The sequence below is a fragment of the Dreissena polymorpha genome, chromosome 14 (genome assembly GCF_020536995.1).
Source record: "Dreissena polymorpha isolate Duluth1 chromosome 14, UMN_Dpol_1.0, whole genome shotgun sequence".
Taxonomy (NCBI): Eukaryota; Metazoa; Mollusca; class Bivalvia; order Myida; family Dreissenidae; genus Dreissena; species Dreissena polymorpha.
The window spans coordinates 22957094-23101272 of record NC_068368.1 but is presented as its reverse complement, the minus strand read 5'-3'; the positions used below and the strand labels follow the sequence as shown (position 1 = coordinate 23101272).

The window sequence follows — 144179 nt, the reverse complement described above, 5'->3', positions numbered from 1 at the left end:
ATACTATCGCTGCTATTTACATAAAATAAGCAACGCTACTACTTATTTACACATGTAGAACTGTCTTCTTTGTAAAATTAAAAAGCAGGTTTTGGCTAAAATTCTTGTTAATTCTTCATTGATAAAAAGGGATTTCAGCTTATCGCTATTCGACATGTTCATAAAATTTGGAGTAGAAACAACAGTTTTTCCACAAGATTATATCTGATATCATTATACATGCTACATTCTAATGATACATGACATTCATTTTCAATTGTATTATCTCTACAAAATGGGCAGAAGCGTCTGTCAGCCGGCAGTCTTTCATACCTGCCTGTCTCGAATCGGAGCAACACCACATCTAAATTTACACAGGGCCGATCTATGACTCTTAGGGATTATATACTTGCAATATTTCTCAACATCAACAGTAGCTTCTAAGCTTATTTCCACCTCCACCTGATACACCATTACTAGAGTTAATTCTCTGTAGCCAATCTACTTTATATTTATTTAACATAAACTGTTCAATGTCCTTAACAAGAACACCTTTGGATATAGGTCTAGAAACATCATAATGATGTCTAAGATTGCAATGAGATAGATGCTTTCGCATAAAGAAAAAACAATTTTTACATCTTTCTGATTTGGTGCTAGCCCAGAGTGCTATGCACTTGTTTAATCTAGAGGAATTGGTAGTGGAAAGACGGGCCCAGTAATTTGCCACCACTTTCCATTGGCGGATAGGGACTGGAGTCCAACCCATTTCCCCAGAAACACCAAGATTTGGAGTGTATTTACCCACTCCTAGATAAAACCGCATCGCCCTGTTCTGGACAGCTGTTACACATGAACAGGATTTATGCCCCCATACAGCCGCCCCGTAAGCAATAACTGGCCAAACAACTGAGTCGTAAAGCTTCGTGTAGACATCGTATGGTACACCACCAATTGTTTTAACTTTGGCAATAAGTAAACCTAAAGCACTACTAGCACTCTGAGCTACCCTCTTAGCAGTAACATCAAGATCCAAAAACTCATTCAAAACTAAGCCCAGATATTTATACTGATTTACATATTCTATCACTTGGTCACCACATGTGAACACAACATTAGATCTCGGCATAGATTTTGTACGAAAGTGAACAATATTGCTTTTTCCTACATTAATATCCATGCTATTTCTAATACACCATTCATTTAATACATTTAATAGTGTTTGTAGGTTTGCTCATTATCAGCCAGAAGTACAATATCATCAGCATATAATAAAACACATACAATCTCATCATCAATTTTAACACCAATATCTTACGATTTCAAAAGCAATCCTAAATCATTTATAAATATATTAAACAGAATAGGGGACAAAAAACACCCCTGTCTTAAACCACATTTTACTTCAAACCAATCTGTTATATGCGAATTAACTCTAACACAGGAAGATACAGAATTATATATAGATTTGATTGCCTGTAGCATTTTTCCTGACACACCATTACTAAGTAATCTATTCCAAAGTTTTGTTCTATCTATTGAATCATACGCCTTTCTAAAGTCAATACAGGCAGTAAATGTTGCTAAGTTATGCTGTTTACGGGTTTCTATAATACTTGTTAGAGAAGATAAGTGATCGACAGTACTACGTTTTTTCCTGAAGCCATTCTGTTCATCTACTAAAATATTATTTCTTTCTATATAAGTGCATAACCTATCATCAAGAATCCTACAGTAGACCTTGTAGATTGCAGACGCAAGGGCAATTCCTCGATATGACACCGGGTCTCTAGGATCTAGCGTAGGAGACTAGGGGATAGGATTGATGATTTACTCCAAGCTGATGGTACAATTCCATTATCAAAACATAAATTGAACAACACATGTAAAAAATAAATGGATGTATCATTAAAAAGTACTTCAGAGGGTATCTTATCTACCCCATAAGCTTTCCCACGTTTAGCTTTCCATATTGCTTTCTTAACTTCTGCAATATTTATATTATTATTAAAAGGATTATTACTTCATTACCAAAATTAATATTATCGCTATCAACATCAGAGTGAGCTCAAATCATGTTTCCATTTATTCAACACATCTGAAATTTATGAAGAGACTGTTCCATTGTCCAAAACAACTTGCTCTGGGATCAGCTTTTTCTTGGAGTTATTTACACCAATTTTTCCGATAGACTTCCAAAAGTTATTTTGATCAATTTCACAGTCCTCCAACAATTTATTCTGTAAATTAAACCAATATGTACGCTTAGCTTTTTGTACCTCACGGTCAAAGTGCTTGCGTAACTTAACATAATCAGCTTTAAAAATATGTTTAAGACTACGAACAGTACAACTTAACCATTTCTTTTCAGCAGTACATAATTTAGACCACAGATCTGTACATGATACATGTGAAAATCTTAAATGTTAAATTACTCTTTGTCAATTACTCTCACCCCATGCGATTAACAAATAGAGCAGGTCCGGGAGTCAAGTATCTATGCTGGATAGTTTAAGCGTTTATTCTCAGTTTGTGATAGGAATTAACCGCTTTGATTTATGCTCGCAAAACAACTTTAAGAAATTCGAAAACAATAACGTGTTGATGTTTTGTGTTTCGAAAAGTAATAATAAACGGAAAATTTAAATAAAATGGTTTGCAAGCAAAATATACAACATAATTGTGTTAATGCGTAATACTGTATTATGCATTATAGATGTTTTACAGAATCAACGATACTTTGAAATGACTTGTTTATAATTGTAATCAACGTTGTCACAGTTGTTAAATCTATCTGTGTGTTAAATAATTAAAGCATGTTATATATTATTGTATATATTAAACACAACGTATATCCACAAAATGTTACAAAGCAAAGTTTCGTTAAGTTTTTTTTTCATAGCATTAATATTTTTCAACCAGATTAATTGTCCTGTGCGAATCAGACAGTCGTAACGAACAAGCCGTGCTCAGAATAATATTTAAGAATCAAACACTTTGTGAATATTTCGATACATTTAAAACTGTTGTCCCCTTGATAATATGCGGGGGCGCGGAAAAAGTAGGAATACAATATTCCGAAACGGACGACTAGCTTTAGCATCAACACATTTTAAATCGGTACTGTGATGCTGTTTAGCTGTCATTTTAGCTTGACTTTTATCTACGCGTTTGTTAAAAAACACTGGATCCTTGAATTAATACGTAATTATTTTGACTGTGTTAATTAAAGTGCATACTGATTAAATCAACTTTTTGCTGAACATGTATCAACATGTAATCATCAATAAAATTATTGATTGTTTTCAGAGTGTATTAATTAAGGAGAATGTCCAATTATATAGTTGTATTTACAATGTGTTGTTTACATGAAAGTTGACTCAAAATATATATTTTTCTGATCTTATAATTTAAGTTGTATAATAAAGATCGCCGTGGCGTAGTAGATATGGTGTCCGCCTAGCGATCGGGAGGTCATGGGTTCGATCCCCACTGTTGGAGTGTTCTCTAGGTCACAATATACCAAAAGATTTCCTTTACAAATTCAATGTAAAACCGATAACTTCAACGAAAAATAAAGTCAAACTTTTGCGCGTAGACACCCCCATACTCATACCTTTTCTTAAAGAGCATGCCAAGCCGAATGGATTTACACAATAAAAAAGATAGGTCATCCAGTATGTAAGAAAGAACTTGACGCGAATCAACGGTCACTGTTTTAAGGCCACCTTTTTACCGGCTGATCTCCAGTTGATGAGGGTTTCCCGCCATCTGTCAAAATCTCATGTAGTCTCCAACCTATAAGCAAAACACTGAATTTGTAGTATACAACAATGTTTTCCCTACCACATGCACACATAAATATTCAAAAATAAAGTCATGGCAACTGCCCATACAGAGAATTGTGTCTTCAAATAAATGACGTTCCATTCTTTAGAGGGTATAGCATTGAACACAAAAATGATTTAGTATAGTGTAACCTCTAGATTTCCCCATAGACACTAAGTACTGGTTTACGTCCCAGGAAACGGACTCGAGAGCGTTTCAAATAAGACTTAGGCTTTCGATGAAATCGAGCTAAAATAAATAGGTTTAAACTAAGTTGTATAATTTAGGTGTACCCTAATATATGGTACAGTAATGCGAAAACGTAGTTAAAATGTGAATACCGTTGACATTTGAAGCGGCAGTGTTTCGGAATGTGTCGTCTGTTGTCGCAGAATTATTATTCTTTATTGTTGTGGTTGTAAAATGTTCCGCTGCAGAACAAAACGTTATAGTGTATTTAATGTCGTGCTGTAAGATTTAGTAGAATACTTAGAAGTAAGCGTTATTTGGTGGTGCTTTTGAATAGTTGATAATACAAATCTCACTAGCATTATTTAAGGACTGCTTTTTCCGAAACAAAATAAGATGAAAATGTCCACAAAGATATACATAGTATAATCGAGTTAACCTATTTGTTTGGTGGTTTCGATAGTTCCATATGCACGACTCTCTCTCTCGTTTATCATAGTTGTGCCAGACACCTCTGTTATTATTTTTACCGTTGATGGTGATATGGTCGTGCCTTAAAAAGTTAGGAAGATGTTTTCATTATTAGATTTTAAATATGTACATTCAATATCTTTGAAGCAAATTTTTATATTAAAACTACATTTCGCAACAACAAATTAAGAAACAATAGTATCATGGAACGTTTTAATAGAAATGAATACATAAAAGGAAATGTAGTCCTTTTTGTATCACTTAACAGCTCGAAAGACGCACAATACATTTAAAACAATAAAATAATAATTGTTAAACCACGTAAAACGCATGATATGCAAGATCATCTCGTTAGCATTTAAAACGAAAGAAATCAAAGAACAACCACGTTTTTACTTTTTAATAATGTTGATTCAAACAAATCTTATTCTTATAGTTAATATTTTTGTAATTATTCGATAGCCCCAAACAGTTCAAACAACATATTTACCTCTAAAAGATGTATGTGCAAAGTCGCTATGAGAAAGAAATGTATTTCCGACTACAGAACATCTCCATTGGTCGCCTTTGTTTGTGACATTATAACCGGAAATGTTACACACGACACGACTGTTATTTAGACAAACATATTGCACATTTCCCGATGGCATTTCAGTTGTTACGTTACATTTTGCGTTGTTCTCTACATCAACTATTCGCTTCTCCCCTGAACTTTCTTTTCTTTCGAACCATGTAACATTTATCGCAGAAGTGTTGAAGCTACAGGATAGCTGTATACTTGATCCAGAGAGAACTTTTATGTCAATTGTCGGGGACCCTAAAATTGCATTTGTATAATTGCATCCAGAATGTTTTTCATAACATTCTGGTTTCCATAAAATACAAAATAAAGACCCATTTAGTTTATTTCTATTCCAATGGAACACAAAAAACAAGCAGAGATTTTGACATACAATGCGAAAGGTTTAGAGATCCAATTAGTTTCAAACATCAAAAACACCTAAAAACATTGAAATGTTGAATTCTAAGTTGGTATTACCTTCCTCTTTTATAAATAATTGATCTTACATATATCCGTAAAAAGCATAGATTAAACGCTGCAAAGAACTCAATAATTAATGCAAAAATATCGTTCCAATTTTAAGTGCAAATTCGTACTTGTGTACCTACGTATTGCATCCACGATTGCGACCGTTATTACCAACAAGAATAGCATGGTTTGCAGACCGTTGTCTTTGAACTAAGATAGTCAGGAAACAAAATCGTTCATCAATGGATATGGTTGCATAATGTGTACATTACTTTTGTGACAATTGGATGGAACATTATGTGAAGTAGTTTACAGAGAAAGAAAGTTCCAGTTGTTGATTTTATATTGTATTTACAGTTACAATAGTGTATAGGGCAACACGAACGAAAGTCTAGACTCGTGCTTTTTATGTTCCGTCCACAGATGATAAATTGATTATGGTTTAACACTCCCGTACCATAATATATATCTGAAAATTCATGTCCAACGTAAACTTATTGGTGTTGTTTTAACCAAATTTCTCAAAGAAAGTTCTGCGTTCAAAACCTTACCAATAGAAGACCTTTTGTGCGAATATTACTGAATTTTCCATTTTGGAACTGTAGACGCTCTAGCGCTCTGATGCTTTTCAGACTTCGACATCTTCTTTGGCGTAGTCTTAAAAGTGCAATTTCCAGATGCAATTGGTTAGTCATGTCCATGTTCATGCCCTGGAATACCAAGTTGGTGGCATATGTACACAATTTCGTGTGTTAATTATGGTCTGATATATTTTTTTCTTTAAAGATACATGTATGGTTAACGTTAATAATACATGCTATAGCAGTTTGTTATATATCCAAAATTAGAAATACGATACAACGTATTAATGTAGATAGCATAATGTAGTGAACGAATAAAGGATGTATCAGAAATTGTGTACCATGCCCAGTTTTATACATTATTGATAAGAAGACAAATGTATGTTAATTTTCCATTTTTATTACCATAACATTAATTATAGCGATACAATCCATATTGTAAGACAATATACCAATTTGCAGCAACACACGTATGTACGAACAATATCTTTAAGAAATAATATTTTTTCTATAATGGTTTGTTGTCGAATAACCAACGGTAAAGAGTATAGATGCGTAGGAATTAAATCACGAGTGCGAAGCACGAGTGATTTGATAACACGCATCTATACTCCTTACTGTTTGTTATTCGACAACAAACCATCATAGAATTTTTTTTTCGATTCTAACACGATTCTGATTGATTTGGTTCAAGCTTTTGGCCGTGAACTATATTTGTCAATACTCCGCCCTTCTTAGAACAAAGTTCCCTATTTAGTGACGTCATTGAATCGATACAAACATTTACGTCGTTTTCATTCACAAATATTTTGCAAATTACGTCACTTTCATTGAGAAAAAAATTGTTGAAACTAAATGACGTCACGTTTATTGATGCTACGGAAAAGCTGGCATGCTATAAATGTTTTCTGAATTACGTTTCCTAACAAATAACATTCTTTGTAGACGTGGTTATGCCACTTATCACCAAATATACAATTTGTTGTTTCAGTACATGTATGTACATGCTAAATGTATAACATTTCTTTCAGAGCGGGTTTTAGCACGTGCATTTTAATGAAATATTTTCTGTATTTATTCGGAACTATTTTCGAAACATCAAGCTCCGCCCATAACTATTGCAGAATAACCCATAGACGATTTTCTTCTTTGTTTATTTGAACTTTGGCAGGTGCCGTGTTAGAATATATATAATTTTACAACTATTTTCTGCCTTTACATTTTAGATGCAATCAAATTGAAATTATATAGTATGGATTTCTATTAAAAATGACGAACTGTTAAGGGGAGAATCGTTTATTTTACATCACGAATTGACACATTTTGAATAATTAATTGATGATCATAGGTCAACAAGCATTTTAATTCCAACGTTTTGTTTATCTAATGACAAAATTGATGTACAGATAGTTTGTCAATTTGTTTTTAATGATTCTCATTCTGTTCAAAACGGTATAATTTTACACACCTCATCCCGCAATTGTGTACCAGTTGTCTGACCCGTTAGCGTATGGAAAGGGAAGTAACCATATTCCGACTGCATCACGCAACCGTAATGTTAGCAGTATAGCAGCCAATTTAACGTCTTGTTAACAATTATATCAACTGCTGATTTTTTATAAAAAAACGCAACAAGAACCACAACAACACACTTGTTCATTAAACAACTTTTTATTAATGACGTCAATCTAAGTACAATGTATAAATATATAATATATGTAGTATTTTGTGTATTGTAAACCTATATCTAACCATAACACAATGTTAAACAAAATATTAAAAGCGTGACATCATGTTTGTATATGTAATTGATGCATTTAGACGATGTACTTTGAACAAGTCTCAATCAAGTTTCTTGTCTTGTCTTATCTTGTCTTGTTCGTAAAACACCTTTGCGATAGATTCTGCACCGTAGACAAGACGTTGGTTACAAGTTTTTATGAAAACACTTAAGCGCATTCAGTATGACCAGTAAATTCAATCACCAGACTTCATGATGGTAAGCTGTTAGTTTTCAGTTGAGACAATTATTTGCCGTATATACAAGTTCATAACAAACGTATTATAGTGTGCCATTTTCATAGTCACGAAGCCGAAACGCAATAGTTTAAAATATTTGTAAAGGCAATATTTGTGTGTAAATTAATAGCGAATTTCGAAAAATAAGTTACTGTTTGTTTAGTTTATCGCGTATTGACACAATATATACTACATTGTTATGCCACGTTTTGAAAATATCGTCGTTGAAGATGGTCCGTTATGTACAGAACAAAGCCGATACGCTACGAACAAAGTCGACATTTTCCTAGTCAATTTCATACGACTTCCTTAAAATGGTAAAAGCTTGCAAACACGTTTCGGGCTGTTACGTAATTTATTTTAAGGATAATGATTTTAAATTGTAAAATAAAAAAAGCAAACTCCTAAGGACAAAATGTCGCATACAAGAAAAATAAACTGTGATTACGGGATAAAGAAATGCTCCTTTCAAACACAGAGGGGTCACAATATATACATTTATTTATTCCAGTCTCATCCATATACACGATTTTATAAATACATGTATACGGCCATTCTATAAGAATCATAAGAGATTATAAAACATATTAAAACATAAAATATATTTAAACATATTAAAACACGTTATCATAGAAGTTGGAAGCAAAACTATGCTAAGAAACATAGCCAGTGTTCAGCGATCTAACAAACCATCTTAAAATATTTAGATATATTGTTTCGATGAAAAGTTAACAACCAATTTCTAGTATGGCTAAAAAACATAACATAGTAACACTAAAACAGTTTATTTAAACAATTATGTCAAATCAATTACCATACATTTAGAATTTGGAAATCAAACAGTGGCCATGTTTCCTAAACATCTAAAATTTATACATTTACAATAAAAATATTATCATTATTAAAATATCTACTCACTAAAATTTTTACTTTACAACATGTTATTTCTCAATTTTAATATATCACAGCAGGTTTTTGCGAGGACCCTTACAATGTCTGGGTGAGTAAACATGATTACAAATTTAGCATTATCACTCATATCTTGAAAACCAGAATCTAAAAACTGAGCTCTCTGGTAATTAACATTTCGTATTTGATTATATAGAGGAAATACAAGTAAAACATGCATTACCGTCTCTATGAAGTCCTTACATAAAGGACATGTTCTTTTAGACACTGGTAAATTAATGTAACGCCCTGTTTCAATTCTAAGCGGTGCTACACCATATCTAAATTTAGACAATGCAGACCTATGACAGTATGGCAATTGTAATTTACAGTAAAGTTCCGTATCATAACTTTTCTTAAATAATCTATATGTTCTTAGTTTATTACGGTGTGAGCCATTTACACCGGAGTCTCTATTCAAATCAGTTTGCTACTGAGCAAAATGAATTTATTAGTGCAGTACATACATCATTTAACATCTTATTTGTATCAAAAGGTAACATTAAATACATATTTAAATCCATAGAACACAGATTATCTTTCACAATGAAAGGCCAATTTTTACATCTAGTATAACCTTTTTCTACTGACCAGATAAATATTTTCTTATTTGTCCTACAATCATTATACAATAGGAATCTATGCCAATGGTTAAAAACAGACTTCCACTGATCTATAATAATTGGTTTCCAACCCATATCACCTTGCATCGCAACATTGGGTGTGTATTTACCAGTTCCAAGGTAGAACCTCATAGCTCTGTGGTGAATAGCACTTATACATGACAAGGTTCGAACACCCCACACGGACGAAGCATATGTGATTACTGGTACAACACAAGAATAGTATAGCTTTGTGTATACATCATAGGGTAGACCGCCAAATGATTTGTACTTAGCAATGAGTAGTCCTAATGAACGACAAGCACACTGAGCTACTATCTTAGCTGTAATATTATAATCTAGATGTTCGGTTAGGGCTAAACCGAGATACTTATATTTACTAGCATATTTAATTTTACAATCTCCACAATTAAAAACAAAGTTTGACCTTGGAAATAAATTTGGTATAAAGTGTACTACATTACTTTTATTAACATTAATGCCCATTTCATTTCTTACACACCATGTATTTAGCATTGTTAAGATATCTTGCAAATCGTTCTCATTCTTAGAAATCAATACAATGTCATCAGCGTATAATAATATGCAAATATTTTCATCGTCGATTTCAAATCCTTTATGCATATTTCTTAACATAATGGCAAGGATATTAATAAACAAATTAAAAAGTACCGTAGACAACGAACATCCTTGTCTTACACCAGTATTCACACTAAACCAATCAGTACACATACCATTTACTCGTACACAAGTTGATACATCTTTATAAAGGGACCTAACTGCAGAGAGCATCTTGGTTGACATGTCACATGCATCTAGTTTAGGCCAAAGAATTGGTCTATTCACAGAGTCGAACGCTTTTTGAAAATCGATAAAATGCACAAAATGTAGATTGTTTGTTCGTAAGACTCGATATATAGTCGACAGTACTACGCTTTTTACGAAAACCATTCTGCTCGTCTACAATTAGACCATTACTTTCAGTCAACTTTACAATACGTTCATTTAAAATACTGCTGTACATCTTGTGCATAGTGGGAGCAAGAGCTATCCCACGGTATGACACAGGGTCTTTGGGATCTTTTGAACCCGACTTAGGAATAGGATTTATAATACTCCTTCACCAAACATGCGGCACACAACCGGTTTGAAAACAAACATTAAAAATACTATGTAAAACTATTATAGAAACCTCATTTTTCAAAACTGCTGTGGGAATACAATCAATTCCAGTTGCCTTTCTTAATTTAGCCTTTTTTTTATAGCTTTAACAACTTCAAATATACTTATATCAGCATCTAAATCAACATTGTTAACAGAGTTGGTTCTCAAATTTGAATTATTAACATCATTTAAATCTGTGCAACTATTACTATTAAGTAGTGAACTGAAATCAGTTTTCCATTTATTCAATACAAGTTTAACAGCATTGGATAGACTACCATCCTCTGAAACTATCTGCATTGGGATACTTTTTTTACGATATGAATCAATACCTGTTTTACCAATAGTTTTCCAAAATTGATTATCATTTTTCTCTAAATCAGTTAAAATATCATTTTGCACTTTAAATACATGGGCTCTCTTGGAGCGTTTCACCAATTTATCAAGACATTTACGTAATACAGAGTATTCTTGTTTAAGAGTAATCTTAGTAGCTCTTTTATTCCATTTTAACCACGTTTGTTCAGAGGCACATATAATTTTCCGACTATCAGTTAATTCTTGGTTCCACCATGGTTTACCTCTTTTATTTAGTAACTGGACATCATCACTTGGGCAAATAGTTTTAAAACTCAACTTCTCATACATTTCAGATTTAACAATTTTACACCAACCACCATAAGCAATATCAAGATCAGACTGCAACCTTAGACCCAGCTCAAGGTAATTGATAACTGAATTAATTTGAGCATTGACGTCGTCGCTAGCTCGAAAGTTATCAGGAATGCTCTTTAAATTAAATTTATCAAAACCTGGAGCACAAACTTCGGGCTCACTTGAACTGGGAAAAGGCTGCAATCCGATTCTAATGTTTAAATTCCAATTTAACATAGAATGATCTGGCATATTTCTAGGTAAAACATTTCTTACATATATTTCATTTATAAGGTTTGACGTACGAATTACATTGAAGTCAGTAAAGTGATGCAAGTACTCATGGTTTACGAGACAATAGTCTACCACAGAACATCCTTTTACAGACACTGATGTAAAATCATTTACAGAGTAGTTTCGTCCATTCAAAATACACATAGTACAATCAATAAGGAGCTGTATTAAATGGTCTCCATATGAGTTTGTATTAAAATCAACAACATATCGAGGTTCAATATTAACCACACCAGCAATAAAATCACCAATATCGCAACATCGGCTTTTAAAATATCCGCATACGAATAATAAACCCCTATTTTGATACTTATAAATATTTTGTAACAATTCGTTATAAAAAGTGGTACGATCTGAATAACGAGAAGAGTTTTCAGGTGGAAGGTAACAGACGCATTTAAAAATGCACAAATTTTCCCTCTTGTGTTTAAATTCTAACCATAAAATACCACCCACAGAATTATTAACTATAGTTACATCAAATTCTAACAAAAGACTATTTTTAACCAAAAAACCTACACCGCAAGAGCCATGCTTGGCATTTCTATGAATATCTTTTCTATTTTGTTTAAAAAATGTATAACTATCAACCTAAATGCTTGCATTTTTTAGTAAATGTGTTTCAGCAATTCCAATTATATCGTTATCGAGAAAAGTAATACAATTTTGTCTAAGAACATGATTATCTGAAGTATTGCATGAACTCCACCTATGGACATTCCAGAATCCACACTTAACCTAAAAACGTTTACCGTTATGGTATCTGTCATTTCTGTGACTTCTTGATCACTCTGTATCTGTACTGTGCTGAAGAAGAATCTCGAGAGTCTCTATAATTACTGTTGTTATTTGAAAAAGAATCATGAAAGTCTCTTATGTAACTATGATGATCACTATCTGAAAAAGAAGATTGTCTGTCATTTGTATGATTTTGATAATATGCACCACGTGAATGATCATTGCGGGAGTAATCAGACGCTGAACTATGCCTGTCATCATTTCTGTAGGAACCACGGTATCACGGATTACCTGCTTTTGAAGATCTTTGGTTACTTTCAACTTCTCGGTCTCCATGAAGCGAGATGTTACAACCATTTTATCGTTACACATTTACTATAGTTTTCAAATTTCTGTTGATAGACCTCTCCTCGGTTGACTGATCTTTGTAAATGAACACTTTACCATATTTTTTGGCGTCTTTTAGTTTACGTTTAGCATTGAGGATTATCTTCTGTTCTTCTGCTGCTTGAAGAGTAGCGATGACTATTCCATCACCGCCATCACTAGAACTAAGAACGGGGATTGATTTGATTCCTAAGCCATCACTAATCAGAGAGTTTACTTTAGAATTAAGGTTTTCTCCATCATGGAAGGGTAAGCCCTTAATCACAAAGTTACAATCCCTTTTGTTGTTGTCACTAACTATAGAGTGTAAATGATTTTGTGTGGCATCATAAATTGAGTTCATTTTTTTTTTGCTTCTATTTCAGCGTTATCCTAGCGCAAATCACTCTTTAAGTCTTGTATTTTGTAATCACACTCTTTTCGGAGGTTTTTCATCTCGGTGTTCATACGTTTGTCAATGACACCAGCCATTTTATGTACTAATTTATTTTCTAGTGAATGTTCGAGTTGATCTATTCTACTGTAGATGTTGTCTGTTAGCGAATCAAGATTTCCAGATAAGCGTTGGACCATTCTCGTTTAATTTAAAATTTCATTTCTGAGCCCTGTGTCTCTGTTTTCAACATTCATAGTTGCACCAGTAATTACACTAGTATTTTCACCACCAGATTGTATGGTTACTGTTTCTACGTTTGGGGTTGAGTCTGTTTTAGCTGATGTGGATGAATGCTTCGTTACACCGATAGTTCTAGCTTTCTTTATAGCAGAATCTCATACCTCAATGTCACTGGTGGTTGGTTCAGATCTGTTTCTTTTTCTCCTGGGTGTACACACCTTACTTACAGCACCGGGTGTCATTATTGCAGCAACATATTCTGCAGAAGATGCAATGTCAAGACCTGGGAACACATTATCAGGGCAAACATTCAAAAGTTCTTCCTTATTCAAGCTGTTCTCTTTAATTTCAATATTGAACATACTTTTTACACTGTCAGCCATGATGAACTACAATAGATGTCTTCAAATTAAGAGAGAGCATGTAAACACTGTATGTCAATATCACAGATGTCTTATTTAGGTCTATTTTGAGTACAATCAGGCTGCAAAACACAGCAATTCAATATCAACTCAATGTCAAAATGTTCATCCGAAATCGAAACTGTCCGGATACTACTACACCTTAACACGGGGTCCTCGCCAAAACCCCCAATGTCTATCTCGTTACCCCAATCGTCCTCCTTCTGGTAGCATAGATGAAACGTAGCATAAATAAAGTGTTTGTACAATTTTTATACGGTTATTTTCTGTAATTTTACTCTTTTTTTATATTTTTTCTATTTTTTCAATATGGCTGCCAGCCAGTTAGGTTACACTCCAACAATATGGGGAAATAGATAAGCAATAACATAGCGTGAATGATCAATTATAGATATAAAAAAATATTTAATAATATATTGTTCAGCCATAAAACATGATATACAATATTAACAAAAACGAGATAATTTGTACAATTACAACTATTTTTGATCAGTATACTATTTTTGTTTTATATACTATTGGAAACAATATATTTACTTGTGTAAACATTTCATAAAACCTTCTAGTGTAGCATATTTTTATTTATTATAAATGTCATTTTAAGTACGCTGTGAATACAATGTATTTATTTATTTATTTATTAAAATAACATTAAGATTAAAACATAAAAATGCATGTTTTAACAGTTGCACTGTCAATGTAGTAATATAATTTTAAAAAGATGCACAGGCAAACGAAGACAAAGTACACAGTTAAGTTATTCTAAATGTGGTAACACAATGTATACACCTCTTAAACTTCATGCAATATTTCTGTACAAAAAAACTGTGCAAAAAAACTGTGCATATCATGGTACACATTTTCAATTTATGTCATGAAAGTTTCCAAACGTTACAAGCCGAAAACCTTTATTTCGATGTAATGTCCATACCATGTGTTTTCCTAAAGTGGTATATTGAAAATAGTTACCAATACGATATACGATAAATGTATACGCACATGATTGAAATGATCTATGTAACGTTTCTATTAAAAGATACATGATTAAACATTCGGATAATTACATTTATATCTTTGTATTTCTGTGTTTTAACGGCGTCCGCTTCTCGTTGAGAGCCGTCGATTGAGTTTCACAAAGCTCCTATAAATAAAATGTGTTAGATTCATTAATTGTACAACAATTCGAGTCTCAGTTAACCGTAGAGCAAACTTATATTTTTTTCTTATTAAAGGATTTAATAATGTAATATAAATATTTGAATACTGCTCGAAACGCGATCTCAAACGGGTTGAGGCAAAATAACGTCGAGCTGACGTCCAAATCATTATCGGATACGTTCGTGATCCTTACAACATCGCCTCACCAACCACAATAACCATTAGCTTGCTTCAATTACTCAGCGTGCGGGCATTGTGACGGAACAGTGCGTTATTCTTTGATGCGGGCATCCTATGTAAAATTTTCATTGCATGTACGCACGGTGCACTTACGAACATTGTACGCTTACACTGCGTTGTAGTAAATGCTCATTTGCGGAAATCGTCACGGCGGTAAAGGCCCGATCACACAGCGATTTACGGCTTAATCACGGCCATGAATCGTTTACAATTGATCTCCCGTGAAGCAGACGATGTTGTTCGCGTTGATGTCGAGTTTAAGACGAGCTAAAGTCGATGTTCAGACGTGGCATGACGAGGAGAAAATTCACTGAGGCCCAGTGGCGCCAGTTAGCTGATGATTGGTATCACAGATGGAATTCTTCGGATGTGATTGGGGCTATATATAGGAAGCATATTGCGTGTAAAGCTCCTGCCAACACTGGGTCCGACTACTTCTATAAAGACGTTTTAAGTGTTATCCTCCTAGCAGTCGTGTCTTCTGGCTACAAGTTCCAGTTGATAGACGTAAGCGGCAAGGGGTCCTCCTCTGATGCCTACATAAGTGAGTTTAAAGAGGGTCTGCAATACAATGACAACCCGGGCTTCCCAGAGCTGGATCCGCGCAAGTTGACACACAGGATGTACCCTACTTCCTAGTAGGTGACGATGCGTTCGGACTACGGACCTACATAATGAAGCTCTACGTTAACAGGACCATGACCAGGGAGCAAATCATATTTAACCTATAGACTGTCCCGGTCCAGACGGGTAGTTGAAAATTCGTTTGGGATCCTCGCCAGCAGATTTCAAGTTTGTCTTACTTCTACGATGCATTGAGCTGATACCGTCAGACTGCTGGTCAATGCGTGCGTACTCCTTCACAACCTGATGAGAACACGTTACCCGGGGATGCAGAACAGGCTGTTGGACTGGAAGCGTCCAGATGGAGCCCTGGTGTTTGGTGCTTGGCGAGAAGGCATGAACCTTATGGAAAAAATATCCTTGAAGCTTTTCAAAAACAGATGATTTGCATATTCCGTTTGAGTAGCGTTGGTTAAATCCGCTTTGCTGTCTTCTGCTTAAATTTAAAATGCTTTGGATGCACGATGCTCAACCGATTTCTACGCGTTATAATGAACATATTGCGTTTACCATGTGGTCCCAAAATTATGCGGTTGTGTCCGAGGCTAAACACTATTATCATGAATATAAACACGTGCGTCTTTAAGTGCTCAAGGGGACTAGAATGTTCTAAGTAATACACATTTTTTTTTGTTCAGACATTGACTACTTTATTTTTTCTGCAATAATACATAATCGCGAACAGTATAATATTTGTCTTTTGATAAATTTGTTACTTACCTGTTCCCTGGCTTTAAAGAGCCGTTTGGATTGTAGTGTCTGAAACACTGCAAAGTAAAGGATACTATTTTAATGTTGAGACTGTATAAATATCAAACAAAAAAAAATATGCAGATAAAACAAGTTTGATATACGAAGGCATTTTAACACTTATTTTCAAACAAAATAATATCTATATTCAAAACAAACTCCAACATACTAACCATGACTGCATGTCTGTGAGCAGCTTAGAGTCTAAGTTAATTTCGTCGGGACTTCTCTGTTATTGAAAATGTCAATTCTGTTTTAAAATATACTGACATATTAATCATGAATGATAACAACATAGACAACAATCAGCCTAATATGCTTATTATGTTTATATGGGAGTGAAAGGGTGTGAATCTCTTTACAACTGTATCATTAAGCGTTTCCGTCATTTTCAATTCATAAGCAAATTTATCGTATATTACCTGACAAAATCTAACTACATTTTGAGATCAATACAGACAAGTGTTGCATATTTGCTTCATATGCAGCCCTTGCACTTATCTGCTATTTGTGTGGTCCACTCGTTGGTCCATTATTTCAAATAGCTATTAATAGAATAACTACAAAAGCGTTGAACTTGGTCATCTTGTTCGAAGGAGATGCCGGTGTTTTACCATATATATATGTACCTTTGACTTGAGGTATCGCCCTAAAACAAAGAACATAATATTCAATGCCAATCCCTTAAGATTAGTATAAATATTGTGTAAAATGAAGAAAATACGAATACATTTATTGTATTGCATATAATGGTTTCCAGAATAAATAAATTTGAAACCATAACCTAAATTAGTTGACCTATTGATATACCTGGAATGATTTCCATTAAATCTATAAATTGAATCAAATAATCTGTATATGAACAATATATTCTCATATGCATGTAGTATTTATATATGCTATAATTATTGTGCTATTGCTTTATGTAACTTAAACTGTCTAGGTAAACATAAGCATATGCTAAAATTGAGTATTGTAAATACAGCTTCACTGCATACAAAAACGTGCTACAAAATTGAAGATCGACCTATTTTTGCATAAAACATTTTACCTTTCCGTATACACAATCCTCCCCATAATACCAGAAGTATTAAATGAAATATAAACAACAAGGATGCCAGTAGCAAAAATCCAACACGTAGAGAATCAAAAGATGACCTCACTGAAATTGAAAATTATGTCACGGTTAAACGCATGTTCAAACTTCAAGTGGTTCATTCCAAATTGATGGAGTTGAATTGATTTGATTGTTTTTCTATTGTAGTACGTTTTCTGTTCAATTTTACATAGCATAATACATAATTTCACTAGCATCCATATACTTATAAGCTATATTGAACTTATAATATCTAACAATATATACCTGAAAGATTAAAGGCATAGTTTAAGTGATGTTAATTATCTACCCATGTGGTATTCTAGTCTGTATATATGAACTTTAATTATGTCCAATATAAAATCGCACATCATAATAGTGTGTGTCGCAGCTGACGGAGCATTAAGATAAAACAATGAGCTAATTAAGTTGAGTATTAATACACCGCCAAGCATTGTATTTATTGTCTATCATCGATTATTTATTTATTTTTGTAAACATTTTTTTCAGGGGAAAGGGGTATGTTACACTTTTCTAATAGTGTAAACATGCAAACATGTCCAGCTGTTACTATTTTACTCAACATAATCATTAAATTTATATTGTATCATGAATAACAGACACTCAAACAACATAAATGATAATTTACAGGAAAATGTGTACTTAATTAAAATTATATAATAATTATTAAATTTAAATTGTTATAGTTTTATGTGAACTCAACATCTGATTAGACTTTATGTGTTTAATTTTAGCAGGGTAATGTTTGAACCCTAATTGTGATAAATCTCTTTTTGATGCTGGTTATAATTGATATTTTAATTTTTTACACTAGACTGAGAAGACAAATGTTACAGTTAATTAATTTGACTATATATTGTTTTACAATCGTGTTTGACTATGTATTCTACATTATCTAAAACCTACATACAAGCAAATCAGCGAGACACATCAAAATTAAACTTTATTGGTTTAATATGAAAGTAAATAAATTTAAAAAACAACTATGTTACACCTAACTTACGTGATTCTGTCTAAGAGGTGTTTATTTAAAGTTTAATAAAACTATTTATTTAATGAAAAAACATTATTTTGAACCTGAAAATAACATAATTCTGTACCAAGTGTTTCCTTTAATTGTACAAAAAAGCAATCAATGTCATGATTAATTTGGGCAATAATCCATTATGCCCTGTACATGATTAGAGTGTTGTGAGCTTATAAATAAGGATCATTACAGAAAGTGACACACCGACAATATAGACTGCCACTGTTGTTTGTTTGTTTGTGTTTTTGTGGTTGTTAAGTTTGTATGTATGCGTTGTTCTTTTGTGGGTGGGGGTCGAATAAAGAAGAATAAAACGAGGCCGTTAAAGGAATACAGGAAGCCTTCTTTAAATGCTCGACCCAATCTGTGATGATATCCCGATGTATCGGGGCGTGGCTGTGAACAGCATGGACACACTTTTACGACCCTTAACAGCTGATAATACATGCATTGATGCACAATACGAGAAAGCATCGCCTTTATGTTGACATAAAAAGGCAGAAAAAGTTATGAACTTATATAGCAATCGAATTCTCAGGCAAAACTATTCCTTAAACTATGCCTTTAACATATTATACTCGTGTGTTGGCGCTTCTGTAGCGATAAGCATTAAATATTGTTTATTTACATATTTAATTACTCTTTTCGATTTCATTGGCAGTATTCACAGTTGAGCTGCAATAACTTGATGCATCTTTGTCCGGGTTCGGCGTTTCCTCAGATGAATGTCCGGCCAGATGCATAATTACAGTGCTGGCACATTTTGTTGAATTGTATGTTTCGCAACATGTGTAAACTCCTTATGTTTTGTCGGTTCCGTTTAATATTCTCAAAAAAGCACTCGATTCTCTGTAAAAAACTGCATAGTATGTCCAAGAATCGATCACGTATTAAGAAATGTGATCGTTATGTCATTCGGAGACACACATTCAATTGTAGAAAACAGTTTAGGCTCTAACACGCTTAGTTCCATATCGCCCAGGATGAATCGCTGATCTGAAAAAAAACACACACTAAAATCTGTCAGAATAGTGACTACAGACAGACAGACAGACAGACAGACAGACAGACAGACAGACAGACAGACAGACAGACAGACAGACAGACAGACAGACAGACAGAACAGACAGACAGACAGACAGACAGACAGACAGACAGACAGACAGACAGACAGACAGACAGACAGACAGACAGACAGACAGACAGACAGACAGACAGACAGACAGACAGACAGACAGACAGACAGACAGACAGACAGACAGACAGACAGACAGACAGACAGACAGACAGACAGACAGACAGACAGACAGACAGACAGACAGACAGACAGACAGACAGACAGACAGACAGACAGACAGACAGACAGACAGACAGACAGACAGACAGACAGACAGACAGACAGACAGACAGACAGACAGACAGACAGACAGACAGACAGACAGACAGACAGACAGACAGACAGACAGACAGACAGACAGACAGACAGACAGACAGACAGACAGACAGACAGACAGACAGACAGACAGACAGACAGACAGACAGACAGACAGACAGACAGACTGACAGACAGACAGACAGACAGACAGACAGACAGACAGACAGACAGACAGGCAGGCAGGCAGGCTGGCAGGCTGGCAGGCTGACAAGCTGTCAGGCGGAATGACGGGACGGACGGAAGGTCAGAGAGACAGACAGACGTCCACGGTGCGGTATTACCCCTTGCACATCGCCACGAGGGATATGATAATGTAAAACAACACATTACAAAATATTATATTATAAACAATGCAAGACATAATTGACAAACCAAACATGAAACGAATAAACTTGTTAAGTTGTTCATTATATGTTTACAATTAATCTTGAGGTGTCTTCTTCATGAGAGAGACAACTATTAGATTTGTATATGTCGTCGTTGATTACATTAAGGCTACACATTTTATCATGTTGTCACGCAAACTACTGGCATAGTTTGATAATGCAAGTTAGCCCAAAGATACAGTCACTAATTCATATCCTATGCTTTTCATGACACAATCTCTCTTACTAAGACTTATGAACATTCATCTTCTTCTACCTACTACTCTGGCTATATTTGGTCTAGCTAGAGACGTACCAATTAAGAATAATATATATGTGTAAAATAGCAATGCAATTATTGATTCAAAGCTAAAGCAGGTATTCTGTTTATATTTTATAAAATATATTTCTGACTGAGACTATAATTGGTAAACAGTAAATAATCTGTAATCAAACTTTATTTATCATTGACGCAATGAAGCTCCTCTTTGTAGATGTTTAAGTTTGCGAAAGCTAAACCTTTAAACGTGAACCTAAAAATAATAATCGTGCGATCTTTTTCTCATATTTGAAAGACTATTTGATGCAATGTTCACCTTTATCGGTGGTGTTTTTTTGTATTTCTGAGACTAATTAATTAAAGTCGTAAAAGTGTACCCGGAGTATTGCATTTTATCATTTTATAAATGGTGAGTGGGTATTATCTAGCAGATATCACCTGTTATGATGTATACGTTACTTACTTTACTTTCGAAAAAAATGTAAAGGATGTTAGTTCATGTATGTTGCCATACCCCGAGTTATATGCATGCTACTACTGTGAAAACTCACCAGCGAAGTTCCAATAAAGCATCATACTTATTTAAAGTAAAACTTAATAGTAGTCATACAAATAGAAACATTAAAAAACTAAATAACCTGTCAATAATTAATTGCACCAATTACTTATAATTTATCTTTCGAACGCTCACCCAACAAACATACTATAAGTATGTGTGTGTGTGTGTGTGTGTGTGTGTGTGTGTGTGTGTGTGTGTGTGTGTGTATACGTCACTTATGTAAAGAATCGGACATTAGTAATGTGATGTACATGACTATCTTTGAAATGTATAAGACTGCCTACCAAAAATACTTTTCAATAACATGTAATCAACTAATTACTTGCAATTGTTATATTAGATGGTCAATATCCGGTTTCACGTCTACAATAGTGAGTTAAACATTCAATTCCATTTCATTACATAATTTAGCGGTAACGATGCAGAAGCTGAAACTCTATCTTCCAATTACAACAGTGAACAACACTGTTGTAATCCTATAAAGTCATATTTAAGTCTGTACATGAAATCTCATGACGCGCAAAACAATATCGCGCGTTTACTTAATTCATAGTACAAGAGATTGAGTGAAACAGCCAATTCGTAGATTTCAGTGTCAGTATCATTCAGTCATATCTCCGCAAATCGTGAACATTGTTTTTATATTTCCGATTTTAAAATTAAAATATGATCTTAAACTGAAAAAACCATCATCTATTACATAGCATAAACACTCATTTAAAAGAGTAAATTATTACCTTGCAAAAGAACAACCGCTAAACAGCACAGCCGGAACATGTTCTAAAATGCATAATAAAACTACATTTGGATGTAACATATATGGGATGTGTGTGTATTTCATAAGAAAAAAAACATAATCAATATTAAACCTATAAAATATATCATGTGTGATTTTATGTCCGTACATCATGCAGTGAATGACTATGTTACTATTGTATCAATTGTTTAGACATTTGCTTACTATTGAGTAGACCTTTGCTTAAACTAGGTGCACCCCTGGCGACCATCACTTTATTCATTGCAAAACAGCATATTTATGTATTTAAACGGCACTCGTGTAAATCAGTATAAATAAATTGAACGTTTTAAATGGGTTAATGTCTTAGAAAATCATTACGCATACACACTTGTCTAAAATCCTTTTGCTTGTGTTTTGTAATGTTTGAATAGTTCAAAATGATTTTGTATTTTTGAATGCAGAAGAAAACAGATAATATCTATCATTAATCATGTTTAGAACACTCTTCATTTGACCACCATCGACATTTATACAGTTTTGAGAGCATATTATAATTTATTCTTCTTGTTTACACATCTGCGTTTCTATTTGTTACTGTAACTTTGTACAATTTATTCTACGCCTATACCGTACGGGTAGTTAATGCCTCCTTTCCGCTCGGATCAAAACGGGACAAACGCATGACGATCTATTACTTTTGCATACGCTAGGGACAGTATCAGCCATTATATACGTTTAAAATCAACGGATTATTTATTGCAATGACGCTGGGATTTTTATTTGGTTCTCAAAAACTTCGCATCGATGCGAACATCGTATGGGTATAAAAGTCTTGTAACCATAAGCATTAACAGTAAAAAATAAAATTGTTTTATTCAGGATATAACCATTAACGATTTTGTCAGTGAGTGTGAAAACTTACAAATGTGCACTGCCTCAAGCGATATTGAACATATTTATGCTCTCACTTGACTGATAAAAATATTAAAGGGTATTATTCCGAAAGCAAACAAATATCATATTATTATATACGACATATTTCAATGGTTCGGTTTTGAATCTGTAAAATGGGTCAATGATGTTCAAACACACTTAAAATACCCCTTTATATTCTTAAAATATTATACAATATAAATTATTTCAATTCAATTGCAATCAGAAAGTGAAATGATGCAAGACAGATAAAATAAACAGTGTGTTTTATTAATTACACGAGTTAAAACACAACAAAATAAATGGGTAGTTGAACATTAGTGTGCCTAAGTGTATACTATGTAACATGCAATTAAACGACAGCAACCGCCAATATCATTCAGTTCATTTAGCATAGTGTTGAGAGTTTATATTCTTTCTGCTCAAAATATAATACTTTTGATATTTTGCTACTTGCATTAGTGACCAATTAAAGTATGACGATAAAATATAAAAATGTTCTCTAAACAAGAAGTGACAATGTTTACCAGGTCAGAAGTGTACTTATAGGCGCTATAATGACATAGCATCAAACTAAAACACCCGTTCTGACCATACTTGTCCCAAAACGTTGTGCCTCTCATGGCTGGTTAAAGAAATATATTAACTTCTGTAATAATGTTTTAATCTAAATATAACATACATAAGATAGTTGCGAACATCCTCTTAATTTTATAGATGTAAACAATAAATGCAGTCGGGGCTGTATGTTGTGGATATTCTTCGTTTCAACCAACAAACAAACGGTTATTCATTGAAAAATTACACTTGGATTTAAATTCCAACAAACTCGATTCCTAGCTTGTAACCTGGCTGAGTTGGGCATTCAACTGAATGACTTAGACATTACGCAATTGCGTTTTCTAAATGTCGATACCGAATAAAACAAAGACGGACATATCAAATTAAAATTTAGCATTCGTCAGTGTCGTTTTAAGATGACAATAATAATATGTGAATATTATAATAAAATAACGTCGAGTTATGTTAAAATCTTGTCATAAAACAAATACGCATGAGTTCAACCTTTCATGAAAATAATTTTCAAATAATTTAGCAGATATCAGGATTAACATTATAAAGCTCACACTATATTATTGTCTTATCTTAACCTTATCAAGTTTCTGCATCCTGGCACCAACCATGAAATTTTTCTATCATGCTAATAACTTGACCTAACTTTGTCATAGCTTTATATAAATGAGGGCTTTTTAACTAATTTGCGAAACTTAAAATCGAGTTGTTATTCAAAGTTAATGATATTGAAGGTAGGGGTATTTTACATGTTCGCTTCATTTGCTTCAACATATTATATGGCAACTTGAAGCATGCCATTGTGTCATACATTTATAAATCTCAAAGTGTTGTTCAGCATTAGCAAATTACCGAAACTTGGCGAGAAACCTCAGTGTTAACAATTGTTTAAACTAAATCTCAATCATCACTGTGTTATTGTGCTATTTAATCACAAAGCACGGCTCATTTCTTTAAAAAAAAAGATAAAAGTTGTTTTGAAAACGGCTAAATTTAAGACGAATGCATACCATGAGATAAGTACGTGTTGAATAAAACGGCGGTTATTTACTCTATTTTAAAATTTTCCAAGATTCGAATAGGTTGCTTTATTAAAAAAACAAAATTAATGTGTGCACTTACGTGTGGCAACTATATCCGTAGTTATATGAACACTAGTTTTACTCCAAATTAAAACGTAATCACAAATAGTGACAATAAGTTTGACACTTTTAAATCAAAACTTGCGTTATGACTGTACAGTTTATACATCCTCTTGAAACACGCGAGGTAATTCAATATACAAAAAAAACTGACATACAATTTACCATGAATGTAACTTACCTTTCAAGTCACTGATTCATAAAAGAATTCTAAAGGCTCAAATTACACAAAACATAAATTACAGTTCATACACCTTCAAGCGATGATCTGTTCTTAAATACGTATTTGCGTAATCGGAGTGATGAATCCATTCAAGTTTACACACCCAAAAAAGGTCATTGAAGGGTTAAACTTCACTACATTAACGATCTGCGTGCGTGCAGGTGTTAAACTTAGAACAAGCGTGGTGCTATCAAAACAAGAAACCCTTCAATAATAACGTTTTTATTGTACAACGTTTGACAACGCGTCAATCTTCAGCTATTTCGTCATCTTTACTTTTCAATTGTTACCTAACATCGACATGACTATTGCGTTTACACCTCCATTACAGTGGGTTCGGGTATCAAGCAAGTCATGCTATAACCTTTGCAGCAAGGTCTGCGCTCGACACTATATGATATATACATTTAACAATGTGCATTGAATATCACTTCTTGAAAATAACAACCATGCTGGGCAAAGTCAGGCTCTAAAAAAGGTAAGGGCTGTATTTGTATGTTTACCATTTAACCTGTATTGTGACCTGGTTCTTTCAAGTGGCTTTCTATTTCTACAGTCCTGTCACTTTATATTTGAAAAACAACATCTAAATTGCGTGGAATGCCATCGGACATGGCTTGCCATCTGGCAATCTATGCATGCTAAGCAAAGTGAAACTATGGACAATTCTTTAGTAGTTGATTTCCTTTCATGAACTTTAAATTCGAACTTTAGCTTGTGAAACCGTGTCCTGAAAGTCCAATTGAACTCACCATGATTTTCCCACAATCCAAGTTACAAAGTAATAGGGTTGGATTTTTCGTATTTTAAGTGTGCCCTTGACATTTGATCTACGGGTCGAGTATTTGCGGGCTGAATTGTTTCGTATCGATGATATGTACCATGCTAAGTTATATCAAACTGATGTTCTGAAATAAGGGCTTATGATACATGGTCATATGTGACCCTGAATTCGAATAGTAAAATTGACCATGGTCCTAGAGACAAGACTTTCGCACTCATGCTTATTACTTCAGCCATGTTTATTTTTGAACATCTAGCATTTATGACGAAAGTTGTGCTCCGAAGAAAATTGTTAATACACATGTTTTTTTCTTAGTGTGAATTTGACCTTTATTTTAGGAGCATGGATTTTGTGTGCACATATCTCGTGATTATAACGTGTGTAACGTTACTACGAATTCTCTTAATGCTTGACAAATTGTACTTGGTTAATTTTGTATATTTGACAGTAAGCATGGGGTTTCGTTCGTGTGCTCGTCAGTCTGTCTGTTTACCTGTAACCTCTGTCAGTTAACAAAAAGGAATACCTGGATGTATTAAATAAAGGTACTATTTCCTATATCACAATCGGAGCTCCGCTTTTAAAATAATAAATGTAACTTATAACACAAGCCAATCGATCGAACAATTGACTAACTAAGAAATCCGAATTTATATAATGTCTTGTCAGCTTTTATTACAGGTAATCCTCATTATTTAAGTGAAGCAGCATATTTTAATAGTACCGAGTATGCTAACACATTCTCATTTTATCTATAAAAAAATACATTTAAAAAACATACAATTTAATTATTTATTCAAAACGGTGAAAATCGAGAAATGTCTCGAGGGTAATGATTAAAACCGCAGAAGATTGGACCTAATCATCTTTTTTCAACGTCGATTAATTGTATTTGTATCTATTATAATAATAAATATACTTTACAGTAGTATATAGGGAGCGGTATTCTACTCTCACGAGCAGAGCAAACAAAAGGATGGATATAATCACTTATTATAAAGTCATCACTCACTTGATCTAGGTTACGCAGGTGAAGGCTGAATTGAAAAAAAATGCTAATAAAGCAAGTTATAAAGACCGTATAGTTTAAACCTATTTAGTTTAGCTCGATTGCATCGAAAGCCGTAGGCTTATATAAACGCTCTCGAGTCCGTTCCCTGGGACTATAACCAGTACTTGGTGCCTTTGAGGGAGATTAAAGGAACGCTCCCAGTGGGGTTCGAACCCATGACCTCCCGATCGCTAGGCGGACACCATATCCGCCACGGCGATCTTTGATAAGACCGTATAATGACGCTATTATCTATTGGCAGATTGGCGCATATTTTACTGCCACACAAAATATACATGATTGGAGTTTATGAGTTAAACCGGTCGCAAATTCACGGAAGAGGACCGTGCAGTCACAATATCTGGTTTACGATCAATTTTATCTAGCGATTTAAACCTTGATACAATAATAAAGGAATTCCGTCGATTATTTGCAAAGTTAGAAGAAATGTTGAGGATTCCGCGAATTTACCGTAACAGCGGAAGAGTATTGATATGTTTTAACATGTTCAGCGCGATTTTAAGTTAACAAATAACCAGTGGACTAGCGGTTGGAGTTTGGAAGGAGTTTCTTTAAACCATGCACAGTAAATTAATCAAGCGTTTTGTATACCATCAAACTACACCAGTTTTGAATTAGCGAACATAAAACATGTTTTAATAAAATTGTCCAAGATATTTACTTTACAGCCTCTACTTGTCTAAACTTCTCGCAGCGGTAACATCCGCCTCAAACTCTATTGAGTGATATCCCATGGAAGTATGAGGTAAGATAAATTAAGTAGAGTTTATGGTTAAAACTATTAATTGCTGGAAATGTATATGCGTTTCTCAAACTTTTTTAATACTGAGTTCCTTGTTGAAATGATAAAGTGATATATGTGATTTAAAAAGCCATCATTTATGTGCATATTTGTTAAGTTCATCCATTACTAGATTATAATATGTATGCAAAATCTGCTAACTATATTCAATTATTTTGTATTATCATTTTGTTTAACACTAGAAACGCTCCATATATAACCATATATAGACAATCGTTCACATGTGTTACGAATTTACCTACACGATAACCGACATAGACCTTGTTCGGAACTCAGATAATCACGAGTTAAATACGACTTTTAACTGTTATGTGCACTTGTCCAAATGTATTCGCATATTGAAAACATATTTTAAGTCGATTTAATATTAATATAAATTACCAAAAAAACAGTGTTTACGGTATGCCGAATACCAGCACTATTTAGTTCGATATTAATTTATCTTTCGTCGCTTTTAATACGATACTTATATATTCATTGTGAATAAAATAGTTATGCAGAAAATCACAAATGATTTATAGTTAAAATTGAACGCATTATGTGGCTGTTTGAAAGATTTTGAATGACGTGTGAATATTTTTATGAGCATGATTCGTTTGATCATGTGTTGGATCAAAAACAAGTTTACTTAATGACACACACATTGGCCGGCCTCGCTTCCCTTATGGGTGGCGATGTTAGTGAAAACAAAGAACAAAGTAGTTTTGCCTACCAATCGGACGTAAAAACAATAACAGACATATTTAATCATTAATTTTAATCGAGCTTTTACTTAGTAGTATTAAACGTAGTAGTATTAAACATCTGTATTATTGGTCACCATTTTTTTTATTTATATCTATTAAATTCCTGTTAAAGGCATGCTGTAAAAACAAAGTTCATGCTTTGTTTTTGAAATTAAAAACAAAGCTTGTTTAAGCGCAAAATTAATCGTGCTATTGTGTACATGTTTTAAAAATTATAGCAAAATAAACCATCTATTAATGCTCAATAAACCAAAATGTCAATCCGGTTGTGATAAAGAATTTAAAGAATTAATCCCTTTCTAATTGTTTCAAGGGCCTATATTACCAACATACATAAAGAAAATAGTAACGAGCCCAAAAGAAGAAAAACATATTTATAAAATATTAATCCAAAACAAGGACATTCCAGCTTGTCAAACAAAATGGAATTCTGATTTTTTTAATATTGACTGGAAAAACGTACATGAACTTGTGTTCAACCTAACTAAAGATACATATATAAGATGGTTCCAGTGCAGAATAGTCCACAGAATCTTAGGAACAAAATCTCTTATGTTAAAAATGAAAATTGTTGCCAATAATCTATGTACATTTTGTAATAATGAAGTAGAAAATATTATGCACTTGTTCTGGTACTGTCCATATTCCCAAGAAATTGTTAAATTTGTTGTTGAGACTATTCATAGAAGAAGACCAAGCATAACTATTCAGATTGCATGCCATGATCTAATACTTGGAATCACGACCCAAAAAATGAATGATTTAAACATTGTGTGTCTAGAAATTAAACGGTATATTTTTAATTGCCAGAAGAAAAAAAAGAATCCCTTCACCTTTTGGACTTGTAGATATTATAAAAAAAACAATTTTGAAATATATAAAACCACAATTAACATAGATGACGAACTACGAGACTGGTCCCTTATACAAATATCTGTAGACATCTCCCATAATGACATCATAAATCGCAACACGTAATATAGATAATATAGACAATGTTTAGCACCAATTCTGCATTATTAATGTTTTATTACACAACGCAATTCAGCACCTTATTAACCTTTCGTGTGTATATATTACAAATAAAAGATGGACATACTTATAGCGTAAGCTTTACAATATTATATGCATGTGCAAATTAGTTTTGTTGTTATAGTGTATATATATTACAGATGAAAGATATACATTCTTATAACTAAAACTTATAATATGCATGTGCAAAATAGGTTTATGTTGTTATAATTCTTGAACTATTAAACACTTTAAAGTGTATATGAATGAATGTTCATAACCTTATGAATGTTACACTCAAATACATGTACTTTAAATACTCACTAACTAACACGCATGCATGTATGTATGTTTATATGTTGCGGAATATCCTAGTTGATATACCCATCAAAACATGTCCTTAAATTATTATGTATATGATAAGCTTGTATGTATGTCTGTAGTATCTTACGGAAAAAGTACAATTATACACACGAAAAAAAAATTAAAAAAAAATAGTTTCACCTTTGTAAACAACTCGTTAACTAGTCCCATGAAAGCTCGCATCTATATGTCAATGATACTGTTGTGTATATGGTGTGTTTTACTACATTTGTCAACTAATATTTTTCATTTGTTGCGAATGTCACACCAGTATAGAGCATGAACAGTATTATGCTGTATTCTATATATCTACAGAACAAAAACGGTTTTAAAATGAATACATAACAATGAATCTTATTACGGTATATATGGTATATATCCATTTACCTGAAGTGTCAATTTGATCAAATCCTAGTGCAGAAATAAGAAGATGATAATACATTAATACACGATGTAAATTAAAACCTCTATCTCTTCGCCGGTTGGCTATGCATTTATGGCAAGTTAACATTTGATAAAACAGCACGTACTTGCCATATAATTTTAATCGACCAAATGTCGCCATAAGATAACAGAGTGTGTATTCGAGGCGATTTGTTACGGTCTTATCATGTTAAAGCTGCTCTTTTACGCGAAACATGACATGAATGTAACAGCGTATATGTAACGTTATATAATCACACACATCAAAATACTTAAATTAAGAATTCCATGAAATTCACAACATTATAAATCTATGACTAATTGGAGAATGTACAATTCATTGAAGACGGTCCTTCTAAAAAGGTTGGTTCAGGTAGTAAAGCACGACGAATAATTAAAAAAAAAGTATTAATTATTTTCGATGATTAATATATTATACTAAATTACTACACCACTACAGATTACATACGACTCAATACCAATACCTAAAGCGGCAAAATACAAACATTTACCCCTACGACATCGACACTGAAAACAGACAATTAGAGGCACGTTCCTTTCCGTCACACAGAAAGTGTCAGGAAGGTCCGGAACAAACCCGAACACCGCGACAAAGCTGTACCAAACCGAAGTCATTCACAAATCGCTATTTGGCTGCGAACTGTGGAACAGTATCTTAAATGCCAACATGCAACAACTTGAGGAAGCCCACCACTTCTAAAGTTTCTCCAAGGTTTCCCCCACCTAACACGCTCGAATTACATTCATAGAAACGCAAATCGACTTACAAAAATTAGCGTTCCTTGGCTCAGTATACCACGCCCCAACAGACGAACCGTGTCATAAACTTTTCATTTTAAGACTGTGTCAGTGTGATATGTGCGATAGCCGAAACATTGGCTTTATTCCCGATATTGTGAAAATTCTGCAGAAGTCTCACGTTGAAGACTATATAACGAGTTTTAAAACCACCAGTGTATTCTCGTCAATAGTCAAATGGAAATCTGTCTGTAAAAAGTCAGTGCATCATCACGAAACTAGGCGCTTGAATAACATAACGATTTCTCCTTGCATGTGAACAATCAAGTAAAACACAGACGATATTAAAAGAAAACATTAACATAAGTGCAGTGGGGTTGTGGGGTTTGTTAAAGTGATAAAACCAGTGAAGATTGATTCGAATCACCATCGAAACGTTACCATATGGTGCGGGTTATATATTATCGACAGAACATTCATCTATGAGATCAAAATATAAAAACACGATGAATGATAATTCGAACATAATAATTTAATGTTCGAGAAAGAATTTTATATGCATGCCGCTGCAATCACGGTTTCAGAGCTTCTTGATATAGTTCTGATTGTAAAATACAAAACGTGAGTAGGTTATTCTCGAGTGACAGTTTTTGACGCATATTATCTGATCCCACAGCTAATTGCGATTTGAATAAATTCAGCTTGAGTTTATGTGTTTTCTACATGCCATTCCTCTTGTATAGTTTGGTTTTGACACCATGTGAACATTCAGTATCCAATAGTTTAAACAAATTAAGTAAAAATCCTCCAAGTGTTCCGCAATGTTTTCTGATTAACCTGAACTTACTATTGTATTGGTTTCTTTGTTCACATATCAACTTAATAATGTACTACTGAAATGAACTCTAACCTTGCATTGTGTACATTTTAAACGACAGTCTGTGTCCGAAATAATTGTCTTAAAGAAACATTTTTTACGTTATATCAGGGATCGCAACGACCTTGTTTTAAACTAATGGTTTTTGATGAGAGCATTGCTGTTTTATTTTTACATTGCAGCTAATAGGTGCAACAACTTCATGGCACAAACACGGTATGTTGGCTTGGAAAGACTGCTAATGTTTGTACCATCACACAAGCTAAATGTTGGCACCACAACGCAATTGTGTGGTATCGCTAACAACTGTCTTCCTGAAGTTGTAATCAGCTCGCCGAAAACAATTTGGAAAAGGTCTTGCTTCCCAGAATTAGAAATCATGCCTGGTATCTATCTCCCTTTTCCTTGAATAAACTAATGCTGATAAATTAATATACATGTATGAAAAGTGCCGAAAATAAACTCAGGAAGTTCAAGTAAATAGCATAAACAAATCATAACACAGGCCGAATTAGCATAAGGATGGACATTTTTCAAGAAAAACTTTAAACGAAAAAAACACAATTAATGCAGTTGTCACAGGGTATAAATTCATATTTATCGTTAGTAAGTTATTCGTTATTCATGTCGAGTAGTTTTAGGTAGCTCTGATATAAAGTCTGTAGTCTTAGTTATTTTAAAGTTAACATATATTTGAATTTAACCTAATTTAGCACGTGCACGTAACAACCAATCATACACTTTCCCTCCTTTATTCAGTTGTTTGCTGAAGGTTGCTTCAGACAGCCATTCAATCTTTGATTGAAACATTATATTATTTGTGTAGGACATTTTATATTCCTGCAGGTAACTTATTTGAATCTTTTGTTTATTTTATCTGTCAATTGTTTGTATTGTTATTTAAGACATCTGACGGTTACGGTTGTGTTTATTAGTTATTTATTAAAATAACTTATTGCGAGTAATATTCACACCGCCATGCAACGCTAGTCATTATTAATGTGTATTTCATTTGAATGCATACATATATTATCTTGATTATATACCTAATTGCATGTATTAATTGTTTCTATTTCAGATACCTTTATCGATCTATTAAAACTTTAAACCTCGATTGATTCGATAGTTTGTCGTCGAACCCAAAGTACGCAAATTGCGCGTAGCTAGGCCGGCAACAATGGCGCCCAACGTTCTTCACTGATCGATCAAATAATATAATTTGGACAATCCGTGTGCACAATCCTTTTACGAGGATTTACACTTGACGGCCACATAAGACGTCGTTTAATACCCGGGTTAACGTTAAAGCATGCCAAGGGCCCTCTTCAAGACCGTTACGTCACATCATCAGGACCAAGGACCATTCGTCGCTGGAAGTGTATAAACTGTGTGTGACTTGGTGTATAAACACTGACAATAGTGATTATTTCTCATGACGCATGGCGGTGTGGTGAGCTGTACATTTTATTATTGATTAGTTAGTTTATTTATGTTGTGCCGGTGCCCGGTCTACAAAATGCGCACATACCTCGTGATTGGGAACCAGCGACAAATCGGTATAGTGCATGCTGGGCAGCACGAGTTTGTACGGTCTCTTATGCACGGGTGACTGATGCGAGTAGACGTATTTTCCCAAGCTGAGTATTGCTTGGAGTAATTGTGAGCCTGAGTGAGTAATTGTGAGCCTGAGTATAGGTTATATTGTATTATATTGTATTATATTGTATTATATTGTATTTTATGTGTGTTCAACACGTATTTACCTGGAAGGCCATTCCCAGAAGATATAAGTGAGTCTGTGACTGTGTATGTGAGTCTGTGAGTTGCCTGTGATTGTGTCAATGACACGCATTTCCCTGGAAGTGTATTCCCAGAAGTATATGTGTATGTAAGCCGGTGACTGTGTGTTTAAGTACGTATTTGCCTGGAGGTGTATTCCCAGACGTACATGTATAGTGCCATTTCGTGACGTGGACGAGCCGACGAGTTCCCTCGAAGACGACGAGGACGATTGGTGCCATCCTGACGAGGATTCCGGTCGATGCCAAAGTGAGTATCGTATTTAGTGTCTTTGCAAGTAATTACTGTTGTTGTTGTAAACGAACCCCAAAGAGCTAACCGGTAAAAACACTACAATGGCGCCCAACGTGGGGCTCAGTGAAAATTGTGTTTAACGGTTAGGCTAGTTGCAAAATCAATCGGCATCACATAATTTATTTTCAATCGACGGATCAAATTTAATTTGAAGTGTATAGAAACTGTTCGTTTCATAAAACGTGATTTCTGTTGTTAACTTGTTGAACTCAGTGTTCGTCTATTTTAAGAAGTGTGTAACAAACAGACGGCATCGTAGTTTTTTTCCATTGTTGGCATTCGCCGGCCATGTTATCAGTTGGTGAAATATTTCTTAAAAACCGTGATTGTCCAATGCTGTTTGTTACAGTTTAATTGCTTGTGTAATGGCCACGTGTTTTTTTTATTGGCAATTTTCCCGTGATTAGTTGGCGCGTATTCTGTGCGCAGCAGTTCATGAAAAACGTGTTTGGTTGACTGCTGTATATTGCAGTGTAAATTGCTGATATATCGGTAACTAAAGTCCGAGGAAATAGAAGTTTACACGCACGAGTTTTGTCCTTGGTAATTCTTTTTATAGCAGTGTTATTGCGAATGTAAACTGGGTCCCGGGAAATTGGTGCTTAACTACAAGTTAAAGCGGCGTGCTTTTTATTTGCAGTTTTTATTGATTATTTATAGAAAAAACAGCGATAGCGATTTTATTAATTGGTAATTATTGGGCAATTTAGTTTTAATTGTGTAGGCTAATTGCCATTTTTATTTAGGTATTAATTTTGATTAAGTTAATAGTAATTTAAATGAGTAGACTCCGCGAGGCCCAGAAAAAGGTAAAGACCGAGCTGGCCGCCCAGATATCCAACTTGGAGGTGGAGATTACGGCTTGCTGGGTGGAGCTCCAGGTTAGGTGGCTGGAAGAAGCCGTCAGTGCGCTGCCGACAGTGCAAGATGTCGTCCGTGACATTGGGGTGTGCATGGACGAGAGCACTGTAGGAGGCAACGATGAGACTGGCCGCGTCGGTGATGTAGTTCCGTTGGTGCTGCCGACAGTACAAAGAGTCGTCCGTGACATTGGGGTGTTCACCGACGATAGTACTCAAGGAGGCAACGATGAGACTGGGCGCGTCGGTGATGTAGTTCCGTTGGTGCTGCCGACAGTACAAAGAGTCGTCCGTGACAATGGGGTGTTCACCGACGATAGTACTCAAGGAGACAACGATGAGATTGGCTGCGTCGATGATGCGGTTCCGTTGGCGCTACCAACAGTTTGCGAAGTTGCCCGTCACATTGGGGTGTGTACCGACATAAGCACTGAAGGAGGCAACGGTGAGACTGTCGGCGTCGGCGGCAGAGAAGACAAGTTCACCGAAGGCGTCGATGACGCGGTTCCGTTGGCGCTTCCAACAGTTCGCGAAGTTGTCCGTCACATTGGTGTGTGTACCGACATAAGCACTGAAGGATACCATGGATATCCTGTGTGCGATGATGAATTTCGCGTGCAGCGCGTTGCGGTTCAGTCTGCGGAGGCGGCTAAAAACATGGCGACCGACAGGGCCGACCAGGTGGGGGCCAAAATAGCCCAATGAAAAGCTGCTGAAACTACTCCGGTCACCGGAAGGTCAGTCCCTGTCAGACGGGCGACAGAAGTTGCCGCGTGTGACCGCCGTGAGGGCGGCGCATACGGATGCCGAGTTACCCCAGATGACAGCTGGGAAGGTGGTGTTCGAAGACTTGTTAGGCGTGGTTCCAAAGGGTGGCGACCCTCTAATTCTCGCCGCTGGGAGCGGTCCCAGCGGTGGAAATTAGGCTGGCGACCACCAGAGCGTCTAACTTCCAAAATCTGTACCGCCTAAAATTGTAAATGGCGAGGTTAATTGTTAGTTAAACTAGGAAAACAATGCAAAATACAAAAGACCCCCAATTAAAAAAATTACAGTAAAGTTGCAGTGACATTCTATTCGCGGTGTTGATAATGTATTACGGTGTACGCGGAGTATAAAAGTAATAGTTCTCTTAAACATTTTGATTAATTTGATTAGATTGTCTCAGTTTAAGCCCAGTCTTTTATTGCAATATTGTTGGAACTATAAAATTGAAATTAATCTGAGCAGTGCTCTGCGAAATGGGAGTTTAATGCATAGGCATAAAGTGTCGTCCCAAATTATCTTGTGCCGTCCGCGCTTAACTTCCTGTACTTTTTGTATTACCGTGCTAAGAAGTGCTTTGCACAGGCACGGATGTGTTTGATTATTTCCCGTGAAGTCTGTTGTTTTTTCCTTATGGTCAGGTGTGACATTGTCGGACATTGTCGGACGACCGCTGTCACACCGCACCATCGGATGTGGTAACTACGCAGATGGTGAATAGGAACCCGGTTTTCCCTGCAATATCCCAGTCTTGGCACCTCCGTCACCCTTTTATCCTTCCATGTTAAGATTTGTGAGTCGATCTAATTTCAATCACTTCGTCATTGCTGTATCATGTCATTTATTTCCGTAATTTTCTATAAATTCTTTTCTACCAACCATATGCCGAGCAATGTCGTAGAATTTTGTCGCATGAGTTTGTTTTTTATAGGTGACAGTGCTTGACGACCACTGTCACACTCAATACTGTTGGCCGGAAGTGGTATTTCCCGGAGTTGTTCTTTTAAACAATATTTGCAGGTCTTTTTAAATTTTTGTGTGACCGTGCTTGACGGCAACTGTCTCAAGCGTCACTTTGATTTTTTGAATGGCCGGAGATGTTTCCCGGTGCATGTACACTTTTATTTTGTTTTTATTTTTGTAAAGTACATTATTTCTCAGTGTGATCACCACATTCTAATACATAAGTGAGTGTACTTGTTGGACGAAAGCCAACAAGAATGTTTTTTCTTGATTAAGCAATTGTCGGACGATAGCCGACAATAATGTTTTTTTTTTAATTAACTAATGTGATGGAAATTTTCTTATGCAAGAAACATATTGGTCACTTACCGCTAGAATGCAGCGGTCTGTATGTACCCTGCTAGGCGAATGCACTCCTGTGCCTGCGGGAGGGGGATCATGGTCCCATTTGAGTCTTTGTCTCTTCTGCCTTGGGTGCGACCGTACGGCGGCGGCCCAAGAGGAGAAAAGTGGGAGGAATGTAGTGGGTACAATAGTTTTATTTTAGTTGTCTTCTCCTCCATATAATGTCAATGATTATGTTGCAAAATGTACGTTCTCTATGTGAAATTAAAAGCAATTGTATGTATTATTTGGACAAAAATAAGATTATTTTTATTCTTATATTTTTAACCTTTTTGTCACTTAGATATTATTTTAACGCATTTGTGGTGCCTTAGAAGGTTACGTTTCTTGTGATTTTTATTTTAATATAACCAAGAGGATTTTTTTTGTATATTATGCAGTCACATGCAGAGGGCGTAGGCCTTCTCATTTGGGCTGCGAGGGGATGTATTTGTATGATATTTTATGATTTTATTTGATAAGTTATTTTATTTGTTAAAATTTGTGAAAATGGATTGTAAGGTGGGTGCTCCTGTCCATTCATTGTGTAGACAAGGGGGGACAGGAGTAGCCTGACCTTGTTTTTTTAGAATATTGGGTCAAAAAGCTTTGGTAAGGCACCTGGGTTGATTTTTGTATTGATACACTCGGGTTTGGGGGCGTGTTGGGGCACTTGAGTTGATGGTGTGCTATTTTTGTTGGTACGGGTCGGTTTGTTTAAATTATAAATATATACAGGATGACCTGTCGCTGGATATTAAACAATTGTTTTTGTGTAGTGTTTTAGTAATTATATTACAGGCCAATGGGTACTGACGTTTAATGGAGATGCATTCACTTTAGTTGTGGTCTATGGCAGGCGTTGCGCCAAAAGAGAGGTCGGACGAAAGCTATACCTGACTTAGGGGAGTTGGGTCAAGGTGCTTACGCAAGGGGCACTATTACTTCATCGGTAGCGCCGGTACGATTCCTTCGCTGTGTGGCGTCGTCCCAAAAGGACAAAAGTGGGAGGAGTGTTGTGCCGGTGCCCGGTCTACAAAATGCGCACATACCTCGTGATTGGGAACCAGCGACAAATCGGTATAGTGCATGCTGGGCAGCACTAGTTTGTACGGTCTCTTATGCACGGGTGACTGATGCGAGTAGACGTATTTTCCCAAGCTGAGTATTGCTTGGAGTAATTGTGAGCTTGAGTGAGTAATTGTGAGCCTGAGTATAGGTTATATTGTATTATATTGTATTTTATGTGTGTTCAACACGTATTTACCTGGAAGGCCATTCCCAGAAGATATAAGTGAGTCTGTGACTGTGTATGTGAGTCTGTGAGTTGCCTGTGATTGTGTCAATGACACGCATTTCCCTGGAAGTGTATTCCCAGAAGTATATGTGTATGTAAGCCGGTGACTGTGTGTTTAAGTACGTATTTGCCTGGAGGTGTATTCCCAGAAGTACATGTATAGTGCCATTTCGTGACGTGGACGAGCCGACGAGTTCCCTCGAAGACGACGAGGACGATTGGTGCCATCCTGACGAGGATTCCGGTCGATGCCAAAGTGAGTATCGTATTTAGTGTCTTTGCAAGTAATTACTGTTGTTGTTGTAAACGAACCCCACAGAGCTAACCGGTAAAAACACTACATTTATTTGATAATATTTGATATATACTATTGTTCACTTTATATCATTATTTTTTTAATTAATGTAAATGTAAATTTTTGTCCAACCTAGGTTAAAGATTTTTTTGTTTCAATGCACTAACCATAGGTTGTCCCGTTTAACATACGCCCCTGCATTTGTGTAAACTGTGTTTTCACTGTCACTAATCCGGTTTCAATAACAATGGAAGTACATTAAGTAGTACAATACAGACAGGTAGGCACGTAGATAGCTCAGGTGATAGTTTAAAGGTCATAATTTGGGATCAAGACAATCAATAAATTTGCTGCCCAATTATAAAAAAGTTTCAACCCATGTAAAATCAAAATTGTCCTTAGTTGTTTCAAGCTTACAAAAATTTGAAACAACGCTCACTCATAGTACTTTTATAAATAGGAAATCGTTAAAATCGAGTTATTTCTTACTGAAATTAGACTGATCATCTAATTTCATTGGGAAATACTGGTTTGCGTTTAAGCCTTGCAAGGTAAAATAATCGCGTCGATTTACCGCGTATTCGAGCGAAAAATAAATAAATCGATGTAGCAATTTAAAAGCGTGCACATTCGGTTTGTGGACAGTGCTTTTAAATAATCGATTTATTTGATAACGGGAAAAGAAGTCGCGCAATAATTGATTGCGTATATATTATATTCGTTTGGTAGGAAAAATAGTAATTGCGTTGCGGGTTACACTTGACACTACGTAAAAGTGACCAGTGTAATTTTCGGACCGGAAACAGGGTATGATTGTGTGATTGAATATGTATGGTTGTACGTGTTTGAGAGTGTAGTTGTAAATAGTTGTACGTGTGTGAGAGTGTATTTGTAAATATTTTAATCAAATTGTTTTGTTCAATTGTTTCATAAATACGCATCTATAGGTGTTATTATTATAATTAAATATGATTAATTCATCAATTAAATCATAATTTGTGAATTAATTTCACTGAATTTATTTTAATTGTTTGTAGACATTTATTTAGATTTTTGTTGAGTTTGATAAAACTTGAACATTTATTTTGACTTTAGTTTAATCTAATTTACAGTAATTGTTTATTAATTAAGTGATTATTAAATAGAGAGCTAATAAAGAGAAATAGATAGTTGAACATTTAATAATAATACCTATTTTTGGTATTTAATAATTGAATGAATGTGTACATTTTTTTGTTATTGTATTGTGTTATATGACATGTAAGGTTATACATAGGTGTTAAAATTGAATTAGATGTATTGGTCACTATTGAAGTTAGTGATTTAGTGTTGTATTACATGTATATTGTATTATTTTGAGTTGAACAGAAAGGCAGCTGTTATGAAATGTGAATTTGAAGGTTGATGAAATTGAAGTGTTTTACAAAGTGTTATTAAAGAAAAGTGCGTACGACTGAAGTGAAATAGTCACTGGGAGAATAGTTTTAATTGTGAATTGTTGCATTGAAAGTAATATTAACGACAAGTGAGTAATATTACTGATTGACATTATGAAATTGAATCTAGAGTGAGTGAAGTTGAACAAATACTAATTACATACTAGTTTGAATGAATTGTTTTGTGTTGTAAAGTGCAAAGAATATTGTGAAGAGAAGTGAATTAAAGAGAAGACTTTGATATCTGCATATGGTTCGGATCAATATCACAACTTAGTGCTTAGTGTGAAATTAGAGTGAGTGTGAATATAACTATTTGAAAATGGATTCTGATAGACAATTAAGGAGACAAAGAAGGGAGAAACATAAAGAACAACAAACATTAAAGGAACAAGAGTTGAAAAGTCAAAAGGACATTGACATGCTGAATAAAATAAAGGAACGAGACTCAAAGATTCGTGAAATTCAGCGACAAAGAGATGAATTGATAAAGATGAGAATAGAAAACAAAACAGCCCAACATGGCGATGTGAATGATGCAAATGATGTTAAGCATAAACAATTAAGAAGAGAAACTGTTGGAGAAAGATTACAGCACAGCTGTAAAGAATTGGAACATGAAAGGAGGACTGAACTTGACCATGATAATGATGTTGATGGTGCTGTTGGATTAACTGTTGGATTAAAGACTGATGATTACCATGGCAACGATTATGAAAGTGACATGGATTCAATAGATGAGGAACTTAGTTGGTTGACTAAGACGATGGAGGAAACATTCCAGATACATGCTGATTCTGAGGAGCGGTGCATACTGAAACACTTACACCATCTGAATGTCACGAATGTGAACATGACCACAAAAGTGACATTGATGAAATTACAAGTGATGAAGATGATGATGAAAAAGCACTTAAAGCTGAAATAAAAGCAATGAAGCTTCAACAGATGAAATTAAAAGAGGAACTTCATCTGAAAGAGAAAGCAAAAAGATTCAAGGAACAAGAATTATTGAAAGAAACAAGTCGTAAACAGAAAGAAGAAAGAATAAGGAAATTGAAACGAACAAAACAAGAATTGCAAGAAGATATTATGGAGACACGGAGCACAATTACGTCATTAGACGAGGCATTGGAACATGAAGATATACATCACCGACACAAACATAAAATAAATGCAGATCGAAGAGTGCTTCCTAATCCACCATTAATGTTGAAACCGAGTGTTCCTAAATTTTCGGACCCAACTCAATTTAGAGGATGGAATATAGAAATCGAAAGTATGATTCGGTCAGAAATTTACCAGAAAGACATACTGAAACAGTGCGTAAGAAATGCGATATCTGGACAACCAAGAAAAGTTTTATCAACATTGAAAGCCACAGCAACCTTAGAAAACATTTTGTCAACGATGGAAAGTAATTTCGGTGATGTAAAAAGCGGACAAAGTATAATGGAAGATTTTTATCAAGCCAGACAAAATTATTATTATTATTATTATTATTATTATTATTTACCATATTTATATAGCACTTTTATCATGAATTCACACGTTCAAAAGTGCTGTACAATACAAATGCATGGTTCAACCAGTAAAATTAACAAAGAAATTTAAAACTATGATAAACAGCGAAAGATGGACACATATAAAACTGAAAATAGATAGAAACCTACATACTACGAGGATATAAATGACAAGCATATTTAAGAACAATTATAAAATATGGTATTTAAGAATTAAAACAAATTATAAAATAAATACCTATAAGCGCTTAAAAGAAATTAATACCAAGCTAAACATAGAATAAACGTTTAAAATAACAAACTACTCGTAAACTGGTATAACATAAATCGGTGCTTTGTTTAGTCTTGTCACATAATTAATTTTGAAATAATCATCATTGCAAGTAAATGTTTGCGAAATAGTGGGTTTTCAGTGCTTTCTTAAAGGCTGGTAATGTTTTAATGTCTCTGAGCGATGCTGGTAGCGCGTTCCAAAGTGTTGGAGCGGCAGACCTGAACGAACGGCCTCCGTACGACACAGTCCTGGTTCTCGGCGCGACTAGCAGGACTGAGTTATTCTGAGATCTGAGTTCTCTGCGTGGATTGTAAATCTCAAGCATACTCTTGATGTAGCTTGGTGACTGTCCTTGAAGTGCTTTAAACACATGCATCAGTACTTTGTACTCCACTCTTGCATGTACAGGAAGCCAGTGGAGTTCCCTAAGCACCGGTGTAATGTGACCTTGTCGTGGTGTCCTGGTGATTACACGAGCAGCGGTATTTTGAACACTTTGAAGTCTGTTCAGAGCATAACTCGGTGATCCACATAACAGGGAATTACAGTAATCAAGTCTTGATGTTACCAAAGAGTTTATCAGAGATTTTGTTGCATCCACAGTCAGGTATTTCCGAATTCGACCTATTTGTCTGATCTGGTTGTAACATGATCTGGAAACAGAGTTTACCTGCTTTTCCATATCTAAATGAGAGTCTAGAATGGCACTAAGGTTCCTAACAGCTGTTGTTGGTTTAATAACAGCTGTGCCGATTTTAACGGTGAAATTTTCAGTTTTAATGTGCTTTGGTACAAAGATAATCACTTCTGTTTTGTCGGCATTAATTTTAAGTAAGTTGTTATTCATCCACAGTACTATATCAGTCACACACGCTTCAATTCGTTGCAGCGCATCTTCGCGCGAAACAGAATCCTTGGGTTTAAATGACATGTACAACTGGGAGTCATCGGCATAGAAGTGATGTTGTAGATTATGCTTTCTACAGATGGCCCCCACTGGTTTGTATACAAGCTGTAGTTTTTGGGTCCCAGTACGGACCCTTCAGGCACTGAATAGGTCATAAGTACGGGTTTGGACAGCTCGCCATCAATGCAAACAGTTTGATAGCGGTCGGTCAAGTACGACTTCATCCATCTTAATGGCTTGTTTGTTATTCCAAATTGCTGTTCGAGTCGGTTCAGAAGAGTGGTATGGTCGATCGTATCGAATGCGGCTGATAAATCCAGCATAACTAGAATAGTGGCTTCGTTCTGATCTAGAGACTGAAGAATGTCGCTCTGTACACGCAGTAGCGCCGTCTCAGTGGAGTGGAATTTTCTGTAAGCCGGCTGACGCTCTTCGTGCAGGTTATGGTTATTTAAATGTCGTTCCAGTTGGTTGTCGAAGACTTTGTCTAGAATTTTTGAAATAAACGGTAAATTTGATACCGGTCTATAGTTTTTCATTTCATTTTGATCGAGTCCCGGTTTCTTGATAAGTGGTCGTATTCTTGAACTTTTAAACGTTGTTGGCACGTATGCAGCTTGTAGTGATGCATTGACTAGTTTAGTTATTAATGGAAGTAGTTCATTCAAACACTCTTTTAACAGCCATGTTGGGATCGGATCGAGTTCGCAAGATTTGTTTGCAGACTGTTGAATGACTTTCCGGACTTCTTTCTCGGTCGTGAGTGAAAACTCTGATAATTGGTTTCCATTAAAAGGCATTTCTATTTCGATATTGTCTGGCATCTGAATATCAGCACTAGCGTTAGAGGTGATTTCATTTCGTATACCTTCGATTTTATTTACAAAAAAGTCACAAAATTCTTGCGCGAGAACCTTTGCAGCTTTACTCGATGGGAGGACAACTTCATCCAGTTCGCCCATTAAATGTTTTGTTACTTTCGTCAGGCTTTTCTGATCACGGCCACAATCATCTACTTTCTGGGCATAATAGCTAGTTCTCGCATTCGTGAGCAGTTTGTTAGTGACAGAACATTGGTTCCTGTAGATTTCATGATCTATAGACAATTTAGACGATCGCCACTTCCGTTCTAGTTTTCGTCTCAGATGTTTTGCGCAATGCAGCTCCTCGGTGAACCATGGACACGACGGTCTTAACACAATGGATTTTGATTTCAAGGGGGCGTGCTTGTCAAGAAGGGATGCTAGTCCATTGTTATATATTTCAACCAGTTCATCCACATCTGATGTGTTTTCACTTTTTAGAGTGTCCGATGCTAGTATGTCTTTTTTGAACTCATCTACATCGATTGACTTTAATTTTCTATAGCTTACAGTTTTCATCACTGGAGGCGGTTTTGCAGCACGGGCGTTAAACACAATTGCAAAATGGTCACGTGATGTTTTTCCACTGTTGTCGGGGAGTCCGGGATCAGATACTTCTATATTTGTGACTGTTGTATCTGTATCTCTAGTGATCAATACATCTAGTATGTGACCCGCAACATGTGTTGCTTCGGTGACATGTTGCCGCATACCACATGATTCCAGAATACTTGTAAATCTAGCCGATTCTGGATTAGACGGAACATCCAGATGAAAATTAACATCACCCACAACAATAGTGTTACTTTCCAGGGTTGCATAGTTAGCGAGAAACGCAGGCCATTCGCAATCTAGGAATGTACTTGTCTTACAACCATTCTGTTTTGTTGGAGGAGGTCTGTATACCACACCTAGACGTAGGCTATAGTTCTTAATGGTGATGTTGCAGTCCATAAATTCAAACGAAGTGAAGGTTTTATTACGACTTGATGCCAGCAAGCGAAGACAGAAGGATGTTTTGTAAATAACTGCTACTCCTCCTCCGCGTCCACACCGGGGCACGTGCTCTATTTTGTATCCATTTGGGACAAGCTCAGCAATGCAAGCTTTATCGATGGAACCGCCAAGCCAGGTCTCAGTCACAGCAATAATGTCAAAGTCGTTTGAACGAATATAATCGGCAAAAGCAATTGTCTTATTTTTTACTGATCTTGGGTTGAAACAGCATAGTTTTATCAAAGTCTGGCCTTTACAAATACTGCGCGGTTCAAATTTAATTTTATGCAGATTTGTGTGGTTAACAATGTTGCTTTTTATTATTAAATTGGATCTCACTCGATCGTTTGAGTTTATTTTCGGTATGTGTTGGGGTAGTGTTCTAAGATTATATGTATGCACACCTTCATTATAGTCAAAGGAGCGTCTCTTTTTAATTTGACCCGCTCTGGTGCCTCTGACCTGTTGTGATATACCTAACTGTTTGATAGTTGCTAGTACACGAGGGTCCGGATTTTCAGGTGATAATTTTCCAATTCGAGTCAAGCTCAACCTATTGTAATGGATAATCCCTTGTAGGCTTTGTTCGGTTAACACAGCTCCGGGCAATATACACATTGTTTAACTATAATTTAAATTCACCACTGTTCATTTAGCTTCAAATTCTTACACAACAACTCTTTTATTCCACACAAAAAACTAATGTATTCAATCGTGGCACAATAATCGTCACTTATAACGATTTTTATTAGTAATCCATACGATTTTTTCTACAAAACAGTACAAAAATGCAGAGAGCGCAGAAATATGCAGCCTACACCTGGCGCATAAAAATAAAGACGAAGACATAACATCATGGGGTATACGAATTGAAGAAATGATTCAAAGAGCTTTAGAAAAGGGAGAAATACAAGAAAACAAGAAGGATGAAATACTGAAAACAAAGTATTTGAAATACTTGAGAAACTCTGAATTAAAGAATGCCACTAGAGTGTTCTTTGAAAACTCTCTCACATTTGAAGAGTTACGGAAACGAGTGAGAAGAGAAGAACAGGAAATGACAGTATCACAAGAGAGAAAAGAACATACCAAACAGATCAATACAATGCAACTAGATCAACAATTTAGAATATTGAATGATCTAACAGAGAAATTACAAAGTATGCAAAAACAACTAGATGTATTAACACAGGAGAAAGTAGCAAGGAAGGACAATAGAAGTGAAAATGTGACAAGAGATTACAATCGATATGATAATAGACCACAATCCGGAAATAGGAGAACGTTTTCACGAGGCAGAGGTTACTCCGGAAACAGAGGACCTTATAGAGGAAGACGACCTTTTCCGCAAGATGTTTATCATAGAGACAGCAACTCTCAACATCATTTAAACGGGAATCAGCTCTAATTGATGGGGTCAATGAGGGCTGTGAAGATACCACTATTCCCAAACAGAAACCAGTGGAAAACATGTTTAGTAGAATGGTAGGCGATGCTAACCTATCTACTATTACCATTAACGGAAAAGAGACAACCGCGCTTATTGACAGCGGGTCACAAGTCAGTGTGGTAACTGTAACGTTTTACAACAGAATGACGCCAAAACCAGAACTGATGTCACTACATGAATTTGATCTTAAATTGAAAGCAGCTAATGGCACCCGTATTCCATATTCTGGATATATTCAGGCAACACTTGGAAGTAACATTTTGGACATGAACATAGAGACAATTCTTCTCGTTGCGCCTGTTAGCGAAAGTCATGGTAGTGCTCATGTCATAATTTGCACAAATATAATCAGATATATGAAAGACTTGTACAGTGATGAATGCCCGGACGATAAATGGAAAGCAGCTTTTCTGGCAATAGAATCAAACGTTGGAAAAGTGCTTGCAACCAAAGATATTACGTTACATCCAAATGAAACCAGGACCGTGGTAGGTTTCCTGCGGAAACGTCAAAACACTGAAGCAGCAGTAACTGAACAATGCCAAAGTGACAGTCATGGGGCATTGGTATGTTCAAGAGTTGTCTCCATAAATACTCGTGGAAGAACTGCGAGGGTACCTGTGAGATTGTGCAACATATCTGCAGGACCTGTAAAGATAAGAGCAAAACAAGAACTGTGTGAATTACAGGAAGTGAAAGTTCTGCGTGAAGCTCCAATACTGCAACCATTAAGCGCAACCATATCAACTGTCAACACTGAAACAGAAAACAAAACAAATCTAGAGGACATGAAAAATGAATATGATGTTGATCTCGACGGAACTGATTTAAGTCCGGAACAAAAGCAAGAGGTATACAAGTTGTTTAGAAAATGGGATACAGTGTTTCCAAAATCAAAATTTGACATCGGACACACAACCGCAGTTAAGCACTCCATCAAACTGACAAATCCAGAACCTTTTAAAGAGCCTTTTCGACGAGTTCCACCAGCTCTTTTCAATGAAGTCCGAGAACATCTCAAAGAAATGTTAGAAATGGGAGCTATACAAGAATCTCAAAGTCCATGGCCATCGAATTGTGTAATCGTCAGGAAAAAAGATGGAACCATACGATTTTGTATAGATTTTAGAAAACTAAATGCAAACACCAAGAAAGATAGTTATGCAATACCAAAAATTGAGGACACACTTCATTTGTTAGCAGGATCACGGTACTTTTCAAATTTGGACTTGAAATGTGGATACTGGCAGGTGGAGTTAAAAGAAGAGGACAAGGAAAAGACAGCGTTTCAAGTGGGTGGACTAGGGTTTTATCAATGTAACCGCCTTCCATTCGGACTTTGCAACGCCCCCGCAACCTTTCAAAGATTGATGGAACGCTGTATGGGCGATTTAAATCTTAGAGATTGCCTCATTTATTTGGATGACATCATTATTTTTTCCAAAGATGTCAATACCATGATTGCAAGACTAGACCAAGTGTTCTGTCGTTTGGCTGAATATAACCTCAAGATCAAACCATCAAAATGTGAATTCTTCAAGACAAGAACCACTTACCTCGGCCATGTTGTATCAGCAGATGGCATAGAAGCAGATCCCGTCAAAATAGAAGCAGTAAAAAATTGGCCAACCCCAAAGTCTGTGAAACAAGTACGCCAATTTCTCGGCTTCGTTGGCTATTATCGGCGATTCATCAAAGGGTTCGCTTCCATTGCAAGACCATTAAATAACCTGCTGATAGGCCATCCGACTAAACGTACAACACAAAGAAACAACAAAGCAATAAAACCAGTTCCATTTCAATGGGAATCCGACCAACAGACTGCTTTTGAGGAGTTAAAGAAACAGCTTACCAATCCACCTATTTTAGGCTTTGCAGACTATACATTGCCGTTTATTTTGCACACAGATGCCTCCTCAAAGGGATTGGGTGCTGTACTTTATCAACGCCAAGACGGCCACGAAAAGGTCATAGCCTATGCAAGCCGTTCACTTAAACCGTCAGAGAAGCATTATCCTGCGCACAAGTTGGAATTTTTAGCGTTGAAATGGTCAATGACGGAAAAGTTTCACGACTATCTTTACGGCGCGGAAGTTGAGGTTATAACGGACAATAACCCACTTACCTACGTGCTAACGAGTGCTAAGTTGGACGCGACAGGGCAACGATGGCTTGCTGCGTTATCAAACTACACCTTTACGACACGTTATCGGGCAGGTAAAAATAACGCCGACGCAGATGGGTTAAGCAGGATGGTAGTGCAACCAGAAACAATAGCTGCTATTACAACTGCCGTAACAGCAGGGATTGAACAAGCGCCCTACTGTTTCAGTACATCCGCACCTGTAAAAGACAAACCTGAGGCTTGTGATCAAGTTCCAGAAGATGTCTTGCAAACATACGCCCTGAGTTCTCACAATTGGAGAAAGTCACAGCTGGCCGACCCAGTAATTTCCAAGGTTATTCATAAATTACAAGCTGGCACAAGACCTTCTGTATCATCTTCCTCAGACTCATGTACCGGTGTTTTGAAATATAGCAGACACTGGCCCAGTCTTGAGTTGAAGAATGGGGTTTTATACCGAAGAACTAAGATATGTGAGCAGGAGTACAGCCAATTAGTTTTGCCAGAAGCATTACGGGAGATAGTGTTTTCAAGCCTGCATGATGACCTCGGCCACCAAGGACGTGATCGAACACTATCATTATTCAAACAAAGATTCTTTTGGCCTGGCATGGAAAGCTTTGTAAAAGACAAGATCAGTAATTGCGCCCGATGCATAAGAAGCAAAACTCCAGCCGAAGTTAGTTCTCTTGTGAACATTACAACCTCATCACCAATGGAGCTTGTTTGCATAGACTTTTTGAGTTTAGAAAAATCAAAAGGTGGATACGAGCATATTTTAGTTATCACCGATCATTTTACGCGATATGCGCAGGCGTTCCCAACAACAAATCAGACAGCAAGAACAACAGCGAAAGTTTTGTTGGAGAAGTTTTTTGTGCATTACGGCTTTCCGGCGCGTTTACACAGTGATCAAGGTACCAATTTTATGTCTGGCCTTATTAGCGAACTGTGCAAGTTAGCTGGAATTGAACAATCAAGAACAACTCCATATCACCCTATGGGTAATGGTATGACAGAGAGATTTAACCAGACACTGCTGCACATGTTGTCCACACTCGAGGAGGACAAGAAATCCGACTGGAAGTCGTATGTTGCACCGATGGTTCATGCGTACAACAGCACAATTCATACCAGTACTGGTTATTCGCCTTACTACTTAATGTTCGGACGTCACCCAAGGTTAGCGATCGACGCACTACTTGATTTACCGTCGAACGATAATGGGACGGTGTTCCAGAATGAATACAGCCGCAAACTTCGCGACAGATTGGCGACTGCGTATAGTCGTGCGAAAGAGAACGCATTTCAAAATGCAGAGAAAAGTAAGAGGGTATATTACACTAAAGCTAGAGCCACTAAAATCATTCCAGGTGATTTGGTTTTAGTAAGAAATGTGACTCAACGCGGGAAACAGAAAATCGCTGACAAGTGGGAAGATGTGCCATATGTGGTAATTGACCAGCCAAATACTGAAATTCCCGTGTATGACGTCAAGAAGGATCAACCTCACTCCAAACGTATACGTCGTGTCCACAGAAACTTGTTGCTGCCATTGGGAATAACGGAGCAACATCAAAATAAAGAGCAAAAAGCTCCGAAATACGTTATACCGCAACGACGGAAACAATCACGTGACAACTATGACGACGGTAGTGTACCCATACGTCGCTCGAACCGCCAACGTAAAGCACCGAACTTATACGTTGCGGGTTCGTGTTATATATGAACGGTAAAGACTAACAGTGATGTGATAATGTGAAGTGTTTGCTAATAGACAGAAGTGTGGCATAAGTAATAGTTATTTAAAATGATGTAAATATGTGTCTTTATAAAAATTGCCATATATTGTACTTAAATGTTTGTATAATAAAATTTATGATGGATACGTACCATTTGTTTGTGTTATTACGAACAAAAATGTGCAAGTTATTGTACTTGAATGTTTTATAATAAAACTTATGATTGATACCATGTGTTTGTGTTATTGCAAACATTGGAAGTAGTAACGTGATGAACGTATATGTTTTATCACCGCGAGTTCTATAAATTTATAGAACATATATAAATTAATGTCGAGACGACATTTCTAAAGCAGGGGGAATATGTCACAGGGTATAAATTCATATTTATCGTTAGTAAGTTATTCGTTATTCATGTCGAGTAGTTTTAGGTAGCTCTGATATTAAGTCTGTAGTCTTAGTTATTTTATAGTTAACATATAGTTGAATTTAACCTAATTTAGCACGTGCACGTAACAACCAATCATACACTTTCCCTCATTTATTCAGTTGTTTGCTGAGGGTTGCTTCAGACAGCCATTCAATCTTTGATTGAAACATTATATTATTTGTGTAGGACATTTTATATTCCTGCAGGTAACTTACTTGAATCTTTTGTTTATTTTATCTGTCAATTGTTTGTATTGTTATTTAAGACATCAGACGGTTACGGTAGTGTTTATTAGTTATTTATTAAAATAACTTATTGCGAGTAATATTCACACCGCCATGCAACGCTAGTCATTATTAATGTGTATTTCATTTGAATGCATACATATATTATCTTGATTATATACCTAATTGCATGTATTAATTGTTCCTATTTCAGATACCTTTATCGATCTATTAAAACTTTAAACCTCGATTGATTCGATAGTTTGTCGTCGAACCCAAAGTACGCAAATTGCGCGTAGCTAGGCCGGCAACACAGTCTGTGTCCATGATCTATCTGTGTTGACAGAAAATGCTTATCTAGGGCGACATTTTACGTACATTAATCCACATTTTCCCAAAAATACGTTTTAATGTATTTGTGGTCAAACATTTGTGTTCCCGTTACACAAATAATTATATTTTTTCAATTAAATGCACCTTCCGAAGATATACACATGAAAGGATGAATAGCATAATAAACAATCAACATAATATAATATATTAAGACAAATATCAATTAGAAATGATATTCGTCTATCCTATTTTGTTGTCGAATAACTCACGATAGAGTATCGTTGCAAATGAATTACATCACGAGTGCGAAATTAGTCTTATAATAAAACCATTCACGTCATGATAATACAAATTATTTATGTACACGACGCTTAAACCAACTATGCTACGGTCAGCTGTAAGATTTGTTAACTTAAAAATAAGTACTTGCAATTGTGACGTCAAAGGGAAAACCACATATCATAGATAGATTTAATCACATATTGCTTGAGCTCGTACTGCATATGAATACGCTGTTTGAAGTGTCACTTTATTTCTTTATTTTAGATTTGTATTAATTATGTGTCCATGAAATGTAAAAATCATACGTTGTCAGTATCATCATTCTTCGTATGAAAACAAGGTGCGGGTTTTTATAAGTGTACGTGTATCATTGTATGTTCAAACTCGCTTTACACGAAGGGAAAATTCAATTAAAGCGAGAGTATACGATTTTTTATATGTGTTAAACTGTAATATATTGATAAAATATGTTACATTAACACAAAATAGGCAATAAAAATTATACATTGAAGACGAATTTCATAAAATGCAGCAAGGACAAATTAGCGCCCCGAGCCGATTTCGTACATATTTTCCTACAATAACCGAAGCATTCGTCTTTTTAGTTAGTGTTCATGTATCGTATGATAGATATCGTTGCAGGAATTAAAAATGAACCGTTAAACTAAATTTAGATTCACATCGTACATGCATGATTTACATGCTGGCGAATTCGACTGTACAGACATTTTCGATTTCAGAATTAACAGAATTAAACATCTGGCTTATTTCGCATTTTCCGACACATTTTCTTCTTAAATTTTATTTTAATTTATGTTGAAATATATGTTTAATAAGTTTTTTTTACACATTTTATATAACATTAATTAAAAATTTGACAAAAGCTCGCTTTAAGTGTAAACACCGCGCAAAAGACGACGGTTTCTGCATCTAAAATGTTAAATTTCTTTGAATGCTCGAAACAAGGAAGTATGTGATTTTTTTTGTGCGAAGTTTTATATCTTCATCTTAGATATTCCTGATTATATTGTAAGACGCATCCTTTATTATATTATCTTGCGAAGATAACAGCTCTGTACATCGTTGACAAGTGAGGAGAATGCTCGAACAAACACATAATGGCAATTTTCCCAAATAATTAACAGTCGGGAGGGATACTAAAATTGTGTTACAAATTCTCAAATCTGCCATCAAATCCAAATTAACATAATGCCAGTTGTTTCTAAAAAGTATTTTTTACAGTATTTTCACAATACACGCAGTTCAATAAGGTTAAAACCCAAAAGAAGTGTCCGTAAGGGTGACAGGTGACCGGTAGCTGTGGAATCAGACAACCAGAGCGCAGAAATATCATTTCATGTATCCTTTTAGTTAATGAAAAACAGTGTCTTTATGTTCCCAAAATGTGCTCATATTATCATAAGAATTATTGTCCTAACTCTAGTTATATCAATGTATACATAATATTTTTCTTTTACTGTGTTTTAATAGTGTAGCCGGCATTGTTTTATTGCTTAAATTTCTTTCAGCATTTGTATGTATATCACACACTTTTAGATAATAAATCCTTTAATTAATGCTTGATAATAGTATCAATCACTTTTATTTTTTATCAACTTTATGTACATAGATATGTTTTGTACAACGCCATTGAATAAAATTATATAAATATGCGTTTCATCAAATTAGCAAGTTTCAAGTTTAAAGTATTTAACCGTTTAATGATAATTACCGGTATATGTACCGGTCTTGTATCTGTAATCGTTGCCAATATTAACATTGCCGTAGTCAAAGAATATTTAAATTTGGTCATTGTGTACATAAGATCCTTAATTGATTATACTATCTATACCTCTTTTAAAGTATTATTAATAGTTTAGTAAATGCTAACGCAATAATATTGACATTCGATATGCGGTACTATTATATAAGGAAATATAGTATATGTATGTTTAAAAATTGGCACAGACTGAGATACATTTTTAAGTTCGAGATTATTTTTCATCTGTGCTTTATACTATTACACAGACCAGCGAATAAAAGTTAAAGCAATATCTATTGCGTTGACCATTCCATTCGACATAAAACTGTGCGAAACCACATAACAGATTTGAAGCACAAATGCATTCAAATAGGAGCCTCGTACGGGGACTCTGGGCTTAAGTCATATGAAGTCTGCACAGGCTACTCACTGACGATGATACACGTGCAATCCGCGCAGGCTATTCAGGGGCGATAATGTATTTGCACTGCGAACAGGCTGTTCAGGGGCGAGAATACATGTGCAGTCCGCACAGGCTATTCAGGGGCGACACTTACCGCTTATATGGAAAATTTATTAATCCCCGCTTTCCCTTTGTGTGGCTTAATTTCTGAAACTTGTGTAGCATTAATATGTGATACTTTTATGCTGTATGTCTCGTGATAAAAAGACAAGTGCACTTTCAAGTGAACGTGATCATGGTTTAACAGTCGTCAATATTTGGGATAAAGACATATACAAGCATTGACACTACTTACCAATAAGTGCAACAAATCCTACACAACCAACGACATTAACAATGACACGCATAGTTTATCAACAAACACTATATAATGCCGTTTGGTCAGTTTCTTCATTCGGCATGTATAAAACGTTACATACCGCAAAATGTCTGTGCATATAAATACGTAACTAGTTTTAACATATTCACCAAACTTCGGTGAAATAAATAAATTGTATATCCTATATCCTTGTTCAAAATAACTTATAACTCAGTATCTTCTTGTATTTATTGACGATAATTAGTCTGATAATCCAATCCTAAAACACACAATATATACTGAGTAATCTAAATGACATATGAACATTCATGTCCGTTTGGTTCCTCTTTGGTTGGTATAGTAGTTACGTCTTCGATATGCTCCTTATAACATACCAGTATGGATAACTAGACATTCATGTCGATGTGCTGTCACAAGACCAATACTGTAATACGCAACTAGATGCGGTAGCAGATTTGATTTGGCACCGAAGATCTGTCCGGAATACAGATATGTCTTCATAAGGACAAGACATCGAGTCAACTAAGATAGCGGCTATTGTTAATGTCAAACAAATATGGTACAAAAACACATTTAGCACTAAAAATAAGCACCTTGTTAGGAAGACGTTCAGATGGTAAAAATAGGAAGCAGTCTGGCAAAAGTAACGTTATTTTCAAACGAACCGTATCTATGTGACATGGTCAAACCATAGTGAAAGCACATTCGTGCCATATTAAGAACATCCATAAAGTATGTCACGATCCAGGTGGGGATAGGGGCTGTAAGAAAGTGTGACAGTTTGTGACGTGGGGAGAGAGGGAGTCAGGCCATGTGTGATGTCACACATTTATTTAAAAAATATTTCTCATTTATGCATTATTTGTTAAGTAGAATTAAAAAAAATTGAAACATTTGAATTAGTTTTAATGCAAAATAAGACGAATTGCGTATCTCCGGAATGTGTTGTTCGAATTTTTAATAGGCGCCTTGGCTGGGCCGGCTTATTCAATAGATTTAGATGCTATTGAACTCAGAAGGTTTGTCATCTCGACATCATATTTGTTAATACAAAACTTCAATGGTGTTGTTAATTGTTAACCTTGACTTTAAGAGTTGTGTTTTCTTAATTAGTTATACATTTTTCATAAATTTAACATATTATTTCCTTACCTTATTTTTTGTTTGCTTTTCCTAGCAATGTCGTAACACCTGTTATAAAAAGAAACACAATACATTGACCATTTACATGTAAATAGAACACACCCGACACTTGATCATTCTAATGGTAAGCACCGTGTTACATCAGATCGATAGAGATTATCTACTAAGTTTTGTTAAATGTTTAATTCGGAATCAACAGTGGCTTGTAAGTCAGTAACACGTTCACACAGCAAAATGTCTATATCAATAATGCATTAAAAAATATCCTCCGAATTGATTAAATTCATTTCATAAAAACGTGCTTTTTCACAGTTTTGTCACAACCACCGGTTAACTTTTTCTTTTCATATATTGATCGAATATACAAAGTAATGTCGTCTGAAAAAACATTCTGTAATGCACACAACACACATATGTAGTGTTAGAAATTTCTATTTCTATCGGATGTCTTTGTTTTCGTATTTATTAACTTTCTCGGAAGGTTTATCATAATATAGAAATGTGGTACATCGATATTTCCAACAATGCTCTGTCGCGACAATGTTGATCTTATACGCAATTAGAGCTGATAGAATAGTTTATTTTGGACCAAAGACGATCCCCGAATACAGATATTTCTTCGTTTAGAAAAGACACCCGGTAAACTAAGGGAACACTATTTATGACAACGAATAAAACTTTAAATTGAAACATATATAATAATAATGTTTTTCATCTTTAAAACATGTCGGCTGTAATAAACATGTAAATATTTGATAATGTACTGTAGTTGCTTGCAATACAACCATTTTGGATAATTTAATCATAGTGGTGAGTTTACAGTCTATTTTGTGTTTTCTTCCACAAAATACTTGCAAGTAAAAGCTACCGGTTATTAGTCATTAAAGTTGAACGTCATATAAGTGCATTTAATTCTTACACGAAAGTAACTTAAGTTACAATTAGTTGTGCAATGCATTGACGCATAACAATATTTTTTATTTGAAGACCGCAGCAGGTAGCAGCATTTAAAAAATACAATATCGAGGTAGCTTTGTAGGTTTCTTAACTGTACATTCTTCCACTTCAGAGAAGAAAACTGATTCAGTAACCATAGCCAAGGGCGGATATTTGTCAAGACACTGTTTCTAGGCGACCGGATTGATAGTCATCCAAGTTGACACGACATTGTTCATGTGTGATTGATATTAATATTTTCAATCATTAAGAAGAAACGCGTGTCCATTTATCATTTCATTAAATTTTCAAGCATATCATAAATGTATAGTGCTCGTTTATTGCCTTTAGGAGTCTTTCTTTTATTGAGGCCTTGCAGTTAAAAGATAGGTCGAACGGTTGATTACAATACTTCTTCTCCGTATGGTGTACATTGTTCTTCTATTCTCGACATATTTAGTGAATAAAATTTATATTAACCGCGTACTTCACAAACCGAACGTAATCAATATAGGGTCTGAACACAGTGTGTCGGGAAGCTTGAAAGGTAGTTTTACGAATTATAAAGGCTAATTTCTAGCATAATAAGTATATTACAATTTTGAAAGCAGCTCGCATTAACGATGAAAGTGTCTAAGTGGTAAAAAACATTTTCTTAAAACGGCCAAAGCCTTGTACAAAGTGGATGAAGTCGAACATACACCTACTCATAGAACGAAGCTGCTGAAACGTTGTTACCAATTACTAGTAAACAAAAGGCACCAAATGACAAGCTTTCATATTTTAAAATTATGATAAAGGGTTTAAAAAAAATAAACTGGCTTTTAGACGAGTCATTCTTGTCCCATACATTTTACTTATCCCATGGTCTAGTTTGATTAAAAAAATTTGGCTATACAATTATGATACAATTTAAATGTTTTCTCTTTTATTAACCAGGTTTTCCGAAGGAAAAAACTGGTTATTAGATTGGCGAATGCGGGCGGGCTGGCTGGCTGGCTGGCTGGCGGGCTGGCGGGCTGGCGGAATAAGCTTGTCCGGGCCATAGCTATGTCGTTCATTGTCAGATTTTAAAATCATTTGGCACATTTGTTCACCATCATTGGACGGTGTGTCGCGCGAAATAATTACGTCGATATCTCCAAGGTCAAGGTCACACTTTGAGTTCAAAGGTCAAAAATAGCCATAAATGAGCTTGTCCGAGCCATAACTATGTCGTTCATCGTCAGATTTTAAAATCATTTGGCACATTTGTTCACCATCATTGGACGGTGTGTCGCGCGAAATAATTACGTCGATATCTCCAAGGTCAAGGTCACACTTTGAGTTCAAAGGTCAAAAATGGCCATAAATGAGCTTGTCCTGGCCATAACTATGTCATTCATTGTGAGATTTTAAAATCATTTGGCACATTTGTTCACCATCATGGGACGGTGTGTCCCACGAAAGAATCACGTCAATATCTCCAATGTCAAAGTCGCCACGACTAAAAATAGATTTAAAAAAAAAAAAAAAATTACAAAGGGGGTTAATTTTTTTTGGTCATTTCAAAAGTTCAGTTTGAGTTTTCTCCCTTTATCAGATTTTTTTTTCACAATGAAAACCTGGTTTTGTGACAATTTTGTCCCTTGTTTTTGTTTGATTTAAAATGCACCACCTTCAATTTTTTGCATTGACAATTTTCAATCGGTGAACGCTGTATTAATTAGTATACGCTTTTGTTGTTTATTCATGTGTTCTGTTAAGTGACATATGTGCTGTGTTGCTGTGTCTTACTGATTATGACTTTGAGCGGTTAGCACGATTATCTCCTACTGATGAAGATAACGGTAAAGCTACAAATATTTTTTTCATTTAATGTTTTATTTAATTACTGTGTAATTAAAGAGACATGCATTATGTTATAACTGTGTTTTTTCTCAAAGGTCAACGATTTATGCCGAAGCACGTTGTAACGGGGAATGACAAATCTCAAGTTCATACATTATTGTTTTGTCACGTTCAGTTTCGAATAGGCTTATGAACACTAATGCAATTTATTTTATTTGCTCCTTATATGATCGTCATTCTGAATGAAACTTAATGAATACTTAACTGCATTTGTACTAATTGCAACATTATGAGTCGCGCTCTCAGAAAACTGGGCATAATGCATGTGCGTAAAGTGTCGCCCCAGATTAGCCTCTGCACTACGCACAGGCTAATCAGAGACGACACTTTCCGCCTAAATTGGACTTTTGATAAAAAAAGAGACTTCATTTAAACGAAAAATGTCATTAAAATGGGCAGCATCGTCCCCGATTAGCCTGTGCGGATTGAACAGGCTAATCTGGGAAGACACTTTACGCACATGCATTATGACCAGTTTTCTCAGAACACGACTCAATGTACAAAGTATACAAAGTTTCAAAAAGGCACTTATTTTTGCTACTATCGCTACTTAATATTTTAACGGTTGTATTACTAATACAAATCTTACAATCTTACACTTAATGGTTTTCTTTAAGAAACATGTTTAGGGAGGAATAGTTGCAAGCAGCCATGCCCAAGTTACGTCATTTTCAAATGAGTCGTATCAACTTATCATAAACCAAGAAAACTGACAGCGTAAATCGTGCCGTATGATTGTATATTTCATTACATTGAGCTGAATGCAGTAGCTAAACAATACTGTTCAATAAGCGATGAGCTTAAAGAATACAGTTCAGTTCGTCAGACAGACTTGAGTGGTCGAATTTAACCCATTTATGCCTAGCGTCTAGAAAAAAGGCATTGGCCAACAGCGTAGACCCAGATGAGACGCCGCATGATGCGGCGTCTCATCTGGGTCTGCACTGTTTGCTTAAAGGAATTTCTGTAAGAAATATTCTAAATATAGAAATAAATATACAAGATATCCAAAAAATTGGAAATAAATTGATCCAATTTAGAAGGATGAGAGAGTCCACTAGGCATAAATGGGTTAAATAAGACTGAACTACAATCTACAAGAGTAAGATACCCAGACTTGTAATCTGACATCGTTCAAATTGGGCTCACTGAAATTATGAATTTTAGAAAATGACTTCAACAAACAATGTTTGATCTCTTGTTTGCGTAAAAATGCGTGGCACGTTTGTATCAAAACGTGCAGATATCACGTATTAACAGATTCACTATGTTCTATGCTTTGTGTACTGTGCGAATACGAATTAAGATTGAAACGAATTCCAAAAAGAAGTGTTTTTTATCACAATACTGAGCTAAACATTCTCAACTGGAATAAATAAATGAACACTCGAGAGTATAAATTTTCATGTGTTTGATCTTTTATCTTGGGCTCAATAAAAATGCATGTGTGTGTTATCATAAAGATAATGGTCAAAGTACTGTGCCTATTTCTCAACCATGTTTAAATTGTTTCTAAAATTTTAAAATTTTGAGAAAATAACGTGCTTATTTTCACAAAATGATCAGACTAGGGTTTCATCACAAATTTGGGTGATTAACACCTGCCCTAGATTGTAATTATAACAATAATATGTTTTCATGTTCTTTAATTATAGGAAGATGTGTGCATACACATTCCCACATCGAAAAGGGGGATATTTTTCTGAAATATGAAGGGATGTTAACAAGGAAGTAGCCGATTGGAAATGACACATGTGTTTGAATTCCGATTCAAGGGGGAAAAAGTGTTGGTATGTATAAATCTTTAACACAAATAATGTTTTTTCTGTAAACCCAGTATGGCCAAACATGTTCTTTTTCTGTAGTGTATTAAATATGTTATTTTGTATTAGAAATTTATAAATTCATACACCATACTCTGATACTGTTATAATCATATTACAAAAATATTGTTATGTGATGGTAATCGTTACTTAAAAATTATACCCTCACAAACAAAGTTTAGGTGGGATATCAGGCATTTCCCCAGGCGCTTTAAGCATCAGGGAGCCCTTGGGCCATAATCTTAAAAGACTTTAATTGATTAACGCACTAACTATGCTCACCAACTTTTGTTGCTGTGATTCTTCAACGTGTTTATATATATATAAATTTGGAATCATCAGTGATATTATAGGCATTTTTCACTGTTGAACAAAATTGTGTCGTATGAACAAATCTGCATGAAAACTACATTTGGACTCAAATCGTACATCAAATCATTTCTGTCGTCAGTTGTCAAAACACCTATATACTGTTTGATTCCAATAATGTCGCTTTAATGGAATTACTATTTTTATATATTTGATTCTCAATATTTAATCAACTAAACTTGTTTTATTAGGGCATTTTTCACTGTTGAACAAAATTGTGTCTTTGTGTCGTATGAACAAATCTGCATGAAAACTACTTTTGGACTCAAATCGTACATCAAATCATTTCTGTCGTCAGTTGTCAAAACACCTATATACTGTTTGATTCCAATAATGTCACTTTAATGGAATTACTATTTTTATATATTTGATTCTTAATATTTAATCAACTAAACGTGTACTAGTAGTACAATTTTGCAGTAGCCCCTCCCATTAATAGTTTTATTATTACTTTACGGTACCGCCCCTGGATTTTTTTCACGTCATTGTATCTTCGCCTGTCAATTACGTCATAACTCTTTCTCTGTTCCTGGGTACATGTAAGCTACATGCATAGGTCATTGGGTTTATAACGTTCAATTTTATTTATATTTTCTCTCTGATAGGCGTTTCTTTTTTTATTTAATTATTATTAATATACTTTTTAGCAGTCACATAAACAACCTAGCAATGTAATATGGAATTTTTACACCCATTATTGCTGCTTCTTCCTTTATTTGCGCGATGATTATCTGAACTATTAACTCAATGACGCTATATTTTTAAATCTTTTTCTATAAAGAAGGAATGTAGTTGACACTTGTTTGTAGTTTCATTTTATCGTTCGTCAAAAAGTTGTAACTCTGTTGCTCTGGTATCTTCAATACCATTGAGTAATTCAATTGTAATTAAATTGAATGCGTTTAATTCCCTTTTATTATTGTTTGATTTGAGTTACAATGCTATGACGTTAAATTTTATTAGCCGGATTTTTTTCGAAAAAATCTCGGCTTATAGATTGATGTTGTCGGGCGGGCGGGCGGGCGGGCGGGCGGGGTGGCGGCGTGCTCGAAAATGTTAAAGTTCTTATTTCATGGTATAACTTTGGTATGCTTGGACCTAGAGTCTTCAAACTTGACATGAAGGTTGGCCAGGATTAACAGATGACCACTGGTCATTTCAAGGTCATTCATTTGAAGGTCAAGGTCACTGTGACCTTCAATATAAAAAATGTTAAAGTTGTTATAACTTTGGTATGCTTGGACCTAGAGTCTTGAAACTTGACATGAAGGTTGGCCATAACTAGTTAGTAACCACTGGTCATTTCAAGGTCATTCATTTGAAGGTCAAGGTCACTGTGACCTTGAATGTAAAAATGTTAAAGTTCTTATTTCATGGTATAACTTTGGTATGCTTGGACCTAGAGTCTTCAAACTTGACATGAAGGTTGGCCAGGATTAACAGATGACCACTGGTCATTTCAAGGTCATTCATTTGAAGGTGAAGGTCACTGTGACCTTCAATATACAAATGTTAAAGTTGTTATAACTTTGGTATGCTTGGACCTAGAGTCTTGAAACTTGACATGAAGGTTGGCCAGAACTAGTAAGTAACCACTGGACATTTCAAGGTCATTCATTTGAAGGTCAAGGTCACTGTGACCTTGAATGTAAAAATGTTAAAGTTGTTATAACTTTGGTATGCTTGGACCTAGAGTCTTGAAACTTGACATGAAGGTTGGCCAGAACTAGTAAGTAACCACTGGACATTTCAAGGTCATTCATTTGAAGGTCAAGGTCACTGTGACCTTGAATGTAAAAATGTTAAAGTTCTTATTTCATGTTATAACTTTGGTATGCTTGTACCTAGAGTCTTCAAACTTGAAATAAAGATTGGCCAGTACTAGAAGATGACCACTGGTCATTTCAATGTCATTCATTTGAAGGTCAAGGTCACTGTGACCTTAAATGTTAAAATGTTAAAATTGTTATAACTTTGGTATGCTTGGACCTAGAGTCTTCAAACTTGATATGAAGGTTGGCCAGAACTAGTAGATGACCACTGGTCATTTTAAGGTCAAGGTCACCGTGACCTTGAATGTAAAAATGTTATTGTTGTTCATGTATATGCATGCATTCAAAACATAACACAAGGTTTGCTCATGCCTTGAAAAGTACTTACATTTCATTTTGACCTTTGAACAATATTTCAGTAATTTAAGTATTGCATTGACAAAAACACGAAAGGTACTTTCCTGTCATTTAAATCAAAAATCCGGCTTCAATGCGGTCATCTCCGACCGCGGAACTCTTGTTTACAATTATATGTATTATGAATATTGTTAGGCCAAGTGTGAGGTTGAGCGCTCTATAACCGGTTTTAACCCCTAATGCTTTGCAATGACCGTTCCAAGGCGGTGACCCCAGCTTTATTCATATTTTGTGTTTATGTTGGTTTGTATTGTGCTGTATTGTGCTGTTTTGTACTGTTTAAGCAATCGGTCACTTGCCTTAAATAAAGGACCAACTAATTGTTTTTAATACTGCTCCAGCAGCTGGAGTTTCACTTCTTTATATTACATGGTGTGTGTGCCACTGTTGTGACTTGCATAGTTTTTATGTAAATGTAGTAACTTCCATGGTTTTTATCCCAGTGTAGTGACTTGCCTTGTGTGTATGCCAATTATTTGACGTGCATAGTGTGTATGCCACTGTCAGGGCTAAAAAACCTTCTTCGCAAGGAGCCTTTTTTTCTAACACTGAACTAAAAAGGCCCTTTCCCCTACAGAAATTTCTTTAAAAGCATGCATTTTTCTCAAAATTTCCGAGCTACCTCAGTATTTTTCATTTCCCAAGCCAGAAATTTGTGTGTTTTTTTCCGAAAAAAGACTGTGGCCCTTTCCCCAAAGTTGGAGTTTTGGTCCTGGTAGTGACTTGCATAGTTTTTATGCCAATGTAGTAACTTCCATAGTTTAAGGCCAGTGTAGTGACTTGCCTTGTGTGTATGCCAATTTCATGACTTACATAGTATGTGTGCCACTGTAGTGACTTGCATAGTTTGTATGCCAATGTAGTTACTTCCATACATTTATGCCAGTGTACAAATGTAGTAACTTGCCTAGTGTGAATGCCAATTACATGACATGCATAGTGTGTCTGCCACTGTGGTGACTTGCATAGTTTTTATGCCAATGCTGTAACTTCCATAGTATTATGCCAGTGTAGTGACTTGCCTGGTGTGTTTGTCATTTTCATGGCATGCATAGTGTGTCTGCCGCTGTAGTGATTTGCATAGTTTTTATACCATTGTTAAAACTTCCATAGTTGTATGTCAGTGTAGTGACTTGCCTAGTGTGTATGCCAATTTTATGACTTACATAGTATGTGTGCCACTGTTGTGACTTGCATAGTTTTTGTGCCAATGTAGTAACTTCCATACATTTTATGTCAGTGTAGTTACTTGCCTAGTGTGTATGCCAATTACATGGCATGCATAGTGTGTCTGCCTCTGTAGTAACTTGCATAGTTTTTATGCCAATGTAGTAAATTCCATAGTTGTATGCCAATTTCATGACTTACATGGTATGTGTGCCACTGTAGTGACTTGTATAGTTTGTATGCCAATGTAGTCACTGACATACATTTCATGCCAGTGTAGTGACTTGCCTTGTGTGTATGTCAATTTCATGACATGCTTAGTGTGTCTGCCAATGTAGTGACTTGCATTTTCATAGTTGTATGCCAGTATAGTAACTTGCCTAGTGTGTGTGCCAATTTCATGACTTATATAGAGTGTGTGCCACTGTAGTGACTTGCATAGTTTGTATGCCAATTTCATGACTTACATAGAGTGTGTGCTACTGTTGTGGCTTGCATGCATACTTTGTATGCCAATGTAGTAACTAACTTAGTTTGTATGCCAGTGTAGTGACTCGCCTAGTGTTTATGCCAATTTCATAACTTACATAGTGTGCGTGCCACTGAAGTGACTTGCATAGTTTGTATGCCAATGTAGTAACTTCCAGACTTGTTATGCCAGTGTAGTGCAGTGAAATCCAAACTAGGCATATTTTTACAGGACAGTAGGTCCTGTTAAATGGGAAAAAATACAGGACCTTCTCTTTTTTAAGACCTACCGGCTACAGAATATAAAAGTAAAATAACTTTTCATTGATGGGATCAAGGTGTTTATGATAAAAGAACATTTGCCAAAACGAAAGTAGCCGATACTTGTTTACCTAAGCTTCGCTTAGAGCGCATGTCAGTTAGGAGTCTGGTCAATACGGCCTAATCCGACGACAGCCTCGATAAATGAAAACGAGCTTTTTTGCACGCATGGACATTGACAGCCAAGATAATAACGGTTCGAATGACAATGATCATTATTATACATTACTTTTGCTCTTACAACCACACAAATTGATACCTGTATCATTTAATGATCATATTTATGATTATCTTGTTAAGCGACAAGGGGTTCTGAGATATTTTAAGAGTCTTCTTGTCCACGGACAAGTTGGACCCACAAATTCACTTGTCCTTACCAAAGAAGTACTTGTCCGTACTTTTAAGATAGATAAAGGAAAAGGTCATTGCTAATTAAGCAGATAATACAAGCATACACTTTTGTTAACTTCTATTTTAAATTATAAACATAGTTAACTAGAAAATTCACATGAACAAAAATACACGCAAGATGTGCATATAATAAGATCACGTTTAAGTCACACATGATACCATCTCGGATATTTAATAATCTCAACATGACTAGACAATTCACTTGAAATAAAATAATCTCCGTTAATTATAAGTATATTATTATACGCTAATAAAGGAAACTCCTTACACAGTTTACATTTACTCACATCGGCAACGTTTTTAAGCCAAGGAAAATCAATTAGCCAAGACTCAACAAATTCTCGTTTCCGCTTGGCGTCGTATGTTTATCATATTCATACTTGGCTTTTCTCTTTTTTATGACGCCGAACTGATTTTATCATTGGTCTGATTAGCAAAAATAGAATGCAGGTCGTTAGAACATGTATACGGCCATTTGTAATGTACGAAAAGTGTTATCTAATGCGTGATTGGCTGTTGCTATACACATGTGTGCTGGTTTCTCTATTAAAATTGTTTTCTTATGCGTGATTGGCTGTTGCTATATATACTCGTGGACTGGTTTACTACATTAAATAATTATTATCGGAAAATAACCTACCTCCAGTTGAAAAAGTGTGCCAGTCCGCAGATTAATCATAAGCTATTTATATAAACTTTCGTTTTTGATTTTCGGAAAATAGAGTAGTTTCGTTCTCGAAAAAAAATTACCACGGAAATTTTACTTGTCCCCGGACAAGTCAGCTTTCAAAAACTGCTTGTCCGGAAGGGAAATTGACGACTCGGACAACTGGGACAGCATATTTCAGAACCCCTGAGCGACTAGGCCGCCATGGATTTGGACCGTCCTGACCGGCATTTGTAAGATGCACAAAAATGGGGAACGTCTCTTTTCCATTGTCTGTAACGTCTCTTTTCCATCGTCTGCAAAAAGGCAGTGAAACACAAAATTACGCAACAATTTTTTGTATTTAGCAAAACAGTTCAACGCTAAATAGTTTGTGCATGATGTTAAACAGATTTAAGTTAAATTTAAAATCGAATACGTTTGTTCGTAATATGTACGGTACCGACGGACTAATACATTTAAAACAAATAGTTTTTTTTTTTTTAGTTTTTTCCTTCTAGAAGTCAAGCCCCGGCGTGAGAAAATAATTTTTCAAATTGCATTCGTTAGCTCACCTCATCGTTTACCACTAAAGATTATTATAAAATCGAATTATTGTTCTTGACTATAAATAGTCTATAGTCTTTACTAAAAGTCGAATATGGCCACAGTAAATAACACTGAAAATCGCACCATCGTTCATTACTGGCAGTCGACTATGGCCACAGTAAATGACTCTTAAAATGAGACCATCGTTCATTACTGCAAGTCGACTATGGCCACATTAAATGACTCTTAAAATGACACCATCGTTCATTACTGCAATTCGACTATGGCCACAGTAAATGACTCTTAAAATAACACCATCGTTCATTACTAAAAGTCGACTATGGCCACAGTAAATGACTCTTAAAATGACACCATCGTTCATTACTAAAAGTCGACTATGGCCACAGTAAATGATTCTTAAAATGACACCCATCGTTCATTACTACAAGTCGACTTTGGCCACAGTTAATGACTATTAAAATGACATCATCGTTCATTACTGAAAGTCGACTATGGCCACAGTAAATGACTCTTAAAATGAGACCATCGTTCATTACTGCAAGTCGACTATGGCCACAGTAAATGACTCTTAAATTGACACCATCGTTCAATAGTGCAATTCGACTATGGCCACAGTAAATGACTCTTAAAATAACACCATCGTTCATTACTTAATGTCGACTATGGCAACAGTAAATGACTCTTAATATGACACCATCGTTCATTACTAAAATTCGACTATGGCGACAGTAAATGACTCATAAAATGAGACCATCGTTCATCACTAAAAGTCGACTATCGCCACAGTAAATGACTCTTAAAATGACACCATCGTTCATTACTAAAAATCGACTATGGCCACAGTAAATGACTCTTAAAATAACACCATCGTTCATTACTGAAAGTCGACTCTGGCCACAGTAAATGACTCTTAAAATGAGACCATCGTTCATTACTGAAAGTCGACTATGGCCACAGTAAATGACTCTTTAAATAACACTATCGTTCGTTACTAAAAGTCCTCTATGGCCACAGTAAATGACTCTTAAGATGGCACCATCTCTCATTACTGAAAGTCGACTATGGCCACAGTAAATTACTCTTAAAATAACACCATCGTTCATTACTGAAAGTCGACTATGGCCACAGTAAATGACTCTTAAAATGAGACCATCGTTCATTACTGCAAGTCGACTATGGCCACAGTAAATGACTCTTAAAATAACACTATCGTTCATAACTAAAAGTCCTCTATGGCTTCAGTAAATGACTCTTAAGATGGCACCATCTCTCATTACTGAAAGTCGACTATGGCCACAGTAAATGACTCTTAAAATGTCACCACTGTTCATTACTGCAAGTCGACTATGGTCACAGTAAATGACTTTTAAAATGACACCCATCGTTCATTACTAAAAGTCGACTATGGCCACAGTAAATGACTCATAAAATGACACCACCGTTCATTACTGGAAGTCGACTATGGCCACAGTAAATTACACTTAAATTAACACCATCGTTTATTACTGAAATTCGACTATGGCCACAGTAAATGACTCTTAAAATAACACCATCGTTCATTACTAAAAGTAGACTATGGCCACAGTAAATGACCCTTAAAATGACACCATCGTTCATTACTGAAAGTCGACTATGGCCACAGTAAATGACTCTTAAAATGAGACCATCGTTCATTACTGCAAGTCGACTATGGCCACATTAAATGACTCTTAAAATGACACCATCGTTCATTACTGCAATTCGACTATGGCCACAGAAAATGGCTCTTAAAATGTCACCATTGTTCATTACTGCAATTCGACTATGGCCACAGAAAATGACTCTTAAAATAACACCATCGTTCATTACTTAAAGTCCTCTATGGCTACAGTAAATGACTCTTAAGATGACACCATCGTTCATTACTGAAAGTCGACTAAGGCCACAGTAAATTCCTCTTTAAATAACACCATCGTTCATTACTGAAATTCGACTATGGCCACAGTAAATGACTATTAAAATGTCACCACTGTTCATTACTGAAAGTCGATTATGGTCACAGTAAATGACTCTTAACATGACACCATCGTTCATTACTGAAAGTCGACTATGACCACAGTAAATGACTTAAAATTACACCATCGTTCATTACTACAAGTCGACTATGGCCACAGTTAATGACTCTTAAAATGACACCATCGTTCATTACTGCAAGTCGACTATGGCCACAGTAATTGACCTTTGAAATATCATAAATGTTATTCATTGGTAGTTGACTATGGCCACAGTAATTGACCTTTGAAATTCATCACATAATCATTGGGCCGTTTACAATGGATTTAGAAATTAAAAAAATAAACATAATCTTGCATATGACCGATTTTTTAAATGTTTTTTTTTTTTTTTTAAGATAAGATAATACATCTTACATTACTATATACGTTTCCAAAACATGATTAGATTTATAAGAGTGCTTAACATGTTGTTCATTTAGCATAACCACATTTCATTTACGAAAGAAGAAACTTACGCTGTGTTTTTTTGTCTAATAGTAAGTCAGTGGTCTGGTAAAGTGGTTATTCATTCCACTGTAAGAATTTTGTGTTCATGTGAAAAACGAGGCTATTACAAGAATAACATGAGCACCGCCTAGCAAGTGCAGACCGCTCATCTATTTTTCTTTTTAAAAAATGAAGGGACCTATCTCAATACTTAAATAAAAAAGGGGGGAGGGGTTGGAGTGGAAAGGGGTGTAAAGTGTGGGGGGGGGGTGTGGTTATTTATTACATTATCTTTCAACAAGAGCACCGAATCGCGGGAGCCAACGCTCGGCTGTGGGTGCAGTTTTGAATAAATGAAAGCTTGTCAGAAATTTTATATTAGAGGTTACACTGACCTTGACCTTTGACCTAGTGACCCAAAAATGGGTGTGGCATGTAGAACTCATCAAGGTGCATCTACATATGAAGTTGCAAAGTTGTGTGTAGAAGCACTTTGATTTTAGAGCCTATGTTAAAGTTTTATATTAGAGGTAACAGTGACCTTGACCTTTGACCTAGTGACCCAAAAATAGGTGTGGTGTGTAGAACTCATCAAGGTGCAGCTACAAATGAAGTTTCAATGTTGTAGTTGGAAGCACTTTGATTTTAGAGCCTATGTTAACGTTTTGTGTTATAAGTCACAGTGACCTTGACCTTTGATCTAGAGACCCAAAAATGGGTGTGTCGTGTAGAACTCATCAAGGTGCAGCTACAAATGAAGTTTCAAAGTTGCAGGTGGAAGCTATTTGATTTTAGAGCCAATGTTAAGGTTTAAGCACGACGCGGACAGCAGACGCTGGAAGGCGGTCCACGAGCTGGCTATGACAATACCTCAGGTTTTCTCCGAAAACAGCTGAGCTAAGAAAGAAAAAAAAAGAAAAAACATTGGGGGAGGGGATTCTTGGGTTGGAAAATTAAAAAAATAAATATGTGTGTGTTTTTTGTGTGTATTTTTAAAACCATGTTAAAACAAAAAAAACTTTTTTTTGGGGGTGGGTGGGGTTGACATGGTGGTATAGTTTAGGGTGTGGTCATTTATTAGATAATCTTTCAAAAATAAGAAAAAATACAAAACAAATGGGGGGGGGGGGGAGATTCCGCGGTGGGGCGTGCGGAATGGTTTTGGTGGAGTCTATTGTGGTATGTCAGGTAAGTGTTGTTTTGTCAAAATATGAATCAAATCTGATCATAAATACAGAAGTTATGGCAATTTTAGCAAAATTTAATACTTTGACCTTGTGTCAAGGTCATTTAAAGGTCAAGGTCAAATTCAACTTGCCAGATACAGTATCCTCATAATAGTAAGAAAGTATATTAAGTTTGAAAGCAATAGCCTTGATACTTAAGAAGTGGATCTAAACACAAAATTTAACCAAATATTCAAAGTTACTAAGTCAAAAAAGTGTCATAATTGTGTCAAAATGCCAGTCAGAGTTACATAACTTTGCCTGCACAGTTCCCATATGATAGTTAGTAAGTGTTGCAAGAATGAAAGCAATATCTTTGATACTTTAGAAACAAGAAACCGTCGGAGACGGGTGATGCTCCCCAAATTTTTTTTTGTCACAATATTGCACTATATATTCAGATATAAGGAAACGTCTTGAGGACACAGTAGTTGGAGGGACAAGAATTTTTTATATAAAATTTCAAAGGGCCATAACTCTGTGAAAAATCATCTGACCAGAACCCGCTGATAATATGCACATCTCCTCTTGGTAGTGAAGCTCCCCATAAAGTTTCATTGAATTCCAGTCATTAGTTGGGGTGAAATAGCCCGGACAAGAATTGCACTATATGTACAGTTAATGGAAAAATTCAAAGGGCCATAACTCTGTGAAAAATCATCCGACCAGAACCCGCTGATAATATGCACATCTCCTCTTGGTAGTGAAGCTTCCCATAATGTTTCATTGAATTCCGGTCATTAGTTGCTGAGAAATAGCCCGGACAAGAATTGCACTATATGTACAGTTAATGGAAAATTTCAAAGGGCTATAACTCTGTGAAAAATCATCCGACCAGAACCCGCTTATAATACGCACATCTCCTCTTGGTAGTGAAACTTCCCATACAGTTTCATTGAAATCCGGTCATTAGTTGCTGAGAAATATCCCGGACAAGAATTGCACTATATGTACAGTTAATGGAAAATTTCAAAGGGCCATAACTCTGTGAAAAATCATTAGACCATAACCCGCTGACATGAAGCTTCCCATAAAGTTTCATTGAATTCCGGTCATTAGTTGCTGAGAAATAGCCCGGACAAAAATTGTGCATGGACGGACGGAAGGACGGACGGACGGACGAAGCGGCGACTATATGCTCCCCAAAAAATTGGCATAATAAAGTGGACCTAAGCACAAAAATGAACCAAATTTTCAATTTTCTACGTATAAAAACGTAACTTTGCCTGCCCAGTCCCCTCATGATAGTTAGTAAGTGTGCCATGTTTTAATGCATAACTTTGATAGTTAAGCGGACGCCGACGCAGACGCCGACGCTCATGTGATGACGATAGCTCTTTTTTTTTCAAGAAATAGATGTGCTTATATTTTTTTTCAAAAAATAAACATTGAATTACTTCAACTTCATTTTGATTTGTAATGACTACTGAAAAAGGCTGTTGACATTTTGACCTCAACAGTCAATACGACTCTCGGGATTTGAAGAAAGATTCAGTGAAAGCCCTGTTCAAAAGTTAGCTAGAAGCATAACGTTTTTTTGTGTTCTAACACAGGACGGTACACAAAAACACATGCACGAATGCGTATCATAAAAAATAATGCATTCGAATGAGAATGTTATACGTTGAAATTCATTATGAAGGAGAACTTTTCCTGAAAATGTGCGGCGCAAGAACAGATTGACAGAAACTAATGGCTATTTCTGTGTACAATATATATAATAAATTGTTAAAAGCAGTTTGCGCAAGGCAGATCCGGCTAAAACTGGTTGGGCCAGATTACATGTATCTGTACATATGAAGTTGCAAAATTACATCAACAGCTTGGGCAACAACTTTGTGTAAAGAGTGGCGTCAGCATGACATTAAATCAGATACTAATTGCATTCATTTATTTGTTCAAAGAAAACTTTATGAGATACTGTCACATCTGCTCAACAGTTAATTACATTTAAATTGACAATTAATTGCATTCATAATGTTCACAGATTTGTTACTGAGATACTGCCACATCTGCTGAACAGTTAACTACAATTAAATTGACAAGTAATTGCCTTCATTATATTCACATTAACATTTGTTACTGAAATACTGCCACATCTGCTCAACATAAACACCCATTCTCACAAAATCTAGACAAATAGCCTCGCTGATACTCAAACTTCATTAACTTTATTGTTAATGTTCGGATATATACAAATACGCTTGCCATTAAAGTGAAACAAATATTATGTACATATGTATACATATAGGATCTGATATGTTCCCCTTGATAACACTGGTGGATAGTGTGTCTTGGATAGCACATGACTATGGAAAAAGGCCATATGAAACTTTTTAGAAACTTTTTAGAAACATCGTAATGCATTGCAAACATATGAATGACAACTTGTATCATTAATTTGAAGTCGGCCATTTGATACATATACATTTTTATTCAATATCTATCATATCCCCCAGTACAGGAAATATGGCAAGTTGTTTTATCCCCACGCTTTGATATTGTATTGATCTCCGCTGTCTGTCCGTTTGTCCTGGACACAATCTCCTCCTTCACTATTAGCACTAGAACCTTGAAACTTACACACATGATAGCTATGAGCATATGTGCGATGGTGACGGCGACGGAATTTCGATCTGATCCCTGGGTCAAATTTATGGGTAAATAAATGGGTAAAATGGGTAAAAAACAACTAACAACATGCCACGAACTTTTGATTAGGGGTCAGATCAAAATTCCAAATAGTGCAACGTCGCACATATGCTCATAGCACCCATATAAGTTTCAAGGTTCTAGTGCTAATAGTGTAGGAGGAGATAGTGGAGAACCACGACCACCCAAAATTTTGTTTTAGCATAACTTCTTCATTTATTCACCAATTGACTTCAAATTTATACTAAACATCTCTTATGACAACACGGTCTATCTCGACCATTCATGTCCACATTACCCACCCCAGGGCCCACTTTGGTGGTAAAGATCCCGAGCTATTTCAGCATAATTCAAATCCAAGCAAGTTTGGTGGTCAAGACCCCGACCTTTCTCAGCATAATTAAAATCCAAGCCAGTTTGGTGGCCGAGATCCCGAGCTATTTAAACATAATTAAAATCCAAGCAAGTTTAGTGGTCAAGATCCTGAACTATTTCTGTATAATTAAAATCCAAGCCAGTTTAGTTGTCAAGACTCCGAGCTTTTTCAGCATAATTAAAATTCAAGCCAGTTTGGTGATCAAGACCCCGAGCTTTTTCAGCATAATTAAAATTCAAGCCAGTTTGGTGGTCAAGATCCCGAACTATTTCAGCATAATTAAAATCCAAGCCAGTTTGGTGGTAAAGTTCCCGACCTGTTTCAGCATATTAAAATCCAAGACAGTTTGGTGGTCAAGACCCCGAGCTATTTCAGCATAATTAAAATCCAAGCCAGTTTGGTGGTCAAGATCCCGAACTATTTCGGCATAATAAGAATCCAAGTCAGTTTGGTGGTAAAGATCCCGAGCTATTTCAGCACAATGAAAATCCAAGCCAGTTTGGTTGTCAAGACCAAGAGCTATTTCAGCATTATTAAAGTCCAAGCCAGTTTAGGGGTCAAGATCCCGAGCTATTTAGGCATAATTGAAATCCAAGCCTGTTAGGTTGTCAAGATCCCGAAAAATTTCAGCATAATTGAAATCAAAGCCATTGTGGCGGTCAAGATCCTAGCTTTTTCATCATAATTAAAATCCATGTCAGTTTGGTGGTCAAAACCCCGAGCTATTTCAGCAAAATTAAAATCCAAGCCAGTTTGGTGGTCAAAATACCCGAGCTATTTCAGCATAATAAAGATCAAAGCCAATATGGCGGTCATGACCCCGAGCTATTTCAGCATAATAAAAATCCAAGCCATTTTCGTGGTCAAGACCCTGAGCTATTTCAGCATAATTAAATCCAAGCAAGTTTGGTGGTCATGATCCTGAGCTATTTCAGCATAATAAAATCCAACCCAATTGGGTGGTCGAGACCCCTAGCCATTTCAGCATAATTAAAATCCAAGCCAGTTTGGTGGTCAAGACCCCAAGCTATTTCAGCAAAATAAAATCCAAGCCGGTTCGGTGGTGGAGACCCTGAGCTTTTTCAGTATAATTAAAATCCTAGCCAGTCAGGTGGTCAAGACCCCGAGCTATTTCAGAATAATTAAAATCCAAGCCAGTTTGGTGGTTAAGACCCCGAGCTATTCAGCATAATTTAATCCAAACCTGTTTGTTTGTAAAGACCCTGAGCTATTTCAGCATAATTAAAATCCAATCTAGTATGTTGGTCAAGACCCCGAGCTATTTCAGCATAATTAAAATCCAATCTAGTTTGGTGGTCAAGACCCCGAGCTATTTCAGCATATTAAAATCCAATCTAGTTTGGTGGTCAAGACCCCAAGCTATTTCAGCATAATTAAAGTCCAAGCCAGTTTGGGGGTCAAGAACCCGAGCTATTTCGGCATAATTAAAATCCAAGCCAGTTAGGTTGTCAACATCCCGAACTATTTCCACATAATTATAGTCATCTACTTGGCCATAGTCGAGTTGCGGTAATGAACGATGGTGTCATTATAAGAGTCATTTACAGTGGCCATAGTCGAATTGCAGTAATGAACGATGGTGTCATTTTAAGTGTCATTTACTGTGGCCATAGTCGACTTGCAGTAATGAACGATGGTCTCATTTTAAGAGTCATTTACTGTGGCCGTAGTCGACTTTCAGTAATGAACGATGGTGTTATTTGAAGAGTCATTTACTGTGGCCATAGTCGACTTTTAGTAATGAACGATGGTGTCATTTTAAGAGTCATTTACTGTGGCCATAGTCGACTTTTAGTAATGAGCGATGGTGTTATTTTATGAGTCATTTACTGTCGCCATAGTCGACTTTTAGTAATGAACGATGGTGTCATTTTAAGAGTCATTTACTGTGGCCATAGTCGACATTTAGTAATGAACGATGGTGTTATTTTAAGAGTCATTTACTGTGGCCATAGTCGAATTGCAGTATTGAACGATGGTGTCATTTTAAGAGTCATTTACTGTGGCCATAGTCGACTTCCAGTAATGAACGATGGTGTCATTTTAAGAGTCATTTACTGTGGCCATAGTCGACGTTCAGTAATGAACGATGGTGTCATTTACTGTGGCCATAGTCGACTTGCACTTATGAACAGTGGTGACATTTTAAGATTCATTTACTGTGGCCATAGTCGACTTCCAGTAATGAACACTGGTGACATTTAAAGTGTCATTTACTGTGGCCATAGTCGACTTGCAGTTATGAACGATGGTGACATTTTAAGAGCCATTTGCTGTGGCCATAGTCGACTTTCAGTAATGAACGATGGTGTCATTTTAAGAGTGATTAATTGTGGCCATAGTCTACTTGCAGTAATGAACAATTGTGTCATTTCAAGAGTCGTTTGCTGTGGTCATAGTCGACTTTCATTAATGAACAGTGGTGACATTTTAAGAGTCATTTACTGTAGCTATATTTGACTTGCAGTAACGAAAAATTGTTTCATTTTCAGAGTCATTCACTGTGGCCATAGTCGACTTGAAGAAATGAGCAATGTTGTCATTTCAATAGTTATTTACTGTGGCCATAGTCGACTTGCAGTAGCGCTCATCACATGCACGCGCACTATCAAGTTGCCTGATTATATATTTATTATCGATGTACATTAAACTTATAAACCATACGTGTAGTTTATTTATTTATTAAGTACACATCCATATTTGACCATTGCAGATAGAAGACTAGTACCAGTACATATAATTTTATTCGTATTTAAGAATGAAATTTATGTTATTTCTATTTACTTTTTATCTTTTAGTCCTCCGATGTCTTTCTAAAACTTAATGTTCTATAACCGGTCTTTCTCTTCCATAACCGGTCTTTCTTGTCTATGGCCATACAACTATTTTCCATAGCCGAAACAGCCAATCGAAACAGCGAATGGAAATTCAGGAAAATGGAAAAGAGTGTTTCCCACAAAAATGGACCAATCAGGTGCCCTCGGAAAATTCTGTCAGCAGAAAGAGCATTGGCACAGAAAAGTTTGTGTATAAAGACACTATCGCTTTTTTGCAGCTCTGAAAACTTTCAGAGAAGTAAACGAAACTATACAATAATACAAACTAACAAATTGTTCTCTTTTTTTACGAACATTCGGTCCAGTAAATTTACAGGACCGACAAGCCAAACCTTACAGAATTTTACAGGACATGTCCGACGGTCCGGACATGTTTGGCTGAGACTGGTAGTGACATGCCTAGTGTGTTTGCCAATTTCATGACTTACATATTGTATGTGCCACTGTAGTGACTTGCATATAAATATTAAATATTTATCTATATTTTATATACTATATGGTTAAATATATATATTGATTAACTTTTACAAATCCTTATTTTATTGTTTATTTCCCTTTCAATTAGGTTTGATGGAACTACAGAAGATGGCAGTTTTGGAAGGCTTGTAAATGACTCCACCCACGGCATTTGAAAAGTACAGTGCTTTGAGGAGGAGGGTCTATCAAGCTTATATTTTGTTTCCCTCCGTGAAATTCTGCCACTGGTCAGATGCTACAGTTGACTGTGCCAGCGTCATCTCTCGTGCAGAGAAGAAGTTGTGTATAATTATGGTGCAGAACCATATCCATGGCGGAAAAAGGTACTTATTAATAAAGAAATGTTTCCTCTAAATGGCCCTTTTTAGCTCGACTATTATATATGAAATATATATAGTAGAGCTATCCTACTCACCCCGGCGTTAGCGTCTGCGTTTGCGTGCAAATGTTAAAGTTTTCGTACTACCCGAAATACCGGTATTTTCTTTGTCCCTTGACATATTGCTTTCATATTTTGCATACTTGTTTACCAACATGACCCCAACCTATAAACAAGAGCAGACAACTCTTTCAAGCATTTTGTCATAATTATGGCCCCTTTTCCACTTAGAATATGCAGCAAATGTTAAAGTTTTCGTACTACCCCATTTATGTTAATTGTCCCTTGACATATTGCTTTCATATTTTGCATACTTGTTTACCAACAGCACCCCAACCCATAAACAAGAGCAGACAACTCTATCAAGCATTTTGTCATAATTATTGCCCCTTTTATACTAAGAATATGCATATTATTGATAAATCTAGGTTAAAGTTTGCGTACTACCCCAAATATTTCCTATATCCTTTGACATATTGCTTTTATATGTTGCATACTTGTTTACCAACATGACCCCAACCTATAAACAAGAGCAGACCACTGTATCAAGCATTTTTACATAATTATGGCCCCTGTTACAATTAGATAATTGAACATTTTGCTTAAATTGCCATTACTTCTTTATTAATGATCACATTTTATTATTACTTTGACAAAACAACACTTACCTGAATACCACAATGGATTCCACCCAAACAATACCCCACGCCCCTACCCAGAATCCCTTCCGCCCCCCCCCAACCCCCCCATTTTTTTTTAAACATCATCTAATAAATTACCCCACCGCACATTATACCCCCCTCTCACCATGCATACATCTGGTTGCCATGCCAACCGAAAGGAAAAAAATCTAAAAAACTGCAAGGTGTAAGGCTTAGATATTTGGCATGAAACATTGTCTGGTGGAACTCTACCAAGATTGTTTAAAGTACACTGCAACGCCGATATATCGCAGACCAGTATATCGCGCTGACCGATATATCACACTTCAGCTATGGCTTCCGAAAATCGGACAAGCATGAAAACTAAATGACATGTTTTAATCTGAAATCGCTAACTTAAGCAGAAAATCGGTTCTTGCTAGTAACACCCTATATTTTGCGGCCTACTATGGCACGCAGTGAAGTGTGAAAACAATAGATTAGTGACAGTGTTGTTTGCACACATCTGGGGTTGTTTTTAGCACTTAAGAAAGAACTAATTAGTGTCACTGCATAGGTAATAATGGCAGCATACCGGTATATAAATCGTAAAATTTCGCTACTGGTCATTCTGTCTCTGTACACCAAAAACATCGCAAAAATGGCTATGAGTAATACTGTCACACGCAAACGTTAGCAATTCTCGATTACATAGAAGATCGAGATAATAGACAAGAACTGGAGAAGATAGCAACAGTTTTCCATTGGTCAATCGATACTTTTTGATAGGAAAGTATGTGTACATAACATTATTTCATTTATTTTGGCAGTCATTTCAAGGATCTTCTAATACTTTTGAATTACAGCAAAAGATATACCCTGTTGAATGTTTTATAGAGATACCACTTAAGCAAAACTTCATATGTAAAATATTGATTATCTGAACCTGAACTACATGTAACTACAATACATTGAAGTTATAATGTGATCAAAGTCTTCAAGTCATTTTGTGAGAATGAAATGTAAGTTGTTGTGTCATATTTGCTACTATGTTACATATATTGATAGGTAGCAAACAAAGTTAAGTCATTAAAAGTTACAGTTTTATTTATACAGAGTTTTTATTCCCCTAACATCTTGATGCAGGACACATAATGATTGTCTTTGCCATTAGTAAATCCGTCCACAGAATGGTCTAGCGCAGTGATTGAACTTAACTGATGGGAGGGGATGGTCCACAGGACCTACTTGTCTGATACTGAATATACTGGTCCAGATAATAAAAAATAATAAAAAACACCAATTTGCATTATCCCATAGTGCATACAATAGCATAAAAACCAAAATGATTTTCAAAATCCCAGAGTGATAACTCATGACAATACAGGCTTTAGTGGCATGAGTGTTTGTACACACACTCTACATGCAAGTCACTACACAGTACACACTATGCAAGTCAGTACACACTATGCAAGTCACTACACAGTACTCACAATGCAACAAGCCAGTACACACTATACAAGTCACTACCCAGTACTCACTATGCAACAAGCCAGTACACACAATACAAGTCACTACCCAGTACACACTATGCAAGCCAGTACATACTATGCAAGTCACTACACAGTACTCACTATGCAAGCTTTTACAACATAATTGACTAATTGTACATCTATACAGTTTTCGAGCTTTTCATTAAGTTTATGAGTATTAATAAGTACCGGTATTTGTATGTGTTTTAATAATAAATGTTTAAATCTTCAGGACAGGTTTGATTTATACACTGATGTTGGAGCTTGGGAAAAGCCACTTGACTACATTACCCAGCTCAGGCAGTCTGCAATATTCAAAGAAGTGAGGACTTTGAGGTATAAATAATTTGTATGGATCATGGTGATAAAACAACATACATCATAGATAGCTGAATCAGGGCCTTTTCCTTCTGTGAGAATGGCCGTTTTTCACAAATTCACTTAAATTAAACAGGATGGGTCACATAGAACTACACAATATTGCATTGCTGCACGTCCCTATTCGAATGTTATACTGTCCTCAGTTTGACTTTACACTGTCCTAATTAGATTAGATATTACTTTTTATATTATACAGTTCTTGATGACTGCAGTGTCCATGACTAAGATGGTGAACTAGATGGCCTAGATCCAGAACTGACTACATGGACCAAGGTATTCTTTTCTGTGAAACCTTTTGAAAGAAACAGATTTCATGTACCTCAGGCTAGTTCAGTTGACAGGGAATTTGTCCATAAAACCCACATTCACAAGTTAGATTTAAATGAAGAAGGAATTTATATTTACCAACAACTAAATGTATAATTGTAATCAAGAAAAGCAGCAGTAAAATTATTAATGATTAATGTTGTTTTTTTTTTGCCTGTGGACTTCAAGCACAATTTTGTTCTGAGTGCTGACTACTGTTACATATATGAATGATTACTTGAAACCAAAAATACTGATGGTTTGCTTTGTTGTTTTGTCCTAAATTACTTTTATCAAATAGAATAGAATGTCTACAGTTTTAATTCTGTTAACAAATATGAATATATATGTCATTATTTTCATTGTGTTTCTACATGTTCCCATTTGTAGGTTACACTGATCTGAGTATAAGTTCACACAATACTGATGAACATTTGGTCATTTTTATAAATTCTAATTTTCTATGTCCCTAAATAGTTCAATGTTCAAATCATCAGGACGAGTTTGCCATATGCAGTCGCTGATGTTGGAACTTGGGACAAGCAGTTTGAATACATTGCCCAGCACAGGCAGTCTGAAATGCTGGAATAAGACATATGGGGGTGCAAAACAGCATGAAGCAATGTATTCTTTGGTGTGAAACATGTTGAAAAAAGGTTTACATATACATCCAGCTAGTTCTATTATTTTGGAACTGGTTGATCAACCTCACATGCACAAGTTGAATGACAGTGACAGTCACAATGTTTACATTTTAAAATTAATGTATGTGTCTCAATCTGTTTCCTTATCTAATGTTGTTACATGTACAGTCGTGAGTCTGCATCTATAGTTCCATCGGTTACCCTCTTGGCAGCTACGTATGATTCGGCGTAAAGTCGCCATGGTCAGCCCAGGCAGCCTTCCGGCACTTTGTCAGAGGCCAGATCATCAGAGATGTGATTGAGAGCCATGAGGTAGCTGCTGTCAAAGATTGGGCTCGGATCTGACAAGCAGCCAATAGTTTGCCTTTTAAAGAGTGCGGCATATCATTCCCACAAGGTACATTTTATAACAAAATGAATAAATACTTGTTATATACATGTGTCACCATTATTCAATTGAGCGGTTCATAATGTTATTATATTTTAATAAGAGTGAACTGCAACCTCAGTTTTATTGTACTTTCACCTATATGGAACATGTGTTTGTAAATGTTTTTAATGTTTCTTATGATTCAAGACAAATAGTGTAAGCATTTTTTTTGTTTTGATAATACTATGTGTTATTAGTTAAATATTTTAGAAAAATATGTACAGTACTATATGATTGAATGCAAATACTTCACTTTCCTTATTTTATCCGAAGAAGAACTTCAATGTTGAGTTTGTAAATATGTTTTAACATGTTTGGTATTCATATAAGTTGTTGCTATTTTATATGTGTTCTGTTCTTGTAGTTAGTTCATGTACTGTAATAAGGTATTGATAAGAAAAGTTCATTGGTTTGGTTTAAAAATGTATTAAGCATTTAGATGATTAATTACTATTATGTATATCTGTCATAGACTTTATAACTGGCAATTTGTTTTAGATAAATAATGTTGGATTAATTGTGGCTTCAAGGCACAGAAGACATCCCAGATACAGATGATTCCTTGAGTTCCAACATCACATGAAATTATTTCATTTTTGATTGGTAAATGTTTGGACACTAACAACTTTATCAGGATTTAAGATCAAATAAGCAAGCATAGATATACACATATATATCCAGTTCAAACTGTGTTTGATTTCAGTTATTAGTGCTATGTTCATATTGTATAAACCATTAACTTCAACAATTACAGAAGACGTGCATTGCCCCATCTTCTTTGTCCAGCCACCTGGCCTGACTTGTAACAGGTATCGGGATTCCCTGCTGGAGTAGTTGTGTGCTAACTTCTCGGGTTCAACCACCAATGATGGATTTCCCAAGGCTACAGCTACATACTGAAGATGATAGTCAACAGTCAGCTTGTGATGTAAGAAACGGGCATTCAGCCGACGAATATAAACCAGCACATCTTTACTGCTTGCTAGGTATATAGTGACGAGTACATGCAAATGTTTAGTAGTTGAAACTTTTTAATTGTTTTCCCTTGTGTCATCAGTAACAGCATTTAGCCAATGTAAATTTTGATGTATTCATAATTAAGTTATCATGGAACCTTTGAATAGAATAATGTAAGTGTTAATATCTGTAACATTATTGTTAATTTTATTATTAAGCTAAATAATTTTTGTGTACATTATTCTTTCTTGAAGAAATTTTCGATAAAATGATTTCGCTTTCCAAGCACGTGTTCTTTGTACACATGTTCATGTATTTGACTTTATCTGTTTGTTGTATCTGTTTGTTGTACGTTGTTATACTAGTTGGAAACTGTGTAGCGCTATGATTGTAGCAATTTTATTGATAATTTGATAGAAAATGACTGTTCCACAATACTATTTAGTGTCTGTTCATGTCAATCTAGTCAATTAAATTTCATAGTGTTGTGTTTAAATTATTGGAGATTATTTAATGCATGTTATATCAATTAAAAAGTGATATTTCTTACAGTACAAGTAATCCAACTATTATTCTCGTTAAGTGTTACAACTCTGATTGTATATGAATATTGAAAAGTCATATAGATCTAAATTTATTTTATGCTGCACAAACTTTGTGTCATGTTGAGTTATTTCTGTAACTATCCTAGTATAACAAACATACAAATGTAGTTCTCTAGAATTGGCAGTTATTTAAATATTTGTTTTGTTTTATTTGTTGCAGTTTCTTACTGCCTCAATTGTACCAACACATGTAAATAAATACGACAAATTTTCAACACGCTGCTAGGTTATCTGTTGTGATTTTCAATCCGGAACAATAATCAATTAACATAAGAAATGCATTTTATTGTTTCTTTAACAAAAATGTGTAGTGTAAAAAGGTCAGTTGGCTTGGAGATGGGAACCCACACGAGATCCTGATCCAGGGCAGCTCTAAAGGCGAGCCCCTATGGTACATGTCATAAATAAAGTGACATCTGCCTTCAAAAGCAGATGAAGAATGAATTTTGTTTAAAAGAGCTTTAAACAAGAATTTACACATTTATGTATCAAGACTAATGGAAAAAGTTAATGTAGATGACAGAAATAATTGTAAGCAATATTGCTGTTACTGGAAAAATCCTTATTGTGTAAGCAAACACACCTTTCTATATGGAGAGGAAATCCAGGTTCATATCCTGGTGGGGATCCCATATCAGCAGCAACTCGCATAATGTACATATAACTTATACAAAGAATAGTATGTGTTGTCATAGTGTATGATATTTAATATTAATATTAAAAAAGATATTAAGTTTTTGATGATTTTCTCTATCACACACACACATATGCAGTATTTATATGTATTTTTACTTTATGTGATTTATCATTAGTATTAAGACACCATCATTAGTTCCACGCTACAAAAAAGGCCCATCACTTTGTCCTTGCAATTAATTATAATTAATACCCTTTTTTGCTTTAAAAAGAAAATGGTTTGTTTTCAACAATGTGAATCTTTGTTTCTACTACAGAATCTGATATTCATATTTTGAGTGTCTTAATATAAGGCAAATACTGAAAAAATGTGATTTTCATGAAGTATTTTGTCAGTTTTCATGTGCAGTGCTCTTGAAAAGTGCAGGGAGTCGACCTTGCTGGAACAGGTGCTCACTCTTCAGTCTGCTAGACGGGTAGCGCCCAAGTCACTGCCAGCGCTCATGAAAAGGCAAGACGCCCTAGAGATGGGAACCACTGACTCACATGATCAGTTCCCCATCTTGAGCAGCACTTAAGGCGACCACCTTAAAGCCTACTTTCTGGAATACATCAGTGTGCAGAGCTTATACGTCAAGTTGAAGAATTGCAATTCATCTCATGGACAGTGATAAAACATTTAAACAAAACTGTATAATTATGACTGAAAAATCTAAACAAAATAAAATGTGTTGTTGCCTTATGCCAGTGTGATGGCACTAAATTGCTTATTTTCAAGGATGAGGCTTTGTTGACTGCTTTAATAAATACAAAATGTAAAATTACCTGCTCAACTATGAAATTATGTGAATCAAATATTGTGTACAACTACTGCTGGCCTCATTAAAGAAACACAATTGAAGCTTCATTACTAAATGTGTGCGCAAAAATTATGTCCCGATTCTAATCAGTGACTCCTTTGTGTAGCTTATGTTTAACGACTGTTCAGTTTAGCTGCTGTTTTCACCAAGTAAGTTAGTTAGCAAATACAGTCTACTTTTCTAATCAGTTTGCTATATGTAGTATAAAGTGACTGTTTAAAATGAATCAGATATCTTAGATTAACATTGTCTAATCTTTTTTTAAACTTAAAATCTCTTGTCGTAAGGTATAACTTCCTGGACTAGTTTTCACAATTGCATATGTATTGCGCAAAATTTTTGTTCATTCGAATTCAAGTGATTTAACAGTCAATAAATTAATATTTAATAAAAACGGTTTTAGTTGAATAATAATTGATGTTTTGGCTATTCTGTCTTTTTTACACTTATACATTGTTTCTATACAATTGTGGATATAATTGAATTACATATTGATATTATTTGACTATTTGACAATTATTGCACTCTACTGATTAATATACACAATCGAAAAATTTACATATATCTGAAAATCAAGAATAAATACAGTAACTAATTGTTACGAGTTATTACGGATTAAGTTGATATTGTATATTAATGTACATATATATCTTGTACAAATGGTTGCTCATTCGACGATGCAGCCTGTTAATTTTATAAATGAAGGTCACTCGCTTAATGCCAGATATTTCCAAATCTATCATTTACATTTAATTGATTGCATATCTTTAATATAATTAACGGGTACTTCAAATATAGAGACGTTTTAAAGTTTGTATCGTAAGGAAAAAATAATCACAAGTTCTGTTTTGCGATAGACGTCTGCAGTCGAACTGGAATTTTACTATTATAATAACCGTGTAAATGAAAACTATACGCAACTACAGTGCCATTAATGATAATCGATTTTTTCGAGATATATATTTCATATTTCATATACTTAAGACCATGGGGGTTCAATCTGTAGAATGGTTTCACTCATATTTAACTGGGAGAAAGCAAACAATGCATGTAAATGATACTTTTTCAGACTCGGAAACAGTAACATGTGGTGTCCCTCAGGGTAGTATTTTAGGACCTCTTCTTTTTCTATGTAATGTAAATGATATGGAAATAAGTATAAGCAAAGATTGCAAACTACTGTTATATGCTGATGATAGCGCCATAATTTTCTCACATCAAGATCCAAATGTCATAAGTAAAAAACAAGGATGTGAATTAGCAAACTGCAATAACTGGCTAGTTGACAACAAGTTGTCTCTTCATATAGGTAAAGCAGAATGTATACTTTTTGGAAGTAAGCGGAAAATTAAAAAGATCGAAAATTTCTCAGTCATATGTAATAAACAAACTATAAAGTCTCAAAAATCGGTGAAATATTTAGGTCATGTTCTAGATAACACCCTGTCAGGTAATAAATGTGCAAACGACATCATCAGTAAGGTCAACTCGAGACTTAAGTTCATGTATAGACACAACAGTGTACTGGATTTTAACACTAGGAAAACCCTCTGTAATTCACTAATTCAATGCTTATTTGACTACGCTTGTTCCGCCTGGTATAATAACTTGGGGAAAACTCTTAAGTCTAAATTACAAATTACACAAAACAAGGTTGTGCGATTCATTTTAAATGTTCCACCAAGAACCACACTGACCTGCTCAGATTTTCACAAACTAGGAATATTAAAACTTAATGATAGAGTGAAACAACTGAGTATAAATCATGTACATAAAAAAATATGACAAATGTCCAGTGTATATGAAAGAAAACTTTATTAAGAAATCTGATGTTCATAGCTACTGCACACGAAAGAGCAAATGTAATTTCTATGTTCCTGTCATAAAATCAGCGACAGCTTCAACTTTTTATTATAATGGTGTGTTAACCTGGAATGCTCTTCCAGAATCTATTCAATGTATAAATAGTCACTTCAAATTAAAAAAAAGAAGTCAAAAAACATTTTCTTAACAATTACCTTTAGGGATTGAGCATAGCAGACGGTGTTGTTTATTTTAAGTATCTAGATATCCCATGTCTTTGTTAAGTAACGAGATTATATAATCATGTGCTCGCTCAAATTGTTGAACGCATATATACATTTTGTAAATTTTAGATATGCTAACTAAAGTACAAAATAATTCAATAACCATTTAACATAGTATGACTATAGCTAGTTGCTATATAGTTTATGTGCTGTATGAAGCAGTTATGTAAAGGACCCCTTTGGAAATAAGTCGAAAGACTTTCAAGGGCTTTCCTGGCAGTACATGTCCTTATATTAGACTAAAATAAACTATAAGTAAACAGTCTAATGTAAATGTACCTAAAATGGTATACCATATGAAGTCAATTTAATCTGTGATATTTTTGTGTTCAATGTATGTGATTGTCTTAAGCTGAATTTGGTTTAAACTTCTTTGTGAAAATTGTAAATTTTATTAAGGTATGTAAATGTATCTCATATGTTTACCTCATTGAGTCAATTTTAATTCTGTGATGTTAAATATATGTGTTTGTTCTAATCTAATTTTGTTTTAAGTATCTGAGAAATTGTATTAAGGTATTGTAAATGTAACACACATGTATACCTCATGATTTAAATTTGATCTGTGATATTTTTAGTGCTCAGTATATGTGTTTGTTTTAAATTAATCATGTTCTTATGCAAAATGTGATAAATTGTTTTATGTTATTATTTGACATGTATATGCCGAATAAATCTATCTATCTATCTATTCATTCAAAACGATGTTCTACTGCAAATGATGTTCTGTGCACTCGAAGTGTCACATTAACAATTCTTTACAATTATGAAGTTAAATCTTTTGTTAATAAAATCGTACCCTATGTGATAAGCAATCATTTTATAAATACTTCAAAAGCTTAAGTAAAAATTAACGAATAATCAGACACCTATTCTCATTCATCAGCTATCGCTTGTGCATCTAATAGCTATCGCATGCGAACGTTATCACTCTTACGTGCACACGTAATAGCTATCGCATGCGCACGTATTAGTTATATCATTCTCACATAGTAACTATAGCGTGCTCTCATAATTTTATTGCGAACATGATCAACACTATCGCCTGCGTATGTAATACTATCAAGAGCGCATGTTATAATAGCGTAACGCACATAATAACTTAAGTGTGTGCACGTGATAACTATCTCCTACTCGCGTATTTACTATCACTAATGAAATAGCTCTCTTAATGTCAATGCACCATTAAATCCCAGTTCCAGCACATCGGTCTTTGCATGGCGCACTTACGACCTCCAAGATATACACAGAACGCAAAGGTGCTCGTTATGCAGTCGTCGGCAACGTTTGGCGCAGTGACTAGGCACAGAAAGCCATGTGGGCGCGATTACTTTGACCTTATTTCAAATAGGGTCGCCTTTCAAAATAATAAAATATGACTTTTCCAAGAGGCACTGAAGAGAGTGCGTATTAAACGCCGTAGAAACACATCTTTGACATCGTTATCTCTGCAGGCGCTGTATAGACGCGCTAGAAACGTTTAGGGTCGGAGCCATCGTCGTGTTGTGTTGGGTCCTTCAAACCTGCTTATACGCCAATAAGATGTCAGAAAGCAGCCACCAAACCAACATACATAAGGATATATTAAGCGTCTGTTAAAAGCTTGCTTATCAACATTGCAAATGCATATGTAAATTTACATGTTTTAACTTATTTTTTTAATACATGTAGACATGTTGACCTGTAATACGCTGTCATTAGTGACAGGTCACACTGTTCTCAGTTGTGGGTCACACTGTCCTCGGTGATGGGTCACACTGTCCTCGGTGGTCGGTTGCCAAAAAATAAAAATAAGCTTTTCTTGGGTCCTGCGTCCCTTTTCACAAACATTTAGAGTCTGAATCCGTGACTAAAATACGAGTTACTAAAATTTGAGACATCTTCAAGCTAGAAATTTGTTTTAATCTACAAGGTCATCTTAGTGTTGTCAACACTATGATTGATTTGATGTTATTGACAATAATAAAATTGTATATACGCTATATTAGTCTTTTGAGTCTTAAATAAACAATATGTATATTTAGGAAAATTATTAAGTTGTGAAATAGTACGTGATTTTAAATCATATTGCCCTCAGATAGTGCAATCTAAGCGGAAAAGGTACGGCGTCTGCGCAAGGCGGCCCCAGTGGTATTCGTCACCGCTGTTAGTTTAAAAGAACTCATAACAAACAGATTTCATCACAGCTCTTGTCAATGTGTGTATGCATTTACTAGCGTTGGGTAATATTATTGCGCACGTTATCACTATTGCGTGCACATGTAACAGCTATCGCATGCGCACGTAATAGCTATATCGGTCTCATTTAGTAACTTAAGCGTGCGCTCGTAATTTTATTGCGTACATAATTAATACTATCGTCTGCGTATGTAATACACACACTATGTAAGTCATAAAATTGGCATACACACTAGGCAAGTCGCTACACTGGCATACAACTTTGAAAGTTATTACATTAGCATAAAACTAATAAAGTCACTACAGTGGCACACACACTATGTAAGTAATGAAATTGGCATGCAGTGATACACACTAGGCAAGTCACTACACTGGCATAAATCTTTGGAAGTTACTACATTGGCATACACACTATACAAGTCACTACAGAGGCACATACACTATGTAAGTCATGAAATTGGCATACACACAAGGCAAGTCACTACACTGACATAAAAACTATGAAAGTTACTACATTGGCATACAAACTACAGTCCAACCTGCCCGAGCGACCGCCTGTTAATAGCGACCAACAGTCAATAACGACCACACCGATTTCCTCCCGAACGATTTCGCTATATATTGAACCTGTATGCAAATCACTACAAGGGCACACACACTATGTACGTCATGAAATTGGCATACACACAAGGCAAGTCACTACACTGACATAAAACTTTGGAAGTTACTAAATTGGCATAAAACTATGCAAGTCTTTACAGTGGCACACACACTATGTAAGTCATGAAATTGACATGCAGTGATACACACCAGGCAAGTCACTACATTGGCATACTAACTAAGTTAGTAACACGTAATTCACTCTCATAAAACTATGCAAGTCACTACAGTGACACACACACTATGTAAGTCATGAAATTGGTATACACACTAGGCGAGTCATAACACTGGCATAAAACTTTGGAAGTTACTACATTGGCATACAAACTATGCAAGTCACTACAGTGGCACATACACTATGTAAGTCATGGAATTGGCATTCACACTAGGCAAGTCACTACACTGGCATAACAAACTAAGTTAGTTACTTCATTGGCATCCACACTAGTCAAGTCACTTCAATTGCATAAAAACTATGAAAGTTACTACATTGGCATACAAACTATGCAAATCACTACAGTGGCAAGCACACTAAGTACGTCATAAAATTGGCATACACACTAGGAAAGTCACTACACTGGCATACAACTTTGGAAGTTACTACATTGGCATAAAACTATGCAAGTCACTACAGTGGCACACGCATTATGCAAGTCATAAAATTGGCATGCAATGATACACACTAGGCAAGTCACTATACTGGCATAACTCTGTTGAAGTTACTACATTGGAATAACACTATACAAGTTACTACAGTGGCAAACACACTATGTAGGTCATGCAATTGGCATACACACTAGGCGAGTCACTACACTGGCATACAAACTAAGTTAGTTACTACATTGGCATACAAACTACGCAAGTCACTACAGTGGCACACACACTATGAAAGTCATGAAATTAGCATACACACTAGGCAAGTCACTAAACTGGCATAAAACTTTGGAAGTTACTACATTAGGCTATGTATGTACGCAAACGTTTTGGCAGTAATATAGTGAAATTCTCTATTTTTCCAGTAAATCTCAGTACGTTTCATGTTCAAGAGATGTGTGGAGTACCCTATACATATCTAAAACTGAACTATTATTCATATTGCCAAACCATTCTTGTTAAAATGTATTTATAATTCTACATTTTAATTCACATAAAAACAAATTTGTACTAACCGTATTTGCATTTTCGAATGTATAAGAAAATCCATAATCATTTAACAACTTTTTTTACATTAGATATCCAATTTTATACCGTTTATTACAAACATTGATTGCTTGGTTATACACAGTTTGCATGATAATATTGTCACTATTAACAACTGTAAGCCAATATTGTATAATACGAACATCTATATGTACATACAGTGGGTGTCTACCTTATTGTCCATACAGCGTGGTATAACATGTGTTGATTTTAACATTTAACAACGTTTTGCAAAATTTTAAGTGAATGCGTCGGTTTGTTTAAGCTGGCAGAACGACTTATCGGGAGATCTGCTATGCAGCTTTTTACAACGTGAATTACACTAAAAAATGTCTTCAAACGCATTTTAATGATAAAAACTATTACGGTAAATAATTTGAAATTCAGTGAACAGTAATAAGACACGAAACATGATTATATCGTTTGCTACGTATGTCGATTGAATAAAAGAATAATCAATAAAAAAAAAACGCTTACAATTGATTCATAATATAATCGTTAGTTCGCCTTACATCGGTAGACGGCTGTATGCGATGGACATCAACTTCTCAGACAGAACGTCATGGAGACGAATTAGTATTGCTTTGTTTGTGATGTCCATGGTTCTCAAACATACTCCGGAATAACACGATATTACACGCAATGATTATGAGGGATGGAATACCTTTTTTCCCGATCTTTCATTCATGGCATTTCCCCTGCTTAAGATTTCATTTTAAAATAAAGATCGCAACTATGTTAATAGTAACAATTAACACACTTTTTGGGAAATAATTTGTGTCTACATGGTCACCATAAACCAAAATTTTATGTCGAGGCATGCATACAATTATTAAACTACAACAATTCACAAAGCAAAATAAAAATGTTGCTAAAATAGGTGAAAATAACCATACATTTTGAATAAAATATGCCCATTCATTTTCGTTCTAAAATCGGAATTCAATGTTCATTTTAAACACATATTTTACTCAAATTGTTTTGTAAAATTTACAGATTTGTGCTGAGAAGTTTGCAAATTAGTGTTATCTTATCAAAATCTTTATACATAATTGAGTCGCGCATGACAAGTTATAACACATAGGATAAGGATAGGCATCAAACAAATGCAAATTAAAAGATCTCTGATCGGGGTGTAGTAATTTCATATTGTGGTGCCAAAATGATCGTTAACTAACTAAACTTTGGATTAAAGAAACAAACACAAGGATTATCAATATATGATGTACATCAAATATTTTTATAATAAAAGTATTTTAAGAAGAATATTTAGTTGCGAAAATTTTTTTTTGAAGAAAATGAGGCTAGAAATGAAGATCTTTAGATCTGAAAGAAAATGCGTGACCGCTTGGCTAACTGATTAATATGTATGGCTGTATACATGTATGAGCTTTAATCAAGTACATTAAGTTACACAAGTATATTGGTAATTCACGACTCACCGACAAAAGCAAATGAATGCCAGATCAATGTTCTCGGATCATACTTTTCTACACAAACAACAATTAAAGCGATATATAACAAAGTCTCTTGTTTATTTAAACAAAACGCTGTATTTATTTTATGCCGAAGCTTTCGACCTTACGGTCTTCATCAGCGGCCATTTTTTATTTCAAGATGTTTCAAATATGTACGGATATGACGTCGTGCATTACCGGCGTCAACGTTGTTTTCGCGCCCTTTCATGTCTTTTTATTCTTGCACGTTGATGCCATATGGTCGGTATGTCCTTAGTTTTGCCTTCCATAATTGCTCAATGGTCTTGCGATACTCGTCCGACCCGTTTAGCTTTTCAAGACCCACTATTTGAAAATCATCCATGGAGTGTCCGTCTGTGTAGAAATGTTCAGCTACCGGGCCACTGCTGTGTGCGAATACGCGACAGATTCAACAGATGTCGCTGGTACAGAGTTCCGTCGGTCTCTCCCACATACACGTACTTGCGGCAGCGACGACAGTTGACCGCGTACACAACATTGGATGATTTGCAATCAACATTGTTTCTCACGCTGTACTTTCTGCCGCTGGGATCTGTGAAGTAGTCCGCCGTCATCATGTACGGGCAAGTGGCGCACCTCTGCGCCCCACAGGGCCCGCTCATGTTGGGCTTCCGGAAGAACATCCTATTGTGTTTCTTGTGTACTAGGATGTCTTGCAGGTTGCAATCCCTCATGAAGGCTGCTAATGGGGGCTCAGGAACACTTCCTTTATTCGATCAGACGTGTGGAGCGTGTGTAGGTGTCTGCGGATGATACGGCCGATGTTCGGTAGTGCGCGCGAAAACGTAATCACGAGCGGAATCCTCGTATTACGTTCCAAGTTTTTCTTTTCGCGTAGAAGGTCCTCTCTCTTTTTATTGTTAACCTTTACTAATTCGGTCACTACAAACTCTCCGTCATATCCACGGTATACGAGCTGTGCTTTCACCGCCTGTCTGTGCTTCCGGTAGGCAGCCTCCTCTGAACAAATTTTTTTTGAAAGCACACCCAGACCATATGGTATCGCTTTTTTGTAGAATCCGGGTGCGAAGAATCCCTGTGTAGGTACAGCTGTTTATCAGTAGGTTGAGTATATAGGTCGGTTTGAAGGCGCCCGTTTTGTATTGATGTCACCGTGTCCAGGAACTCGAGTTATTCCGAAGAATAGCGGAGCTCGAGTTTAATGCGAGGGTTGATTTCATTTCCTTGTGTGTTGAAAGTTTTACGTGTCTCGATACCATGCGACCATAAGCCCCACACATCATCCACAAACTGGAAGTAAATATATATATACAATACATAATAGATACAATACATAATATTGTATTATGCCCTGATGAGCTATGCGAAACGCGTTGGCTAAATCAATATATATTTAAAATCCCAGACACGTGTTTTTACTTTTATTATATATATATATATATATATATATATATATATATATATATATATATATATATATATATATATATATAGTCGTGATCAAAGCTAGACTTGTATTGCAGTTATGATTGTTTCATACAAAAATTCTTATTTATGCCTCGGTCACACTGTCACGAATCAGAGCTACGAACGAGCTACGAATACTTTTCGGCACAGTTCGTAGCTATCCTTACTGGACCGTGGCTCTCCGTACTTAATCCGTGATCAGTCGTAGTAGTTTTTTGATGTCTGTAGCGACTCTTGACAAATTTTGAACATGTTCAAAAAATTGCTGCGAATTTATCGACCGTAGCGTATCCGTAGCAGTCCGTACTAAACCGTACTGATCCGTACTAGTTCGTAACGACACCGTAGTCGTCCGTACCTTTTCGTAGGCCCAAAGATGTTCAAGAATTTCTACGGATTAAGACGAAGAACTACGGAGCGGTACTGTTACGCTACGTATTAGCTACGATTATTCCACGGATATACTACGGAAAGCCACGGTTCAAGTACGTTGTACTACGGATAGGCAGGAATTTGCACGATCTTGTACGATGTACTACATTTCAGCACGAAACAGTACGGACATGTACGGTCCACTACAATTGCTACTGAAATACATTATTGAAAATAAATCAACCGTACATGCATTTGTTAAGTTAACAATCATGAACCGCCAGCAAATTGCGTTTGCGATAAATTTGTTACACTTGGCTATTGATATGGCACAAAATGCAGAGGCCGTGCCGTAGTCGAGCTGCTTGACGATATGCACAGAGGTAATAATGATTCAATATCGTATAGCTAGTATAGCTTTGTGCTAAAGGTTGCGTATTTAGAAAATATTAGAATTTGAACTTACTAGTAATACATTTATTTTATTTGCAGTCTCTGTCTGCCTCATATGCCTTTTGAATCTTGCTCTAATTTTTACGTGAATTAATACTTGTGTAATTAATAGCCGACATAATAAAATACAAAATGAATCATACTTTCCTAAGCATTATCTATATTTATACATCGATAATTACATAATTTATCGGAGGTGGTGGATAAGAGACTGGCTTTTAAGACGACCCGCTCTCGGCCAAAACGTGACTTTGATGGCCGAACTGATGGCTCAAAATCCAACGGCTTTTAGAAACTTCACCAGAATCGGGCCTGATAAGTTCCATTAGCTATTACAGGTCGTTGGTCCCAGGATCACGAAGAACCACACCTGGTTCAGACAGTCTATCAATCCGGGTTTGAAGTTGGCAATTACCGTAAGGTTCTTGGCCACAGGGGGCAGTTACCGTACATTAATGTATGGGTTTCGTGTTGCACACAATACGATATGTAGTATTTTACAGGACGTTTGTGAGGCCATAGCTTCAGCATATGTTGGGGATGTTATCCAGACTCCTACTGAGTCTCAGGAGTTGAAGGCCATAGCCGATCAATTCGCGGCTAAATGGCAATTTCCACACGACATTGGAGCTCTAGATGGAAAGCATGTAGCCAAACGATGTCCCAAGAGCGGTGGCTCATTATACTATAACTATAAAGGTTACCATTCTGTTGTGCTGATGGCCCTGGTGGACGCCGATTACCAATTCATATAAGTAAATATTGGGTCGCAAGGAGGATGTTCCGACGCACAAATCTGGAATCAAAGCGACCTCAAGTTGACAATCGAAAGGGGGTGGATTGGCATGACAGAAGCAACACCTCTTCCAGGTCACGACAGACCAATAGGATACTATATCATCGCAGATGATGCATTTGCCATGAGGACATTGCTCATGAAGTCATTCTCACGACGAGGCCTTGAGAAGGACGAGCGAATTTTTAACTATCGCCTGTCTAGAGCCAGGAGAGTTGTGGAGAATGCTTTTGGTATTTTCGCTCAGCGATTCCGATACTTAATGTCTATTCTGCCACAAAGACTCTTTCCCAAACACGGCTGATTCCATTATTTCTGTTACGCGCTGTTGCTGCCGCTTGGATGTTCTCTTTTTGGGAGGCATTTTTTGTATGACAATACATGAGACTGTGGTCGCAATGTTCAATCGTAGTTCGTTTCTAACTGTCCGTAACAGTCCGTCGCAATTCCCACTGCTTCGTAGCGGACCGTTCTGGTTCGTACTTACCCGTACAAGACCGAAACGGGTCCGTAGTTAGATCGTACTGATTCGCAAGGCATCGTACGTAATCGTACCAGACCGTAGCGGATTCGTAGTTTGATCGTACCGATTCGTGGCGCTCCGTACTAAATCGCGTCGATCAGTAGCAGTCCGTACCTTTCCTTGTTCGTTTTCCAACATTTTGATGGTAGATTCGTCGAAATCCGTACTAACATCAATGTGCTCCGTACTGAAATTGTAGCGGCCTACGAATTTTGACAATTTCATAGTCATTCGTAGCCGATTCAATCGTAGCTCATTCGTAGCTCTGATTAGTGACAGTGTGCCCGAAGCATTAAGTATTCGGATCGGAACGGTTTGACAACAAGCTGTATATCTACTAATTATACTTCATCGAATATCGAGATTTTGAACAAGTGCGTGTATAAATGGCTTTGTTTGCCTGATCAATCTAATGAGTATTGCTTGAAAACCATAGCGTCCAGTAGTTATATTTTAAGATTATTTCAAGTAGTGAGTTGTCTGGGAAATTGTGAGTGTACATGTAGTGACAAACTAGTGTGTATAAATGTAGTGATTCACCCGGTGTTTTTTTTTCAGAAGCGTGTATGTAGTGGGTAACATGGTAAAATTTAAGTTTGTTAAAATACATTAAATTGAAATAATAAAATCATCGTTCAGTAAAGCAGCCCATTTGACATAATATTTCCAAATATTAAATCGCTGGCATAGCTAGATCTAGTGGTAGTGGGTTTCCGGGAGAAAATGTAGTGTAGTGACTTGGCACCATTTGCACGTATGTGTGTGTGTGTGTGTGTGTGTGTGTGTGTGTGTGTGTGTGTGTGTGTGTGTGTGTGTGTGTGTGTGTGTGTGTGTGTGTGTGTGTGTGTGTGTGTGTGTGTGTGTGTGTGTGTGTGTGTGTGTGTGTGTGTGTGTGTGTGTGTGTGTGTGTGTGTGTGTGTGTGTGTGTGTGTGTGTGTGTGTGTGTGTGTGTGTGTGTGTGTGTGTGTGTGTGTGTGCGTGCGTGCGTGCGTGCGTTTGTATAGCTATCAACGTGGGGACTCAAACTTGACTGCACACCAACGTCGTGAGGACTGGCGGACAGTGCGAGGACTTGCACTATAGTCCTCAGAAAGTTTTCATTTATTTCCGTTAGTTTTGTTGTCCTACATCTTTTAAACACAAAACTACATAGTCCTCAAGTTATCGGCTACCTATGGTACTCATACACATATTACGCACAGTTTACTACTGTCACGTGACCTTGAAAAGTGTAAAATCGACTGGTATCCGTATTTTCCCGCCTGTATGGCCATTTGCTATAGTTTGGTACCCCGCTTCATGTGATATATGCAAATGATGGTCCTCGTCTTGTATGTAGTTGTCCAGTGTGTAATATATGCATGACGTCAGAGGTCGCGACCTTAACTTCAGTGCGAGGACTTACACTGTAGTCAAAATGGCGGAGACTGAAAACGTGTTGTTAAAACAACTGTTGTGTTGGATTACAATGTGGGTGTTGCAGAAAATAAATATGCTCCATTAACTAGTGGAATATGGGTATCTTTCAACAAGGTATGATATACAACGCTTTATTTTTTGTTTGTTGCTAATTTTAATGCAAAACATTAACAACCCCATTCAACATACGTCGAGGATTTTTATTCAATTTTAGTGATATCAAAAAAGTCGCCAAAATTCGTCGTAGTGAGCCAGTTTAAAGCGATTGTTGTGAATATACTGTAAGTTTTCTTTTTACATTTATTATTTTCAAGCTATATTTTTGATACACGATGTTTAATGTCATGTTTTTGTTTGCATTCGAAAAATTGTTAATGGTGAAATAATCTGTTTTATACTAAACATGGATTGCTCAAAGTTGCTTATATTCGTCATTGTTGGTGAAAGTAGAACCCCTAACATTTTTTCGTCTGAAAATACCGGGAACAATCTGTACTCCACCAACTGATTTACATCATCATCTCAACATGTGATCTCGTTTGTTCAGTGACTCATTATGCTTATTTTCTGAACTTTGTGACCATATTTTCAAATGTTTCATAAGAACAATACATAAACCACAACACAACGCTATATAGTGTTCTAGCAGCAGGTGGCTCGAATAATTATCACGCGCTTTCGTTTTAAAAACAGGTTCGTTTCTGAATTTCACATGTAATTTATAATTCAATGACATGTGATGAAAGATCTTAGACAGTCGTTTGACCCTTTTCATATAAAATACAACGTAGAGACCATACATTTTCGGTTAAAAAAGGTACATACTTTTTTACTCATGGTTGGTAGCTAATGAAGGGAAAACAGTGAACAATCAGGTTTTGCATTCTTTTTTGGACAAAACCAATAACCTTATGCTAACAAATAAGATCTGCAAAGTTCTGACCTCGTGCATGCACCAAATTGCAATTGTTTGACAATATGGAATGAGTGATGTATTGGACGTCATCATTGATGACGTTCAATCGAACGAATGATAAAGGGGGCTAACTTTCGTTAAGCTGGCGAGAATCACTGCGATTTGGGTTTCTTGAAAACTGGCCCAGCACGTTTGCTGAAATTTGACATGTATATGGACAAGAATGCGATCTACCTGTTGGCGTAGGCGTTATACCTGGCAAAAATCAAGTTTTTTTATTAAATCACGTAAAGATTTCGCAAGTTCTACATAACCGGATTTACAAAATGCGGTATGTGAATATACCGAAGTCCTACCGAAATCTCCGAAATCAAACTTTGATAAAAACAATGTTTCATTAGTGATTTCAGTGTATTTCGCAACAATCTATATTAAAATACGCAGTTTTTCGATAAATAATAAACATTAATGGGGATTTCGTGGGATCTCGGGGATTCCTGGGGAAATTTTGGTAATTACGGGAATTTCGGTATTTCTTCACACCCGTCAACATGGCCGACTTCGTCAGAATGAACGCTTAGAAAGTATTTACAAAAAAACATCATCACAAACGATGTTAAGTGAACCTGTTTTGTAGATAAGTATACGATCCATTGGAAAACACTAACATTTGACATAAAAAAACGCCAGTGGATATGGAAATCTTCATCGTTCGAAATAGCAGACGGCGTCAAGACTCAATGGCTGCTAATACATGTTCGAAAAGAACTCGAGAAAGTATTAACAAAATAACATTATTAAAAATGATGTAAAGTGAACGCTAATTCGCTGTTTTGTAGATAAGTATACGATCTATTGAAAAACCATAACATTTGACACAAAAACACCCATGGATATGGAAATCTTCAGCGTAACGAAATAGCAGACAACACACGGCGTCTCATCTGGGTCTACGCTGTTTGCCAAGGCCGATAATATAATGAATGGAAATGCACAAACTCAGTAACTGGCAAGCATATATGCATTAGTAGGTTGTTTCGTGATTATTCAGAAACGACTACATAATTCTTTTGGTTCAGCCAGTGCAACTTAACAGAAATAAGTATAAAAAGTTTCTTCACCTGACAACAATGTGCCAACTTAATACAAGGTAAGTTGTTTACATTATTTAAAATATTGCAAGCTTACAGTACTGAACAATAAACAGCTGGTACAATGAAATGTCATCGTTTTAATTTTAATAAGCCCGTGGTAAATTACCCTTTTTAATGTTATGGATCAATGCATCTCTAACACCTTCAATAGACTTGTTCATGAAAAATATACACCCTCAGTGCATGTTATCCCATACACCATCAACCACTTACTAAGGCTCGATTGGTCATTCTCGGCTCGGGTACCACTTACCGGTACATGTACCCCGGGTACTCTTAACTTTACTTACATGTTCCCAGGGTACGGTAAATAAACTTAAACATACCCGCAAATATTAGATTATATCCGAGTTGTATATCCGCCCAAAATCCGATGTCGTTAAACATGCTACAGATAACGTAAAACAATATTGTTTACCTTAAACAACCTTCTCTTTTAAAAAATCTACATCAACATGCTTTTTAGTTTGAGTGTTGAGAGGACGCCGTAGGAATAAGCAAGTAATCAAGAATACGTCTCTGTTTCTGCTTTTATTTCCTTCATGTATAACGACGATAAGGATTGACGACTAACATTGACGACAATCATCACAAGCATTTACGACTAACACTGACGACAAGCATTGGCGACTAGATGTAACATTGACGATTCTCTACAATAAATGAAATTAACAATAAAAAATGAATAATAAGATTATAGTACAACAGATATGCTTTTCAAAGTATAATATAATGGCATACACTAATTAGAATAAGAGGTTTCATAAATAACAATTTGAAACATTTTCAATCAATATCGAAATATCTTATACAATATTTATTACACAGCATGAATTAATTGTTAAAACATAATATAAATTCCAAATATGGTGTTCCCCATTTAACGGACCTTGCAAACCAAATAATGTTTCTTTTAAATAATCTATGACGGTAAAAAGTGAACGTGCGATGTCACGGAAAATATTATACTTAACGACGTCATACAATGACGCGACTTTAAACAATTTAAGATTTAAAATTAAATCACATTATTGATTTTAACAATGAGTTTTGATAATATAAATGCCATTGAACAGAAAATTGACATAAATGTAAACATAATTAATTTTTACAAAATACCCGACAACAACCGATTTAGTGTTAAAATTCCCGGGTACGTTTTAGTATATTTACCGTACCCAGGGTACGAGCCTTACTTACATTATTATTATTATATCTCACCGACTACAAGGTACCTTTACCTTGTTGTGTTTATCAACCTGCATTTATGTAAAATCCGGCTTTCTTTACTTTTATTTTTCATTCATTTGATTACGCAATTGTTGACGTACCTCGTGGAAAATTATTTGAATCTTTGGATTTTAATGTTGACAAGCTGGAAGTGTCAATTTATTTTAAAAACGAATCTAAGATTTTAAGTATTGTGTGTTTGTCATGCATAATTCAGTGTTTTTCAAAAAAAAAATGGAGTAGCCAGTTATATGGCCGGCAACTATGCAGTAAAACAAAAGTATTTATGACATTTACTTGATATATATTGGGAAAAGTAGCCGTCATGTAAATGTAAGAGTAAATGTAACCGGCAGAATCGCTGGCTGCCGGTATTTAAAGAGAACACTGATAATAGTAAACTAAATCTCTACGACACGATTACAGCGTTGTAAAATTGTGTTTTGGGTGATAATGGTTAGTAATTCATACAAATGTTATTAAAAAATATTGTGCTTTAAAATTAATTTTGAGAATGGGATGGAAGAACAGAAAATGAAGAGCATACAGGGATGGAAATAAGTGGTTTCCCATGAGCCCGGGGCAAGTAGATTTTGGCCTGGGCAACTCGATTTCAAAAGTTGGTAAACTTGTTTTTTTTAAATCTTAAAACAATTCAGTGCAATAAAAATTGAAAAACAATTGATCACCATGGATCAATACTAGTTAAATAACATTCATTATTTAGGAATAGGACATGATTCAATTCAGGCTCATAATAATACATCATGCATTGAACATGTGTATTGTCAGCAAATGTATATAATTATTTATTATTTTATTAAAAAAATGTATAATAATATTCACATGTTCATATTTCTGGGCTCGTTATTCTTTATCTGGGCAACCAAAATACTAAAGATGGTTGCCCACAATAGTAAAAAGTTAGTTTCAATCCCTGGCATATCATTGTAACTTTATTGTTTAACTGCATTGCATTAAAATTGTGATTGAGGTAAGCTTGTTGTTTATAGTATATTTACTTTTTAGCTCGACTATTATATATGAAATATATATAGTGGACCTATCCTACTCACCCGGCGTAGGTGCGCGCATTGGAATGTTTGCGTACCACCTCGAATATATTTCCTATGTCCATTGACATATTGCTTTCATACATGTATTTTGCTTCTTAACCAACATGACCCCAATGTATAAACAAAAGCAGATAACTGTATCAAGCATTTTGTAACAATTATGGCCTTTTTTTCACTAAGAATAAGCATATAATTGATAAATCTATTTTAAAGTTTGCGTACCACCTTTAAATTCATTTTTTATTGCCACAACTTCTTTATTATGTTCTCCCCAAATTTTTTAAGGGGGGAGCATATAGTCGCCGCTTCGTCTGTCCGTCCGTGCACAATTTTTGTCCGGGCTATTTCTCAGCAACTAATGACTGGAATTCAATTAAACTTAATGGGAAGCTTCACTACCAAGAGGAGACATGCATATTATCAGCCGGTTCTGGTCAAATGATTTTTCACAGAGTTACAATGTATGGCCCTATGAAATTTTCCATTAACAGTACATATAACGCGATCTACCTTTTGGCTGTTCGTTATAACTGGGAAAAATCTAGTTTTTGATTAAATCACGAAAAAGTGGTTTTTTTATTGCGCAATCGCTATAAACACGTGGCTTGGCCGAAAGTACATGTAGCTTTAATAGCAACCCCAAGACAATTCACCCCCAGGAGACAATTCACGGGCTAGACTATTCAAATTAGATTTTTCATACCCCAATTTTTCGATTTTCGTAATCATTTTTGTCGTACCCAAATGTTTTTCATACCCAAATTTGTTCGTACCTAAAAAAAAATTCGTACCCATTATTTTCGTACCCAAATGTTTTTCGTACCCAAATTTTTCGTACCCAATTTTTTTGGTACCCAATTTTTTTGGTACCCTTTTTTTTTCGTACCCATTTTTTTCGTACCTAAATTTTTTTCGTACCAAATTTTTTTCGTAACAATTTTTTTTTTCGTACCCATTTTTTCCGTACCCAAATGTTTTTTGTTCCCAATTGTTTTCGTACCCAATTTTTTTTTCGTACCCATTTTTTTCGTACCCAAATGTTTTTCATACCCAAATTTGTTCGTACCCAATTTTTTTTTCGTACCAATCTTTTTTGTACCCAAATTTGTTCGTACCCAATTTTTTTTTCATACCCATTTTTTTCGTACCCAAATAAAAAAATTCGTACCCATTTTTTTAGTACCCATATTTATTTCGTACCCAGATTTTTTTGTACCCAAATTTTTATTTGTACCCATTTTTTTCGTACCCAAATAGTTTTCGTATCCTATTTTTTTTCGTTTCCTTTATTTTTTCGTACTCTAATTTGTTTTCGTAACCAAATTAGTTTTTTTTCCTGCCCATATTATGTTTGTACCCATTATTTCTTCGTACACAAATTTGTTCGTACCCAAATTTTTTCGTACCCATTTGTTCGTACTAAATTTTTTTTCGTACACAAATTTGTTCGTACCTAATTTTTTATTCGTACCCATTTTTTTCGTACCCAAATAGTTTTTCGTACCTTTATTTTGTTCGTACCCTTTTTTTTTTCGTACTCAAATTTGTTTTCGTACCCAAATTTTTTATTTTTTTAGTACCCACTGCCCACATATTTTTTCGTACCAATTTTTTATTTTGAAATAATCGATTTTCAATTTGATATGAACTCTCCACTCATTCCATCCCGCGAAACCCTTAAGGTGTCGCAACTCTAGTATCTTATAGCAAATGAATAACAAAATCATGCGTGGCACGCATGAGGAGCTGGCGCCACGCATGAGAGAATGTAATACAAAAATGGATCTGGCTTTAGGCCACAACAAATTGATTAAATGTTAGTCAGATTTGCTGCACCTATAAATTTTAAAACGAAATCAGCAACAATTTTGCATTGCACCTATTCATTTAATGATTTAGTTTAATGTAGCCTATATCTAATTTAGGTTACATAATCCTAAACGGAAGTGGAATTTGGGGGATTACAGTCAGTTTGCTACTAAGTACATATGATGCAGGTCCTGGTGCATAAGATTTAAAAAATGTATTTGAAATGAAGAGTGTATGTATCAGTTTAAAGGTACATGTGTAAGTCACAGGGCAAAAGGCCTGATTTGTGCATTTCTTTGTATGTTAGTGGTTGCCAGCCTCAATAGTAGGGCATGGTCTTTGCCTTCAAATGGCAGTGCCGGTAGCTGTCAAAACCGTTTCATATGTTCTAAGGTAATTATTTTGAGTTACGCCGTATAGAATTTTTTTCAAATGCAGTTTTTTTGTAAGCTTATGAAACCACCTTCCCAGTCATGTATAGTTATATATTGGCTTATCGCTCGGTCATGGTGAAATTTGAGATCAAAGATTGCGAATTCTATATATAACAAAGAAGGAAATTAATTGGGCATGTGTAACCTTTAGGTGGCAAGGGATATGTCAGTGAAAGGGTGTGAACATTACATATCTTTAGGGTAGGGATAACTTATGGTCTTTAAAAATCAACTAGGAATTTATAAGATTTATTTCTTGTGTTAGGTTAAAGAAAGAATGTCTCAACATTTGGAAAAAAAACATTGAAACTAGTTGACAGCTCCCTAGCAAGTACATTTTGAACCTTCAAAAAGGAGATTTTCACTTTTTGCGGAAGTCAATATTTCTCGCTGCAGAAACAGATCACAGCTTTGAAGGTAAATTGTGAGCAATCTAAACGTATGGGAGACACTTTTCTAGGTAAATAAACACAGCACAGTGATAAAATAAATGAGTAATGTAGTCAAAACTAGGATTGCATTCTGTTTGAATGTTCTGTGCCGAATGGGTCAAATTTCTCAATTTTTATTAGCTCATCTATTTTTTGAAAAAAAATTATGAGCTATTGTCATCACCTTGGCGTCGGCGTCGGCGTCCGGTTAAGTTTTGCGTTTAGGTCCACTTTTCTCAGAAACTATCAATGCTATTGCATTCAAACTTGGTACACTTACTTACTATCATGAGGGGACTGGACAGGCAAAGTTAGATAACTCTGGCGTGCATTTTGACTGAAATATGTGCCCTTTTTATACTTAGAAAATTGAAAATTTTGGTTAAGTTTTGCGTTTAGGTCCACTTTTTTCAGAAAGTATCAATGCTATTGCATTCAAACTTGGTACACTTACTTACTATCATGAGGGGACTGGGCAGGCAAAGTAAGATAACTCTGGCATGCATTTTGACAGAATTATGTGCCCTTTTTATACTTAGAAAATTGAAAATTTTGGTTAAGTTTTGTGTTTAGGTCCATTTTATTCCTTAAGTATCAAAGCTATTGCTTTCATACTTGAAACACTTACTAACTATCATAATGGGACTGTGCAGGCAAAGTAATGTAACTCTGACTGGCATTTTGACATAATTATGTGCCCTTTTTATACTTAGAAAATTGAAAAATTGGTTATGTTTTGTGTTTAGGTCCACTTTATTCCTACAGTATCAAAGCTATTGCTTTCATACTTGCAACCATTATTAACTATCGTAAGGGGACTGTGCAGGCAAAGTTATGTAACTCTGACTGGCATTTGGACGGAATTATGGGCCCATTATACTTAGAAAATTGAAAGTTTGGTTAAGTTTTGTGTTTTGGTCCACTTTACCCCTAAAGTATTATAGATATTGCTTTCATACTTGGAACACTCACAAACTATCATAAGGGTACAGTAAAAGGACAAGTTGCATAACTCTGGATGTCATTTTTACGGAATTATGGCCCTTTTTTGACTTAGTAACTTTGAATATATGGTTAAATTTTGTGTTTTGATCCACTTTACTTCTTAAGTATCAAGGCTATTGCTTTCAAACTTCAAATACTTTCATGCTATCATGAGGTTACTGTACCTGGCAAGTTGAATTTTACCTTGACCTTTGAATGACCTTGACTCTCAAGGTCAAATTAATAAATTTTGCTAAAATTGCCATAACTTCTTTGTTTATGATTAGATTTGATTGATACTTTGACAAAACTACTCTTACCTGACATACCATAATAGACTCCACCCCCCCCTTTCCCCCCCCCCCATTTTTTTTTAACGGTTAAAAAACTAAACTATTTATTTTGATTATTTTATGGTTGAAATACCGTCCAACCATCGCACCCAAGAAACACCCCCCCACCCCCCCTCTTTTTTTTTTTTTTTTTTTTTTTTTTTAGATCATCTCACAAATTACCACCACACCCTCACACTATACCCCCCCCCCCCCACCTCACCCCCCCCCCCCAATTTATTTTTTTTGAAACTGTTAGAAAACACAAATATTTATTTTTATTATTTTATGTTTGAAATACCGTCCAACCATCGCACCCAAGAATCCCCCCCCACCCCACCCACCCCACCACCCACCCCCCTCCCCCCCCCCCCCCCCCCCCCCCCCCCCCCGATTTTTTTTCCCTTTTTTTCGCATTTTTGGAAGATAATGTAATAAATGTCCACACCCCCACACAATGCACCCCTCTTCTATCCACCCCTCCCTCCTTTGTGATTGAAAATGAGAGTCCCTTCACCTTTAAAAAGAAAATAGATGAGCGGTCTGCACCCGCAAGGCGGTGCTCTTGTTAAAAATTAGGTTGGTGGGGGGAAACATCAAGGACCATAATTTCACAAGTGAAGAAGCCAGCCTTTTCTTTGGGTGTATTTTCAATGTATGTTGCCTATGTTATGACACTGACACAAAAAGACTTTCCTGTGTCCAGCGCTTCCGTTAGTGGACGTCCGGGCGTAAATTACGCCCGAAAACGGCAGTCGTACGTCCATTATGCAAATGGTGGAAGTCCCTTGGATGTCCGATAATCCACATGTACGCTGTTTGCGAATACACAACACTCACAATGTCAACAGTAAATCGGGTTATTTAGACGGTTAACTCCGCCCAAAGACCTATAGGTCTTTTCTCCGCCTAAGAGCTACAGTTTTCAATGAATTTCTTAGCGAGTGGTCAATATTGATTTTTCCAGCTGTCAATCACATGCTTCTTGATAAGCGTATCAGCCAATCAGTGCTTAGGCAGCAGAATACATGCTGACCCCACGTGAAGCTGTATACAATAATATTAGCGACCTCTGCGCTACGAAGTTTTTATTTAGCAATCAAATTTAATTAAGTCAACGCTTTCCTTGAGGAAGAATGGCGTGACGTTGTACATGAAGTCTAATTTTTGCATGATTTTCATGTGTGCACGAAAAACACGGGAAATGTTTATTTGTTGCTAGAATGTTCTTAACTTTCCGTGAATTATAAAATCTGGAAATGATTTCGGATTACACGTTTGATTTATAAGCATTTGAATATACTTAAATTGAATTACGTTAAGTGTATACCGATTGTCATAACGCATAATGCAACAAGTAGTTAAATAACGTGTTTTGAAATTGCCAAACTAAGCATATTGGTCTACATGCATGAATGACCTGACAAGTTATATTGCGATTCGGAATAAAGTGTACTCGGTATAATTAAAAGAAAGACGCTTTTTTACACTCCAAAATCGCTTTCACTTACGCAAACTTTTCTGAAAGGAGGTACATGAAACATTTTAGTTAAGTCGTTGATTTGTTGTAATCCCTAAATATGAACGTGCTCTATGCTCTCAAATCACGTCACGTGATTAACGCATGTTCAATAGGAATTCCCCCATCCCACAATTCAATTTGTATATGCCAAAATGGCGGACGTTGCAGACGTCAACATTGGTCGTATTTTGGTTTCAAAATATAAATCGTAATAATACTGGATTATCGGGTAATGGATAGAGTTGGAACATGTACGTATATTAAAATTCTGAAATAAAAGTGGGACTTCAAAATTTATGTTTGGGACGTCCAAAATTTTAGGCTTGGAAGTCAGGACTTCCAACTTTTAAAAGCTAACGGAAGCGCTGCTGTGTCACTTTCTGTTTTGATATAATGGATATGAGTGTTTGCGGCCTCTCAGAACTCGAAATTTGGTAAAAAAATATATCCCCTGCCCCCTTACAAAATAGACTGTTATAACGCTATGCGTTACTAGATTGGTTTATTGTAAAAAATGGCGGCGTTGGTCTGTCTTGTCGTGTTGGCCAAAGACACAAATGGAAATGTTAATTTTTCCCCATGACAATGAGTCATTGCATCGCAGATGATTTTAGTAACTTACATGTACCAAAGAAACTTTAAACCGAAATCAACAAAATTCAATGTTCTCTGCGCTATAAAGTTTGTATAAAAAATCAATACACGCACGCTTTGCAGGTATAAGGAGTATACCTTGTACATTGCAGCATAATTTTCGCGCGCTTTTGTCGGGAAATATACATGATGACTGTATATTGGAAGCATTTGTAACCGTCGTGTTAACATTAAAAATCGTAGTGTGTTTCGGATTACTAATTATTATTCTCATTTTGAAATTTTACGGAACATTTATTCTTGTCTTATATGTGTTATGATTTAAATATTAATTTGTCAAATGTCTTATATTCATTCATATTGTAGACGTACCTGTGAATTAAAAAACATAATTTTTATACGTATTAATTTTTTATACAATTATCTTTTTTATACATGTACTACAGTATTTAAACAATTTATTTTAACAATGTTTTTATTTTTTGGCTTGCCCAGTAGCACACTGCTAAGGCGGCGTTGCGGGGCGGTCACTGATAAGAACGGAAATTGTCTGCATTTACCGACTAGGCTAAAGTAATACACGCCGCGGGAATTAGGGAACGCGGCGTAACGCCGAGCGTTTTATCGAGTTCACCTCGCTCTCTCAACGCCGCGTGAACACTCGCTAGCAGAAAAAACCCCGCGGAGGGAGCGCGTTTTTTGGGGAAAACGTGTGGAGTGTACTGTAATACCCATTATCATATTATCGCTTCTGTGTGTCACCAGCTCCTCATGCGTTCCACCAGGGATTTTTTTGTCATATCTTTGTTATGATCTACTTATTCATTTGAAAATTTGTTTATATGCCAGTTGTTGCTTGCATGTACAGAGTTTTTGCACTTCTTTGTGTGTTTTGATTTTATATAGAACGATTGTAAAACGCGTATTGTCGTAGTTTTTGCTTCCTTGGCTACCGATTATGGACCAGAAAAAAGAATGTTACTTTTTTTAAACTGAAAATTGTTTATTTCTACCCCACTTATATAACTATGATTCAAATAAGAGTCGAACAACTGTCTCAAATTGTTCTTTTTGTCATTATATTTCAATAAATACAATAAATGCAGACGCTTACCTGTTTTAAAAGCAGAAGCGCTGGTGGCAGGCATTAGTGTTTGGTGATCGTGACATGATATACATGTACCATGTTTAAACACTAAAAGAAAAATTGTCTTGGTACTGTACTACAGCATTCGTTGTGGGGACTCAAACTTTAGTGCACACAAACAGTGCGATGACTTACCTTCAGTGCAAGGACCTAAACTCTATCATAAAAGTGAGGACTTGATGCACACTTTATTTGATCAAAACGATGACTTTCCCTACAATGAGTTTTTTCAAAATAAGAACTTTTTCAAAAAAACATCTTAGCAATCAAAATGAGGACTTTGCACAAAACTTATTTTATTATTAAAGTGAGGACTTGACATACAATTGATTTATCAAAAAAGTGAGGACTTGATACAAAATATATTTTATCAAAACGATGATTTGCCCTACAATTAGGTTTTTATGCCCCCGGATAGAATGATCGGGGATATTGTTTTTTGCCTGTCTCTCATTGTATGTGTGTGTCTGTGTCTGTCCCAAAACTTAAACCTTGGTCATATATATATAGTAACTTTGAATATTTTGTTAAATTTTGTGTTTAGATCCTTTTTAATTCTAAAGTATCAAGGCTATTGCTTTCAAACTTCAAATACTTTCTTACTATCATGATGGTACTGTACCTGGCAAGTTGAATTTGACCTTGACCTTTAAATGACCTTGACTCTCAAGTTCAAATTAATACATTTTGCTTAAATTGCCATAACTTCTTTATTTATTTTCACATTTGATTCATACTTTGACAAAACAACACTTACCTGACATACCACAATGGACTCAACCCAAACCATCCCACACACCCCAACCCATAATCCCCCCCCCCCCAATTTTTTTTTTCTTATTTTTAAAAGATTATCTATTAAATGACCACACACCCACATTATACCCCCTCTCCATGATGGCTTACTTTATACTGTCAAGCACTCGAATAGTCGAGCGCGCCGTTCCTAGTCAGCTCTTTTTTTTTAATGCTCATAACTTCTATGTGGCTTCAGATGTAAGCTCCATATTTGGTATGCATGTGTATATTGACAAGGCCTTTCCATATGCACACAAATTTTGACCCCTTTGACATTGACCTTGAACTTAGGGTCCGGGTTTAGGTTTGTAAAATATGCGTTTAGGTTTTGAAAATGCTCATAACTTCTATGTCGCTTCAGATGTAACCTTCATATTTGGTATGCATGTGTATATGGACAAGGCCTTTCCATACGCACACAAATTTTGACTCTTTGACCTTGACCTTGAACTTAGGGTCCGCATTTAGGTTTCGAAATCTGTGTTTAGGTTTCAAAAAATGCTCATAACTTCTATGTCTCTTCAGATGTAACCTTTATATTTGGTACACATGTGTATATGGACAAGGCCTTTCATTACGTACACAAATTTTGACGCCTTATACCTTGACCTTGAACTTAGGGTCAGCGTTTAGGTTTCGAAATCTGTGTTTATTTGCTTATTGTGTTGTGTAAAATGACTGATGAAAGCTGTTTTGTACATTGCAGATGATGCTGAGGTGTAGTTAAGTCATTAGGGAAAGAACTTGACAAAACCAGTTCCTGTATCATTTCCTGGCTTATGATGAAGGTGTGTATTTGAAATTTTTTGTGTTGATGTTAATTATGTGTGTAGAAAATAAGAAAATACCATAATTCATCATTTGTTCCCAAGGCTTTCCTTTGACCCGAGCTCCCGGGTTTTGACGCTTGAAAATTACAGAAAACCCCATTTTGACTCTTGAGAAAATAACGTCATGCATCACATTTGACCCGGGGGAATGTACCGACTTGCTTCAAAGAGATCAAAAGTTATTAAGAGTAATCGATAATTTGCTTGGGGCAGAGTATCTTTTGGTAGACGCTAACCTATATCGCCCGTTTGAAGCACAAGTCCGCCCAGTAGGCGGAGTTTTGCCCATTGAGAAATCTAATAATGACCAATTAAAACACTGCTCGTTCAATGACGCGTGTATCAACGTTCCATTATTTATCTGAGCGTTTGTTATCAGCTGTTTGCAGAAACGACATGTATTCAACCCACCAAAACAGAATGGACTCACCCGCGTCAGTTTTAATAATATCCAATATATAATTATAACATCCCTATCCACAATATTTTGAGAAATACTTCCACAATATGTCAGAATGTATTTCCAATGCTGAATACAGTGTACCCAACCCTGTTTTATTCCATGTTTGCTCCGTTCAAAGACGCGCTAAAGTTATGCTGGCATATGTACTGTCTACAAAGTAAATTTACACGCTTTGCATCAGAGTTGCTAATAATAACCATAGAACTGGTATAACTGACCGTGTGGCAAAGTGACAAATTTGGATGCTGCATCTGCTAATTGATTACAACATAGGTGTAATAATTGACCATTTGAGACGGCATAGAAAATCGGCATGTTTGTCGCACGTCCTCGGTAAAGATGGCACATCGAGGGTTTGGCGCAAAACTATTGTAACTCTGATTTTTTCTCAAAACCACTTTCCACTGAAATTGTACATATTTTCATACCCTGCATCCATAAAAAAATTATGACAGTTATATAATAAACAAAAACAACTTTATAGTGATCCTGCAAAAATGTTGTATCTAAAATATGTAAAAATGTTATTGCAACACTATTGTATTTGAAGATACATTAGTGTTGCAATAACATATTTGAATCCAAACAAAAAGTCATATTGCAATACTATGGTATCTATAGATACCATAGTGTTGCACATATAAACTCGGTAACTATCTTTTCCTTTTTAGTGCAACACTATTGTAACTCAAGGTACAATAGTTTTGCAAATTAATTTGCGTGCATTTTCATAATATATTTTGTGCAAAACTATTGTAACTTGAGTTACAATAGTACTGCACAAAGTTTAACTGCATTTTCCAATGTGATTTTAGTGCAACACTATTGTAATTTGAGTTACAATAGTACTGCATTAAATAAATTCAATAATTTTAATAATATTTTTTAACAAAATATTTTTTATTTTATCATTTTCCCCTATACCATACTTATAGTCCATTAAAAAACATTCCTTTAAAAAAAAAGGGGAAAAAGACTTTTTAAAGTTATTTTTTAAACAAATTTGACCTTATGACCTCTATTTACCATGTGACTGGAAAGTTGAAGTGGTGGCAAATTTCAAATATCTGTTCAATAGAGGTAAGTTTAAAAAAGTTTTTATATGTTTTATTAATTTTCATATTTTGATATTGGTGTTTACAAAAAAATCAACTTGATTTTATATTTAGCTGATATTTAATTATGTAAAAGAACTTTAAAAACTGAACTGTGCGGGTGGGGAAATTAATCTTAAAAACTAACTTGTAGCAATTGTGATAGTTTAAATGTAAAATAATTACTTGTTAAAACATATTATACATACGTTTTGTCCTAGTAATAATCAAGAATGAGAATACTTTAAATTTAATGCATTTTATTACAATATGGTATTATTTTAGAAGAAAAAAAAATACTTTAAAGTTAAAAAAATAATCTTTTTTGTTTGGATTTAATAAGATTCAGTGCAAAATGCTTTAAGAAATATGATCATAATTATATAATTTTGTCAAGTCATAGTAAATTTATTTCCACAACAACTAAAATTGTTGGTTGATACGTCAAACAAAGCTTCAGGGTTATAATTGTATAGGTCATAGATAAGCTAGCAATTAACTTTGTTAGGCATTTTCACCAAATTTGTAAAATGATATTGTTTTTCGTCTTAAGTAAATGTCAACAATCTCTTTAAAAGAAATAATAACAGCATTTTGTCAAATTATCACCATTTTGATTTGTTTGAATTACTGGTATTAAATGTATATTGAAATATTGAGAAATATAAATAATTGATGAACATTTAAATAGAATACATCTTTTTGTATTATTTTTACTGTAAAAATTTATTTTACACTTTATTGAAACATATTTTCCATATATTTTTTACTCTTCAGTGACACATTTTTCTGTATTGTGACTGATGTTTTGCGAAACTATTTTCTGAAATCCTATTAAATAAAATTAAGTTTTTTTTTAAATCATAACACTTTTAAAGAGCAAAATTATGTCATAAATAGAAAATTTAGTTTCTTTCTATAAAGGTTTATTATTTTCATCTCTTTGTTAAGAAATTGCTATAATTCACTTGTGGATATCACCATTCATGAAATATTGTACATTTATTGACAAATTAGCTATTGAATATTTTGCGACATTCACCGACAGAATATCATATTAGTCGAGGCAATTCTGACCTGATTGGGATGCGTATATCTTTAGATCATATAATAATAATTTTTATTTCATGCCTACATCATGTGTGTCCCTAAATATTTAAATGCAAATCGACCATGCAATAATTGTCCATATTTGAGTATATACTGTGTGTAAACAGACTATTTACGCTTTCCATTAGGCTGCAATCATGTTGATTACTTGAGGTTACACTAGGCAAAACGCGGTGACGTTCATGACGTTGTCAAATTAATTCTTGATTTTAGGTTGCAATAAATATATTTTTATTCATGTTATTTTAAACTGTCTTCAAAATATTCTCCACTAGATATTTATGATGCATAGAAAATAAAGTGAATATACAGAGGACATTTAATAAAATGGTTATATAATGTTTTTGTTAAAAAATGCACTCATTCTTATCATAAGAATGAGTGCATTTTTCAACAAAAACATTATATAACCATTTTATTAAATGTCCTCTTAATAATCGCTTTATTATCCCCTGCCATAGGCAGAGGGATATTGTTTTGGCGTTGTCTGTCCGTCCCTCCGTCCGTCTTTCCGTCCGTCCGTCCGGAGCCATATCTTGGAAGTGCTTTGGCAGATTTCATCGAAACTTGGTATGAGTATATATGTGGATAAAAGGATGATGCACACTAAATGGCATTGTACACCATCTGATAATAAACAGAGTTATGGCCCTTTGTATCTTGAAAAAATGCTCTTTTTAGAGTTAAATATAACACTTTTGTGTCCAGAAGCAGATTGGTGGGGGATATCAATTCAACGAATTTGCTTGTTTTTATAAGTTATGGGGATATTGCACTCCCTATGGTCATGCAACATTTAAGCTTTAAAACTAATGCGTATTTCACCATACGCATTCAATAATATATTATTTAGCGACTTGATGAAAAATGTGGATATCATCTATATTAGGTAATGTTCTCTATAATACATACTTTTTCAACATTTAACTAAAGTATAAGATAATTATTACTTGGAGTTTCAGGATGTTGTCTGTAAAGGCTACATGCCACCAAGGAAATTTGAAGTATGGTGGAGCTGGGAGGCAGTGTGCAGCAAATAGTTTAGTGGCTATGCAGTTTGCAAAGCATAAAGACCCTGAAAACTGGAATCAGACTGACCTGGACACAATTTTGAGCAGTGGTGATTCAGTTTATTGCTCCATAAGTCTTAAAAACGAAGCAAACCTTCTCATTTCAGAGCTACCAACAGATACATTTCACGTTGAGAAGACATTCAGTGGTTCAATTTTTAGAAATGTATCTGAACCACCATTCGCAACTTTACATGACAGTCTTGTCGTTTTGAAAAAGTATTGTTTCGTAACCATTGATTGTTACACAATGGCTGTAATAAGGCTGAGCAATGGATATAGTGTGTTTGATGCACATAGTAGAAACGCTGAGGGTTTATCCTGCCCAGATGGCACAGCTGTATTAACATTTCACAGCACAATTGAAAATCTGTGCTCTTTCATTCAGAAGTTATCAACAACCCTCTTCGCAGACAACTATGACAGACCATTTGAAGTAACCCATGTCTCGCTTAGGGAACACATTTTCAGCGAGTCAAGTGAGAGTGATTTTGAAGGTTTTTCGGACTTTAGTAGTGCAGATGAAACTTGCAAACTTTATATTTTAGAAGAAGAGATAAATAAGCTTCAACAAAGTAGTTCAGACAATAACATATCCTTAGAAGACTCTGCCACTGATGATTCAGACAACATCCCTTTATCTGAACTTAGAAGACATAAAAATGAATTACCAGAATATAAAGCATGCAATGAAAATTTGTCAGATTCATTTTCAGATATATGTAGCTCGGGTTCTGAGTATAAGTTGTCAAAAAATGAAACAGAAATTTTGAAAGATTCAAATTATTCCTCTGAGGATAGCAATACATCATCGACACGAAAAATGAAAACAAAGGTTAAAAGTAAGAAAAAGAAATTCAAAGTAACAAAGAGGAAAGATACAGATAAGAATTTTGTTAGTGTAGGGGTTCAGGGTTTTGATGCTAAAGTAGGTGAAGAAATAATTGCAGAAGTTTTAAGTGAGATCATAGGTGAAATCGAGCATGTCCAGCATGAAAATATAAGGAAGGAAACTGAAAGTGGTGAATTTAGAAATGAAGGTGAACAGTGTAGAAATCGTGAGAGTGCAGAATGTGAAAGTGAAAATGTAAGTCTTAGAGTAGAATGTGAGGGTGGGGAGTTTGGAGAGCAAGAAGAAATGTTCACTGCTGAGCTATTATTGGGCAGTACCTCTGCCAACCCAATTAAAGCATGTAGGGGTAGAAAACGTGTAAGAGATGAGGAAAAATGGGAAAGAAATACTAGAAAGTACAGGAGAAATAGGGGTGAGAGCTATATTTCAGTGAGAGGGGTTTTATGTAAGGGGAGAAAAATGAAAGAGCCATGCGGAACTAAATGCAGGTTTAAATGCAGCAATACAATATCTCAAGAAGTGCGTAGCAATATATTCCACACTTATTGGGGGCTTAGTGACGTAAACCTTCAAAGGCAATTTCTACTTAAATACTCGAAATGTTCAAACACAAAATGCAAAACTTCCTCAAACACTAGGAGGACAAGAAGCTTTAAATGGTCTTTACCATCAGGTGAAACTATTGTTAGGGTTTGTAAAACCTTTTTTTTGCATACTCTTGATATTTCTGACCAAATGGTTCAAACAGCAGTAAAAAAAACCCAGTTCTATTGGTATTTGCACTCCAGATAGTAGGGGAAAGCATCTAAATAGACCAAAACGTATTTCACCTGAAACACGAAACTTTGTTAAGTCTCACATTGAGTCCTTCCCCACAGTGTGTAGTCACTATTGCCGTAAGGATTCACGGAAACAATATGTTTCAGCAGAATTAACGCTTTCAAAAATGTATCAGTTATATGTTGAAAAGTGTTCCGAACAAGATCTCAAGCCTGTTAAAATGTCATATTATAGGTCTGTTTTTGATACAGAGTATAATATTGGATTTCACCGTCCCATTAAAGACCAGTGTGATACATGCACAAAATACAAAAATGCCTCTGTTGCTGAAAAAAATACCCAGTTAGAGAGTTATGAGCAGCATATAAGAAACAAAACAGCTGCACGTGTGAACAAAGAATCTGACAAGGAAACAGCCAAATCAAAATTAGACCCAGAGTTTATATGTGCTTGTTTTTATTTAGAGGAGGTATTGCTAACTCCAAAAGGTTTCGAGTCATCCCTCTATTATAAACGTAGATTAAACACATACAACCTCTCCATATATGATATTGGAACCTCAAATGGTTATTGCTATGTATGGGACGAAACAGTTGCTAGCCGTGGAGCGTCTGAGATTGCATCATGCGTTTACCACTTTATCAAAACTATGTCTTCAAAGCCAAACTCGAAAAAAAAGTTTGTGTTTTATAGTGACAACTGTTTCTCTCAAAACAAGAATGGGTATTATACCACTATGCTTTGGTTTGCCATGCAAAAATTTGATCTTGAGTCCATACATCATAAATACCTAGAAAAGGGTCATTCTCAAAACGAGAACGACTCTATACATGCCTCTGTAGAGAGAGCTAGTAGGTTTATTTCTGTATATACTCCAGGGCAGTGGGCAGCAGTAATAAGATCAGCAAGACATAACCAGCCGTACCATGTTAAGGAAATGGGGCAAAAGGACTTCTATGATTTTAGGACCCTTTCTTCCAACATTAAAAATTTTGACCTTGACTCAAACAGAAATAGACTGTTCATTAGTTCTGTCAAAACACTTAAAATGCATGCAGAGCAACCAGACATGGTGTTTTATCAGTACGATTATGCTGGTCCGGTTCATGAGTTAAATCTGATGCAACGACCAAGAAATTCAAAGGGGGATTCTGTTGACACATCAGGAATTAAATTGCAGATCCTAAGGAGTGCCCCAATCAAATTGAAATGGGAAAAATACAGGGACCTATTAATGCTTTGCAAAGCTCATATTATTCCTAGTGTCCACCATACATTCTTCTTTCTCCTCCCCCATGAAAATAGTGCGTGAAAGTTACTGATGAAGTAATGTTTGGATATTAGCATTAATGACAATGTTAATGTTTTGGAATTTTTGTTATGTTTGTTTATAATGAAGATATGGACCTAAACATTAAACATACAGTGTCATGTCAAGACTTGAGTGTTTATTTTCACTTGCAACTGTTATGTGACATTGTATCAATGATAAAATTATTGTATTACAATCATTTATTTTATGCTTACTGTTGCCAAGCAAATAGCATAAAAAAAATTGTTTATTTCGAAGGAAGTTTTAAATTAATTAAATCTCATGAGCACCAGACATTACATTTTCACTCATGGCTTTGCTCCTCCTGAAAATATTGCATCTGGGCGTTCTCTTGATGACATAAATTTTATCTTCAAAATATTCTTTATGTACAAAGCTATATGATTTCATGAAATAATGTTGTTGTTCAATTGTCCTTCATGATATATCAAGCTTGTTTGCATAATATATATGATAATTGCTCTATTTAAGGTGGCTGAACTTCTGGGGTCCGTCTTATCAAAGATCGTACGACAATGTTAACTTACGATTGAATTTTGTAATTTTAAAATTTACGTGATTATGATTTGTATGTTTCAAATATAAAGGATATTTGACAGTTTCTTTGAAAATGAATGGAAATGTTCAACAAAAGTAATTATAAATGTGACGGTTAAGTATTTATGGCGCTTCGAAAATTGCATCGTAAGGTGAGAATGTCGTACGATCTTTGATAAGACGGGTCCCTGATTTATGCCAAAAATACTTTAGTTTGAATTAAAGATCAGCCCTGAAATGGCTATATTAGACAAAAAAGAGAAAAGAAAAAAACAGTTTCAAGCTGGATTCTAACTTGGACTGCACCACAGATGCAATTATGTTTGCTGGTACTTGTTTCAAAGATAAAGTAAATGTAAATAACTGTGGCAAATAGGGTTACTTGTTTTGTTTTTGTGACAAAAATATAGTCATTCACTTAGTTTTGAAATAATAGTTTAAAACCTTATAATATTTTGTTTGCCTTGGACAATCTAGAGTTCAGTCCCCTCAAATGCTTTATAAGTACTAATTGTATATTTGAGACGTGCTGTGGGAAAACCAACCTTTGGCTTTTGGATCAAGATGAGCCTGTGCATTGGTGCAGTCTCATCAGGATCCATGCTTTTTACTCAAAGCTTCTGCAACACTTATAAGGTCTGAAAGTTAACATCACGGATCCCATGAGATTGCGCGGATGCGCATGCTCATCTGAATTCATGCTGGTCTCAAACACCAAAGGTTGGTTTTTGCACAGCATGGCTCAGTTATTCCTTACTATTTTAGTTACATGTACTTCTGATGAATGCCAGTTCCTAGTTCTAGTTTTAAGATAAGAGAGAAGGCTTTGTGAAAGTGACCCCTGGTTAGTAACATGAAACACTATCCTGATACTGTTTACATTATTTCAGTTCAATGAACTGTTGATTGAAGTTAAATGTCTTTTTGCTTGTGATTCCAGCTAGTACCCTGATACTAGACACCTGTTTTATTTTGTAAGGTACCAGTCTTTTCAGTTGTAAGTACCTGGCCAGTCATGGTTTGTGTTTTCTACAGGTGAATGAAACCAACTGTCCATTGAAGTATGCTTAATTTAATGTCATTGAAAGATTTATTCCCTTCTTTATAATTTCATTATAAAATTAAGGTTATAAACAAAAGGGCATGTCCATTAAAAATCATCCTTTAGTTACAATGTTTCTTGGATATTGCAAAACCATCAATTTAAGATAAAAACTTAGTGCAAAAGTAATGTATCTTCAGATACAATAGTTTTGCACCTAAATATTTTGGCTTAAGTTTTCTAATTTTAGCGCAACAGTATTGTATCTTGATATTCATCAAATGCATTTAAATGAATCAATATCTAAACAAATTGTTAACTGTAATGTTTAAATAAAGTTATTTGCTACAAGTTTTAGACTGGTTTTTATCAGGAAGTGAAAATTAGGGAAACAAGGATGTTTTTTCGATCTCCTGTAAAATTTTAAAAATCTGAGTTACAATAGTTTTGCGCCAAACCCTCGACATGAAATAATTAAATCCGGATTTGAGCCGTCCAGGGTCGATTTTGAGATGATAGGAAATCCAATTAGTTAGTTTAAGGAGGTATTTTGATGGTAAACGGCTGGCACTGACATGAGAAGTAACTGACGAAACATCTTTTTGTTTTGTTTTAAAACATCTTCGCTACTTTCCCCAAACCGTACCATTCTACGAACGTAGCTATAGTTGTCCGCCAACTATAAATTATCTATTAGCAAAGTAAAGCACTGCAATATCATACTTAAAACAATATGTCAACCGAATTATATATTAATTGTGTATTTGCTAGGTTACTTATTACTGGCTTTCATTTTCTGCAGACAAACAAAACACATATTTTATTTCATTCGCAAACAACGTATCTCTACCCGTTTTCGGATACGGTATGGTTCGTCGATTTTAATTTATTTCCAACGGTCTTTATAACATTTTTTATAGAATGACAAATACACATGCGGTGTTACGGATGGTCTGATTGATAAAATTTTGCATTGTACTTGCAAAAAATTTCACATAGAAAGAAAATAAAGAATAACAATAAGCAAGGGCTGGAGGGGCTCTGCCCTCTATTCCCTTTATCCTACGGTCTCTGAATCTCTGCTTAATTTTCCGTATTTCAAATTTGGGACAATTGACACCCCTGATATATATTACATGTATGTCACTACAAGTGCGAGTGTATTTTTCACAATGTTGGTCACAATGTATGTTTGCATTATCTCTTTTATTGACTGGAATATATTAAGAAATAAATGTTTAGATATTTGTAAATTTGTTGCTTTAGGCCACAATTAAAATATTGTTGGTTTGCCCTTTACCGACCCTAAATTTTACAGGTGGGTAGGTAGGTAGGAAAATTATTTTATTTTATTTGAGAAATTATATTTTTAATACACTTAAAGTCTATGAATATTTAAAACACTGTTATTAAAGCACAGATGCAGTGTACGAAGCCCTATGTAGCTTAACATTATCTTGTTTGCTGTTTCTTGCATATATTTATATCAAATGCATGCTTGTGTGTTATTACATCAAATATTTGTTCATTATATGATGTTAATTGCTCAAATGCATTTGTAATTATTTAACAGCCAGACAGCTTTTATTTTTAACTTAAACCTTTCCCCTAAATTGGGCTTAATTAGCATGCAACAAGCATTGAAGAAGTGTAAAAAGACAGCCCAAAGCCTTTAATGGAAAAGTTCAGACATGACAAAAGACCGTCACATTTTACAGGCCAGACTTGCCTACCAGGAGAAACAATTCACAGGCCAGTTGAAATTTTTACAGGCCTCAATTTTAAGTGTTTGACCGGTTAGTACATAGTCTCGGCATGGCAAAGTAAATTCATAAAAGGGCAAACTGAACATTATTATACGCCCGTCTATGACGGGACGTATTATGGTATACCCCGCGTCCGTCCGTCCGTCCGTCTGTTAATGTCGTACGCTACGTCAAATATCCTTTGACAGATTTTCTTCAAATTTTAACACAATCTTAATATTGATAAACCCTGATCCCCTTTCGTTTTTGACGGAATTCTGAATTGTCGTTCCAGAGTTATGGGACTTTGTTCGTCAAAATTTCGTGATTTCATTGAATGTCCTACTGTAGCTATATAAAAATGTTAAAGTTGTTATAACTTTGGTATGCTTGGACCTAGAGTCTTGAAACTTGACATGAAGGTTGGCCAGAACTAGTAAGTAACCACTGGACATTTCAAGGTCATTCATTTGAAGGTCAAGGTCACTGTGACCTTGAATGTAAAAATGTTAAAGTTGTTATAACTTTGGTATGCTTGGACCTAGAGTCTTGAAACTTGACATGAAGGTTGGCCAGAACTAGTAAGTAACCCCTGGACATTTCAAGGTCATTCATTTGAAGGTCAAGGTCACTGTGACCTTGAATGTAAAAATGTTAAAGTTCTTATTTCATGTTATAACTTTGGTATGCTTGTACCTAGAGTCTTCAAACTTGAAATAAAGATTGGCCAGTACTAGAAGATGACCACTGGTCATTTCAATGTCATTCATTTGAAGGTCAAGGTCACTGTGACCTTAAATGTTAAAATGTTAAAATTGTTATAACTTTGGTATGCTTGGACATAGAGTCTTCAAACTTGACATGAAGGTTTGCAAGCACACTTAGATGACCACTGGTCATTTCAAGGTCATTCATTCTAAGGTCAAGGTCACACAAGGTCACTGTGACCTTAAATGTTAAAATGTTAAAATTGTTATAACTTTGGTATGCTTGGACATAGAGTCTTCAAACTTGACATGAAGGTTTGCAAGCACACTTAGATGACCACTGGTCATTTCAAGGTCATTCATTCTAAGGTCAAGGTCACTGTGACCTTAAATGTTATTGTTGTTCATGTATCCTACCGTAGCTCAAATATCCCCCGATGGATTTTTTATACGCCCGTCTATGACGGGACGTATTATGGTATACCCCGCGTCCGTCTGTCCGTCCGTCCGTCCGTCCGTCTGTTAATGTCGTACGCTACGTCAAATATCCTTTGACAGATTTTCTTCAAATTTTAACACAATCTTAATATTGATAAACCCTGATCCCCTTTCGTTTTTGACGGAATTCTGAATTGTCGTTCCAGAGTTATGGGACTTTGTTCGTCAAAATTTCGTGATTTCATTGAATGTCCTACTGTAGCTCAAATATCCTTCGATGGATTTTTTTTCAAATTTCAACACAATCTTAATATTGATAAACCCTGATCCCCTTTCGTTTTTGACGGAATTCTGAATTGTCGTTCCAGAGTTATGGGACTTTGTTCGTCAAAATTTCGTGATTTCCATGCTCATGTACTTATAAAATAAACCATGTATTCAAATACAAATAAACTGAAGTAAAAAAATGATTCAAAGGGTTATTTATTACCTTACTACTTCATTGGCGAACGACGGGCATATCATGCGCTCATGGCGCAGCTTTTATTATTGTTGTGTTTGGGTAAACAAACGAAGTGAAACGCATATAATTTCAGTGGCTACTTTATTATCATTCAACGATAGAAGCAATCAATGCCTTACAACTAACTAACCAGATCAGAGGTCAACATCCAGTTATGAAGAACATGGGGCGGGGCGTTGCTACGCTTCATTTACAAATAGGCGTGGCGTAGCGGCATTATCTAAATACACAACAATTATAAAGCATTATTTCTTCTTGAATGCTCTGAGCTTTTATGAGTACATACGTACAGCTCAGAGGGTCAATAGCTGGGAGTTGTATTATTGCAACTAACATAAGCATGCAAACTTTATTTGGGGAAATAAATTAAGGGTGTTAGTTTCAGTTTGTGGATATATTAACGCTTTAAACATATATACTTGAGTGTTGTCAATGTATTTAGCTAAGAGACATTAATATATTAAATAAGTTTACCTTTACATATCCATTTCACTAACATGCCATTACATTAAACTGTTTAGTGTGGCAAACATAATAAAGCAGAATATGCACATGAATCTGATTAAACACAGATTCACTTGCATATAAATCAAATCATGTTTGTCTTTTATTTTGCATTTTCGAACGATAATCCTGTAACTGTTAGATGTATTTTTCTTTGCGAGTAGACTGCATTCCAATTTTCAAACACTTGTTCTGTGACATTCAGTTCATACATTTCCAAAAAAAAGAGTTTTATTTGTATCTAAAACGTATGCTCCATCGTAGAATGACATGCTCTTTTCATTAATCCATACTAATTACAAACATACATGTATATGACGTCCGTCGTAAATTCGATAGTCATTTGTCCTCGCTGAGCATCGTTATTTCTTTTAATTGTCCGCCATCTTGGATCACGTTAACAACATGTGTACAACGAACGTAAACTCGTATATGTCTGACTACTTTCGCGAACCATAAGTATGATGTCGTTCGGCCATTTTCACGGAACACCGCCAATTGCGATGCTGGTTATAGACGCTTGCATTACTGTCTATTCTGGGGCATATGAAATTCCAACCATCGGAGCGACCTAGATCGGTCAGGGGCGATAATAATGGACAGGGATATAAATACGCGCACGAATAAATATTGCAGTCGGCTCTTTTATGATCGGCGAAAAAAACGAAAATAAAAAAATACGTTTTCAGAAATCGCAATAAACAATTTTGGGTCGGGGGGTAAAAAGTGGGTCGGTCGGTAAAGGGCAAACAAACTCAATTTTAATTTAGGCCTTATATATATATATATATCTCAGTAATTCGCTTTAAGTACAAAAGATCATTGACTCTCCTGCGTTATTATTATGACTCATACAAATTTGATTTTGACTCTTGAAAATTTGGTCCCAAGAGTCATTGACTCTTGAGATTGGAGGTCTAAGGAAAGCCCTGGTTCCACCATCATAAGTTGTGGAGGACTCAGACTTTAGTGCACACCAATGGTGTGAGGACTTACTGTCAGTGCGAGGACTCTAGTCCTCAAAATGTTTTCATTTATGTTAGTTTTGTTGACCAAGCAGTGCTTTGCACAGGATATTTTTCAGACGCCCCGGAGCCATTAGGGGTGGGATAGGGAGGGCAATTTCCTGCATACGCTAATTGTTTTACATTAACTTATGACGTTATTTGGTTTGCAGAGTTTTTGCGTGTTTTTTATTGAGACAAAGAAACAATACGAAATACATGAAGCACTGTTCATTTGAAGCTAGAAGTAATTCATGTCGCATTAACATTAAAATTGGGAAGCGAGTTTCGGATTACAAATTTAACTATTCTAATTTGAGAATTCAACAAAACATTTATACATGTAGTTGTGTATAATTCAACAATAATTTGTTAAGAGGCTTTATGAGTCGAATAAATGATTTGACAACATTATGCATGAAATGCACTATTTCCACGAGGATGTATTGAATGCCTACAAGTGCTGTTGCTCTTGGAAAGCGTGCGCTGTCATCGGTTAATATTGATTTTCCAATACAACAACGCTCCACCTTTAGGTGGGCTTAAGTTGGGTAAAAAAATTTCAAGTAATTGACAGCTGATGGTAAATTGGCTCTCAAAATATTCACAAATTTCGCTGTGATCTGAAAAATGGCTAGATTCAATTACTGAAAAAATACTAGTACACTAATCAGTAAATTTCAAGCGCACTGCAGACTCTGATTTCCAAATTCATGCGCCTCAGCGAGGGACCGTTAAATGGCTTGTGAAAAGCATTGCCTAATCTTACATCATTTTAACAAAAACATGCATTGTCCTCAAGTTGACTGCTACCCACGGTACTCATACACAAACACATTGTGTTATAAGGTCAATATCTTTGAACCCAAATTGGTTTTGGATTATCGTGACGCATAGTTAGATCCAAAAACACGCACATATGGTGTTATGTTCTAAACTGCTTTGGGGTATATTTCACCTTAGGTGACATATCTTGTTATACACAAAACTGTTTTAATAAGAAGGCACCTAAACTATGTATAATTATTTTATTAAAGGTCAACCAAACACTGTGTCAAGAGATTGGTTATTTTACAGTCTTAGTTTAATCACACCTCTGAAGATGGATTTCATATAGTTAGAATAAAAACAAGTCGTGCAAGAGAGCAATAAGTTCTTACACATGACCTTTTACAGGGTTTATTTGTTTTGCTGAAGTCCTCACAATGCTGTTTCACATTCCTAATTTTTTATGCAACCAGGATCGAAAGATCGGCGGTATATTGTTTTAGGCCTGTCTGCAGTGCCTGTCATTGTGGCATTGTGTCAGTCATTGTATGTGTGTGTCCCAAAACTTTAACCAAGGTTTAAGTTTTGCAATAATTTTTGCAATATTGAAGATAGCAACTTGATATTTGGCATGCATGTGTATCTAAAGGAGTTGCATATTTTGAGTGGTGAAAGGTCAAGGTCATCCTTCAAGGTCAAAGGTCAAATATATGGGGGAGACATAGTGTTTAGAAAAGTACCGTGCATGAATTTGATGAAAATGAAGATTTGTCCTGCATTTCTTTTTAATAAGAGTTTTCTCAACAACTTACCAATCAAAATGTGGACTTTACACAAAGCTTATTTTACATGTATTATAAAAGTGAGGACTTGACATACAATTGATGTACCATAAAATTGAGGACTTGATACACAATTGATTTGATCAAATAAGACTTTCCATACTATTACTATTTTCAAAATAAGAACTTTATCAAAAAAAATTCTTAGCAATCAAAATGAGCACTGTCTATGCATGACAGTGAAGAAAATGAAGACTTGTCCTGCAATATAATTTTTTTTTTAAATAAGAATTTTCTCAAAAACCTTATCAACCAAAATGAGGACTTAATTACACAAAGCTTATCTTATTATCATATTGAGGACTTGACATACAATTGAATTACCATAAAAGTGAGGACTTGATACACAATTTGTTTGATCAAAATAAGACTACTCATTTTATTAGCTCGGCTGTTTTCGGAGATAACCCGAGGTATTGTCATTCCCAACTCGTCGTGTTGTCCGCCGTCAGCCGTCCACCATAGGCGTCGTGCTAAAACCTTAACATCTCTAAAATCAAAGTGCTTCCACCTACAACTTTGAAACTTCATATGTAGATGCACCTTGATGAGTTCTACACGCCACACCCAATTTTGGGTCACTAGGTCAAAGGTCAAGGTTACTGTGACCTCTAAAAAAGCCAAAAAAAATTCTGACAAGCTTTCGCAGCCTAGGGTTGGCACCCATTATGCGGTGCTCTTGTTCTCCTTCTATTAAGCTGATACTGTAAAAAGAATGGTACTCAAGAAAGTATTTGTCACATGGCTACTTACTCATCCTGCACTGTGAGATAAAATGATGTAAATTCATAATGGGCTTGAGCTCATCTGTTTTCCATTGTTGATTATCTGACCCTATGTCATGCTGTTCAGGGTCTGACAGTAAGAAGCTGTTTAACCCTTTACCACTTAGATACGTATTTTCACGTATTTGAAGTTGCTTAAAAAGTTAATTGAATTTTAGACCTTTCTTAATAGATTCAAGTTTTTAAAGCTTCGACTCCAAACCTTAGATACTGATTAGCAACAAACAGCATAAAACCTGAACAGAATGCGAGTTGCTTGCAGGCTGTTCTGGTTTTATGCTGTTTGCACATTTTCACTTTGCTTCTGATGGGGAAAGGCTTAACTAATAATATTAGCCCACAATTTTCTATACAATCCTTATCTGACACATTCTGGTTTCCTGCTTGTCATAGAGATCTGCTTTTGGACTTAAAGTTGCACGAGCTGCACAGAGAGTACGTTTGGCTGCAAGTGGTGCCATGTTGCGGGGACTGCGTGTCAGTGATGCAGCACCAGCCTGCCCGGATCAGGTAATTTAGAGAGACTCTCATGCCAAAATCAGAAATATACTTTAAAGCCTCCCTCTAAAAGATTGGAGCATATGGACTTGGCTTTGTTGGGCTATCTGAATTATAAATTTGTAGAAATTTAGATTGATAGGGTGTGAAACAAGATATTTTGTCTATCATATTTAATGCAGAACATTACGCCCAGTATGTACTGGTAAGATGCCAAAAGAAATGTTGATCAAAGTAGATCAAACAAATAATCTTATGGCATGCAAAGCAGTAGAAATTTATATAATCTGACAGGAGCTGCATGAAATCATATTGTATTATAATTTTGTTAATCACATAGCCACAGCATTGGGATACTTATGGCTTTCAATGAATGAGCAATAAACGGAAAGAAGATTGTGCGTGTGATGAATGAGTGATGGAACGCCTGCATTTTAGGAGTGTAGTTGAATACAATTAAAATAAAGCGAAAAAGGTTATTCACCTTTTAGATGGTTGGCTTACAGAACATAGTTGAAGCGATCAGCAAAGAGCACTCTAGTTAAGCACATGTGACATTCCATTTTACCAGTGAGTGTTTGTTATAGACTACAGCTGCAGTTCGATCCCCTGTCAAGTGTCCACAATTGGAGACTACCTCCTATGACACTGACGTGGTTGTACATTCCGGCCAGAATAAGAGCATCAGTGTACGTGTGGCGGACATTCAGGTATGTAAAATCTTCATGGGTTGAAATAAATATTTGTTTGTTCAAGACTAGTAATCATGCATTTTACTGGTTTATTGCTGATGTTGGCTAATACTTCACAGGAAATTTTAGTAGATGTACTGACAGGCATCATATAACTAAATCAATAAAAAAAACGAGCAAACATTCCAATACAAACAAAGATATAGCAAAGATTATGTGCAATACCTTGTTTTATGGAACAATGTCTAAAATATGTCGAAACTTTGTTCTTCATTTGAAAGTTTCTTTTAAAAAAGAGCAAAATTTTAAAGTCTCATTTCACACTTCAAGCCACATGTTAGTCTCATTTGACTTGTTTTTGCCACATTTTCAAACCTCATTTCACACTTTGTGCCACATTTTAAAGTCCCATTTCTTACTTTGTGCCTCATGCAAAAGTTGCATTTCAAATTTGTGCCACATTTTAAAGCCTCATTTCACAGATTGCCACTTTTTGGAGTCTCATTTCACACTTTGAGGCATATTTTACACTCTCATTTCACACTTTGAACCACATTTTCCAGTCTCATTTCACACTTTGATCCACATTTCATAGTTCAGACTCATTTCACACTTTGAGCAACATTCTTGAGTCTCATTTCAGATTCTTTGCCATATTTTGGTGTGCAATCTCACCTGCTTTCTTGCAGCCAGACCAGATGGACAATGTCCTCTGCCTGTTCACGTACAGCTGGGAAGTGAAGTACTCCACATGGAAAATCACGTCCTCCAACCTCGAGTGTGAGGCTCTCCAGTTTGAGTTCTCTGACGTCATGTTGCCCATAGTAACCGTTCAGTTCACCGTGACGAGTGGGAAGAACAGCGTTCCATTGGATAATCCACAAAATATCAAAGGTGAAGTAGCCTTGAGGTTTGATACCTTTTCAAGTTTATAAAACAGAGACATGTGACTGGGTATAACATCATTTAATATTTTAATGACAGCTTATTTGTTTTTGTTTTACTACAATCAAGGGTTATTATTATTCTGCGATAACCTTGTCTCACGGCCTAGATATGATCAGATGAAATTAATTTAATGCTAATTATGCAAGCCTTTAGGAATAACAACTTTTATTACAGGTTATTTCAATTCTACATCTGGATATTACTCTTCTCTATATGATATGATGGCCTTGAAAACAGTAACAAAACAAAACATACTGTTACCTTATCTAAAATGTGGTATTAAACTTTTTATTCCATTTCTAGTCCGCATCTACAAGTGTGGTACCATGGTAACCAACTGCGGTCAGTGCCTTAGTATGGACCCGGAACACGAGTGTGGCTGGTGTGTGGGTGCAAGCCCCACATGCTCCCTGCAGACTCTCTGCCCTGCCTCTGACTGGCTCGACCGCTCAGCTGTCTGTCCCAACCCTCAGATACTCGGGGTACGTGTGGCCATAATGCAGGTGTGTAAAGTGTCGTCCCATATTAGCCTAAGCACAGGCTAATCGGCAATAACGTTTTTCACTTTTATTGAATTTTGAGTTTAAATGAGGTATTTTCTTAACAAAAATCCAGTTCAGGCAGAAAGTGTAGGTTTGGATTAGTCTATGCAGACTGTATAGGCTAATATGGGTCAACATTCAACGCACATGCATTAAGCCCCATTTTTCCAGAGTGAGAGACATTTGGAAATGCTTATTAAACCCCACTCCATTTAAGAATTACAGTACTGAAATAATTTGGGCTGTCTGTCTTCCTGGGAGTTCATTAGGTTAAATTTTTCATTTATTTTTAAATAAGCAGTCCTCATAGGCTTATCAGGGACAACATTTTCTGCCTAGACTGGATTTTTGTTGAAAAGAGACAAATTATCATCCCAAATTAGCCTGTGCAGACTGCATAGACTGATCTGAGACGCATGCATTAAGCCAGGTTTTCCCAGAGACGGACTTATAGACTTGTTTTTTATGAGCCTAGGGTAAGTTACAAATTTGTTTACCAAAAAAACTCCTAATAAAGTTTGGTATTTTTGTTTCATCAATTCTGTAAGTATGGTCGCACACATAAACTGGTCTGAAAATCTTCTGTATGCACTTGCAAACATTCAACAATAAAACTCAATGCAATTTTCTTTATGATATCAAAATGTCAATTAGAGATTTTTAGCTTGGCTGTTTTTGGAGAAAACCCGAGGTATTGTCATAGCCAGCTTTTCGTGTCGTGTCGTCCGCGTCATGCTAAAACCTTAATATTCTGTCAAGGTTTTGAACATTGGCTCTAAAATCAAACAGCTGCCACCTACAACTTTGAAACTTCATATGTAGCTGCACCTTGATGAGTTCTACACGCCACACCCATATTTGGGTCACTAGGTCAAGGTCACTTTGACCTCTAAAAAAAAAAAAAAAATTCTGACAATCTTTCATTTATTCAAAAATGCACCCACAGCGGAACGTTGGCACCCGTTATGCAGTGCTCTTGTTATAAAAGTGAGGACTTGACATACATTTGATTTATCATAAAAGTAAGGACTTGATGCACACTTCATTTTATCAAAACGATGACTTTCCCTGCAATTAATTTTTTCAAAATAAGAACGTTTTCAATAAAAAATTGAAGCAATCAAAATGAGGACTTTGCACAAAACTTATTTTATAATCAAAGTGAGGACTTGACATACAATTGCTTAATCATAAAAGTGAGGACTCAATGCACAATATATTTTATCAAAATGATGACTTGCCCTACAATTATGTTTTTTGAAAATAATAAATAATCTCAGAAAACTCTTATCAATCAAACTCAAAACTTATTTTATTAAAATACATTTAGTCCAGACTTGACATACAATTCTTGGCAAGCATGTCGTATTAATCATTTCCTAATTACAATCATAAGATGGATAGTTATGTAGATTGATGTTGTGATTTAACATGGCTTTCGATTCTGTCATGCAGGAGATGATGCCAATGATTCACCATTAGAAGACATGACGGTAACGGTGGCCCAGAACTCTGCTCAACTAGAGTTCTAGCAACATTCTGACATGCTCACAAACAACAAAACGTACTACCGGGTAAGGTGTTTGCTGAGACAAAATCTCTGGTTCTCATATGCAATCATTCTTGTTAGCTCACCTGTTTTCGGAGTAAACCCGAGGTATTGTCATAGCCAGCTCGTCGTGTCCGTCGTCATGTCGTGTCGTCCGCTGGCCGCTTGGTGCTAAAACTTAAGCATTTTGTTAACCTTTTGAACATTGGCTCTAAAATCAAAGTGCTGCCACCTACAACTTTGAAACTTCATATGTAGCTGCACCTTGATGAGTTCTACACGTCAAATCCATTTTTGGGTCACTAGGTCAAAGGTCAAGGTCACTGCGACCTCTAAAATAAAATTCTGACAAGCTTTCATGTATTCAAAAATGCACCCGCAGCCGAGCGTTGGCGCCCGTTATGCGGTGAACTTGTTCAACTTCATAGCGGACATGGAAGTTATGACAAAGGCTGGTGATGCCCCAGATGCACCAGAAGACATTAATTTTTATGCCCCCCTTCGAAGAGGGGGTATATTGTTTTGCATATGTCGGTCGGTCCGTCTGTCGGTCGGTCGGTCCGTCCACCAGATGGTTTCCGGATGATAACTCAAGAACGCTTAGGCCTAGGATCATGAAACTTCATAGGTACATTGATCATGACCGGTAGATGACCCCTATTTTCAGGTCACGAGGTCAAAGGTTAAGGTCACAGTGACTCGAAAGAGTAAAATTGTTTTCGGATGATAACTCAAGAATGCTTATGCCTAGGATCATGAAACTTCATAGGTTCATTGACCATGACTGGCAAATGACCCCTATTGATTTTCAGGTCACTAGGTCAAAGGTCAAGGTCCCAGTGACTCGAAACAGTAAAATGGTTTCCAGATGATAACTCAAGAATGCTTACGCCTAGGATCATGAAACTACATAGTTACATTGATAATGACTGGCAGATGACCCCTATTGATATTCAGGTCACTTGGTCAAAGGTCAAGGTCACAGTGACTCGAAATTATAAAATGGTTTCCGGATAACTCAAGAATGCTTACGGCAAGGATCATGAAACTTCATAGGTACATTGATCATACTGGCAGATGACCCCTATTAATTTTCAGGTCACTAGGTCAAAGATCAAGTTTACAGTGACTCGAAACAGTAAAATGGTTTCCTGATGATAACTCAAGAATAATTAGGCCTAGGATCATGCAACTTCATAGGTACATTGATCATGACTGGCAGATGACCCCTATTGATTTTCAGGTCACTAGGTCAAAGGTCAATGTCACAGTGAAAAAAAAACATATTCACCCAATGGCTGCCACTACAACTGACAGCCCATATGGGGGGCATGCATGTTTTACAAACAGCCCTTGTTATATTAAGTTTAGCAAATTGTTATAAGCAATAGTTACTAACAAAATAAGGACTCAACACACAGTTCCGTATATTGTGCATGTGAGGACTTCAAATACATTTCTTGCTTAACATGTTCTGTCATTTTTTTGCTAAATTTCTTTATCAAATATACATGTAGTTACTAACAAAATGAGGACTCAACACATAATTCCATATATTGTGAATGTGAGGACTTCAAATATAATTTATATGTTTCATGATATAATTATTTTCTTTTTAACTTCACCAGATACACATATTTGTTAATGGAAGTTGTGAGCATTTCTAGCTTTCTTGTGATGCAGGAGTTTTTTCCCATGCACAAAGGGATATTTGTTTGGCAAAATGTATACATTTATTTAACTAAAACCGCACTTGTTTGGACAAGTATGGGTCCAAGTGCTCTAACACACCAATTTCATCAAAAGATGACATTTTCAATATGTACTTGCGGTTATTAAATCATTTGCCATATTTCCGAAAAAAGAATGAAAGGGTTTGGATATTAACCAAATCAGTCTTGCTGCTGATTATAAGCAGAACCGGTAGTTAAGTTTTAGAAACTTATTTTTAATACTGTCCACTGAGCAATGTGAATGAATTTTCTTGCTCAAAGAAAACAATGGCATTATAAAGCGGTCCAGCTTGAGCCTAAAACCTCCTGATCAACTTCTTCAGACTTTACCACTTTTGGTTAACAGTCAAAGCGGCTTTAATGGCTAAGCACTCCAAAGTTGATATATACATTTTGTAAGAAATTGTCATTGTAACAGTCAGTTTTATGCTGAACTGTTTATAGACAAACTGAAGTTTCAGTCTTTGATCCCAGACATTATGCCAAGTTAAAACTAAAGATAGTGTGAGAGCTAATTTACTACCACAACATATCTAAGTAGTGAAGTATTTCAGCCAGTTGTTTGAAAGGAGTTTGCCGGTGAAGGAAATCCAAGTAGATTCTGTGTGACGGGTGAGGCCTTTAAAAAGACTGTAAATAACTTAAGTTGTTTTGCATCTAGCACTTCCATACTTTGTAGACAGGTACTATACCACATCAGGAAAATGCCTATAGTTTGTAACCTTATATATACACATGTTTAAAGAAAGCTTTCAGACCCAGCATTTGATGATGTCTGCTCATCTAAGTGAAAAGATTTTACTAGTGACATTGAGAAAATCAAAGCACTAAAGGCACTGAAGTTGTTTGTTGTTGTCTCCCTTGATTAGCATGTGTGCATTGCACAGGCTAATCAGTGTGCACAGGCTAATCTTATTTGACATGCATTAAGCCCTGTTTCCCTGAAAGCAGCCAATATGTACAGATTTCAATGATAAACACTAGACTGGTCAATGTCGTCTTACAAGCTGGTAAATACACTCACTGCAGGAGTAGAGCAGACGCTCCTAACCATTCGTCGTCTGCAATGCAGACAGGCAGCGTAATCATTCCTAGCATAGTGAGTTACGGTTCTAAGCGTAGCTAAGGCTTCTAAGCACATACTGATTTGCAAAACATTCTCTGTAAATTTAGTTTTGGCTCACGACTAAAAACCAGCTAAGTAGCTGTACATTTTTTATGGAACATGGTATCTTTCTGAAGTATTGAGTTTGTATTATTTTAGTTCTATTGTAAGTTAAGGGCAATAGATGTATCCACTTTATAGCAGGGTCTGTATTCATGGAAATTTGTTTTTTAGCCTGGAAATGATTTTTGAACTCTGTGTATTTTGCTTATCGTGATGTGTAACATTACTGATGAAAGCTGTTTTGTACTTGGCAGATGATGCTGAGGATGTAGTTCAGTCATTAGGGGGAGAGCTTGACATAACCAGTTCCTGTATCATTTCCTGGCTTATGATGAAGGTGTGCCCTATGTTAAAGGTTATGGTTACAATAAGAATTCAAAGATCAAACATACACAAACTGTGTCCTGCCAATTACACTGAGAGCCTGTCTTCTCTTTCCATGACCACTATCAGTACCCTAATTAAGACCGTAGGCGAGGATGCGCACAACAAATTGTATGTTCATTGATTTTTAGCGAGGCTGTTTTCGGAGAAAACCCGAGGTATTGTCATAGCCTGCTCGTCGTCCGCCGGCTTCGTGCGTAAACCTTTACAGTGGCTCTAAAATCAAAGTGCTTCCACCTACAACTTTGAAACTTCATTTGTAGATGCACCTTGATGAGTTCTACATGCCACACCCATTTTGGGTCACTAGGTCAAAGGTCAAGGTCACTGTGACCTCTAAAAAAAAAAAAAAATCTGACAAGCTTTCACAGCCGAGCGTGGCACCCGTTATGCGGTGCTCTTGTTTATATTTTACCATGGTTCCGAAAATGTTCGAAAGTTTCATAATGGCACAACATATTTGCTATTGCACAAAACACTTACACTGCCACCTACAATCATCAAATTATGTGTAGGTTCCATGTAACACATTCAACATGTTAACTGTGTTTTATGAACATATATTGTTCCTCAATTACGTTGACTTTTCTTGACATATGTAAAAAGAGATTAATAGTTCAAGTCCTCACATTGGTTTCAGTGTGTAGATAGAGATACATTGCTGAAGTCCTCAAAAGATAAGTTATTAAGAAATTCACACACAAATGCACATACATATATAAATATAAAAAAGCAGACAGGTGTCATTATACCAGTATTTATATAATACTGATATAAAGGCTTTTGTCAGAATATTGGTAGAGTTTGTATCATAAACATTACAATTTTATTGTTTATATTTTGTAGGAATGCTGAAGAGCAACAAATAGAAACCGATGACTTTGTAGAAGATTCATATGATTATGATAATGATGCCGATTACATCTCATCAGAGGAAAGTGACAGTGATTGTAAAGGCACAGTATATCCAGAACGAGACACAGTGAACATATACGTTGAGGAAAGTTTAAATGTCATACAAGGAGATGGAGACAAAGAACAGGTTGAAATAGGAAAATCCAGTATCAAACTAGTGAATGTACAGAAAGAAACCATACACATAGCTACCTCAAAGAATACTAATATGTGTAATTTTAATTAATGCTTTTGCAATGCTTTGCAATACCTAAATATGTATAAAGCCAAAATGAAAACCTCAAGGTGCTTTAAAAAAAAAGAAAATTAACATTGTTGATAAAAAGCTGCCAGCTTTAATCTCATGTTTGTTTACATTATGTTTGTTTTTGTGCGTAGTATACATTCTGTATCTTAATAGCGTGTAACAACTAGTCCTCCATGGTGCAGTGGAAGAGTACTCGCCTGCAGATCTGGATGTCTTCAGTTGGAATCCTTCTACTGGCTTAGTGTTTTTTTTCCTAGAATGTTGAAATTTAAGAAATGTTTTGATAATACACATTGACAGCAAAAATACAACGTTTACATGTTGAAATAAGTGATAAATCTTATTGCATTGTTATATTATATTATTGATTTGACATATAGTGTTATTTCTTATTCTGAAATATTCGTATTGACTTACCGGTCCAGCATCTTTAAACAATGTACGGATCAACATACAAATGTACCTAAATAGAAAAATAACCTAATCTGTTTAAATAGCTTGGCAAAGTGATGACCTGTTTTACACAATGAAACACATTTTTTGTAATATAGGTTTTAAACTGTTAATTATGGTTGTGGTAGATGCAATTGAGTTAGAGACTAAAAATGAAAGTGGCATGGCTTATCTAAAAATTTGTTGTCCAATCCCTCCTAATGTGCAGTTGGCAGATCATCACAACTTGTAAATGAACAGTTTATATTGGAGAATTATGTGAACAAGTTAGAGTACATATTCCTGAATAACATGGTTGTCTTCGTTTAAGGGCTGAGTTTGTGTCAAAGTTTCTCTGTTATGTATGTCATAGGAATGTTTACTTATACAAGGTAATTGATAATTCTAATATTTTTCATATCATTCTGGGAGTTTTCAATCAGCAGTTTTTAACACAAAAATCTAATCTGTTGTAGTTAAAACTATTTGTGATTTGAACCCAAACAGGGCATCCCTTAGCTTAGCTTATTATTTTTAATGGCCCATTTTCAACATATTGTTGGTATTAAACTAGTAAAATGGTTCATTTATGTTATACTTTGATAATTATTTGGTTGAGAATAATGGCCTTTCTAGATCACATGCCTCAAAGTGACAGGGTGAGCCTTTAGGCTCAGTCTTCATGGTGCGTCGTCAAACTTTATGCTGTGAACACAAGAGGCCAAATGCTCTGCACAGCTGGGTCAGAAGAATAATTTTGATATCTTAGTAAAACCTTATGAACACTGTAGTTGTCAAATTTTGATTGTATCTTCACCAAACTACTGTAGTTGTCAAATCTTAATTGTATCTTCACCAATCCTTGTCAGAATGTTTGTCTTAATGATATGTAAACCAAGTTCTGACATGGGTCATCTGGGGCAAAAAACTAGGTCACCAGTTCAATAAATATTTTAATGAGTCAACAGAAATTGTCATTTGAGCGATATAGGGCTATCTTGGCCCTCTAGTTTATGTTGTATTAATAAGTAAATCTGTTTGCTGTTGTAAACAAACTAAAGTGTTAAATTTGTTCGAATGAAAATTGCAGACTTTGCAGTTAATCTTAGTGCATGGGCCATCTTTTATAGAAACGATTTTTGCTTAATATGATAGGGATCTATTTATTATGTTGACTAGAAAGCTTTTTGATACATAAATATGTCAATTTTGCATTATGTTGCTTGACTTTTAAATAATTGACCCTTTATAATATCACTTAACTACTATATAATGGTTTTAAGTATAATGAGGATTATTTTTATAAAATCATTTACTGATATTTAAAAAGGTGAGCTTTTAGAATCATTCTCTGTTTGGCATCGTGCGTCATCAGTCTTTACCTTGTGAACTCAATTTTAAGCCTAATTTTAGCAAAAAAGGGTCAAGATGTTAATATTGACACAATTGGACAAGTTTGATAGTGGGCCATTTGAGGTGAAAAAGTAGGTCACAAGGGCCAAATAAGGGAAAAACATTATGAACACTTTAGAAATCACTTTTTTGATTGGATCTTCATGAAACTTTGTCAAAATGTTTTTTTTCAATAATATGTAGGTCAAGTTTGATAATGGGTCGTTTCCGGTCAAATATTAGGTCACTAGGGCAAATTTCTGGAAAACCTTGTAAATACTTAAGAAGTCACTGTTTCGATTGTATCTATACCAAATTTTGTCTGAATTTCTACCTTAGCTATATGTAGGTCAAGATCTGGGGTAAAAAATCTAGGTCATGCATCAAAACAAAGTTTTAATGAGTGATTAGTGATTGTCATATAAGCAATAAAGGGCAATCTTGGCCCTCTTGTTTCATTAAGTGGAACTAAAACACAGATTAACCAGTTATTTTCTGATGATTCGTATTTCTACAATGTAGTTGAATAACAATTTAAGTCTGTTGTCGATATTGTTGATGCATGATTTACAATGTGTGTATAAAATATTGTCATTCAAGCAAGATTTTTCAATATTTCATGTTAATATTTATATCAAATTCTATAAAATAAAACTACCGTAAGCAATCTCTAATTTAAACCTCTGTGCATTTACTTTATGACAAACATGCTCACTATTGTACTTTCTTTGTACTTAAGAATAGTTGAGAAAATACAAATCAGAAAATATTTTTGATGTAAGTTATTTTGTTGGTTAATACCTCAGTCACAAATAGACACCGATCACCGTCCGATCAGCGGCCGACGCATTTTTCCGCTCATCGCGCATCAAACGCTATAACACGTTGTCAATCAGTATAAGGCGTTGTGAGTCGCTATAACACGTTGTCAACCAGTATAAGGCGTTGTCAGTCGCTATAAAACACGTTGTCAACCAGTATAAGGCGTTGTCAGTCGCTGTAACACGTTATCAACCAGTATAAGGCACTGTCGGTTGCTATAACACGTTGTCAACCAGTATAAGGCGCGGTCAGTCGCTATAAAACGTTGTCAACCAGTATAAGGCGCTGTCAGTCTTAATAACACGTTGTCAACCAGTATAAGGCGCTGTCAGTCTTTTTAACACGTTATAAACCAGTATAAGGCGCTGTCAGTCGCTATAACACGTTGTCAACCAGTATAAGGCGCTGTCAGTCTTAATAACACGTTGACAACCAGTATAAGGCGTTGTGAGTCGCTATAACACGTTGTCAATCAGTATAAGGCGTTGTGAGTCGCTATAACACGTTGTCAACCAGTATGAGGCGCTATCAGTCTTTATAACGCGTTATAAACCAGTATAAGGCGCTGCCAGTCGCTATAACACTTTGTCAACCAGTATAAGGCGCTGTCAGTCGCTATAACACGTTGTCAACCAGTATAAAGCGCTGTCAGTCTTTATAACACGTTGTCAACCAGTATAAGGCGCTGTCAGTCTTTATAACACGTTGTCAACCAGTATAAGGCGCTGTCAGTCGCTATAACACGTTGTCAACCAGTATAAGGCGCTGTCAGTCGCTATAGCACGTTGTCAACCAGTATAAGGCGCTGTCAGTCACTATAACACGTTGTCAACCAGTATAAGGCGCTGTCAGTCGCTATAACACGTTGTCAGTCGTTGATTTTCGTTGATTTTGAGTATTTATGCGAGTTAAAATATTTTAGGTAAGAGTGAATTAGTATATAAAATAATAGCCAATAAAGTATCTCCTTTACACGAGTGTTGATTGAGTTTACTATGCTTTTATGGTAAAATATTTGTTCAGGATAGATATGCTATGCTATTTGTCTTGCATTGTATTTATTATTGCTTCATTTCAAACATTTAAAATGTTCTCCCTTATTTTGACACTTTGTGTGTTATGTTAAATAAATGTATAAAATGATGATATTTGTGTATGTTTTATCTTACAATATACATTTTAGCTCACTCTGGGAAAGCATGTTTCAATTATCATGTTCGTTTAATGTTGCCCTAGAATAGCCTGTGCAGTCTGCATAGGTTAATCAGGGAAGACACTTTCAGCCTAAACTGGATTTATGCTAAAACCAGTGACTTCCTTGAAACAAGAAATTCTATGAAAACACGTCAAGTGTTGTCCCTACTGGGGACTGCAAAGGCTAACTGGGATAACACTACGTACATGCATTAAGCCCTGTTTTTCCAGAGCGCACCTTATTTTTTATATTGCCAGTTCTCGTGTAAAATTACATGCTCTTGAGTCTGTTTCCTGAATAGAACCAGTCATTGGCTGCTTTACAACGATGGGAAAAAAGCGTGTGTAATAACCTCCTTTTTTCCATATAATATTTTCATCTTTTTTAACTCTTTCAGTGCTGGAACCGAATTTTGAAGGCCTTTGCAAACAGTTTGGATCCAGATGAGACGCCACATAATGTGGCGTCTCATCAGGATACAAACTGTTTGCTATTCTGATTGTATTCTTTGAAAAAAATCGAAGAAAATGCTAATTTTAGAAATTCAGCAGACGACATTTATGCAGACGACAAATTTCCCAGCATGCAAAGGGTTAATGATGAAAGTTTACTTTTTGGCTGAATGGTAAGTGGGGTGCGTATAAACTGTCCATGGCTTTCAGTAACTATATGTCTGAAAACCTGGTTCATTTTATCTTGTTCCTTTCACGGTCAAGTCTCAAATAGACTTATTTTTTAATTTCACTTTTTTTTTTAAATACCAAATTAATTATTAGTCATTGATGGAGATCTAAACAACCCTCAGTTTGGATCGAACCCGTGACTAACTGTATCCGATAATTAAAACCAAAATCTTCATCCGCGAAACTAAATGACTGATTGACTGAGTGAGTGAGTTTGTGATTGAGTGACTGACTGAGTGAAGGAGTGAGTGAGTGAGTGACTGACTAAATGAGTGATTGATATGCATCTATTTAAAATGTATTCTTCACCATTAAGGCATAATAATGAACGTATCGAAACTTCTGGAAATGCGTCCCTGGGTTCTCCCTGTGCTTTGTATTGGAAGCTTAAAGTGATATTATGGGCATCTAACAGTATGAAGGCGTCTATCGCAACCGTTGTGTTTATTTCTGGTGTTTTCACTTCATATACACTTATATTTGTTAATGCAGCATCAACATACTAAAACAATATGCTGGAAAGAGCAAAATAATCCATTTGAATGTCAACCGTACTTTCGTTTTGACAACTGACGACAGAAATGATTCGATGAACGATGTGAGTCTAAATGTAGTTTTCATGCAGATTCGTTCATACGACACAAAGACACAATTTTGTTTTACGGATCGTTTCGGCTTAGAGGACTGGGTGAGTAATGTAAAATATAGAAAATAATACATATTTTTTCTAAACAACTGGTAGCAAGATGAGTTGCAGATAATGGGTCAGTTACCACATTTTAACTAATTCTTTTGACCTGTTAATTCTTTTCAGCTCAATTCAACAGTGAAAAAATGCCCATACTATCACTTTAACAATTGTTTATATTCACATTGTCTTGTTTATCTATTCATCCATTCATTTATTAACATGATCGTCCGTGTTAGTGAGATAAATAACTCTCAAATCTTGAATGCAGCGATTAGATGTAATGAAATGTATTATTTTCCGTAGTTCAAAATACAACAAATGCTTAAATATAATGGTTAGACTTAACCACCAATCAGTCAAACATCAATAATTCTTTAAGAGGTCCAGATATCGGAAAAGTAGCACCGGAATCGGATTCAGGAAGACAAAATCACATAGATTGGACCATCTTATTGTTTTATTTCCCTGGAATGTAAGGTGTACTGGGTTTTGCGCTTCTATTAAAAGGGTGCTGCATTCTTATCGAAATGCACAATTTAAACTCAATATTTCTTTAACGAGTCGAGAAATCGAAAAATTAACACCGGATTCGGATTCAGCGACAAAAATTCATAGAGATTTCACTATCTTATTGTTTGATTTCGATGGAGCGAACGAGCTAGCGAGCGAGCGTATTTCATTTGTGCAGGTAAATAGGACTGCGTGAGAAAAGGGTGCTTAATGCAAAACATTTTTTGATTATAACTTTTTTATTTTAATTTTTTTTTTCAATTTCTTTTTCAAACTTTTAAACAACACTATAAACTGTTTATGTTTTATTGAAAACAATTTTTTTTTTTTTCATTATATGATACATATGTATTTTTTTATTTATTTTTTAAAAATTGATAACTTTTGAACGGCTGTAGATATCTTAAAAATTCCAACGAATTCTTGATCAGCGTGGTCATAGGCATATAAAATTAAACATCTGTTTATTTTATTTCAACGTTATTTTTATTTTTTAATAAATAAATAATTTATTTATGTTTTAAATGTTACGGACATAACATTCCGCATCTATCGCTTCAATATCATGTTCTTAATTCTATCGTACAGTTCTGCATTATAAAACAAACGTTTACAATATAGTTAAGAAACTAAATCACTCGCATCATGCCAACAACTGAGTCTGGGATTGAAGCCGGATCGCCTTGGTGAGAAGCGTGTATACCAACCACTGCGCTGAAAGGACATGCACATGTGTTTTCCCAGAGCGAGGCTCATTTTGTCTTTCAAATGAATTGTGCTGATGCAGTACTTACTGATAAGGATTTCTTGACAGCTGATATATAGATATACGAGGGTCGCATGATAGGAAACATGGCTTAATGCACACGCTAATCTGGGACGACGCTTTACGCACATTTTGCGACTCATATCTAATGCAGGTGTTTCGAGTTTTAACTCGAAAAGTTAAATAGGTTTGCCGAATGGTTTCCATGGATGAGTCTTGGCCCGATGTTCTACAACGCGGTCGTTAGTTTCGCATCTCTGACGACGACATTATCAGTGTGTTCTTTAAAGTGATATTATGGGCATTTTTCACTGATGAATTGAGCTGAAAAGAATTAACTGGTCAAAAGAGTCCAAGTATCTGCAACTCATCTTGCTACTAGTTGTTTATAAAAAAATATAAATTCGGCGCCAGCCCGATGAGCGGAAAAAAACGTCGGCCGCTGATCGGACGGTGATCGGTGTCTATTTGTGACTGAGGTTTTAAACTTTGTCACTCATCGGACGGCGGACGGCTCCGACGTGTCCAGTCTTCCCGATGCATGGAGATCGGACACATCGGCCGGCGACCGGATAATTTGTGACTGAGGCATAAAGGAGGTGGATTATGAATTCCAATATGTCAACAGTTGTGAGCGAACCTGAATATTTCTAACGACCTATAAAAGTGTGTTTTGAATATCTATTTATGGTACACACCACTTCTGCTCATTATTGTCTTAGAACTATGACATGCAGATTTACGCATGTATTGACACTATTACTGATATTGGGATTCGCTTACAGCAACAATTTTGATTTCTTTCGGGATAAGAATGGTTGAACCCATGGAAACCTGGAGGTAAAAGACTGATTTTAGCAATATTATTTTAAAGCTCGATTATGAGCTGATGTCAAGCATCAATGGCGATGTAACAAATGAAGCACACTGTTAAATAATATCGATTAATTAATTGGAAACTTTGATCCAGGTGTCTGCGAATATATGTATGTGTTGTCCTTTAAAATCTGCACATTGTATGTATGAAGGTCCTCGCGTTGGAAGTCCTTAAATTGTCCGAACTTTTCCAGTGTGTGATATATGCAAATGAAGGTCCTCATGTTGCATGTAGTTGACCAGTGTGCGATATATGCAAATAAGGGTCCTCGTATTGTATGTAGTTGTCCAGTGTGTGATATATGCAAATGAAGGATGTCCTCGCTTTGATGTCCTCATAAATATAGCTGAGTGAGAGAGGACCTCGAAGTGTTTTCTGTGGTTACTACTGCGTGTATCATATTTTTGAATAGAAATTTTTCTTTCCTATCTATATCTGCGTATTTATAGATTTTGTAGTAGAGAAAGGACAGCGTTATAATGATGTCCTCAAAAACCACGTTAAAGTCATGGTCCCCGGAATGGTACCTATACAAACATGTGTGCGTGCGTGCATGCGTGCGTGCGTGTGTGTGTGTGTGTGTGTGTGTGTAATTGTGTGTGTGTGTGTAATTGTGTGTGTAATTGTGTGTGCTTTATGAACATATGTGAGAAAGGAAGTATACTTATCACAAGAGAAATGTTAAATTCTACTTCTTTGTTCTTATCTTTTTGAATTGTGTTATTTACTGTCATATGTTATTTTTTCTTGTCTGTATATATGTGCAAGTTTATGTATGTGTTTTTTAATATGTGTGTGCATGTGTGAGGTTAAGAGAGTTGGTACTTTATGAAAATGTAAAACCACTCATGTTTGTACATTTCTACTTTGTGTAATTGATGACTTCATAAGAGTGCAATAATAAATAAGAAAAAAAGGCTTCAAAGGAAATTAGAGAAATATATGGCATATAGTATGTAACAGTTCAAAATTAAGTTTACTGAAAAAAGATACCAAATTGTTGGTCTTATTAAATTTTTAGCATGTTTCTTCTGCTTCACACGAACATATGGTTCATTATTTTGAAATAATTAATTCTTTGGTTCCTGCAGACATTTTTGTGCCTTGAAGAGATTTAAAAACCGTTTGAAAGAAATAATAAAATTGCTCCTTTATTATTTGATTTTTTCAAGGGGTTATATGACCTTCAAAACAGCAGATCTTAATGTCTATGTGTAATATAATGAAACATATTTAAACTGTTCTGCTGCAAATTATAACATGTCTTTCAACTAACTGTGTCAATTATATATAGTCTATTAATCACAAGGATTATACTATATTTATTGAGTTCAAGTAGTTTTAAGTATTACCACAGAAGATTGTTTTGATCTAACTGTCAACACATTTTCTTATCTGAAGCTGTGAAAAAAATATAATTTGCTAAATATTAGCGAATAATCATTTTATGTCACTATTGTACAGCTTTGATTCATAACTAAGGTTCTGCTTATACAAAAACAATATGAGGCCATTTCAGCAAGTGCCATTTACATAGATTTAGACAAAAATATGAAGATGACCATATTTTTCTTAATAGATTTGTATCTGTGATGACACTGCCACAGACAAAATTGCATCAATTTGATCAAATTGATAACATTTTAGAATTGGTGTTTCATCAATTAATTTACCTTGAACACGTTGTGATAAAAGGAGAAATTGCTCACCATGACAAGGTAACAAGGTTTAAAAAGGTTTTTTGCTGCAATACAAAGAATGTGTCTGAAGGGACCAAAGCATTAAAGATTTCAATTTAAACTGACTAAATGTACATTTTTCAAGGATTTACCACATGAGGTAATTTGAGACATTTTTTTCAAATAGGAAGCATTAGCATACAAGTATTGTTCATGAAAGGCAAATGATAATTTCAACATGGCTATAAAGAATTGCGATAAAGGGGAAATAGTTGTTTAACAATGTCTTTATTGGTGAAAACGTATTCATAAGTACAGTTTATGAGAGCGCTTGCCCAACCCCCATCACAGATAATACTGATAGCCGGAACACCTGAAAAGGAATAAATAAATAATGTTATATAAATTGGACCCTTTAATCAGAGCTCTAGATAAAGTTGTTTTTTCCCACCGCTAAGTTCTTTAATTTAGATCAAAACCCTATGTTGTTGGTACTCATTAGTATTGTCTCTATGAGATGATTCTAATGATTACCAACAACGTGGGATTTAATGAAGAAGTATTATTCTCTCCCCTCATCTATAGCCCTGCTTTTATGCTTTGAACCCATTATTCCAACCAACATTGTTATCTATGTACAACCTGTGTATGATGCTCCTCAAACAATTGTTTAATTTAAGCATAACAAAGGGAAATAACTGCTGAAGTATATAAAAGAGATTTATAGTTCTTAAATGCACTTATCATCTATTTTTTGCTACCAATGAATTGGTGTTGAGACAACTTTATAGTGTTTTTGTTATATTTGGGGACAAGCGCACCGCATAGCAGGTGCCAACGCTCGGCTGTGGGTGCAGGTCAAAATGACATTGACCTTTGACCTAGTTACCCAAAAATGGGTGTGGCAGCTTGTAATTGTTTTTTTAATTTATAGAGGTCCCATTGACCTAGTGACCCAAAAATGGATGTGGCATGTAAAACTTATCGAGGTGCAGCTACATATGAAGTTTCAAAGTTGTAGGTTGAAGCACTTTGATTTTACCGCCAACGTTCAAATTCTTGACAAAATGTTAAGGTTTTAGCACCCGGACGACGACGCAAAATTTTACCTTTGAAATTGACATTTCACCACTCAAAATGTGCCGCTTCATGAGATACACATGCATGCCAAATATCAAGTTGCTATCTTCAATATTGCAAAAGTTATGGCCAATTGTAAGGTAGCATGACGCCTCATTTTCCAGCCTCAATCGGACCTCCGCCTCACGGAGCACCTGCAGTGTTTTTTTCCGTTAATTTTTCTAATAATTAAAGTTGTGTTGCACAAGTATTTAACCAGGATGAGAAAATGAGAAAATGCGTGTAACAAATTTTTCCATTGTTACAAGATTTTCTTCCCAAATTTCTGATGTGATTGTCCTTGTCCCTAATTTACAATTGTTGTTTGCGGATGCTTTCAATATGAGTAAGTCTAAGACAATGTCATGGAGTAAAGGGTTAACTTTTCAGTCCCTGCAGATGCATTTTTTCATCTTGCAGCAGACGCCATTTGAAAACCTACTGACAAAAGCAGAAATTTCTCACGATGAGCAATTTCTCAATTTGTCACAAAATTTTCAAGGGCTGATGACTTAAAAACAGCAGTCTTAAATTGCTATCTGCCATTTATTTAAATGAATTTAAGTTGTCTGCTGCAAATTGTTAGAGGGACGAATGAGTTAATGCATTTTTTTACAAACCTTGATGAAAACTCCCATTTTTTACAGCTATCTCTTTCTCCTACCCTATTGCCCTATCCAAATCAGCCTGTAGGTATTTATTCCACCAATCGTTTATTTTAAGTTTTATATCCAAGAAGGACCTTCGAGATAATCCTGGTGA

General features: G+C 35.5%; 1 protein-coding gene and 2 long non-coding RNA genes across 8 annotated transcripts in view; 2 read left to right on the top strand and 1 right to left on the bottom strand.

Annotated features, from left to right (window-relative positions):
* The window catches only part of LOC127857073 (uncharacterized), a 6808-nt gene extending 2579 nt beyond the window's left edge, over window positions 1-4229 (bottom strand). Inside the window, exon 1 of the long non-coding RNA XR_008038310.1 lies at window positions 4149-4229. This is a non-coding gene — a long non-coding RNA (uncharacterized LOC127857073). The remainder of the gene's footprint in view (window positions 1-4148) is intronic.
* Window positions 4230-75834: 71605 nt separating this feature from the next.
* Window positions 75835-83493, top strand: LOC127857706 (uncharacterized). 2 transcript variants are annotated; one of them, XR_008038569.1, is made up of 7 exons: window positions 75835-76057; window positions 78519-78622; window positions 78864-78940; window positions 79471-79597; window positions 79830-80014; window positions 80546-81033; window positions 82642-83493. It is a non-coding gene; the product is annotated as an uncharacterized LOC127857706 (long non-coding RNA). The 2 variants fall into 2 exon arrangements; XR_008038568.1 differs by lacking the exon at window positions 82642-83493 and having other exon boundaries at window positions 80546-81648.
* Window positions 83494-108791: 25298 nt separating this feature from the next.
* Window positions 108792-135844, top strand: LOC127857704 (plexin-A2-like). 5 transcript variants are annotated; one of them, XM_052394330.1, is made up of 8 exons: window positions 108792-108935; window positions 124969-125085; window positions 125661-125783; window positions 126455-126659; window positions 127017-127216; window positions 128711-128829; window positions 131960-132042; window positions 132936-135844. In XM_052394330.1, the coding sequence occupies exons 1-6, from the start codon at window positions 108927-108929 to the stop codon at window positions 128735-128737; spliced, it is 681 nt and encodes a 226-aa protein (XP_052250290.1). In that variant the 5' UTR covers window positions 108792-108926; the 3' UTR covers window positions 128738-128829; window positions 131960-132042; window positions 132936-135844. The 5 variants fall into 5 exon arrangements, with proteins under 5 accessions (XP_052250290.1, XP_052250291.1, XP_052250293.1 ...); XM_052394331.1 differs by having other exon boundaries at window positions 131960-132060; XM_052394333.1 differs by lacking the exon at window positions 131960-132042 and having other exon boundaries at window positions 124991-125085.
* The last annotated feature ends 8335 nt before the right edge of the window (window positions 135845-144179 follow it).

Bases quoted from the DNA above. Each gene is read 5' to 3' on its own strand.
- LOC127857704 (XM_052394329.1), top strand. The intron at 125,784-126,454 runs GTATGTAAAATC...GCTTTCTTGCAG, and splicing joins TACGTGTGGCGGACATTCAG to CCAGACCAGATGGACAATGT. The intron at 127,217-128,710 runs GTGTGTAAAGTG...TCTGTCATGCAG, and splicing joins TACGTGTGGCCATAATGCAG to GAGATGATGCCAATGATTCA.